Source organism: Mus musculus, chromosome 4, assembly GCF_000001635.26.
Source record: "Mus musculus strain C57BL/6J chromosome 4, GRCm38.p6 C57BL/6J".
NCBI lineage: Eukaryota > Metazoa > Chordata > Mammalia > Rodentia > Muridae > Mus > Mus musculus.
In genome coordinates, this window is record NC_000070.6 from 96,159,550 (window position 1) to 96,303,728 (window position 144,179).

At 38.6% G+C, this 144,179-nt stretch overlaps 1 protein-coding gene and 2 pseudogenes across 2 annotated transcripts in view; all 3 read right to left on the reverse strand.

Moving 5' to 3' along the window:
• Nucleotides 35,474-77,121, reverse strand: Cyp2j7 (cytochrome P450, family 2, subfamily j, polypeptide 7; annotated as a pseudogene).
• Cyp2j15-ps (cytochrome P450, family 2, subfamily j, member 15, pseudogene) lies at nucleotides 86,011-114,722 on the reverse strand (annotated as a pseudogene).
• Nucleotides 134,959-144,179, reverse strand: part of Cyp2j11 (cytochrome P450, family 2, subfamily j, polypeptide 11) — a 54,186-nt gene continuing 44,965 nt past the window's right edge. Inside the window, exons 8-9 of one of the 2 annotated variants that reach the window (NM_001004141.2) lie at nucleotides 138,062-138,200; nucleotides 134,959-135,444 (exon numbers count right to left, since the gene is read on the reverse strand). In NM_001004141.2, the coding sequence (NP_001004141.2) occupies nucleotides 135,266-135,444; nucleotides 138,062-138,200 (318 nt within the window). In that variant the 3' untranslated portion in view covers nucleotides 134,959-135,265. The remainder of the gene's footprint in view (nucleotides 135,445-138,061; nucleotides 138,201-144,179) is intronic. The other variant, XM_006502615.1, reaches the window with a different exon arrangement.

Consider the following 144,179-nt stretch of genomic DNA (forward strand, 5'->3'; position numbering starts at 1 on the left):
AATGAGACTACGCCTGGGCAAACACAGAAGTGGATGCTCACAGTCAGCTATTGGATGGATCACAGGGCCCCCAATAGAGGAGCTAGAGAAAATACCCAAGGAGCTAAAGAGATCTGCAACCCTATAGGTGGAACAACGTTATGAACTAACCAGTACCCTGGAGCTCTTGACTCTGCTGCATATGTATCAAAAGATGGCTTAGTAGGCCATCACTGGAAAGAGAGGCCCATTGGACTTGCAAACTTTATATGCTCCAGTACAGGGGAATGCCAGGGCCAAAAAGTGGGAGTGGGTGAGTAGGGGGGTGGGGGGAGGGTATGGGGGACTTTTGGGATAGCATTGGAAATGTAAATGAGGAAAATACCCCCCCCCCAAAAAGACTGAGAAAACATTGTGGAAGACTAGGTAGAATGAAAGACATGATTAATGAGGAGAAGAAGTAACTTCTCAATATTTGCCTGCTGAAGTGATCAACTTATAGCACCTGTAGTTACTATGTAAGACCTAGTGAGGATCAAGCCATGAATTCTAGCATGGGGTTGGAGAAACAGCCCAGCCATTAAAGGCCTTTGTTTATATTGCTAAACTTCAGAAATTAGTTTCCCAGAATTATAGTATTCTTAGGTTTGGTGGTTCTTTTACTAGGAGTCCTTATAAAATTGAAAGAGGGACAACCAATCTCCTTGGGGAATATGGAGGTCAATAGGTGGCCAGTACCCTATATCTTCACACTCCTGAATATATGCACAGCATTAATTGAACTCTGCGTGTTATTAACAGGAACAATAAAAAAAAAAAAAAACAAAAAAAAAACCAAAAACCAGACACGAAACTGGGAAGGTGACAGTGTAGGGGGCACTAGACAGAGTTGGAAGAATGTAATGGATGAATATGACAGAAATACATTGCATAAATGTATAAAGCTTTTAAAGAGCAAATAAAAATACAACTAATAGAAGTCTGAGCTCTTCCCCAAACACTTTACATATCCATTCCTTGGTGAAGCTATGAAGGCAACTTCTATTCTAACCTGAGGGATGGAGCTGAAGAAGTACTATCTGGTGTTTTACTGAGAAAATATTTCTTTCCCCAACTTTTCTAGCTATGGCCAGTTGGAGGAGTATGGTGGGTATATGTGTGCCTTCTTCTCCACAGGTCATAAGAACTTTTGCTTGATAATTCCCCTCCTCCCCTACCAGGACATAGATAAATCTAACTACAAGAGGACCAGAGCAACAATAGAAAGCACGTAGACTTCTTAAGTGAGTTATGGTACAAAGTAGTCTTTGCATCTTCTCCATTCAACCTCTAAATCATTACCCCAATTATGAGAGGGGAAACATGTTGTTTACATCATTGTATTTGATGGGCCATGTAACAACTAACAAGTAATGCATGAAAATACGTAATTTACATACCACTTTAGTCTCATCAGTTTTGTTCATATTTAAAGCATGTTCCAGAGTTTAAGAGTTGGAACAGTGGTTAAAAAGCTTCCTGCTCTTGCAGAGGACCACAGTTTTTTCCTAGCACCCATATTGGTTGGCTCAAAAATGCTTGTATCTTCATTTCCAGGGATCCAACTCTGCCCATCTGGCATCTATAAGATATGTGTTCTCTCTGTCCCTATCTCTGTCTCTCATAAACATAACACATATATAGACAGATATAGTACATATTTAAAGAAATAATGTAGTAGACTGCTTTAGAGAAACATGAGAAACTGAGGTGGAGGGGAGTTTCCACCTGGTGAACCAGAGGCCAGCTTCTTTATTGTCATAGTGTTTTCTTTTATTCTATCTCCTCCATTTAAAATGCCTTAAATGTTTATTCCACTATATAGTTGTCAAACATTCCTTTTAAGGGCAGCCCTACTTAGGCCATCATTTTCCCAGATGCCACCTCCAGAGCTTTCCACCCATTGTGATCTGATCTAATGGCACAATTAATTGGTGACCAGATTCTCCATATGGTCATCTTGCATTGTGCTAGTCTTGTAAAGTACTTAATGAATGCTTATTCATTAAATAAGTGCATGAGTAAAGAGTCTCTCTTTGCCATGAAATTGTAGGCAGGAAGGGCAGAGAATAAATGTTGCATCAAATCACATTGGGTTCAAGCCCTGGTTTGCCATTTCCTTAGTGAACAACATGGGGAAGCCAGATCTCTATTTTCCTCAGATAGTTTACTCAATGTTATGTGGAAATGCTAGTAGATGGCAGCTCACATGTGTGCCTGTTTCGGAGTCTGATGCAAGAGGAGTATGCAAGCCAGAGGGAAGGCTACCAGTTGTGAGGATTGTTTACCAATGGCAAGAAGCCAAACAATTATAAAAGAACTGTACCATTTTACTTCACTTGTTTATATCTGGAAACCACAAAATGTAAACTTATATAAATTTTAAAATAAATGGGTGAAGTATAACTCAACTGGGAAGAAGTGACCAGTGTCAGTTTCATCATGAACCATGGTTGCGACATTAGGCATTTCACTTAAGTCCTGTAGTCACATCTAATTAGGAGCAAAAGAAAGATATAGATCAAGATTTATAAGTAAGTCATAGTCAAGTAAAAAAAAATCTTAATCATGCTTATTATACCAGCAGTTGACAGAGGTCTGATGTGCCTTTATTTTCATTAAATTCTAAAAAGTTTTTAATTTATTTCATTCTTTCTTCCTTGACTAGGTTATCATTGAGTAGAGCATTGTTCAGCCTCCGTGTTTATGTGGGCTTTCTGTTGTTTTTATTGTTATTGAGTACCAGCCTTAATCCATGGTGATCTGATAGGTTGCATAGGATTATTTCAATCTTCTTGTATCTGTTGAGGCCTGTTTTGTGACTGATTATAAGGTCAATTTCAACTTGAGCATTTCTAATTGACCCTATACCATGAAAACAGTTGTTCTTCACAATGCTCTTTGAATGGGAGACTTCATTCCACAATCTGATTTTGACTCCGTTTTTAGAATTGCATATCTGGGTAGACACCTGAATAAAGGAACCACAGACTGATCAGTGACATGGCTGGTTGTCAAAAGAGTGCCAGGCTATAAATTTATGAGGGTTAATTGGGACTTTAAGGACATATGATCCTGAACTTACTGGACACATCAGATAAAAAAATGAAGTAACTGCACCACCTAGACAACATAATTGCTGACCCATTAATTTGGGGGCTAGCTTTAGGAATTTAATTTAACAGTTTAGCACAGCTGAGGAAATTCAAGAAGGACAAGGACTACCAGACCCATGTTTACCATGCTCAGGCCTATGTTGTCCATTCAATTACCATTTGCCTTTCAAACCTACTTCCAAGTTTTGCTTATCTGTGACTAAATAATTCTTAGCTCTAGTTTCCAGGTCAAACTACAAAATGTAAAAGGAAAATGATTTTTACCACTTATGACAGGTGGAGAACTGGCCCTGAGGGCATGGGAGTGGGAGAATTGGCCCTGCCCGTCATCTGTTGCAACACTTAGGAGAGCAGCCTGGAAACTTCCCTGGCAATCACAGTAGAGCTGGCTGTGATGGTGTGGGCACAGATGAACCAACCCCAAGTGCATGAGACAGGAAAGCTGGCTCTACCCCTTTGATAGCTGTGAAATTGGATGGGCCAACTGGGGTAGGTCAGGAGAGCTTTCCCTAATGATATGATTTCTGGAGAGAGGGTGGGCTGACTAGCTCAGATACTTATCAGGTCCTGATCCAATGCTTTGAATTTGCCCATGTCAATATCTGTCCCATTAGTGAACTGTTGGAGTGCACAAAGCTGCCAGTTCTAGAGATGTAAAACTACAGAATCTCCATGAGATAGGATAGCAACAGAATATCCAGGAGGAATCCCAATGGAGTTTCTGTATTGATAATACAGCAGCTTTAGACCAATGACTCATCACAAAGATTATTTGAAAGCAAAGGAGTATATACAAAAGTGTATACCGTAGATAAAGTGTGAAAAACACCTTCCACAATGATATTTGTTATTCTCTGCTTGGGAGAAGGTTGCAAGAATGGAAGTATGAGGTGGGGGGAAGATATGTGGGGTTGGGATGCATAATATGAAATCCACAAAAGAAACAAAAGACAATAACAATTAAAATAAAAATAAAAAAGGAAAGTGATTTTATGCGACTTGCTCTCCCTGCCTGTGAGTAGAAAAACATCCCTGTTCTCCTGGTCTCCAAGAATACTTGGAAGTAGAATATAAATTAGGGTCAGGTATGTCATATTAGAGACTATTTCTGACCTTGTTCTGTGGATACAAGCAGAAACTGAGTTTTTATTCTTTTTCTCTCTTTGCATCACTTAAGGCTAACTATTCTATGGGCCAGAAATAAATACAAGTGTATAAAAGGAAGAAGGAGATAAACTGACTGCATGCCCCTGGAGTTGTGATTCATGATGCACTTAGCAAATTTCATTTGTAATTAAAATTTATAATTTTAATTCATTTTTAATTCAATTTAATGCATTTTCTTTTTTTCCCATTTTTAATTAGGTATTTAGCTCATTTACATTTCCAATGCTATACCAAAAGTCCCCCATACCCACCCACCCCCACTCCCCTACCCACCCACTCCCCCTTTTTGGCCCTGGCGTTCCCCTGTACTGGGGCATATGAAGTTTGCATGTCCAATGGGCCTCTCTTTCCAGTGATGGCCGACTAGGCCATCTTTTGATACATATGCAGCTAGAGTCAAGAGCTCCGGGGTACTGGTTAGTTCATAATGTTGATCCACCTATAGGGGTGCAGATCCCTTTAGCTCCTTGGGTACTTTCTCTAGCTCCTCCATTGGGAGCCCTGTGATCCATCCATTAGCTGACTGTGAGCATCCACTTCTGTGTTTGCTAGGCCACGGCATAATCTCACAAGAGACAGCTACATCTGGGTCCTTTCGGTAAAATCTTGCTAGTATATGCAGTGGTGTCAGCGTTTGGATGCTGATTATGGGGTGGATCCCTGGATATGGCAGTCTCTACATGGTCCATCCTTTCATCTCAGCTCCAAACTTTGTCTTTGTAACTCTTTCCATGGGTGTTTTGTTCCCAATTCTAAGGAGAGGCATAGTGTCCACACTTCAGTCTTAATTCTTCTTGAGTTTCATGTGTTTAGCAAATTGTATCTTATCTTATATCTTGGGTATCCTAGGTTTGGGGGTAATATCCACTTATCAGTGAGTACATATTGTGTGAGTTCCTTTGTGAATGTGTTACCTCACTCAGGATGATGCCCTCCAGGTCCATCCATTTGCCTAGGAATTTCATAAATTCATTCTTTTTAATAGCTGAGTAGTACTCCATTGTGTAGATGTACCACATTTTCTGTATCCATTCCTCTGTTGAGAGGCATCTGGGTTCTTTCCAGCTTCTGGCTATTATAAATAAGGCTGCTATGAACATAGTGGAGCATGTGTTCTTCTTACCAGTTGGGGCATCTTCTGGATATATGCCCAGGAGAGGTATTGCTGGATCCTCTGGTAGTACTATGTCCAATTTTCTGAGGAACCGCCAGACTGATTTCCAGAGTGGTTGTAGAAACCTGCAATCCCACCAACAATGGAGGATTGTTCCTCTTTCTCCACATCCTCGCCAGCATCTGCTGTCACCTGAATTTTTGATCTTAGCCATTCTGACTGGTGTGAGGTGGAATCTCAGGGTTGTTTTGATTTGCATTTCCCTGATGATTAAGGATGTTGAACATTTTTTCAGGTGCTTCTCTGCCATTCGGTATTCCTCAGGTGAGAATTCTTTGTTCAGTTCTGAGCCCCATTTTTTAATGGGGTTATTTGATTTTCTGAAGTCCACCTTCTTGAGTTCTTTATATATGTTGGATATTAGTCCCCTATCTTACTTAGGATAGGTAAAGATCCTTTCCCAATCTGTTGGTGGTCTTTTTGTCTTATTGACTGTGTCTTTTGCCTTGCAGAAACTTTGGAGTTTCATTAGGTCCCATTTGTCAATTCTCGATCTTACAGCACAAGCCATTGCTGTTCTGTTCAGGAATTTTTCCCCTGTGCCCATATCTTCAAGGCTTTTCCCCACTTTCTCCTCTATAAGTGTCAGTGTCTCTGGTTTTATGTGAAGTTCCTTGATCCACTTAGATTTGACCTTAGTACAAGGAGATAAGTATGGATCGATTCCCATTCTTCTACACGATAACAACCAGTTGTGCCAGCACCAATTGTTGAAAATGCTGTCTTTCTTCCACTGGATGGTTTTAGCTCCCTTGTCGAAGATCAAGTGACCATAGGTGTGTGGGTTCATTTCTGGGTCTTCAATTCTATTCCATTGGTCTACTTGTCTGTCTCTATACCAGTACCATGCAGTTTTTATCACAATTGCTCTGTAGTAAAGCTTTAGGTCAGGCATGGTGATTCCACCAGAAGTTCTTTTATCCTTGAGAAGAGTTTTTGCTATCCTAGGTTTTTTGTTATTCCAGATGAATTTGCAAATTGCTCCTTCTAATTCGTTGAAGAATTGAGTTGGAATTTTGATGGGGATTGCATTGAATCTGTAGGTTGCTTTTGGCAAGATAGCCATTTTTACAATGTTGATCCTGCCAATCCATGAGCATGGGAGATCTTTCCATCTTCTGAGATCTTCTTTAATTTCTTTCTTCAGAGATTTGAAGTTTTTATCATACAGATCTTTCACTTCCTTAGTTAGAGTCACGCCAAGATATTTTATATTATTTGTGACTATTGAGAAGGGTGTTGTTTCCCTAATTTCTTTCTCAGCCTGTTTATTCCTTGTATAGAGAAAGGCCATTGACTTGTTTGAGTTTATTTTATATCCAGCTACTTCACCGAAGCTGTTTATCAGGTTTAGGAGTTCTCTGGTAGAATTTTTAGGGTCACTTATATATACTATCATATCATCTGCAAAAAGTGATATTTTGACTTCCTCTTTTCCAATTTGTATCCCCTTGATCTCCTTTTGTTGTTGAATTGCTCTGGCTAATACTTCAAGTACTATGTTGAAAAGGTAGGGAGAAAATGGGCAGCCTTGTCTAGTCCCTGATTTTAGTGGGATTGCTTCCAGCTTCTCTCCATTTACTTTGATGTTGGCTACTGGTTTGCTGTAGATTGCTTTTATCATGTTCAGGTATGGACCTCGAATTCCTGATCTTTCCAAGATTTTTATCATGAATGGGTGTTGGATCTTGTCAAATGCTTTTTCTGCATCTAACGAGATGATCATGTGGTTTTTGTCTTTGAGTTTGTTTATATAATGGATTACATTGATGGATTTTCGTATATTAAACCATCCCTGCATCTCTGGAATAAAACCTACTTGGACAGGATGGATGATTGCTTTAATGTGTTTTTGGATTCGGTTAGCGAGAATTTTATTGAGGATTTTTGCATCGATATTCATAAGAGAAATTGGTCTGAAGTTCTCTATCTTTGTTGGGTCTTTCTGTGGTTTAGGTATCAGAGTAATAGTGGCTTCATAAAATGAGTTGGGTAGAGTTCCCTCTACTTCTATTTTGTGAAATAGTTTGTGCAGAACTGGAATTAGATCTTCTTTGAAGGTCTGATAGAACTCTGCACTAAACCCGTCTGGTCCTGAGCTATTTTTTGGCTGGGAGACTATTAATAACTGCTTCTATTTCTTTAGGTGATATGGGACTGTTTAGATGGTCAACTTGATCCTGATTCAACTTTGGTACCTGGTATCTGTCCAGAAATTTGTCCATTTCGTCCAGGTTTTCCAGTTTTGTTGAGTATAGCCTTTTGTAGAAGGATTTGATGGTGTTTTGGATTTCTTCAGGATCTGTTGTTATGTCTCCCTTTTCATTTCTGATTTTGTTAATTAGGATTTTGTCCCTGTGCCCTTTAGTGAGTCTAGCTAAGCGTTTATCTATCTTGTTGATTTTCTCAAAGAACCAACTCCTCGTTTGGTTAATTCTTTGAATAGTTCTTCTTGTTTCCACTTGGTTGATTTCACCCCTGAGTTTGATTATTTCCTGCCATCTACTCCTCTTGGGTGAATTTGCTTCCTTTTTTCTAGAGCTTTTAGATGTGTTGTCAAGCTGCTAGTATGTGCTCTCTCCCGTTTCTTCTTGGAGGCACTCAGAGCTATGAGTTTCCCTCTTAGAAACACTTTCATTGTGTCCCATAGGTTTGGGTACGTTGTGGCTTCATTTTCATTAAACTCTAAAAAGTCTTTAATTTCTTTCTTTATTCCTTCCTTGACCAAGGTATCATTGAGAAGAGTGTTATTCAGTTTCCACGTGAACGTTGGTTTTCCATTATTTATGTTGTTATTAAAGATCAGTCTTAGGCCATGGTGGTCTGATAGGATACATGGGACAATTTCAATATTTTTGTATCTGTTGAGGCCTGTTTTGTGACCAATTATATGGTCAATTTTGGAGAAGGTCCCGTGAGGTGCTGAGAAGAAGGTATATCCTTTTGTTTTAGGATAAAATGTTCTGTAGATATCTGTCAGGTCCATTTGTTTCATCACTTCTGTTAGTTTTACTGTGTCCCTGTTTAGTTTCTGTTTCCATGATCTGTGCATTGATGAAAGTGGTGTGTTGAAGTCTCCCACTATTATTGTGTGAGGTGCAATGTGTGCTTTGAGCTTTACTAAAGTGTCTTTAATGAATGTGGCTGCCCTTGCATTTGGAGCGTAGATATTCAGAATTGAGAGTTCCTCTTGGAGGATTTTACCTTTGATGAGTATGAAGTGTCCCTCCTTGTCTTTTTTGATAACTTTGGGTTGGAAGTCGATTTTATCCGATATTAGAATGGCTACTCCAGCTTGTTTCTTCAGTCCATTTGCTTGGAAAATTGTTTTCCAGCCTTTCACTCTGAGGTAGTGTCTGTCTTTTTCCCTGCGATGGGTTTCCTGTAAGCAGCAGAATGTTGGGTCCTGTTTGTGTAGCCAGTCTGTTAGTCTATGTCTTTTTATTGGGGAATTGAGTCCATTGATATTAAGAGATAATAAGGAAAAGTAATTGTTGCTTCCTTTTATTTTTGTTGTTAGAGTTGGCATTCTGTTCTTGTGGCTGTCTTCTTTTTGGTTTGTTGAGGGATTACTTTCTTGCTTGTTCTAGGGCGTGATTTCTGTTCGTGTATTGCTTCTTTTCTGTTATTATCCTTTGAAGGGCTGGATTCGTTTAAAGATATTGTGTGAATTTGGTTTTGTCGTGGAATACTTAGGTTTCTCCATCTATGGTAATTGAGAGTTTGGCCGGGTATAGTAGCCTGGGCTGGCATTTGTGTTCTCTTAGTGTCTGTATAACATCTGTCCAGGCTCTTCTGGCTTTCATAGTCTCTGGTGAAAAGTCTGGTGTAATTCTGATAGGCCTTCCTTTATATGTTACTTGACCTTTCTCCCTTACTGCTTTTAATATTCTATCTTTATTTAGTGCATTTGTTGTTCTGATTATTATGTGTCGGGAGGAATTTCTTTTCTGGTCCAGTCTATTTGGAGTTCTGTAGGCTTCTTGTATGATCATGGGCATCTCTTTATGTTTGGGAAGTTTTCTTCTATTATTTTGTTGAAGATATTAGCTGGCTCTTTAAGTTGAAAATCTTCATTCTCATCAATTCCTATTATCCGTAGGTTTATCGTATAATCCGTGTCCTGGATTACCTGGATGTTTTGAGTTAGGATCCTTTTGCATTTTGTATTTTCTTTGAGTGTTGTGTCGATGTTCTCTATGGAATCTTCTGCACCTGAGATTCTCTCTTCCATTTCTTGTATTTTGTTGCTGATGCTCGCATCTATGGTTCCAGATCTCTTTCCTAGGGTTTCTATCTCCAGCGTTGCCTCGCTTTGGGTTTTCTTTATTGTGTCTACTTCCCTTTTTAATTCTAGTATGGTTTTGTTCATTTCCATTACCTGTTTGGATGTGTTTTCCTGTTTTTCTTTAATGACTTCTACCTGTTTGGCTGTGTTTTCCTGCTTTTCTTTAAGGGTCTGTAACTCTTTAGCAGTGCTCTCCTGTAATTCTTTAAGTGACTTATGAAAGTCCTTCTTGATGTCCTCTATCATCATCATGAGAAATGTTTTTAAATCTGTGTCTAGATTTTCGGTTGTGTTGGGGTGCCAAGACTAGGTGGGGTGGGAGTGCTGCGTTCTGATGATGGTGAGTGGTCTTGATTTCTGTTAGTAGGATTCTTACGTTTGCCTTTCGCCATCTGGTAATCTCTGAAGCTAGATGTTTTAGTTGTCACTGTTAAGAGCTTGTTCTTCAGGTGACTCTGTTAGCCTCTATAAGCAGACCAGTGGTCTTAGGATCCCGTGGGGAGTCCTGTGTGGGCCCTTGCAGGTGTTGGGCGAGACTCCGCTGGCAAGGTAGCCAGGGGCTCGAGTGGAGTGGAAGGGGCTTGTGCCCCAGGTCAGGCCCGGGTAGCCTGCTTCCCTATGTACTGCAGTCTCAGGTTCTGGGCGATTATGCATTTTCTTTATATGAGGAATTACAATTCTCTTTGAGCTCATAAATTATTTTGTTCCACCCCCCATCAAATTGAGGGGCCAGTAATACAGAAATTTTATTTAACTTTCTTAGCTCAATTTCTTCAATATTTCTTGAATCACCCTCATTCTGTGCCATCTTTCTTCTCTCATGTGAACAAGGCCCAGAAGCTTCAAGGCATATACCATATCTTCCTGTTCTCCTTTCTCTTTCCTTCTTCATCATCTCTGTCTAGGAACAGCACAGATGTGGTGGCTGACTGGGGAAAGAGGGAGGTCCAACCTGATCTTCAGGCCTAGCTTCTCATTGACTGTAGACTTGAAGGTACATTTTTGCATAAGAGCAGTGAAGAAAATGAACAGCTCAATCATGGCCAGTTGTTCTCCAGGGCAAGCTCTATTTCCTGCAGGACAAAACAGATTGAGTCACTTTCTCAACTGACTTTCATGCATTAAATGGCCTGGTGTCCCTACCTTCCTACCTTAAATCCTGATCTGATCCTGGTCTTTGTGTTCAACTGATTATGTCTAATATCCTCCTGATTTGGCCATTAGAGCCTGATTCAAATTGGTATTTCTTGACCTCTGGAATAATAATATGTCTCAGATTTAAGTTTTTACTTTCTCTGCCCAGGAAGTTATTTTTTCTAAGGTGTCTTGGTTTTTTAAAATTGAATAATAATAATGTTATGTAGAAGGTAAAACTGGGTAGTAGGCATTTTTACAACTCTAGGAGCTGTTGATCTATGTCATTTTATAACATGCACATAACATGCACAAATATGAACCATTCTCTTTATCTATGTATGTATTTATTTTGACATGTATACTGTGAAAAGCAGAGTAGCTACCACCCTCAGGTAGTATTTATTTAAGTTTGTGTCTAAACTCAAGGGTTTGTGTCCATATCTATTATGGTGCTGATCTACTTCCAGTCTCCAAATTGAATATGAGTTTGGATGGGTGATCTCTTGTGATCAGGGACAACCCTAGCACTCCATTATTCTCTTCCTCAGTGAACATCCTCACCATACATTCCAAGAGTATTGCAGCATTCCTCACATCTCTAACTCATCTTGAAGTCCCTGTTGGTGTGGATTTCATTGTGCACCTGTGAGCTCACTGGGTGTATGATTGTATTTTAATGCATGTGTAGAAGTAAGAGGTCAGCTGTGGGAGTTGATCCACAAATATGAACCATTCTCTTTATCTATGTATGTATTTATTTTGACATGTATACTGTGAAAAGCAGAGTAGCTACCACCATCAGGTAGTCATGTTCTTGAACTATACACTTCTAACAAATGATGTGTCACATCAGGCACATGTCATATGGCCACAGACTAATATCTCTTAGACCACAAGCCAAGAAAACCTCATCCTTTAGTGACTTGCTATTAGCTGCTCTCTCTCTCTCTCTCTCTCTCTGGTGTGGAATCTAGAGTTTTTCATATTCTAGAAAGTATACCTTCATTGTGTTACCCTGGGGACAGCAGTTACTCAATTTGGAAACTTCAATGGTCTCAAAATACCTAGGTCATGTAATTGGATTGGATATAGTTTAGTTTTTGTTTGCTCATTTATCATATTTGCTTGAACTGCAGACTTATTTGCCAATAGATACATCAATAAGAAATGATAGAAAATTAAATACATTTGTGTAAGATAGATCATCTGAGTCATGCACCTGAAGGGAATTTTGAAATTTAGTTTCTTCCTTTTCTTGTTTCCTGGCAACCATGAGGTAGTCATATTCTTCAACCATACACTTCTAGCAAATGATGTCTCACATCAGGCATGGGTCACATCACCACAGATTAAGACCTCTGAAACCATGAGCCAAACAAATGTTGACAAACACAGCCTGGGTTAAAGCTACTTTTAACCTTTCCATTTCACAAAACAAGACAACAATAACAGCAATATGAACAACAACAACAACATTTACAGCAACCAAAAATGAGCTGTTCAGTGAAATAGGATTGTCCTCGGTTCTGGTCATTGTCTCCATGTACCCTGCTCTTGTGGTCTAATGACACCATTTATCAATAGAGAATCTGTGTCACTTTTGTATGATGAAACCATTAAGTTTGTTGACTCATTCGGAGGAAGGCATAAATGAGAGCACTTTCATGCAAATATAGTTTTTATCTTCAGTGATGAGGCACAGAAAATATTTTTGATTCTAGATAATTTTCCTAAGAAGAGAATCTTCAAACTATATGCTATTTTCCCAAGGTAGCTTCCTTTACAACTTCTAGAAATAGCAAGAACAGGCAGTAGTATGGTAAAATAACAGTAGCAGCAGCAGCAGCAGCAGCAGCAGCAGCAACAACAACAACAACAACAAAATCCCCAAAAACTTTAAGTATGGTTAAAAAATTCTCTTTGCTTTGTTAACCGAGCAAGTTTTTCAGGTTTGTCCATCATACTCAGTTTAACTGGTGTTCATTGCGCATTCCTACGCAAATGCATTTTGCTTTTCTCCATCAGAAATTGAGATAATGACAGGGGCAATTGTCCTCTATCCTTGCTTCCACATTTGTGCATCGTGACTTCTATGCTATTCCAAACAAAGGTTGAAATAATTTTCCTCAAGTTGAATTGTCTTTGTAACTTGTCTCCATAACACAGAGTACGTTTTAAAATGGCGCTTTACCAATCCTATGTGCCTCTGACCTCCCTCTAATGATATGACCACCACCATGTGAATGGAAGACTGGTTTACTAGAGCATGAGAGTTACTATGAGAACTCGCCCATTCCACTGAGATCATCATAGACAAGCAGTCAGCAAGAAGCCTAAGCAAGAAAAGTCAAGCCATGGAACTCCCAAGAAACCTGTGAGCAATAATAGATTCTTAATAAGTTGTATATTTTAAGACACTTGTTATTTATTAAGTTTTAGCTGATACATAGGAAAAGATTTCAGTGAATGTTAAACTAGAAGCATCCATAGCTATGATAGCTACTTTCAATTTGCTTGTAATTCATGTGCATGAGCATATACATGAGCAACAATGGGTCTGGAGAAACATCTTCCTATGGAGCCATAGATGTGGCTTTGCACACATTCCTGCTCACATTACCCATCTGAGGAAATATCATACAAAGCATTTATTTAGAATGTCAGATTGTACAAACTTCTAGACTTTTTTATTTCATAGATTTGATTCATAAACTTAAAGAGACCTAGGGTAGAACCAAACAGGACTCACAAAAGAGTGAATGAAATGATTCCTAATTATATTCTGCTATATTTATAGATCAGTGCTTTATCCAGTTGTCATTAGAGAGGCTTCCTCTAGCAACATATGTTAGTGGGAACAAAGACACAAGTCCAAACATTATGGAGAAACTGAGAGTCTAAGTTAGATGACTCCCTTGGATCCCTCCCTTCACAAATCCCAGAATCTCATGGAAGAGGAGGAGGAAAGAATGTAGAGGATACAGAAAGGATGTACAGAGGGGATGTACAGAGGGGATGGAGAATACCAGGGGAACATGGCCTACTAAGTCGGACTCACATGAGCTCACAGAGACTGAAATGGCAAGCACAAGGGCTACATGGGGTTTGCACCAGGTTCTCTGCATACATGTTATGCTTGTTAGAGTCATGTTTTTGTAGGGCTCTTAACAATGGGCTGGGGAATTACCTTGATTCTTTTGCCAGATTTTGGGACTCCTTTTCTTCTGTTGTATTGTCTTATCATATATATCCTGTCTGTCTGTCTTCACTTGGAAGCCTACATTTTGAAGAGGAAATGGATAGGGAATGTATGGAACTAGGACAAGTAAAGTGAGGGGGAAATGTGGTCAACATGTATTGTATGAGAAAAAAATATCCTTTAATAAAAAGAAAAATAAGATAAAAGAATTGTTATAATAAATGAAACATGTATCTAAGATTTTGAATGTAGTTCAAAATTTTCTTAAAAAAAATAAACAGGAAGACTGGATAGAGTACCAGCATCATATCAGGTTTCCTATTAAAGGGAATTGTGAACAGTGAACAAAGGGACAGACAAGCCCAAGTGAAAAGACAAGGAGATCAGAACTAGGCTAACCATATACACCCAGGTCAGCCCAGCACTGAGAAAAACTGGCTTTGGGTCCAGATTGGCAAGAGGGCAACTTCAGGTTTCTCCCTTCCAGAAACCCAGCCAGTAACATGAGAAGTGGCACTGCCCCAGACAATCAAGCAAACTTTTTGACCTAGTCAAGCTTTCCACTGTTGCTTCTGTGTAGCATTCAGTCACCTTCTGGAGGCAACGTTAGGGATCACAACCTTCAGTTATGAGAACATATGCTGGACATTGACTTACAGTTTCAGCACATTTGGCTAGGTCTGTGACCTCATCTCTGTGTCCTGACTAATACTAACTTGAAACGCTGCAGTGGGTCACATGCTCCAAGGAACAGTTCTTCGTCATTTTCAATTTAACTACTCTAATGCTCACCTGTGTATATCTGACATGTAATATATGCACAGTACATATTTTTAGAACTAAGGAACTGCAAAAATTATTTTAAAATATATGTGCAAAGCATATAAATGCAAATACCTGTAATACACTAGAGCATTTTGTTACTGCTTGAACAAATGTATGACTACAAGAATTTGTTCATGACTGGCTATCTAGAAAACATGAGAGAGTGTCACCATTATATCTCATTCTCTCTTCCACTTGGCTAGTCCTTCTCTCACCTTGGCCACTGAATCTTTAACAACCCCAGAATGGTCTATATAAAAGGAAGACACCTCAGTTAAGGCAGCATATAACCCTCCTTGCTGGAGGAAAAATTAAGCCTAATCCCCTCCTATTCTGTAGTAGTACTTCTTCTTTTTTATTTTTATTTTTTTCTTTTTTGGAGACAGGGTTTCTCTGTGTAGCTCTGGCTGTCCTGGAACTCACTCTGTAGACCAGACTGGCCTTGAACTCAGAAATCTGCCTGCCTCTGCCTCCCAAGTGCTGGGATTAAAGGCGTGTGCCACCACTGCCTGGCTGTAGTACTATGTCTCATAATGAATTCAATGATTCTTGAAGGTGATTGATGGAAGTTTCAATTTTCTCTATATCTAAATCAATGGCTGCCCTCAGACTGTCACAATTTTTCCCTTGTAAGACCAAAGTGGAGGTCTCAGTGACTGCCCTGTCCACTCACAATCTCAACAGAAAGGAGACAGTAAGAGCTGTAACAGGTTTGGTGGACAGGCTTATAGGATGGAGGAAGGAAACAGAATCTAAAGGTGCCACCAGGCTGTCATGATAAAGATCAGTGATCTTGAACTTAAGCAGATTGTCCGTCGTCTGTCCCATACAGCAGGGGACCCCCAGAGAGCGGGGTGTCTGCCGGTTTCATATGGGAAGCATGCACCCAGGCTGCAATACCATCCATCTTGAGTACTGTGGGAGTGGTTAACATCACCAGGAAGGGTTTCTTCCACTGGGGTTACAGCAACTGTGCCCAATGCCTCCTTATATAGACCCAGTCACCAGTCTGGAAGCAGTGAGGGGTCCCTGGCATACCAGGAATATTTAAGGCAAACAGTTTGGGCCAAATCTAATGTTGTCTTGACTTAAGAGGCTCCTATCAGTGATTTGGGATACCTCCAGTGGACACCAAGAGAGGTAGGGTACCAAACAGGATCTCAAAAGGGGTCAGGCTAAAATGGTAGGGCATGTTCCAGGCTCAGAACAGGGCCAGGGAAAGGAGCATGGCCCAGTCACTGATAGTGTCCAAGTACAATTTAATTAAGGTCTCTTTTAGGATTATGTTCATTCTCTCTACCTGCCCTGATCTCTGGGGACAGTACAGATAATGGATCTTCCAATTAGTCCCCAATGTCTCTGCCAATTCCTGACTTATCTTACAGACAAAAACAGGACCCTTGTCCAATTCAATTACTTTAGGCATGCCGAACCTCAGGAAAATTTCCTCTGATATCCTCTTGGCTAATATAGTAGCTGTTTCCTGCTTGGTGGAGAAATCCTTAACCTATTCAGAGAAAGTATCCACAAACACTAGAAGGCATTTGTAACCATATTTTCCTGGATTAACTTCAGTAAAATTGACCTCCCAAAATACTCCAGGCTGTTCTTCCCTAGTTTTGCCCTGTTTGCTCTTGGCTGCATAAACATTTACTTGCTGACATATCTTACACTGCTCTACTGTTTCTCTGGCTAAAAACCTAAGGTACATTACATATACCTTAAATCCCTTGACTGCTTGGATGAGCTTCTTATCCACTAAATGAGTCCATCTGTGCATTTGGTCATGTAAGTTTTCTACTTTTTTTTTTCTGGGAAGTATAATATTTTCCTTTGTGTGTACACCACTGTCCTTCCTTCTCTAGGTAGTAGTTGTAGGGTGGCTAGCAATCATCTTCTTCAGTATATTCTAAGTGAAGCCATCCCTTAGTCCAGTCCCATTTCTCCACGGACATCTCTTGCAAGCCCATAACTGGGATAGGCTCCTGCATAGCCACTTCTCAAGCCACTTGATCTGCCTGGTTATTGCCCCAGGCCACTAAGTCTCTTCTCTTCTGATGCCCTGGGAATGAATAATACTCACAGTTGCCAGCTTCATCAGTGTATCCAAGAAATCCAAGATTTCCTGCTTATTTTTTTTATTTATTTTCTCTCTAATGTGAGCAGGCCTCTCTCTTGGTATATAGCCCCATGTGGCCTGCTAACCATGTAGATGTTATTTTTCTTGCCAGCCCCAAGTTCCAAGCCCTTGGTGAGGACAATTATCTTCACTTTCTGTGCCAACATGCTGGGGTGGGTATAGGTTCAGCCCAGATGACATTTGTACTGTCCACTATGGCAACACCCACTCATCTATGATCTTCATGGAGAAAACTGATTCCATCTGTAAACCAGGTATCCTTGGCTCCTTGCAGGGGTCAGTAGGAGAGGTCTTTCCTCTACCCATGGGCTCTTCTTTTGGTCCAGTTAGTTGTTGCCCATCAGGCAGGAAGTGTATCTGGGCCCCCATCTTGGTGAGTAAGTCTTGCCCCAACAGAGGGTAGGGACAGACTGGGATCACCATAAATGAATGGGATACCAGGCCGATCCCTAGGTCTTTTGTTCTTTGGGTAGTCCATGAACATATTTTGGTGCCAGTGGCTCCTTGGACCCAAGATTTTTATTTTGGAAATGGGGCCATCAGCTTGGAGGAGGACCAAGAGTTGATCCTTAGTTCACCAAGAACTAAGTGGGTTTCTCCTCCACACTCAGAGTTACCCTGGGTTTAGGGAAGGGTTCCAAACCCTGTCTCCCCTAATCACTGTCTTTATCCAGGGCTAACACTTTCACCATTTTGGGGTACTTTTCCCAAGGCCTGGGATTTCCCACCCTCAGCTTTCATTTGTTAGGGAACTCTTGGGCCCAGTGGCCCCTCTCATTGAAATTTGTGCACTGGTCCTTTTCAAGGGGTTTTCTGTCTCTCTTTGGTTCAAGTCTCTCTTCTCTACTTTCCCAAGATTCTCTGTAAATTCCTTTCCTGTTGACTTTCTTTGTTTTCATCTCCCTTTCCCTTTCCTCCTTTATCTTTCTCTGATCCTTCTCCTCCTCTGTCTCCCTGTTATGGTAGAACTTTCTCAGTAACCTACACTAAATCCCTCAATGACTTATCTGTAGCCCCTCTAGCCTCTGAAGCTTTTTCCTGATATCTCTACTAGCCTGGTCTATAAAAGCCATAGTCACAGTAGTTTTGTGCTCCTCACTGCTGGTATCATAGGGAAATTGGGGAAATCCTACGTCAGAAGGATTGTGTGTGACTTGTCTGGTCCCTGCTTAACTTCACATACCTTGGTCAAATTGATGGGTTGTCATACAGCCCTCTTGAGACCTGCCAGTAGAGACTGTTGGTAGACATTCAGGTGCCCCTTACCTTCGGCCATATTAAAGTCTCAGTCAAGTCTAGTCAGGGGAAACACACTGTCATGATAGCTGGTCAATTGATGGTGCTGCTGTGTCTTTGTGTGTCCTTAAAGAGGAAACAAAGAAATCTCATAAAGAATTACAGGAAAACACAACCAAGCAGGTGAAGGAATTGAACAAAACTATCCAAGATCTAAAAATCGAGGTAGAAACAATAAAGAAAACCCAAAGGGAGACAACTCTAGAGATAGAAATCCTAGATATGAGTATCACCAACAGAATACAATAGGTGGAAGAGAGAATCTCAGGTGCAGAAGATTCCATAGAAAACATGGACACAACAATCTAAGAAAATGCAAAATGCAAAAAGTTCCTAACTCATAATGGCCACGAAATCCAGGACACAATGAGAAGACCATCCTAAGGATAATAGGGATAGATGAGAATGAAGATTTTCAAAATAAAGGGCCAGTAAATATCTTCAACAAAATTATAGAAGAAAACTTCACTAACCTAAATAAAGGGATGCCCATGAACATACAAGAAGCCTATAGAACTCCAAATAGTTTGGGCCAGAAAAGAAATTCCTCCAGTCACATAATAATCAAAACACCACATGCACTAAACACAAAAAGAATATTAAAAGCAGGAAGGGAAAAAGGTCAAGTAACACAGAAAGGCAGACCTATCAAAATTACCCCAGAATTCTCACCAGACATTATGAAAGCCAGAAGACCCTGGGAAGACATCATACTGACCATAATAAAACACAAATGCCAGCTCACACTACTATACCTAGCAAAACTCTCAATTAGCATAGATGGAGAAAACAAAATATCCCATGACAAAAACAAATTTATACAATATCTTTCCACAAACTCAGTCTTACAAAGGATAATAAAAGGAAAACTCCAAGAGAAGGAGAGAAACTATTCCTTAGAAAAAGCGAGAAAGTAATCCTTCAACAAACCTAAAAGAAAGAATGCGAATCGATCCATACTTATCTCCTTGTACTAAGGTCAAATCTAAGTGGATCAAGGAACTTCACATAAAACCAGAGACACTGAAACTTATGGAGGAGAAAGTGGGGAAAAGCCTTGAAGATATGGGCACAGGGGAAAAATTCCTGAACAGAACAGCAATGGCTTGTGCTGTAAGATCGAGAATCGACAAATGGGACCTAATGAAACTCCAAAGTTTCTGCAAGGCAAAAGACACCGTCAATAAGACAAAAAGACCACCAACAGATTGGGAAAGGATCTTTACCTATCCTAAATCAGATAGGGGACTAATATCCAACATATATAAAGAACTCAAGAAGGTGGACTTCAGAAAATCAAATAACCCCATTAAAAAATGGGGCTCAGAACTGAACAAAGAATTCTCACCTGAGGAATACCGAATGGCAGAGAAGCACTTGAAAAAATGTTCAACATCCTTAATCATCAGGGAAATGCAAATCAAAACAACCCTGAGATTCCACCTCACACCAGTCAGAATGGCTAAGATCAAAAATTCAGGTGACAGCAGATGCTGGCGAGGATGTGGAGAAAGAGGAACACTCCTCCATTGTTGGTGGGAGTGCAGGCTTGTACAACCACTCTGGAAATCAGTCTGGCGGTTCCTCAGAAAACTGGACATAGTACTACCGGAGGATCCAGCAATACCTCTCCTGGGCATATATCCAGAAGATGCCCCAACTGGTAAGAAGGACACATGCTCCACTATGTTCATAGCAGCCTTATTTATAATAGCCAGAAGCTGGAAAGAACCTAGATGCCCCTCAACAGAGGAATGGATACAGAAAATGTGGTACATCTACACAATGGAGTACTACTCAGCTATTAAAAAGAATGAATTTATGAAATTCCTAGCCAAATGGATGGACCTGGAGGGCATCATCCTGAGTGAGGTAACACATTCACAAAGAAACTCACACAATATGTATTCACTGATAAGTGGATATTAGCCCCAAACCTAGGATACCCAAGATATAAGATATAATTTGCTAAACACATGAAACTCAAGGAGAATGAAGACTGAAGTGTGGACACTATGCCCCTCCTTAGATTTGGGAACAAAACACCCATGGAAGGAGTTACAGAGACGGAGTTTGGAGCTGAGATGAAAGGATGGACCATGTAGAGACTGCCATAGCCAGGGATCCACCCCATAATCAGCATCCAAACGCTGACACCATTGCATACACTAGCAAGATTTTATTGAAAGGACGCAGATGTAGCTGTCTCTTGTGAGACTATGCCGGGGCCCAGCAAACACAGAAGTGGATGCTCACAGTCAGCTAATGGATGGATCATAGGGCTCCCAATGGAGGAGCTAGAGAAAGTAGCCAAGGAGCTAAAGGGATCTGCAACCCTATAGGTGGAACAACATTATGAGCTAACCAGTACCCCGGAGCTCTTGACTCTAGCTGCATATATATCAAAAGATGGCCTAGTCGGCCATCACTGGAAAGAGAGGCCCATTGGACTTGCAAACTTTATATGCCCCAGTACAGGGGAATTCCAGGGCCAAAAAGGGGGAGTGGGTGGGCAGGGGAGTGGGGGTGGGTGGATATGGGGGACTTTTGGTATAGCATTGGAAATGTAAATGAGTTAAATACCTAATAAAAAATGGAAAAAAAAAAAAACAAACCTAAAAGAAGATAGCCACAAGAACAGAATACCAACTCTAATAACAAAAATAACAGGAAGCAACAATTACTTTTACTTAATATCTCTTAATGTCAATGGACTTAATTTCCCAATAAAAAGACATAGATTAACAGACTAGCTACACAAAGAGGACCCAACATTTTGCTACATACAGGAAACCCATCTCAGGGAAAAAGACAGATACTACTTCAGAGTAAGAGAGGCTGGAAAACAATTTTCCAAGCAAACAGTCCCAAGAAACAAGCTGGAATAGCCATTCTAATAATGAATAAAATTGACTTTCCACACAAAGTTATCAAAAAATACAAGGAGGGGCACTTCATTCTCAAAAGGTAAAATCTACCAAGATGAACTCTCAATTCTGAGCATCTATACTCCAAATGCAAAGGCATTCACATTCATTAAAGAAACTTTAGTGAAGCTCAAAGAACACATTGCACCTTACACAACAATAGTGGGAGACTTCAACATTCCACTCTGATCAATGGGCAGATCCTGGAAACAGAAACTAAACAGGGACAGAGTGAAACTAACAGAAGTTGTGAATCAAATGAATTTAACAGATATCTATAGAACATTTTATCCTAAAACAAAAGGATATACCTTTTTCTCAGCACCTCATAGTACGTTCTCCAAAATGGACCATATAATTGTTCACAAAACAGGCCTCAACAGATAAAAAACATTGAAATTATCACATGCCTCCTATCAGATCACCACGGACTAAGGCTGGTCTTCAATAACAACATAAATAATAGAAATCACACATACACGTGGAAACAGAACAACACTCTACTCAATGATAACTTGGTCAAGGAAGAAAGAAAGAAAGAAAGAAAGAAAGAAAGAAAGAAAGAAAGAAAGAAAGAAATCAAAGACTTTTTAGAGTTTACTGAAAATGAAGCCACAACATACCCAAACTTAAGGGACACAAAGCAGTTCTATGAGGAAAACTCATAGCTCTGAGTACCTCCAAAAAAAAAAAACTGGAGAGAGCATACATGAGCAGCTTGACAGCTCACCTAAAAGCAAATTCACCCAAGAGGAGTAGACAGCAGGGAATAATCAAACTCAGGGCTGAAATCAACCAAGTAGAAACAAAAAGAAATACACAAAGTATCAACCAAACCAGGAGCTGGTTCTGAGAAAATCAACAAGATAGATAAACCCTTAGCCAGACTAACCAGAGGGCGCAGGGACAGTATACTGATTAACAAAACCAGAAATGAAAAGGGATACATAACAATAGAATCTGAGGAAATTCAAAACATCATCAAATCCTACTAAAATAGCTTATACTCAACAGAACTGGAAAATCTGTATGAAATGGACAATTTTCTAGACAGATACCAGGTACCAAAGTTAAATCAGTATTAGATTAATGATCTAAACAGTGCCATATTCCCTAAAAACACAGAAGCAGTCAATAGTCTCCAGACCAAAAAAAGCCCAGGACCAGATGGGTTTAGTGCAGAGTTCTATCAGACCTTCAAAGAAGACTTAATTCCAATTCTCCTCAAACAATTCCACAAAATAGAAACAGAAGGTACTCTACCCAGTTCATTGTACGAAGCCACAATTACTCTGGTACCTAAACCACACAAAGACCCAACAAAGAAAGAGAACTTCAAACCAATTTCCATTATGAATATCGATGCAAAAATACACAATAAAATTCTCACTAACCAAATACAGGAACACCTCAAAATGATCATCCATCGTGATCACGTAGTTTTCATCCCAAGGATGTAGGGATGGGTCAATATATGGAAATCAGTCAACGTTATCCACTATATATAAAAACTCAAAGACAAAAAACCACTTGAACATCTCGTTAGATTCTGAGAAAGCATTTAACAAAATCCAACACCCCTTCATCATAAAAGTCTTGGAAAGATCAGGAATTCAAGGCCCATATCTAAATATAATAAAAGCAATATACAGCAAACCCGTAGCCAAAATCAAATTAAATGGAGAGAAACTTGAAGCACTCCCACTAAAATCAGGGACTAGACAAGGCTGCCCACTTACTCCCTACCTATTCAATATAGTACTTGAAGTCCCAGCCAGAGCAATTAGACAACAAAAGGAAGTCAGGGGGATAAAAATTGGAAGAAAGAAGTAACAATATTGCTATTTGCAGATGGTATGATTATACTTATGTATACTTACATAAATGACCCTAAAAATTCACCAGAGAACTCCTAAACCTGATAAACAACTTCAGTGCAGTATCTGAATATAAAATTAACTCAAACAAATCAGTGGCCTTTCTCTATACAAAGGATAAAAAGGCTGAGAAAGAAATTAGGGAAACAGCACCCTTCAAAATAGTCATGAATAATATAAAATAGCTTGGTGTGACTCTATCTAAGGAAGTGAAAGATCTGTATGACAAGAACTTTAAGTCTCTGAAGAAAGAAATCAAAAAAGTTCTCAGAAGATCTCTGAAGCTCATGCATTGGCAGGATTAATATAGTAAAAATGGCTATCTTACCAAAAGCTATCTACAGATTCAATGCAATACCCATCAAAATTCCAACTCAATTCTTCTCTGAGTTAGAAAGGGCTATTTGCAAATTCATCTGGAATTACAAACAAACAAACAAACAAACAAACAAAAAGCAAAAAACAAAAAAACCCTGTAGGATACTAAAAACTATTCTCAACAATAAAAGAACCTCTGGTGGAATCACCATCCCCAACCTCAAGCTGTACTACAGAGCAATTGTGATAAAAACTGGTACTGGTAGAGCAACAGACAGGTAGGTCAATGGAATAGAATTGATGACAGAAATGAACCCACATTTCTATCATCAGTTCATCTTTGACAAAGAATTTAAAACCATCCAGTGGAAAAAAGACAGCATTTTCAACAAATGGTGCTGGCTCAAATGATGGCTATCATGTAGAAGAATGCCAATTGGTCCATTTTATCTCCTTGTACAAAGCTCAATTTTAAGTGACTCAAGGATCTCCACAGAAAACCAGAGGCACTGAAACTTATAGAGGAGAAAGTTGGGAAGATCCTTGAATATATGGGCACAGGGGAAAATTTCCTGAATTGAACAGCAATGGCCTGTGCTCTAAGATCAAGAATCAATAAATTGGACCTCATAAAATTGCCAATCTTCTGAAAGGCAAAGGACACTGTCAATAAGAAAAAGGCCACCAACAATATAATATCCAATATATTGGATATTAGTCCCTGATCAGATTTAGGAATATATATATATATATATATATATATATATATATATATATTGGATTTCAGAAAACCAAATGACCCTATTAAAAATGGGGTACAGAGGTAAACAATGAATTCTTAACTGAGGAATACCAAATGGTTGAGAAGAACCTGAAAAAATATTCAACATCCTTAATCATCAGGAAAATGCAAATCAAAACAACCCTGAGATTCCACCTCATACCAGTCAGAATGGCTAAGATCAAAATTTCAGGTGACAACAGATGCTGCCGAGCATGTAGAGAAAGAGGGTCATCTCTCCATTGTTGGTGGGATTGCAAGCTGGTACAACCACTCTGGAAATCAGTCTGATAGTTCCTCAGAAAATTGGACATAGTACTACCGGAAGATCCAGCAATACCTCTCCTGGGCATATACCCAGAAGACATTCCAACTTGGTAGCACCATCTAGAGACTGCCCCACCTGGGGATCCATCCCATAAACAACTACCAAGCCCAGACACTATTGCATATACCAACAAGATTTTGCTGACAGGACCCTGATATAGCTGTCTCATGTGAGGGCATGCCAGTGACTGGCAAATACAGAAGTGGATGCTCACAGTCATATATTGGATGGACACAGGGTCCCCAATGAAGGAGCTAGTGAGAATACCAAAGAGCTGAAGGTGTCTGCAGCCCTATAGGAAGAACAACAATATTAACTAGCCAGTACCCCCAGAGCTAGTGTCTCAAGCTGCATATGTAGAAGAGAAAGGCCTAGTCAGCGATCAATGGGAAGAGAGGTGGTTGGTTTTGTGAAGATTCTATGCCCCAGTATAGGGAAATTCCAGTTCAGGAAGTGGGAGTGTGTGGGTTGGGGAGATGGGGGAGTGGACAGGGAATAGGGGATTTTTGGAGAGGAAACTAGGAAAGGGGATAGCATTTGAAATGTAAATGAAGAAAACATCTAATAAAAAATTCTTCTTTGGTATACAAAAGTGTAGCCTCCCTCAGCCCTGAAGTAGGCTGATCCAGACTTTGACCTTGCTGCCATTGAGAAGGAAATTACCTAAAATGGAGCCTTCCGACCTAGATGGCTCTTTTGTTCTGCCACCTGCCACTGCTCTCTTCAAGACACTGCTACCTGCTGAGAAGCCCCTGATACATTCTGAAGGAACATCCTATTCTGCACATCACCTACAGGCTGGCTCTAGACACCAAGAATGGACTGGTGGGGGATGGGCCTTTCCCCCTTTTATAAGCACACTCTCTTAGTAAATGGAGGGCCTTGAGCAGAATCTTGTCTTGGCTCCATTAACCTCTAGCTGTCTTAAGTCTCTTTCAGCCCCAGTCTGCCTCCCTGGTGTACCCGGTCCTTGTAAGCCACAGGCTGGCATACAACAGATTGGCGCCTGGGCCAGGGACCATGGGAACGGTGGGAAAACACTAAGGAAAGGAAAGGATCAGATCGTATTGGGCACGGTGAGCAACAGGTATTTATGCTAGCTCTGGCTTTAAACTTCATTTTTTAAAAAAGTGTTGCTGGAGGTGCAGAAGGATACAGGCTAAGTTTGGAACAGTGCTAACTCGGTGCTTTTTCCACTTAGGATTTGACAGTGAAATATGTGTGGGACTAGAAACTATGAATCAGGCGGTTGTCCGCAGCTTTTAAAAGCTGTTTCAGGAGAGGGGAATAGGGTTTAAAATGATGAAACAGGCGGTTGTCCTCAGTCAAGAACTGCATCAGGCTAGAGGAATAGGGCTTAAAATGATGGAGTAAAATATATAGAGGAAAATGGATTTTGAAACTCCCAGAGGCAGAGAGAATCCAGGGGAGGCGTTGCTTTATTCTCTCTGGCTCTACAGCAGATGTTCTCTGCCCTCTTTGTGTTGTCTAATGTCTGGTGCACCAGTACGTTTACGTGTTAATTCATGTGTGTTTTGTTTCGTTGTCTGAATGACTGAATATTCTGTGTTTCACGTTTGAAAATAAAGATGGCTAAAATTTTACCTGCTGGTTTAGCAAGAGAGTAGCCACAGGCTTTATCAGGCACATCAGGAGGGCCCCTGCTGGAAAAACTGTGTTTTGAGAAAAGGAGTCTTCAGTCTCTTGGTTTTGAGGCAAAAAAGCTGATAGATGGTTTTTTGACTGGAGGGTTCTCTGCAATTGTGATTAATGTGTTTAGCAATTGACAAAGTGCTTTTTATTTTATAATTATAGCTAGAAAAATTAAAATTCTCTGATTGGTCTAAGTGTAGCCGCTTCATTTGGCTTTTTACTGGTCTTAGAGGTGTAATACGCTCTACGTGTCTTCATTGTAGAGTATTAGTTATTGTGTATGATCAAAAAGGTGCAATACTGGTTACTAGAAAGTTAGTTTTAAATTGGCAACTCAGGAGTCTTTCAAACACGTGGTATAAAGCAGGCCAAAAAACTAGGGTTCTAAGGATACTTCTAGTTGAGATAATATTTAATGTGATTCTTATCCTAGAAAGTAAATTTAAAGATAAGATTTAAAGCAATGTCTCTTTAATGAAGCATTAAAGCTTGCACTGTCATGCATTCACAGGTTAAATTGGCAGCCACATCTCACAATGTGGTAGTGAAGTTTTAATGTTGATTCTAAGGTGATAAATTGTTTTGAAACTGGGTTTTGCTTTCCCAAAGTTGTAGTTATGGTCTAAAATATTGTAAAAGAAACTTAGTAATTCTAAAATCTGTCCTCATGGCAAGAGGAACTAAGCTCAGAGCAGCTTCTGAGCTGTTTGTGTGACTTTCTTTTGTCTTGCAAATGGTGCCTAGGGAAGCTCTGGAAACTTGCCTCCAGGGTAAATTTCTTTTAGCTGAAAGAACACATTGCAGATCTACCAGATGTTGTTCTAATAAAGTTTAAATTCTAAGTTTATAAAAAGGGTCAATCAGGTTGTAGAATTCATCAGGACATTGCGATTTGACTTGCCTACTTCATGTAAAGTTATTATAGATTTAAGAGTTTGTTTTTTCCTTTACATTCTGATAATTGCAAAGAGTTTTGCTTCTAGTGAACTGGTAATCACTGGAAAATATTGCTGTAGGTATGGCTAACACAGCTTTACATTATATAAGAAAAATTTTTATCATTTCTGCTTCTATACAAGAAGCTAAGAGTTTGAATCTTTCAGTGTATATTGTTTCCTAAGTGAAAAGTATTTTATTAGCTAATGTCCCTCAAGGGCAAGGCTGAGGTGGCGTTCACCTCAAAGCATAGTTTCAGCATCCTATTAAGCTGCTGTGGTGCTAGCAAAGAGTTATAAGATAAATTCATATAGTTTGGGATAACTATGACAAAAACCGTGTCTTAAGAACCTGACAAGTGTCTGTTCCTTGTTCTAAACAGCAATTAAATTGGTTATTACAGAATATTAATAATTGATATATTGCATGCCATCATTTAAAATAAAATTGACAATGAATATCCCAAAGATAAGTAAAAAATTGTTTTTATGCATGCTTTTGTTTCTTCTATAAATTCATGCATGCATGCATCCCAGTTACTGTGTTTAAAAACAGCCCTTCTATGGGAAAAAAGTACATGTGAATTGATTCACATGCTTATTCTTTTGAGCTTCCCCCTGCTTCAGTACAGATAACTAAGTTGTGTGCTGTGGATGATGTTTTAAAATGCTGAACAATCAAACCTTAATTTGTATATTAATAGTCAATATTATATCTCAGAGCTCACAATTGCTTAAGATTGTTCGTCCCTCAGATGCTATTAATTCTCAAATTTGCAATTGCTTATGAATATACAACTCATAAGAAAAATGCTGTCTTTTAAGAAGGCTGTTTTTGGACATTTAATAAATTGTTCTAGATTGCCTGGACATCTTAATGCAATGCCATGCTGAATTTATATCTCAGGCAGTCTATAGGTCCTACATATAAGATAGATTGGATATATAATCTCATTCTTTATATATTCAAAACAGTTATGGTTTAAGATAATATTTTAGTATTCTTGGAAATTGTGCATGTCAAATTCTTTGCTATTAGTGTCCTCAGTTACTACTTGCTTCCACATAATAGTGTTAATTCTTGAGGACTTATACTTAATTAATTGCTGCAAATGAATGCTCTTATTTCTGATAAATAAATAAATAAATTATGCACATGTGACTATTAATAACTTTTCAAGCTTTCTAGTTACAACCACTATTCAAGAGAAACAATTATAAGTGCTATTAGTCACTGCCAATGTTACATTAAAACTGACTATAACAGTCAAGTATTTGAGATGTTTTGTCAACAAATTATTAATTCTCAAGGACAAGGTATTGTGGAACTTTAAAACTAACTTCTTAAAAGACAAAGAAGAGGGAAGTTATATCCCCGTGCATATTATTTAGTGCATTCCCATTCACATTATTTAAATCAGACTTTTATTTTAGAATTTTGAAATTTGGATGTCAAAGAACTTAATAAATGCTTTATAATATCTTAAAAGGATCTACTTATTAGCATATGGCTTGATCCTGAACAGCTACCTTATTAGGAAAGGGAAAAGCATAGGTTCTCTCCACAGAATGCTGCAGAAGCAGAATGGCTAATTCGTGCCACAAGCTGGCAGGTGAGTTGGCTCAGTGCCCTGACTGTAGTGACTAGGAAGCTAAATTGGGTACATGTTTTTGACCCATCCTTGCTTGCCATTTTTCCAGTTTGGACAAGCAAAGCTGCCTTGCTTCAAGCTTTTTAACCTTATGGCAAAAAGAACACCATAGACCGTGGTATCTGACTTAGAAAGATTAGTCATAAGAAAGAATTATAATGATTCTTCTTTTTCCTTCAATGTGACCAGTTATTCTAACTCAATCTTGAACTGGTCTAGTAATAAGTCCAATATTAGAGATTCCTATTGAATATAGCTAAAAATCTTAATTACCTAGCAAAGTTAATTCGGAGCAGAGCCTTCACTTCCAGAGAATCTCTGGCCTTTTTGCTAATTCTAAAAGCCAGCTCCCCCACACCTGGAGGCCAGAGCCTGAACTTGATTGTTGCTAATTTGCAACTGAATAAAGTACCTGGGCTTCCACAAAGAAGCTTTTATACTGTTGCTTTTTACTGTCCCACCTTTGTTTCTCAAGCAGGCTAGCAATGCCTTTCAGCCTGACTACAGCAGATGTAAAACCTCGCCTCCAACAGGCAGGTGGCAGTTATTAATTTTCATCAAGAAGAATTCTAAGTACATATTGTGGCTTTGGTCTGATTTGGGAATAAGGTGTGCTATGAGGGCCAGTTAGTCAATGCTGGGCAACCAGATCCGGAATCATACCAATCTAAGATAGGGGTACATGCCAAAAGGCTGTGGCTGTTGATAATATACCACAGAGCCATGTTTGTGTGAAATATCACACAAACTAGCTGCATGTAGCATCCTATGATGGAATTGGATGGTTTGAGAAGATCTGAGATCCTAAGGCAGGCACGGCCACCAGCCACCATAATTCCCAGGCAGGACTATGGAGCATAAATAAATTTTATGCCTCGGTCCAGCTATATTTATTATATAATCAGGGAGGAATTGTAGCCTCCCTCAGCCCTGAAGTAGGTTGATCCAGACTTTGACCTTGCTGCCACTGTGAAGGAAATTACCTAAGGTGGAGCCTTCCGACCTAGATGGCTCTTTTGTTCTGCCACCTGCCACTGCTCTCTCCAAGACACTGCTACCTGCTGAGAAGCCCCTGATACATTCTGAAGGAACATCCTATTCTGCATGTCATCCCCTACAGGCTGACTCCAGACACCAAGAATGGACTGGTGGGGGAATGGGCCTTCCCGCCTTTTATAAGCATACTCTCTTAGTAAAAGGAAGGCCTTGAGAAGAATCATGTCTTGGCTCCATTAACCTCTCGCCATCTAAGTCTCTTTCAGTCCCAGCCTGCCTTCCTGGTATACCTGGTCGTTGTAAGCCGTAGGCTGGCATATAACACAAAAGAAAGTGAGATGTGATTCATGATGCACTTAGCACATTTAATTTTTAATTAATAATAACATTCTTGATTTTTGATATTTAACTCATTTTAAATTTAATTTAATGCGTTTTCTTTAAAGGAAGAATGGCCATTCTCCTTGAAGCTTTCATAGATTAAAAAGGTATGCCATTGAGCTTATAGATGATTTACCCAATGAAGAATTAAGGGGCCAGAAATCCAGAAATTTGATTCAATTTCTTAGCCCAATTTGTTCAATACTTCTCGAATCACATCCATTCTATAACATCTTTTTCTCTCCAGTGAGGAAGGTCCAGAAGCTTGAGTGTGTACACTATATTCTCTGGTTCTCTTTTTTCTTCTCCAACATAACTGTCTAGGGACAGCATAGATATGATGACTTACTGGGGAAAGGGCTCATTGTGAACTTCAAGCTCAGGTTCTCATTTATTGGGGGCTTGAAGGTAGATTTTTGCATAAGAGAAGTGAAGAAAATGAACAGCTGAGACATGGCCAGTTGTTTTCCAAGGCAAGCTCCCTTTCCTGCAGGACCAAACCAGAAAACTACAGAATCTCCAAGATATAGCATAACAACAGAATATGCACAATCTTGTAGTAATGCTATATAGATAAAAGATAAATAGGTTATTTCTTATTTCTTAATGATGATCCTGTAAGAGCTCCTAAAAATTGTATTAGTAATTATTTACCTCTTCTATAATAAGAATACTATTAAATTTTCTTTGATAATCAAAACTTCAATGAGAACTACATTGAGTGCTATTAGAGTACTATATTGAATAGATAGGGAGCAAGTGGGCAGCTTTGTCTAGTCCCTGATTTCAGTGAGACTGCTTCAAGTTTCTCTCCTTGTAGTTTGATGTTGGCTACTGGTTTGCTGTATATTGCTTTTACTGTGTTTAGGTATGGGCCTTGAATTCCTGATCTTTCCAAGACTTTTATGATGAAGAGGTGTTGGATTTTGTTAAATGCTTTCTCAGAATCAAAGAGATGATCATGTGTTTTCTTGTCTTTGAGTTTGTTTATATAGTAGATAACGTTGATAGATTTTCATATATTAAACCATTCCTGCATCCCTGGGATGAAGCCCACTTGATCATGATGGATGATAATTTTGACGTGTTCTTCAATACAATTTGCAAGAATTTTATTGAGCATTTTTGCATCAATATTCATAATGGAAATTGGTCTGAAGTTTTCTTTCTTTGTTGGGTCTTTTTATGGTTTAGGTATGAGAGTAATTATGGCTTCACAGAACGAATTGAGTAGAGTACCTTCTGTTCCTATTTGTGGGATAGTTTGAGAGTATTGGTACTAGGTCTTCTTTGAAGGTCTGATAGAACTTTGCACTAAACCCATCTGGTCCTGGGCATTTTCTGGCTGGGAGACTATTAATGACTGCTTCTATATTTTCAGGGGTTATGGGACTGTTTATATTGTTTTTCTGATCCTGATTTAACTTTGGTACCTGGTATCTGTCTAGATAATTGTTCATTTCATTCAGATTTTCCAGTTTTGTTGAGTATAGGCTTTCTTAGTAGAATGCAGTAACTTTTTGGATTTCCTTGGTTTCTATTGTTATGTCTTCTGTTTCATTTCTGATTTTGTCAATTTGGATACTATCCCTGTGCCCTCTGGTTAGTCTGGCTAAGGTTTATCTATCTTGTTGATTTTCTCAAAGGAGCAGCTCCTGGTTTGGTTGATTCTTTGTGTATTTCTTTTTGTTTCTACTGGGTTGATTTTTAGCCCTGAGTTTTATTATTTCCTGCTGACTACTCCTCTTGGGTGTATTTGCTTCATTTGTTCGAGAGCTTTCAGGTGTGCTGTCAAGCTGCTCATGTATGCTCTCTCTAGTTTCTTTTTTGGAGGTACTCAGAGATATGAGTTTTCCTCTTAGAACTGCTTTAATTGTGTCCCATAAGTTTGGGTATTTTATGGCTTCATTTTTAGTAAGCTCTACAAAGTCTTTGATTTCTTTCTTTATTTCTTCCTTGACCAAGTTATCACTAAGTAGAGTATTCTTCAGCTTCCATGTGTTTATGGGCTTTCTATTGTTTATGTTGTTACTGAAGACCAGCCTTAGTCCATGGTGATCTGATAGGATGCATCAGATTATTTCAGTCTTCAATCAGTTGAGGCCTATTCTGTGATCGATTATATGGTCAATTTTCGAGAAGGTACCATGAGGTGCTGAGAAGCTATATTCTTTTTTTTTATGATAAAATGTTCTATAGATACTATTAAGTCCATTTGGTTCATAACATTTTTTTAGTTTCACTGTTTCTCTCTTTAGTTTCTGTTTCCATGATCTGTCCATTTATAATATTGGGGTGTTGAAGTCTCCCACAATTATTGTGTGAGGTACAATGTGTGCTTTGAGCTTTAGTAAAGTTTCCTTTATGAATGTGAGTGCCCTTGCATTAGGAACAGAGATGTTCAGAATTGAGAGTTCATCTTTGTCGATTTTTCCTTTGATGAGTATGATGTGCCCTTCCTTATTTTTTTTTTTTTTTGATAAATTTACTTTGAATGATGACTTTATTCAATATTAGAATGGATACTCCAGCCTATTTCTTGGGACCATTTGCTTGGAGAATTGTTTTCCAGCGTTTTATTCTGAGATAGTGTCTGTCTTTGTCCCTAAGGTGGGTTTCCTGTATGAAGCAAAATGTTGGGTCCTGTTTACATTGGGTCCAGTCTATCAGTCTATGTCTTTTTATTGGGAAATTTATTCCATTGATATTAAGAGATATTAAAGTAAAAAGATTGTTGCTTCCTGTTATTTTTTGTTTTTAGAGGTGGAATTATGGACTATCTTCTTTTTGGTTTGTTAAAATAAGATTATTTTCTTGCCTTTTCTATGGTGTAGTTTCCCTCCTAGTGTTGATGTTTTCCATTTATTATGCTTTGAAGTGCTGGATTTGTGGAAAGATATTGTGTAAATTTGTTTTTGTCATGGAATATCTTGTTTTCTCCATCTATGGTATTTGAGAGTTTTGTTGAGTATTGCATTTGTGTTCTCTTAGGGTCTCTATGAGGTCTCCCAAGAATTTCCTCTGTTTTATATTCTTTGGTAAGAAGTCTGGTGTAATACTGATAGGTCTTGATATGTTACTCGACATTTTTCCCTTATTGCTTTTAATATTCTTTCTTTGTTTTGTGCATTTGGTGTTTTGATTTTTATGTGATGGGAGGAATTTCTTTTGTATTTGGAACTTTGTAGGCTTCTTTTATGTTTGTGGGCATCTCTTTATGTCAGGGTAGTTTTCTTCTATAACACTGTTGAAGATATTTACTGACCCTTTAACTTGGGAATTTCCATTCTCTTCTATACCTATTATCCTTAGATTTGGCCTCTGGATAAAAAGGAGACAGATGTAGCCCATAGTCAAATGGCAGTTTATTAGGAGAAAGACCTGCACATTTTTCATCTAACCTCGTATGAATGTGTGTTTATTGTTACTAGTTATGCTAATTAGGGTAGTCAAAAGGGGGATTTTGATAGCTGGACTTCAATACTTGGATATTTAGACTGCTGCTCAGCCTCAGGGTAAGGAAGTATCCAATAAGGGAATAGACATTTGTTGTTAGCTTTAAGAGTGTATTTTTACACTTTAGCAAAGCAGAGAGAATTGGGGAGGAACAAAGCCTGACAGAGCCAAGATTTCCATGCTCAGGTGTATGAGGGCCACTCAATTACAATTTGTCTTCCAATTTTTCTTCCAGGTTTTGCTTATCTGTGACAAAATATGACATAGTTCTAGGTTCTTGGTTCTAGGTTCAAGGTCACACTACAACATGCAAAAGAAAAAAGATTTTGATACCTATGGCAAGAGGTAGAGTTGACCCTAGGGTCTTGAGAGTGTGAGAGATGATACTGTCCCTAATTTGGTGCAACATTTGAGAGAGCTGGCACTGTATGGGAGTTGGAGGTGATTGGGCCTTGAGGGGCTGAGCTCTGGAGAGCCATTCCTGCCTATTTTCTGCTTTGTGATGGAGAGAATGAGGGAGAGATGCTCTCATCTGCTCCTTTGTCCCTTGAAACCTATGGCAGTCAGAACTGGCAGGGGTGTCAGAAGAGTAGAATAGTCTCTGTTCCTCACCAGATGCAACACTCAGGAGAGCAGGCCTGCACCTATCCTTGGCAACAGGATAGGCCTGGCTCTGGACTTGGTCATTACTGGTGAGAAAATCCAGAGGAAATGAGAGAAGAAGTGCCAGCTTAGCATCTCTCCAGGTGCAGTACTTGGGGAAGAGGCCCTGTATCTTCCTTGGGAAGCACAGTAGAGAAGTTCCTGAAGGTGTGTGCAAGGACAAGTGAGTTTAGAGGCTATGAGAGTAGGAGGTCTGGCTATGCAAAATATGGCATAGTCAGGGCAGAACAGGAGATCACATTCTATGGGTTTGGATATGGGAAAGTTATTGGGCTGACCAACTCAGATACCTCTCAGTCTCATATCCAGGTGTTTGAATTGGCCCACTCCAATACCTCTATACTATCCATGAAATTCTGTAGTGGATGAAGGGGCATCCCAAACAAGAATATTTCCATGACATAGGGCAACATCAGGATATCCTAGAAGACTCTCAATGAGGTTCCTGTATTGATAGTGCAACAAAAGCCAGAGGCCTTCTACTAGAGAAATGACTCATTGCAGTGAGCATTTGTAAGCAAATATATATGGACAAAAGTATATGTTTTTGAAAATACTGTGACACACTACTGCTTCACAAGCTGTTTTATTCTCTGGGAGAAGTTTCAAGGATGAAGAGTGGGCACAATATGAAAGGGAAGTGAAAGGGAATGGGGTACATGATGTGAAATTTATAAAGAACAGAGAAAAATTAAAATAAAAAAGCAACTGATTTTATGCCCCTTGCTTTCACTGCCTCTGAGTAGGAAAGCATCCCTGTTCTGCTGTTCTCAAGAAACACTTGGAAGTAGAACTCTATAAGTTAGGGTCAATTTGATCATATGAGAGAGATTTCATGGCTATTTCTTTAGATGCAAAGAGAAGCTCATTTTCGATTCTTATTCTCTCTTTGCATTATTTTAGGCTAACATTTCAATGGGCCAGACATAAATACCAATGTATGAAAGGAGGCCACTGACACCATACCACTAGAGATGTAATTTCTGATGCACTCAGTGTGTTCAATTTTTAATTAATTAAAATTTTTGATTTTTAATTAATTTTAAATTAAATGCAATGCATTTTCTTTATAGGAGGAACCACAGTTCTCCTTGAAATTTTAGATGAAAAGGTATGTCATGAAGCTTATAAGTATTTTGTCAAACACCAAATTAAGAAAGGGCTAGCATTCCAAAAATTAGGCTCATTTTTCTTAGCCAAATTTCTTTAATAGTTCCTGAATTACTTTCATTTTGTGACATCTTTTTCCTTTCTTGTGAGGAAGGCCCAGAAGATTCAGAGCATATCTTCCTGTTCTCTTTTCTCTTTCTTTCTCCAGCATCATTGTCTAGGGACAGCACAGATGCAGTAGCTGACTGGGGAAATGGGGACACTCATTCTGAACTTCAGGCTCAGCTTTTCATTAACTGGGGCCTTAAAGGTAAATTTTTGCATAAGAGCAGTGAAGAAAATGAACAGCTCAGTTCTGGCCAGTTGTTCTCCAGGGCAAGCTCTCTTTCCTGAAGGACAAAAGCAAAAGATAAGTTACTTTCTCAGCTCCGATTGGCACATCTTGGGACTGGGTTCCCCACCTTCCTACTGCAAATTCTGAAGTAACCCTTGACTTTGTGCCCAGTTGTTTATGTCTAATATCTTTTTGACTGAGCAATTACAACCTGATTCAAATTGCCATTTCTTGACCTTTGGTATAATAATACATCGCAGACTTCTTTTTTTATTATTATTATTTTGCCAGCCATGAAAATTGTCATTTTTCACAGATATCCTTGTCCTTTGCATTGAATAATGATAGGTAGGTGGTAAGATCTGGGGACAAAGTATTCTCATAGGTATGGGAGCCATTGCTCTGGGTCACTCACACAACACACGTCCACACTGAGTATTCATTGAAGTGTCTTTATAAACATATGTGTTTGTATCTGTACCTATTTTTATACATGCTTTCTCATCAGACCCTCTCTCAAATATCTAGTTTCATATGAGAAGTCTATGATGATGGACAACTCTAGCACTCCACTGTTCTCTTCCTCTGTGAACATCCTCATCAAGTTTGCCACACTCCATCTACAGTATTGCCCCACTCCATCTACACCCTAACCCATATTTAAGCTCCTGTTCTTATGGATGTGTTCCTGCATATGTGTTCTCATTGGGTGCAAATATGGATATAGATTCTAGAAGACAAAGTTGTTGATCCTCATTGCTGTACCTCCCACATTTTACATATGATCCTGACTCTTTAGAACTTGCCAATTTAGCCTGGCTGCTGAATCTCAAGAAAACCTCCTTTTACGTGCTAGGATTATAAACACATGCCAACTTGCTCCAATTTTTTTATGTGTGTTCTGGAGATTATATTATATTCTGTACTTCCAAGGCAAGTCCTTTAACAACTGAGGTATCTACTTTGTCATCAAGTCCTTTCTTTCTTCCATAATAGTACATTTTATCTGAAAAAGTAAAAACTTCAAAAAAAAAAGGAAATTTATAAGATACTTAGACCAACACTAAGATAAAACTATTAGGAATATTTGAACATCTTTTCCACTGTCCTCAGAGGGTTCCCAACAACGATATCATAGAAGGAACGATAGCATGTGTCCTTCTCTGTGGGGTTGATGTTTAAGAAGATTCATTGGTTTTCAAGGACATTAAATGTTTTAGAATCGTTTGATAGATGCATGTTGCATTACGTATATGTTTAATACAAGTTTTTGAGAAAATAACATGAAAGCAGACCTGAGGAGATATATTTTACATGTATTATTATGATGCTAATATCTTACATTACATCTGTGGTTTTTTTTGTTTTGTTTTTTTTTTACTATCATATTTCATTTCTCTGTTCTCATGCTGGTCCTGTTACCTGCCATGAATATGACTAGCAACTTAGAAAATTCCAAAGATTCTCCTGTAAGAGTCCACACAGCATGATAAACAAAGTTAGGATCCAGAGTTAAGGACATGTTCTTTCAAATACCCTCTCTGTGGCTCTGCCTGAACCTGTCCTTGCCATGAAGCTAATCCTTCTTCACTTGGCAACAATGAGAATTATTCTCTTTGTTCCTGACCATGGCTGGACAGGTGGAAACTTGTGTTTCAGTATGGAGCAAGTGACTGAAATTTCAGCCTGTTAATGGGAAATTTTGATTTTCCTACCGTGGTTTGAGAAAGAATGACATTAATAGGCTCATATATATGAATGAGTAGTATCCAGGAAGGGAAAGTATTTTAAGAATTAGAAGGTATAGCCTTGTTGGAGGAGGTGTGTTACTGGAAGTAGGCTTTAAGCTTTCAAAAGCCACACAGAGCCCCCTTCTGTGTGTGTCTCTCTGTGTCTCTGTCTCTGATTGTCTGTCTCTGTCTCTCTGTGTGTGTCTGTCTCTGACTGTTTCTTTCTCTTTCTGTCTCTCTCCCTCACTCTCTCTGTGGATCAGGATGTAAAGCTTTCAGTGCAATGACTGTCTACTTCTTTCCATAATGATCATGGACTAATCTGGAACCAATTAAATGCTTTCTTTTATAAGAATTTCCTTGGTCATAGCATCCCCTCACATCAATAGAACAGTAACCAATTCAGTTACTATCTTGACTATGGCACTGTTGGGTATATGCTTAATTGTAGGTCATTTCAGTCATGTTCTGAATGGGACAACAGAACACAAGTAACATCCTTTCTTTTCTTTTAGGCAACAATGTGGTAACTTTAGTTTTCAGCCAAAAACTTCTGATGTTCTGTGTCACTCTAGCCACAGACCTATTGGCCAATTCAGCACAGGCTGAAATCTCTGAAATCATGAACCAAATGAAACTTTCTCCTAAGAAGTTGTTCATCCCAGACATGGTTTCAGTGAGGGAATTTCAAGTAACAAAGCCCGGGCTAAAGGCTACTCGATCATTTTCCCTTTCACAGAATCCCAGGAAACACCTGTGAGTCTCTGTGTGCTGCTATTTTGATTTTATACCTGTTACAGCTAGAAGGACAACTAAAGTGACAATCTATGAATCCTCTATGAGAAAATATTTTTCAATATGAAGATATTGGGTGTATGCAGACTTCACTTGGCCTAGAGGACCAACTTCCTGTGAAAGCCATGGGGATATTCTAAATTACCTTTCACTGCATTCCTAGGAAAAAAACACATAGATCATGTAGGTGGAATGCAAAAATAATCATATTCTAGACTTTCAGGATCTGATTCAATAACTGAGCATAATTAAAATAAATGAATAAAATAAATTGCTGAGATTTTGAGCTGTTATTCAAATCTTTTTATGTTCTTTATGAATAGGAACAGAGGAGAGATGTCCTGTATTCTGCCATCTTTCCAATGAAAGTGAATGGTCAACAAAGGTACCTCAGAAGCACAGGGAAAAACAAAGAGAAGAGAAATAGTTTCATCTAGGCACTCATGGGGATGCCCAGAATTCCCCAGTGTGTCTTCTGTGCAGCATTTAGTCACATTCTGGAGGCTGTGTAAGGGACCAAAAGGTTTAGTGTGAGAAAATTAGTTAGACACTAAGCTCCAGCTGCAGCATATTTGGCCAACACTTTGTACTTCTCTGTCACTGTATACTGATTCCAGCTGGAAAGGCTGCTGTGGGTCACAGGTTCCAAGTGGATGTCAGGAAAATTTTTTATCCCAGTACTCTCATGTGTTTGTTTGACATGTAATATATGTTCAGTGCATATTTATGAGACTAAGGACCTGAAAGATTATTCATAAATATATATATATATATATACAATGCATAAAAGCAAATAGTTATAATACACTAGTATATCTTGTTACTGGTTCAACAATAGAAGAATACAAGTATATTTTTCACAGCTGGGTGGCTATAAATATAAGATGGTGGGCCATCACTCTATCTTTTTACTTGACTATGAAATTATAGAACACAAGTTTACTAATTAGATTTTAAAAGCATTCTTATAATCATAAAAGACAAATGATTTACTTGTTCAAGAGTTTTTGTATAAAACAGAACACAATTCAGTTATTCAAATGACAGTTACAATATTGTCTGATATTCCCATTATAGTGTGTAGGTAGCCACCCTCCCCTTTCTCCTCATCATGTCATTACAAATATGAGAAATGTACCTTTGAGAGATAAGCACTTAAAATAAATTGAACATTTAAAAACTTTGAAAACATGGCATATATTTAGATATCTTTTAGATAAGGGGCAAAGATTTTGGGTTTCTATTTATAGTGTTGTGTAAAAGAAATCATGGTGAGCTGAAAATTCCAAAAGAACCAAGGAGGGCTTGAGAGATATGAGCCATATGAAGCAGTGCTAGATCCAGAGAGCACTGGTCATGAAACAGCACTATGGACATGCACAGGGTGGAACTATATGTAGATGGCCAAATTAGAGTAAAGGTCTCTAGGCAGAAGAGAAGGGAAGGGATGAGATGGGATTCTGACTAGTTTCTTTTTCACTACTACTCACCCATTGAGAAAGGCAGAAAGGATTCTCTCTTCTTAAACTGTCCATTCTCCAAAAAGTGCTCTGGATTGAATATATCTGGAGTGGCCCATTCTTTGGGGTCCCTGTGCAGAGCAGTCAAATTGGTGAGGATCATTTTGCCCTAAAGGAGAAAGCCAAGATCTAAGAGATATAAACACAATGGATGAGGCTTGCCAATATCCCATTCCTGTTCACACCCTAAGCTCCCACAAAAACCTGTCCTTGTTCAGATCATTGATGGACAGTGTTTGCTTAGCGCATTTCAGGGACATTAGGCTTTGTTTTATTACAAAATGCTGGTCTGTGGGAATAGGTCAGGATATGGTAGGGAGAAGACATGTGACCATCAATGGGAATATAATTTGACTGGAGGTGATAACCTTCAAAATAGCTACTTCCTATAGTGAGGACTATGGAAGGTCTGCAAAAGAAGATCGTGTGTCTACCATCTCTTTCTCTCTCTCATCATAGCCTTCAGTATGTAGCTGTACTCAATCTCTCAGCAGGGGTAGGAACACATCAAACATGTAGAGTAAGCAAGCTCAGTCCACCAGCCTCCCTGGCATGATGCCTGGATTCCCTAGAGTGTGCCTTTACCTCATACTGTCTCATTCACTCCATCCAAGTCCCAAACCATTCTTTCAATCTCTCTTGATTGAGTCATGTCAGTACTAATATCCCCCTGCCTCCTTGATAACTTAGACCCTCATCTAGCTCACACCTGACAATGCTTATGCCATAAATACACATTAATAACTATAAATGCACATCTTCCATTATTTTAATGAACCATTCTGTAGTATAATTACATCAGTACTAATATAAAGAGGTATTCTTTGATTCCCCAAAGCCAGTTTTCCCTACTGCTTAAGACATCATATGCTGGCATTTATTTTCTTAGATTGGTAATCATACCAATCCCCTTTAAAGATTTTCTCTCTGATATAAAACTAATCCTCTTGCATGTTGTCAGAACCTGTATCGTTTTCTTTAGAACCTTTCTTGTTCTCTCCCAGGCTCTGGGCTTCATCCCAGAGCACCTAGTTCTAGATAGTGCCAGAGTGCTTTCCTCTGGCCATTCTCATGATTTATAATCTTCCACTTACATGGTCACCTTTTTAGGATGTTTTACAGACAGAAAATCTTAGATGTGTAAAAAATAAAAATTATAACTCTTATATGGCGTGGGAAGCTTTGCATGAATGACCTCTTCTTGTGAGGACTGTACATTATTCTATGTCATGATAGTGATACAGGGATCAATGCTATGAGAAATTAACAGTTTTCTTACAGCCATATACTAGGCAGAGATGCAGCCATTTCTGAAACTAGGTCCATGTAAAATCAAAGCCATGGCTCTTTGACTCACTTGCATAGTATCTAGTTAGACGGTCAATGTCTAGAGCTGATAGTATATTTAAGGCTTTCTATTTCTAAGTGTTATAGTGGTTGTATCTGTGTTTCCAGAATGGACTCTTCTGCTCTGAACTCTGAAAACTTTCCTAAGAACAACACATTCTGAGTAATTTAGAATTGTCCAGGAAATTATAATAGAACACCAGTAAGAGTAGCAGTGAGACCATCTGCAAAGCTCATTATACAATGACAGTAGACTTTCCTGATATGTGGCACCTTCTCCAATGCTGAAGAACTGGGTAGAATAAATGGAGTGAGATGGAAACTTCCTGAAGATTTTCTTTCTGCTTCCTGGCAGAATGAGAATGATCAGCTGTGCTCCCCCTTTTCTACCATGCTGAACTAAAACCCCAGACATTTTATTTTGCTACTGCAGAGAACTGTCTGATTTTGTTTGGCACACAGTATAGAGAAAGAATGGAAAGGATAATAATTGTGCCTTAAGCAGAATGAGTATAATGTACTCCGGAAAGCTCTCTGCAGAAATCCTGAGTAGATTATAAGCTAGGGTCTGGGAACAGTGGGATTGCAAGAAAGACCCATGCATAAAAGTATAAGGGAGCTCTTTTAATGATGAATATAATAAATCCTGGGCAGGACAAATAATCTGAACAAGTTTCTTCCCAAATCCCAAGGTTAGGACATTGTATAATGTAGCAGAGAGACATTATGCAAACTTATTTCACCTAATCACAATTTTTACTGAATAAAGAGGTGATCAATACTCATGAAAAGGGGATTATGAAATTTTGATATAAAGAGAATTCTCAATATATGTTTTCTAGGCAACTATCTGTGTTTTTCTGTCCCTTTCTTAGAATTACTGATTCACTTTGGACTAGATTTCTTTATGTGATAGAATGTTCTCAACTGTGGAATGTTAAGAAAACTCTGGAAAACCACCTGTGACTTCAGATATGGCAAAAATATTGACTCTTATGAGTGAACATTAGCACAGGAGTACAAGAGGATGTTCTTTAGCAAACAAAGCTGTCTTTTACTAAGCAAATTCCAAAAAGAAATTGCCTTTTCTGTATTCCCCATGATACACATAAACATCACTGACACACATAGGAGGAATGCTCATGTTCTGCTATGAATAAAATCTCTCTTCAGTTTTAAATGATTTCTTGGGGCAGAAGTAAATTTTACTTTTGTGACTAGGTTACTCAAATAATGACAATAGACTGAAGATGGGAAGCTGCAAGTGTAATGTCACCTTAGGCAGGTGGAATCCAGCCAACGTGCTATCTGCTGTTACCTCCCTGGGAACATTCAAGGGGACGATGTTGCCCATCCTCAGCACCTCATGGATGACAGCATTGGTGTAGGGCATGGAGTCTCGGTCACCAGTGCTTGGCTGCCTCCATTGTCCAATCACTCCATCAATCTCAGAGTGTACTCTTTCTGCAAGAAAACAGGGGACCCAGCTTCAAATTATAGTGCTTTCTTGTGAAAACAGGGAAGTTGTGTCCAAGATGTTGTCTTTTTACATTTCGCCCAGTATTCTTTTGACAAAGAAACACCATGTTCCTCATCATCTTAATAAGCTGCTTTGAAAAACTGTCAGCTCTGTGATTTTCCTTGTGCTTACAACATAACCACAGATATCAACCTATTCAGGATTAGCATGATCAAGCTCATAACAGTACCCTTTCAGACTTCTGCAACTAAGTTCCCTTAACCAAAGTGTTTAGAAAAATTAGGATTCAGTTTGAGAGTTTGTGATATCTACAATCAAGGTACTAGGAGATTTCTTACCTGATAAGGATAAATGTTCTGTCTCTAGATGGCAAAGTTTTTTTTTTTTTTTTTTTTTTTTTTTTTGCATTCTAGTATCCAAAGGAGGAGGGGGATTCTTTGGTTTGTGGTTTAAAAAATAAATATTTAAAATAAATTCTATTTTTCATTTGTGTGCACTTGCACATTTTCCAAAATGAGAAAGTGATGTTCATAGGACAACTTGTTGGAGTCAGTTCTCCTCCTGTACTATCTGGTTTGTAGGGGGTTGAACTCAGGAGTTCAGGATTGCAGCCCTCTTACAAACTGAACCATCTTACTAACCTGTATGACATCTCTTTCAAAGTCACTAATGCAGTTCACAAAGCTAACTATCCTGCTGGTAACAACTTAAGGATATGAGTTCATAGTGAGGAAACAAAGTTCAAACCCCCTGAGCATCTGTAGACTGTGATTACTTAAGGAGATGTATCAGACTAAAAGTTATATTGCAAACTTTTACCAGGTTTTCTTTCTTTTTTTTTTTTTTTTGCCTCTGAAGCTACTTACATTATCTTAAGCTCAGGTTACTCATCTGAGTCCTAAGGATAGAAAGGACTTATTCTAAGAATTATCTAATAATACACTGTCTGATATAAGCATAACAATAACCGAAATTGCTAAGTGTCCTCTCTATATTTACCCTATTTTGAATCAGTGGGGATTATACTGTTGTCCAGCTAAAAATTACTCTCCTAGATTTCTTTTGGAGTCAACATCAGTATTTCAATATGTTCTTCCAAGTAAAATGCAAATAGACATGGTGTTTTATTCTGTGAAAAGATATGAAAAGATAATTCCCTCTTTCCTTCTTTTGTTCCTTTCCTGTAGAAAAAAAGAAGTCCTCATGGAAGCTACCATAAAGATTGTTGAACCTTACTGCCTTTCAACTTAGTAAAAGTTTAAAGGAATTTGAAATAACATGCTGGTTACAACATCTTATTTAGATTTTTTCCTTCTGTGATAACAATGGATGAATCTCAGTGCACTATAGTCTATAAATATAAATACAAATATAACTGGGGATATGCATATAACAAAAATTGTCATGATAACCACTCATTGATCTTAGAGTAGGGTCTTTGTAGCCAATATGCCCAAACTTGTAATACTCTTGTCTTAGAGTCTCAAGAATTATGATCAGTTCTGTGTTCAACCAACTGGAGAGCATCCTAGCTATGATTAACTGCACAAATCAATAATTATTATGCAAATTCATCTTATTATGGATGTAATTGCCAAGAAATTGCATTAAAGCTGAAGCCTAATACCTATGAAATACATTTAAGTTCTCTTCTACATTCAATTATTTATGTCTAGGGAGTTTAATATTTTAGATAACAAATTCAGTGCAAGAGGTCAGTTTGTGTAAGTTTGCAATTGGTTACTTAAATTCGCATCTTGTCCTGAAAGCTCATCTACGTTAGAGTGCTTATCAAAACTTCTTTTCCTAGTGATTGAACTGCTTTTCTAACTCATGTATGTCATGCTTTATGTATTTACCATCAGCCAAAACTCTGCTATGTCTTCTCTCTTGACTACTGTGCATATTCCAAAATGAACATGGGTACACAAATGTCATGTAAATTTACTGCTGTTCTGGAGCCTCTGATAGAGAAGCCAAATGTAATCTTCAGTAGCTTTCAATCTTTTTGAAACATACATATTCAGGCAAACATGTTTTTAAATCATAATTGAAGATTCATATTGTAGAAATTTGAATAAAAATGTTTCCCAAAGACTCGAGTATTTAAACTGTTAATTGATGTTCATGCACTGTTTGTGGTGATTATAGAAACTTTAGGTAGTATAGCCTTGCTGAAAGAAGTGTGTCACTGTGGTTAGATATTAATGTTAATAGTCTTGCCCCATTTCCAGTTTGCTCTCTGTTTCCTCTGTGTAGTTGAGATATTATTTATTAGTTTCTTGCTCTGGATACCTGCTGACATGCCAGCCGCACATTTATAGTCCATTTGTGGAACCATAAACCAAGTCTTTTGCTTCTGGAAAATAAAATATTCTGCAAATGTCATCCAAACTGACAAATGTCATTACAACATGGCAGTTCACTCCCACTTCGCCCAGTCCAGGGCACCCCAACACACCCGAAAACCTAGACCTAGATTTAAAAGCATATCTCATGATGATGGTAGAGGACAACAAGAAGGACTTTAATAAATCACTTAAAGAAATACAGGAGAACACTGCTAAAGAGTTACAAGTCCTTAAAGAAAAACAGGAAAACACAATCAAACAGGTAGAAGCCCTTACAGAAAAAGAGGAAAAAACATACAAACAGGTGATGGAAATGAACAAAACCATACTAGACCTAAAAAGGGAAGTAGACACAATAAAGAAAACTCAAAGTGAGGCAACACTGGAGATAGAAACCCTAGGAGAGAAATCTGGAACCATAGATTTGAGCATCAGCAACAGAATACAAGAGATGGAAGAGAGAATCTCAGGTGCAGAAGATTCCATAGAGAACATTGGCACAACAATCAAAGAAAATGGAAAATGCAAAAAGATCCTAACTCAAAATATCCAGGAAATCCAGGACACAATGAGAAGACCAAACCTATGGATAATAGGAGTGGATGAGAATGAAGATTTTCAACTCAAAGGACCAGCAAACATCTTCAACAAAATTATTGAAGAAAACTTCCCAAAGCTAAAGAAAGAGATGCCTATGAACATACAAGAAGCCTACAGAACTCCAAATAGACTGGACCAGAAAAGAAATTCCTCCCGACACATAATAATCAGAACAACAAATGCACTAAATAAAGATAGAATACTAAAAGCAGTAAGGGAAAAAGGTCAAGTAACATATAAAGGCAAGCCTATCAGAATTACACCAGATTTTTCACCAGAGACTATGAAAGCCAGAAGAGCCTGGACAGATGTTATACAGACACTAAGAGAACACAAATTCCAGCCCAGGCTACTATACCCAGCCAAACTCTCAATTACCATAGATGGAGAAACCAAAGTATTCCACGACAAAACCAAATTCACACATTATCTCTCCACGAATCCAGCCCTTCAAAGGATAATAACAGGAAAAAACCAATACAAGAACGGGAACAACGCCCTAGAAAAAACAAGAAGGTAATTCCTCAACAAACCTAAAAGAAGATAGCCACAAGAACAGAATGCCAACTTTAATAACAAAAATAACAGGAAGCAACAATTACTTTTCCTTAATATCTCTTAACATCAATGGTCTCAACTCCCCAATAAAAAGACATAGACTAACAAACTGGCTACACAAACAAGACCAACATTTTGCTGCTTACAGGAGACACATCTCAGAGAAAAAGATAGACACTACCTCAGAATAAAAGGCTGGAAAACAATTTTCCAAGCAAATTGTATGAAGAAACAAGCTAGAGTAGCCATCCTAATATCTGATAAGATTGACTTCCAACCCAAAGTCATCAAAAAAGACAAGGAGGGGCACTTTATTCTCATCAAAGGTAAAATCCTCCAAGAGGAACTCTCAATTCTGAATATCTATGCTCCAAATACAAGGGCAGCCACATTCATTAAAGAAACTTTAGTAAAGCTCAAAGCACACATTGCACCTCACACAATAATAGTGGGAGACTTCAACACACCACTTTCACCAATGGACAGATCATGGAAACAGAAACTGAACAAGGACACACTGAAACTAACAGAAGTGATGAAACAAATGGATCTGACAGATATCTACAGAACATTTTATCCTAAAACAAAAGGATATACCTTCTTCTCAGAACCTCATGGTACCTTCTCCAAAATTGACCACATAATAGGTCAAAAAACAGGCCTCAACAGATACAAAAATATTGAAATTGTCCCATGTATCCTATCAGATCACCATGCACTAAGGCTGATCTTCAATAACAACAAGAACAAAAAAAAAAAAAAAAACAAAAAAAAAACAGAAAGCCAACACTCACGTGGAAACTGAACAACACTCTTCTCAATGATACCTTGGTCAAGGAAGGAATAAAGAAAGAAATTAAAGACTTTTTAGAGTTTAATGAAAATGAAGCCACAACGTACCCAAACCTTTGGGACACAATGAGAGCATTTCTAAGAGGGAAACTCATACCTCTGAGTGCCTCCAAGAAGAAACGGGAGAGAGCACATACTAGCAGCTTGACAACACATCTAAAAGCTGTAGAAAAAAAGGAAGCAAATTCACCCAAGAGGAGTAGACGGCAGGAAATAATCAAACTCAGGGGTGAAATCAACCAAGTGGAAACAAGAAGAATTATTCAAAGAATTAACCAAACGAGGAGTTGGTTCTTTGAGAAAATCAACAAGATAGATAAACCCTTAGCTAGACTCACTAGAGGGCACAGAGACAAAATCCTAATTAACAAAATCAGAAATGAAAAGGGAGACATAACAACAGATCCTGAAGAAATCCAAAACACCATCAGATCCTTCTACAAAAGGCTATACTCAACAAAATTGGAAAACCTGTACGAAATGGACAAATTTCTGGACAGATACCAGGTACCAAAGTTGAATCAGGATCAAGTTGACCATCTAAACAGTCCCATATCCCCTAAAGAAATAGAAGCAGTTATTAATAGTCTCCCAGCCAAAAAAAGCCCAGGACCAGATGGGTTTAGTGCAGAGTTCTATCAGACCTTCAAAGAAGATCTAATTCCATTTCTGCACAAACTATTTCACAAAATAGAAGTAGAAGGTATTCTACCCAACTCATTTTATGAAGCCACAATTACTCTGATACCTAAACCACAGAAAGACCCAACAAAGATAGAGAACTTCAGACCAATTTCTCTTATGAATATCGATGCAAAAATCCTCAATAAAATTCTCGCTAACCGAATCCAAGAACACATTAGAGCAATCATCAATCCTGACCAAGTAGGTTTTATTCCAGGGATGCAGGGGTGGTTTAATATACGAAAATCCATCAATGTAATCCATTATATAAACAAACTCAAAGACAAAAACCACATGATTATCTCGTTAGATGCAGAAAAAGCATTTGACAAGATCCAACACCCATTCATGATAAAAGTCTTGGAAAGATCAGGAATTCAAGGCCCATACCTAAACATGATAAAAGCAATCTACAGCAAACCAGTAACCAACATCAAAGTAAATGGAGAGAAGCTGGAAGCAATCCCACTAAAATCAGGGACTAGACAAGGCTGCCCACTTTCTCCCTACCTTTTCAACATAGTACTTGAAGTATTAGCCAGAGCAATTCGACAACAAAAGGAGATCAAGGGGATACAAATTGGAAAAGAGGAAGTCAAAATATCACTTTTTGCAGATGATATGATAGTATATATAAGTGACCCTAAAAATTCCACCAGAGAACTCCTAAACCTGATAAACAGCTTCGGTGAAGTAGCTGGATATTTAATTAACTCAAACAAATCAATGGCCTTTCTCTACACAAAGAATAAACAGGCTGAGAAAGAAATTAGGGAAACAACACCCTTCTCAATAGTCACAAATAATATAAAATATCTCGGTGTGACTCTAACTAAGGAAGTGAAAGATCTTTATGATTAAAACTTCAAGTCTCTGAAGAAAGAAATTAAAGAAGATCTCAGAAGATGGAAAGATCTCCCATGCTCATGGATTGGCAGGATCAACATTGTAAAAATGGCTATCTTGCCAAAAGCAATCTACAGATTCAATGCAATCCCCATCAAAATTCCAACTCAATTCTTCAACGAATTAGAAGGAGCAATTTGCAAATTCATCTGGAATAACAAAAAACCTAGGAGAGCAAAAACTCTTCTCAAGGATAAAAGAACCTCTGGTGGAATCACCATGCCTGACCTAAAGCTTTACTACAGAGCAATTGTGATAAAAACTGCATGGTACTGGTATAGAGACAGACAAGTAGACCAATGGAATAGAATTGAAGACCCAGAAATGAACCCACACACCTATGGTCACTTGATCTTCGATAAGGGAGCTAAAACCATCCAGTGGAAGAAAGGCAGCATTTTCAACAATTGGTGCTGGCACAACTGGTTGTTATCATGTAGAAGAATGCGCATCGATCCATACTTATCTCCTTGTACTAAGGTCAAATCTAAGTGGATCAAGGAACTTCACATAAAACCAGAGACACTGAAACTTATAGAGGAGAAAGTGGGGAAAAGCCTTGAAGATATGGGTACAGGGGAAAAATTCCTGAACAGAACAGCAATGGCTTGCTCTGTAAGATCGAGAATTGACAAATGGGACCTAATGAAACTCCAAAGTTTCTGCAAGGCAAAAGACACCGTCAATAAGACAAAAAGACCACCAACAGATTGGGAAAGGATCTTTACCTATCCTAAATCAGATAGGGGACTAATATCCAACATATATAAAGAACTCAAGAAGGTGGACTTCAGAAAATCAAATAACCCCATTAAAAAATGGGGCTCAGAACTGAACAAAGAATTCTCACCTGAGGAATACCGAATGGCAGAGAAGCACCTGAAAAAATGCTCAACATCCTTAATCATCAGGGAAATGCAAATCAAAACAACCCTGAGATTCCACCTCACACCAGTCAGAATGGCTAAGATCAAAAATTCAGGTGACAGCAGATGCTGGCGTGGATGTGGAGAAAGAGGAACACTCCTCCATTGTTGGTGGGATTGCAGGCTTGTACAACCACTATGGAAATCAGTCTGGAGGTTCCTCAGAAAACTGGATATAGTACTACCGGAGGATCCAGCAATACCTCTCCTGGGCATATATCCAGAAGATGCCCCAACTGGTAAGAAGGACACATGCTCCACTATGTTCATAGCAGCCTTATTTATAATAGCCAGAAGCTGGAAGGAACCCAGATGCCCCTCAACAGAGGAATGGATACAGAAAATGTGGTACATCTACACAATGGAGTACTACTCAGCTATTAAAAAGAATGAATTTATGAAATTCCTAGCCAAATGGATGGACCTGGAGGGCATCATCCTGAGTGAGGTAACACATTCACAAAGGAACTCACACAATATGTACTCACTGATAAGTGGATATTAGCCCAAAACCTAAGATACCCAAGATATAAGATACAATTTCCTAAACACATGAAACTCAAGAAAAATGAAGACTGAAGTGTGAACACTATGCCCCTCCTTAGAAGTGGGAACAAAACACCCTTGGAAGGAGTTACAGAGACAAAGTTTGGAGCTGAGATAAAAGGATGGACCATGTAGACACTAGCATATCCGGGGATCCATCCCATAATCAGCTTCCAAATGCTGACACCATTGCATACACTAGCAAGATTATGCTGAAAGGACCCTGATATAGCTGTCTCTTGTCAGAGTATGCCTGGGCCTAGCAAACATAGAAGTGGATGCTCACAGTCGGCTATTGGATGGATCACATGGCCCCCAATGAAGGAGCTAGAGAAAGTACCAAAGAAGCTAAAGGGATCTGCAACCCTATAGGTGGAACAACATTATGAACTAACCAGTACCCCGGAGCTCTTGACTCTAGCTGCATATGCATCAAAAGATGGCCTAGTCGGCCATCACTGGAAAGAGAGGCCCATTGGACACGCAAACTTTATATGCCCCAGTACAGGGGAACGCCAGGGCCATAAAAGGGGAGTGGGTGGGTAGGGGAGAGGGGGTGGGTGGCTATGGGGGACTTTTGGTATAGCATTGCAAATGTAAATGAGCGAAATACCTAATAAAAAATGGAAAAAAAAATTCTCGCTAACCGAATCCAAGAACACATTAGAGCAATCATCAATCCTGACCAAGTAGGTTTTATTCCAGGGATGCAGGGGTGGTTTAATATACGAAAATCCATCAATGTAATCCATTATATAAACAAACTCAAAGACAAAAACCACATGATTATCTCGTTAGATGCAGAAAAAGCATTTGACAAGATCCAACACCCATTCATGATAAAAGTCTTGGAAAGATCAGGAATTCAAGGCCCATACCTAAACATGATAAAAGCAATCTACAGCAAACCAGTAACCAACATCAAAGTAAATGGAGAGAAGCTGGAAGCAATCCCACTAAAATCAGGGACTAGACAAGGCTGCCCACTTTCTCCCTACCTTTTCAACATAGTACTTGAAGTATTAGCCAGAGCAATTCGACAACAAAAGGAGATCAAGGGGATACAAATTGGAAAAGAGGAAGTCAAAATATCACTTTTTGCAGATGATATGATAGTATATATAAGTGACCCTAAAAATTCCACCAGAGAACTCCTAAACCTGATAAACAGCTTCGGTGAAGTAGCTGGATATTTAATTAACTCAAACAAATCAATGGCCTTTCTCTACACAAAGAATAAACAGGCTGAGAAAGAAATTAGGGAAACAACACCCTTCTCAATAGTCACAAATAATATAAAATATCTCGGTGTGACTCTAACTAAGGAAGTGAAAGATCTTTATGATTAAAACTTCAAGTCTCTGAAGAAAGAAATTAAAGAAGATCTCAGAAGATGGAAAGATCTCCCATGCTCATGGATTGGCAGGATCAACATTGTAAAAATGGCTATCTTGCCAAAAGCAATCTACAGATTCAATGCAATCCCCATCAAAATTCCAACTCAATTCTTCAACGAATTAGAAGGAGCAATTTGCAAATTCATCTGGAATAACAAAAAACCTAGGAGAGCAAAAACTCTTCTCAAGGATAAAAGAACCTCTGGTGGAATCACCATGCCTGACCTAAAGCTTTACTACAGAGCAATTGTGATAAAAACTGCATGGTACTGGTATAGAGACAGACAAGTAGACCAATGGAATAGAATTGAAGACCCAGAAATGAACCCACACACCTATGGTCACTTGATCTTCGACAAGGGAGCTAAAACCATCCAGTGGAAGAAAGGCAGCATTTTCAACAATTGGTGCTGGCACAACTGGTTGTTATCATGTAGAAGAATGCGAATCGATCCATACTTATCTCTTTGTACTAAGGTCAAATCTAAATGGATCAAGGAACTTCACATAAAACCAGAGACACTGAAACTTATAGAGGAGAAAGTGGGTAAAAGCCATGAAGATATGGGCACAGGGGAAAAATTCCTGAACAGAACAGCAATGGCTTGTGCTGTAAGATCGAGAATTGACAAATGGGACCTAATGAAACTCCAAAGTTTCTGCAAGGCAAAAGACACCGTCAATAAGACAAAAAGACCACCAACAGATTGGGAAAGGATCTTTACCTATCCTAAATCAGATAGGGGACTAATATCCAACATATATAAAGAACTCAAGAAGCTGGACTTCAGAAAATCAAATAACCCCATTAAAAAATGGGGCTCAGAACTGAACAAAGAATTCTCACCTGAGGAATACTGAATGGCAGAGAAGCACCTGAAAAAATGTTCAACATCCTTAATCATCAGGGAAATGCAAATCAAAACAACCCTGAGATTCCACCTCACACCAGTCAGAATGGCTAAGATCAGAAATGCAGGTGACAGCAGATGCTGGCGTGGATGTGGAGAAAGAGGAACACTCCTCCATTGTTGGTGGGATTGCAGGCTTGTACAACCACTCTGGAAATCAGTCTGGAGGTTCCTCAGAAAATTGGACATAGTAGTACCGGAGTATCCAGCAATACCTCTCCTGGGCATATATCCAGAAGATGCCCCAACTGGTAAGAAGGACACATGCTCCACTATGTTCATAGCAGCCTTATTTATAATAGCCAGAAGCTGGAAAGAACCCAGATGCCCCTCAACAGAGGAATGGATACAGAAAATGTGGTACATCTACACAATGGAGTACTACTCAGCTATTAAAAAGAATGAATTTATGAAATTCCTAGGCAAATGGATGGACCTGGAGGGCATCATCCTGAGTGAGGTAACACATTCACAAAGGAACTCACACAATATGTACTCACTGATAAGTGGATATTAGCCCAAAACCTAGGATACCCAAGATATAAGATACAATTTCCTAAACACATGAAACTCAAGAAAAATGAAGACTGAAGTTTGGACACTATGCCCCTCTTTAGAAGTGGGAACAAAACACCCTTGGAAGGAGTTACAGAGACAAAGTTTGGAGCTGAGATGAAAGGATGGACCATGTAGCGACTGCCATATCCAGGGTTCCACCCCATAATCAGCATCCAAACGCTGACACCATTGCATATACTAGCAAGATTTTATCGAAAGGACCCAGATGTAGCTGTCTCTTGTGAGAGTATGCTGGGGCCTAGCAAACACAGAAGTGGATGCTCACAGTCAGCTAATGGATGGATCACAGGGCTCCCAATGGAGGAGCTAGAGAAAGTACCCAAGGAGCTAAAGGGATCTGCAACCCTATAGGTGGAACAACATTATGAACTAACCAGTACCCCGGAGCTCTTGACTCTAGCTGCATATGTAACAAAAGATGGCCTAGTCGGCCATCACTGGAAAGAGAGGCCCATTGGACACGTAAACTTTGTATGCCCCAGTACAGGGGAACGCCAGGGTCAAAAATGGGGAGTGGGTGGGTAGGGGAGTGGGGGTGGGTGGGTATGGGGGACTTTTGGTATAGCACCTGAAATGTAAATGAGCTAAATACCTAATAAAAAATGGAAAAAAAAAAACAACATGGCAGTTGAACTTCTCAGTGTCATCATCATGTTTTGGAGATGCAAGATTGACAGGCTTGGTGATTCCACCTTTAGAGTTTGAGATAGCCTCTGAGCAAAGATAACATCTAACAGGAGAGTCACCATTAGAAGTCTATGAAAGGCCATTGCAAGAATATTTATAATTAAATCCAGGATTTACTTACAAAATATTGGAGATCCCACACCCAGGAAATGCCTCAAAAATCGCTGTACACAGGGATTATAAGTAGCTAGACCTAGAGAGTGTTGATGATTCCAGCAGGAAGTCAAAATGGATGGGGCCATCTAAGTCCCATGGAACTAGTTTCAAACTTCATCCATGGAGTTACAAGATTGGTATTGAAACTCTGAAATTCATTTTTGCTTTGTATTGTATTTTCTCACTGTATCTGTATTCTTCCATTTTGGGATTAGCATGTAATATTTTCTCATGGTGTATACTGTATGTATATAAATCTGTATTTTGTTTTATAGTGGGGTACATTTAAAAGATTGCCTACAGTGTCTGAAAAGAATTCGGACTTTTGAACAGTATAGAAATTGTTAAAAACTATGGGGACTTTTAAAATTAGGTAAAATGCATTTGCATCATAAAATACTATGAACCTATACAGACCAAAGGCCCAAATGAAGTGTATTAGATGAGAAATGTAAAATAAAGGCTTTCCTATTGAAATAGTTTAAGGAGGTGATAGTATTTGGGAATCCATGGGACCTTTGGAAGCACAGACTTGTTTGAGGAAAAATATCAATGCAGACGTTTTGATGGTTTCTATCTTTGAACTACATCTACTTTTTTCTGAACTTTGTGTTTTCCAGTTGAGATGCGATGTGTCAGTTTTCTGCCTTTGCTCTCCTGTGCTTTACTTTCTGCATAGATTCAATCAGTGAAAATAAAGTCTCATATTTATGAATTAGTTTTGGTTATAGTATTATAATCATAGAAACAGAAGTGTAGGTAACAAACATATGGAGAGTGACAGATATATAGATATGACATGCATTTTGATCAATAAATAAAAGATTAAGTATGAAATAAAGCTCAGTAAATAAAGAGAGAACTATGCAAACATGAGAATATGAGTGTGATACTTAGTATTCATGTAAAAATCCAGGTATGTTGGCATATATTTCTATTCACAGTGTTCTGGGGAGGCAGAGATGAAAAGATTCCTTTACCTCACTTGCATGACAGCCTTGTATACTTGGTGAGTTCCAGGCCAGTGAAAGTCCCTGTGTTACAAAGTGAATGAAGCTCAAGAAATGACCATTTGATCTTTACTAATGGGAGAGATTATGATCGCTACTCTTATTTTCATCCTATGACAAAATAGTTGACTTGAGTGTGCTACAGTGACTTATACTTCACATATAACCTTTTTCCACAATGTTAAGAAATGTTCTATAACATTAAAAATATTCCTATCTGTCATCTTCTATAGTCAAAGAAATAATATAATGGGATGGGCCACTATTTCTGAAGTCATGAAAGTCCCTGTGGCTACATAATCCATCTGCACAGCCCTATAATGGCTACATCTCTTGATGGAGAGAATGACACTAATTTGCTCAGCATTAAATTCTTGACAGAATTTAAAACATATTTGGGAGTAGTAACTGAGAAGATTCTTTTTAAACCTCAAGAAATTGAAAAAGCACCTTTTTGGTAGGTAGAAAGCCCAAACCCTACTTAGAAGTAAGATTAAGGGCAATGCTAATGGAGAAAATGTAATGCAGGGAGGCACCATGCAAAATATGTGTAGCTGAGTCTGGAGAGACAGAGGTAACATAAATTTGATGCCAGGTAACAAACAAAGCCATCTTGATTATATCCAGGCCAAAATAGGATGACAGTTTTGAAAAGGAAAAATGGGCTGAGTGGATTTTTATGAGACACTCGCATTCATTGATAGAACCTACCACATAGACTGCTGACTTCTCTATTTAGCTCTAGAATTCAAACTTTTTCAAAGATAAAGTCTGTGCCCTAGTCTCATCACAATCCTAACAGGATGTATGAAGGCCCTGACCTTTCTCCACAATGCCGCATCTCAAAGCAGTTCTATGTTCTGGCCCAATCTAAGTAACGACTTTCAGAAGTACCATTCTCCCTTTTCCAGGTGTATTCAGCACATGCTTACCTTGCACTTCCGGGTTGAGTGTCATATAGAGCAGTGCCCAGCGCAGTGCTGTGGATGATGTCTCAGTTCCAGCAATGAAGAGATCTAGACAGCTGCAGATGAGGTTTTCTTCATTGAAACTTGTAGTAGTTTTGTCTGGGTACTAGAAAGGCATTATGTACTTTTAAAAATTTAATTTGTTAATTATTTTCTTAATTAAATAATTTATTTATTTTTCTATTTGTTCATGTTCTCCAGTTAATTTTATATTTCTATCAATTAATTAATTAATTAATTTTTTCCATTTTCATCCTAATCACTACACCCCCCTTCCCAGTCATCCCTTCACATTTGTTCACTTAGCCCCCTTTTCATCCCCTCACCTTCTCCTCTGACCGGGAGGACATCTTCCCTAAGTATCCTCCTACTCTGGAGCATCAGGTCTCTATGGAGTTAGCTGCACCCTCCCTGACTTAGGGTAGACAAGGCATCCCAGTCAGGGAATAGATTCTACAGACAGGCAGCAGCTTTAGTGATAGTCCATATTCCAGTTGTTGAAGGACACACATAATGGCTGAGCTGCACAACTGCTACATATGTGTTGGGGCTCTCAGTCTAGCCAGTGTACAGTTTTTACATTGTAGCTCAGTCTCTGAGAGCTCCCAAAGGTCCAGTGTAATTAACTTTTAATGACTGCTTTTAGTCCCTAATGGATTAAAGAATTGTTCTGATAGTTTACTTGGTCTTGATTTGGGAGTGGTATCTGTCTAGAAAAATCACTTCATTTAGATTTTCCAATTTGTAGAGTGGATGCTTTTGAAGTGAGACATATATATTTTTTTTAATTTTCCTCAATTTCTGTTGTTATGTTTTCCTTTTCTGATTTTGTTTATTTGGATACTGTCTCTCTGCCTTTTCAGTTAGTTTGGCTAAGGGTTTGTCTACCTTGCTGATTTTCTCCATCTACCAGCTTCTGTTTTTTTTTCTGATTCTTTATTGTTCTTTTTGTTTCTAATTGACTCAGTTCAGCCTTGAGTTTGACTATTTCCTGCTATCTACTCCTCTGTCACCAGGAGATACTCAAAGTTGTAAAAGCACTGGGTTCTTCCTTGTTTCCTGGAACAAGATGGTGTTCAGACTCCACTACATCCCTTGATTTTTGACACCATAAGCTGAGATGATCTGCCAATCCTTCTGTGTGAGAACCAGTCAAACCTACCCCTGAAGTTGTGAACCAAAATCTTAAGCCCCTCAAGTTGTTTTTGCTGAGTAGTGTCACAGTGATGCACAGGTAACACATATATGCACTTGACTGCTTTCTAGCATTTATGTGATTGGAGAGTGATGATCGTGGGATAGAGGAAGGCAGAGGCACCACCCAAACTTTGGAATGAATCTCCAGTATCCAATCAAACTCAATGTTGACTGATATGAAGTGCATAACTAGTCTTAGATTAACTAATCTAGCTAGAGTTCTGAAGATTAATTGCTATTTTTATTTTGTGTATAATTTCTTCATATAAGGGAAAAGGGCAAGGAGGGGCAAAGGGATTCATTATCTGGCATTTTAGGAACCCAAAGTGTAGCAAACCATTACCTTTTAATGATATTTCTGACATACTGCTTAATTAACTTCTAAAATACTAGTTCTAATTGATATTTTCATAGTGTGTTAACCAGTAATCTACAAGACTCACACATCTTTATGTTATAAACTTTGCATGTTGCTGATAACCTAAAATTGACCTTGCAAGTGTGATTCACTTGAGAGAAGAAAGATTAGCTTGGGTTATCCTAATTAGTAGAGTACTTGAATAAAAGAATCATGGAAAAGTGATGTAAAGATGGAAGCAAATAAAGAGAGACAAAAGATGCTACATACTTGCTACTGAAGATAAAGAAAGAAGATATACCAAAGTATGTTAGTGCCCTTTGAGAGCTTGTAGCATCTTTGTGATGGAGTTTCCATAATCCTCAGAAGAAGCTTGCATAGCCAACAGACACAGGGATTTATCTAGTAGTGAATCAGTACAGTGTTATACCCTTAAATACATGACAGCATGATGTAAGGTCCACTGAAAACTTGTAACTAACCCACCATATTTGTTCTAAGAACACCCAGGCAGAATCTTCTTCACCTTTGTCATTTCTGTAAGGAAAGCATCAATGAAGTCTCTCGGTTCATCAGGGTTCCAATCTTTCCGGTGACTCTCCATCATATGGTAAACAATCATTTTCAGTCTTTCCCAATTTCTGAAAACTGTTTGATGTGGTCCAGGAAGATATTTCATTATGGAAGGAAGGGCATTGTAGAGCTCATAAAGAAAATAAGAAAATATTGGAGATACCATGGAATAACTTTTCCATATTTTAAAATAATCTTGTTCTTCCCTCTGTTTCCTTTGTGGTAACATTCATACCATCTTGGTTTCAGGTTATCATGTGCTTCAGCTCTGCTGTGCAAAATATGTAAATATGTAAACATGTTTAATGAGCACAGATCCTTGCTTCCTTGTGTATTCTAACATCTCTCCCATCTGAATTTTGGCATGCAATTAAATGTTTTTTTATTTCTACCATTAATGCCTTTTCTAATAATTTGGCAAATAGTTTCCGTAAAGAACATTTACCAATGTGATCACCTGGATTCACTTCTTGTCTTACAATCACCAAAAGCCATCTACTATACTCAATATCAAAAAGTGCTTTGAATATATAATCCCTACAGAGATGGAACCCTCCAAATATTCCATGTTCCTCTACACTGTCCAGTGATCATGGCTCATGAATCACATTGAGGGCATTTCTATTTCAGGTCATTGAAGTTGTCACTGCATTGGGAATAGACAGTATCTCTGAAATTAGCATGGGCCCTGACATTTAAATCATGAAAGTGATGCTCAAAAGTCAAGTGCTTGGAACTTTGCTACTTGGTTATTGTCAAGAAGATAGGCATCTTTTCCATTCTATTTTGGGACGATCAGAATTTATTTCCCCTCAGGAAAATTACCACTAATATATGTTGTGCAGGTAGGTGCACATGGTGATATTTCCAATATAATTTAATATCTGTATGGTAAGATAGTAATCTTTACATAAATAAAATAGATGGTGAATACAGTTTCAATAATACTATGTAGTATAAAGATAGTATGGTACAGCGTAAAATCAATACTTCAACGAATCAGATGTATGCTGTTTATTTTATGAACTTCTGGTTTGACAGCAGAACAATATTAACATTTTAATGTAATTAATATTATAGTACGTAAATATTATTTTTAATATTATTAACAGCATTAAAGTATGCTGACATTTAATATTATCAATTATTAATAACATTACATATATCAATGTTTAATAACTTAATATTAAGTAATAATGATATGAGACTCCTTACTAGTGGAGTCTCACTGTCTTTGCCTACTGAGTGTTATTAAAGACAGAAAGCATTCCACAGAGTTTTGGTGGACTATGGTCTATTTTGCTTGCATAGTCTTATATATTTCTAGTTATTCTTTGATTTTCTTCCAAACCTCAGGGTTTTTTGCTGCACATATCTTTCATACTACTGGCCTTATAAAATATGCTATTGATTTTCTTATTGAGTTTTCTGACTTTTTACCTGTAAAAACCAAGTGATTGTACCAGGTTTCAGATGTCATGTTGTATACTTTGAAATTTAGAGGGTCACTGAAATAATTCATGAACATGGACTTTTGAAGTGTCTATCAAATTGTCTAATATAGTTGCTTATGCCAAGAATGTTTGTTATCAGTCTGACAAAACAACACCAAATTTATATGACAAAATGAAAGCAGTTCTAATAGGGAAGTTCATAGGATTACATGCCTCCATGAAGAAATTATAAAATTCTCGCACTAATAGGTTTAAACTATGTCTGAAAGGTCTAGAAAAAAAGAAGCAAGTACAATAAAGAAGAGTAAAAGGCAGGAAATAATCAAAATAAGGGCTGAAATCAATCAATTAGACACACAAAAAAGAATGGAAATAATCAACAAAACCAAAAGCTGGTTCTTTAAGAAATCAAGATAGGCAAACCTGTTGTGGAAAATATAAAAGAAGTGATCCTGCCAACTCTCCTCGGTGTCAGACCATGCTCCCATGCTCCTCCCACCTCCAACTCTCTGGAGCTAACCCCTACAGCATCTGGCCATGAGCCACTAGTTCCCTCTATCTCTCTATCCCTTTATCCCAGTATTTTGAACCTTGTGAAATCATAGCTACTTGTGGCTGGAAAATGTCGCACGTGTACATGTCCGCAGCCATGGTACTTCTCCCTCCTATTCTGCCATGCTCCCTCCCTCTGCGACTCTTAGCTCTGACTCCCTTTTTACTGTCCAATCACAGGCCTCCCACTGCCCTAATGTGATTGGACAGGGAAAATCCTGCAACATAAACCCTTAGCCAAACTTTCAAAACGACTGAGAGAGTGTATCCAAATACATGAAACTAGAAATGAGGAGGGAGACATAATAGCAGATAGTGAGGAATTCAAAGAATCATTGAGTGTTACTTCAAGGCATGTACTCCAAAAAATTGGAAAATTTTAAGACAATGCATAATTTTCTTGACAGGTATCACCTAGAAAAGTTAAATGAAGATCAGATTAACTACCTGAATAGTCTTATAACCCCTAAAGAAACAGAAGTAGTCATAAAATTCTAATAACAACAGCCCAAGGCATAATAATTTTAGTGCAGAATAATACCAGACTTTCTAAGAAGAGTTAATAACAATACTCCTCAAACTATTTCACAAAATGGAAACAGAATGAACCCTGCCAAACTCATTCTCTGAAGCCAGAATCACCTTGATACTTAAACCACACAAAGACTAAAGAAAAGAGAATTTCAGACCACTTTCTCTTATGAACATGGATGCAAAATACTCAACAAAATACTTACAAACTGAATGCAGGAACACATCAAAAACATCACCCATCATAAAGAAGTAGGGATACAGGGACAGTTAAATATACAAAAATTCCACCAGCTCAATCCATCATAGAAATAAACTAATTGAAAAAAAATCTCATGATCATTTCATTATATGCTGAAAAAGCCTTTGGCAAAAATCCATCCTGACTACAAGCTGTACTACAGAGCAATAGGGATCACAACTTCATGGCATTAAGGTTCAGAAATAGCCATGTTGACAACATGGAATCATATTGAAGTCTCAGAAATAAACCCACACACCTATGGAAACTTAATGTTTGTTAAATGAGCCAAAGTCATCTAACAGAAGAAATAAAGCATCTCCAAAAATTTGTGCTGATCCAACTGGATGTCTACATGTAGCAGAATGCAAAGAGATCCACATTCATTACCCTGCCCAAAACTAAACTCCAAGTGGATCAAGGACCTGGACATAAAATCAGATACATTTACTCTCATAGAAGAGAAAATGGGAAATAATCTTGAAAGTATTAGTACAGAAGACAATTTCCTGAACAAAAACCCAAAGGCTCAGTCTCTCAGAGCAGCAAATGATAAATGGGACCTCATAAAACTGCAAACTTCTGTAAATGCCAGCCTATAGATTGGGAAAGGATCTTCACCAACCCTACATTTGACAGAGGACTAATATTTAATATTTGTAAAGATCTTAAGAAGGTAGATACCAACAACTCAAGTAAACCAATTAAAAATGGAGAACAGAGCTAAACATAGAATTCTCAACAGATGAATCTCAAAAGGCTGAGAAGCATGTACAGAAACGTTAAAAGTCCCTAGTCATCAGTGAAATGTAAATCAAAACAACTCTGAGATTCCATGTTACATTGATCAGAATGGCTGAGACAAAAATGTCAAGTGATACAACATTCTTGCAAGGATGTGGAGCAAGGTCAATGTTTCACTACTACTGGTAGGATTGCAAACTTGTACAAACAGTCTGGAAAACAATCTGATGGTTTTTTCAAGAAATTGGAAGTAGCTTTATCTGAAGATCCAGCTATAACATTCCTGGACATATAACCAAGACATGCTCTACCATACCATAGGACACATGCTCCACTATGTTCATAACAGTTATATTCATAATAGCCAGAGATCGAAAACAATTTAGAGGTTCCTCAACTGAATAATGGATAAAGAATATATGGTAAATCTCTACAATTGAACATTATTCAGCAATTAAAAACAATGCCATCATGAATTTTGCAGGCAAATGGTTGGATCTTGGGAATGTCATCCTGAGTGAAATAACCCAGTCACAATAGGACATGCATGGTATGTACTTATTGAAAGGTTGATATTATCCATAAAGTACAGGATATCCATAATATATTTCCTAGACCCAAAGAAACTAAACAAGAAGGAAGGCCCAATCAAGGATGCTTGAATCTCTCTTAAAGGGGAGAATAAAATAGTCATATGAGTCAGATGAAGGTAGGGAACTCTGTGGTAGAGGGGATTGGGAGGGGAATATATGGGTTCAGGATCAGGTGTGGGGAGGGAGAGACAGGAAAGATGGGAAGATGTCCATGAGAATTAATGGCAATCTGCAACTGATAGGAGCGGTGAGGTAGGTGGCATCTCCAGGATGAGACAGAGACCGGAGATAAGGGAGGCACACAAGCATCTTAAAAAGAAAAAAAAGCATTCTATGTAACTATTGTGTACTCAATGTAAGGTAAAATTCAACCATCTAAAAGTGATACCACCATATACTCCAGAAGAGTTGTCCAAATGAACATAAACTGTAACACAGATACACAGGAAATATGAAAATACAAACTGGGAGAATGTCAACATATTTTATTAATTCCTAAACAAATGAAGCCAAACATACTAAAAACAAGTTAAGGGTTACACAAGAAGTTCAAGTGTTTTCTAATAGAAATAATTATTGGACTGAAAGTGCATTCAAATAGGCAAATGGATTAAATACAAGACCTGGACAGGAAAGCCATTAAGGTAAAGGGAAAAAGCAGCAACATCAAATAGAAAATCAGTAACATGGTTGAAAAGGTCAGTAACATGGAAGACATATGTAGCAAAGAAACTGAGGTTTGGAAGAAAACAAACAAACAAACTAACTAACACAAATGAAATGTTAAGATACATATAGCTTGACAAGTATAATAAAAGCACACAAAGGAAAACATCACAAGTAGATCAAACAGTAACTTATATGGAAGAGAAGACACTGTTGAGGAAACTTTGTATTCAACTGTCAAAAATAGAAAATAATGAGCATAACCACAATGTCTAAGAGTTCTAAGATATACTCTAGAAACTAATTCTATATATATAGAATGTTATAGCTAGAATAATTATTATTTAACATTAATGTTAAGGAACCAAGGAGATAACTCAGCAGTTAAGAGAATTGTCTTCTGTTTCAAAGGAACTGGGTTTGATCCCCAGCACCAATATTGTGACTCACAACCACCAGTAACTTCAGGGCCCCTCTTTGGACTCCTGACATCGAAGGTACAAACATACATATAGACATACCTCTCATACTCATAAAATACAATGAATAATTCTTAACTTATTAACTGATGGAAAAATAAGAATATTTCAAGAAAATCAGAAATTAAGTCAATTCAGCTCCACTGAGCCAGCAATGAAGACGTGTTTAAAACAACATTATACTCAGAAGAGGAACAAAAGCAATATCAGTCACAAGAACACAGGAAAGACTGAATTTCATAACAAATCGCTGAACTAATGAGAGATATGAAGGAACCCACTGTGATTAACACACTTAACAAGCAAACCTTTACGAGCAATAAAGAATTTATCAAAGAATAAACCATAACTCAACCAACCAGAAAAACAACTCTAAAAATTATGGCAGTCAGTGGAAACTGTTAAACAATAATTTAAATGTCAATAACTCAAGCACACCAAACCAAAATATAGATGGGATGAAGCAACCTAGGATAACATTATATTGTGTCAAAGAAAGACATGTTACTGACAAGAATTTCCACAGACTCAGAGATATGAGAGAGAAAATACACAATCCACAAAGAAAAAAATAATTAAAAACACATATTTCTGGTATCAAAGAAAGTAACTATTAAATCTAAACTATTTGTAAGTGACTTTTAAAAAGTCCTTGAAAAATTAATAGCATTCAATAAATAACATTGATTTTTTAACACCCTAAACCTAGGATACCTCAGATACCTAACCTCAGAGAAAGTAACCTCACATTCAATAAATCAGGATAACTGTAACTAAATATGATTCAAATCAAACTCACAGCTACCAGTTTCACAGAATGAATAATAATGAAGACAAAATTCATGAGAAGTCCTGAAGTAGTAAATAATAGTCATTTCAGTTAGCTGCTCTCTTCTCTTGATATCTCTTCCACAGGAAAAAATCAAAAGAAAAAAAAAAGAGTGATATTATATTGTGTGTCTATGGTCTTATTATCTTCTGCTCCTCTGTCCTCTAGATGGCATGACTTACAACAGAAACACAGAGATAGTACCTTCTCTAAAACAGAATGCATTCTATATCACAAATAGGTCTCAGCTGATACAAAATAATCAAAGTTAATTATGAACTGAACAAGGGCCATAGCAATAGACGTGTCACAGAGACCTCAATCCTATACAATGCACTACAGTCTACTAAGGAATTCTGAGAATTAGAGAAACAATTTTCTCTAGGAAAGAGCTTACCAATTGGTTATATAACACCAAATGATCATCTTTTAAACATACATGAAAGCAATATTATACAGACTGAGCAGTTGTACTATGTATTTAGAAACATTTATGTTTGTACATAAACACATGAAAAAATAATTAATAAGTAATTGGCACTGTGAATTTGAAAGAGAGCTAGGTGGTTATCTGATATAATTATTTGTAAACTTGAAAACATCATGACTTTTATAAATCACATATAAAAATATAAATGATTGGATGTGTTTTCTTGAACATTGGCAGAAGAATATGTATGGATTTTTAACACCCTAAACCTAGGACACTTCAAATACCTAACCTCAGAGAAAGTAACATCACATTTAGAAACTACATAGCATACCATACAAAGAGGAATCTTAAGATAAGTTAGTGAGCTAGAAAATACTCCCAGAATGTTTCTCTGAGTGAGAAACAGAGAGGCATTGAAGGAGCCTGTCAAAAGCTGAATATGTAAAATCTTGCTAGCAAGATTTTGCTGAAAGGACCGTGATATAGCTGTCTCTTGTGAGACTATGCCGGGGCCTAGCAAACACATAAGTGGATGCTCACAGTCAGCTATTGGATGGATCACAGGGCCCCCAATGGAGGAGCTAGAGAAAGTATCCAAGGAGCTAAAGAGATCTGCAACCCTGTAGGTGGAACAACAATATGAACTAACCAGTACCCTGGAGCTCTTGACTCTAACTGCATATGTATCAAAAGATGGCCTAGCTGGCCATCACTGGAAAGAGAGGCCCATTGGACTTGCAAACTTTATATGCCCCAGTGCAGGGGAACGCCAGGGCCAAAAAGTGGGAGTGGGTGGGTAGGGGAGTGTGTGTGTGGGGGTATGGGGTACTTTTGGGATAGCATTGGAAATGTAAATGAGGAAAATACCTAATTAAAAAAAAGGAAAAAAAAGCTGAATATGACATCACAGGTTATACCAATTTATTTACAGAACTGTTGTATTGTGTTGGCCACTGGGAGTGTTTGCTATTAGCATTGAGACCCATGTTGTCAGTGGTAGGCAATTTACAGAGTCAGCACTACTGACACAAAAAAACCTAACTATTTGGGACTGGCAAAATAGTCAAGTGAGAAACTGTGAACTCTTTTAACTCTTAAGTGTACATACATACAGACAGATATACATCTGGTAAATGGGTCAGAGCCCCAATAGCCACACTTCATTTCTTATTTCTGACAATTCATACCTTCTTAGACAAAATTTCCTTTTTAAAATTACCTTGTACATAAAATGCTATGCAAAAGTGGAGCTACAGATGAATGCCAAATGTAAGTTCCATGCAGCCTTTCATTCTTTAAGCTCATTATAAGTTCAAATCAACAGTTTCAGGTCATCTTGCTTTATCATAGAACAGACCTGTGGCCTCATCTTTGGACCTGACTTAGAATGAATGTTTTTCCTTGATCACAAATGAATCTCAAGTCTATTTTGTCTTAGTGTAATTTATAAAATCTCATTGTATTGCTTATTATGCATCCTTTATTTCCTATTCTATAAGGAGGGGTAATATTCTTGATTTTAAAATTATTAGATCTTTCTGATAAAATGACTAAACCCATCTCCTTAAACTTTCTTAGTAAAATTATTTGAATCAAATTAGGAATTCTATAAAGTCATTAACTCATCTAAACAGCATTAATTCATAAAATTTTGTCTTCACGATGACTTGCCAGAAATTTGTCCAATAGGATGGGTTGATGCCCCAGAATCATTAGATTATTTTCTTAGCAATGAATGCATACAAGTAGCTAGAATCTATCCTGGCATGAAGTCTCTGAGGCTATGCCTTTCCACATTTCACCCATCACAGCCAAGAAAAATGGTGGGCCACCTTCTCTAAGTTCACTTGCTTGCTTTAAACTTTCATAGATGGCTTCTGTCAGGAGCCAATTCTAGTCAAGAATAATATTATTAATTTTTTTTAACTTTTTATTTATTCTTTGTGAAGTTTCCATCATGTATCTCAATCCCACTCATCTCCCATCCTTTGTATTCATTGTCTGCACTTACAAAAGAAAATAAAGTGAGATAGATTAAAAAAAATATCTTGTCATGGTAGTTCTAGTGTGTCACAGTATGTCCCTTTGTCCAGAGTTCTTTATTGAAATGTTCAAAGGAATGAGACTTCGGTAGGATTTGAAGCTTCAGGATTCAGCTGCTATCTATATTAAAGCCTCAAGGGTATCTATGGAGAAAATGCCCCATTGGATCTGCAGAACTGACCCCTGTATGTGCTTCTGCAGAACATGAAAAAAGAAAAAGAAAAAGAAAAGGGGAAATATCATCCTGAGTGAGGTAACCCAGACTCAGAAAGACAAACATGAAATGTTCTCACTTGCCAGGCAGTGGTGGAACACGCCTTTAATTCCAGCACTCGGGAGGCTGATTTCTGAGTTTGAAGCTAGCCTGGTCTACAGAGTGAGTTCCAGCACAGCCAGGGCTGTACAGAGAAACCCTGTCTCGAAAAACAAAAAACAAAACAAAACAAAACAAAAACCCACAAAACCCCAAAAAACAATACAAAAAGAACAAAACAAAAATAAATATGTGTGTGTTAAAAAAAAAAGAAATGTTCTCACTTGTAAGTAGATATTAACCATAAAATATAGGATAGCCATGTGTAACCACAGACCTAAAGAAACTAAGTAACTGGTATTGCACAAGGGAGATCTACACAATGGGAGAAAGCCAATAATAATATACTGCTGTGTTTGCAGACAAGAAATTAGCATAACTGTCCTCTGAGAAACTTTATCTAGAAGCTGATGAGAACAAATGTAGTGACCCACAGCCACATATTAAGCAGAACTCATGGAGTTTTGTGAAAGAGTGGAGTCCGGGATTGAGAGAACAGGACAGGTCAATGACATCACAAGAAGACCCACAGAGTCAACTCACTTGGGCGTATTTGGGCTCACATAGACTGAAACATCAACCAAAGAATATTCAGGGTTGGACCTAGACCCCCTATATATTTGTAGTATATATGCAGCATGGCCTTTTTGTGAATAACCTAATAATTGGAATATGGGCTATCTCTGACTATGTTGCCTTCTTTTGATTTGCCTTCCCTTGACTGAACTTCTTTGCTGGGTCTCAATAGGAGATAACATGCTTAGTTCTAGTACAGCTTGATATGCTAGCAAGGGTTGGTCTACATAGGGGACTTCCTCTTCTCGTTAGAGAAGTGCAGAATGTTATGGGAGGATTGTCTTGTGAAGGTGGAACTGGGAAGAGAGAGGGGGCTGCAGTGTGGATGTAAAATAAATAAATAAATTTAATAAATAAATAAATGAAAAATAGAAGGCAATATGCCCACCTATATCTATACATCATTATAAATGCTGAAATAGTTCATATAAATGCTAGAAATGTTTCCTATAGGCTAAAGTCATATATTATAAACAGGTGTATCAAATTACACTTTTAAGATATAATAATTACTTCAAAAAGTCCCCCGAACAAAAAAAGATAGACCTATCTGATTTGATTTCATCTCAATGTAATATTCTTTCAAGAAATATGCAAAGGCAGGCAACTTACCACTAACATCATTGATGTCTCAGCAGATAGGGTTTCATTTGTTATCTTCAGTAGCTCCTGAAACTTGTTGTCACCATACTCAAAACGCTCCCCAAAATTGATGGAGCAAATGATATTGGAAACTGCACTGTTGATCCTGAAGTGAGGGTCAAAAGGCTGTCCTGGAGGTGGAGAGAGCAGAATATTGATTTCTCTCTCTCTCTCTCTCTCTCTCTCTCTCTCTCTCTCTCTCTCTCTCTCTCTCTCCTTCCTTCCTTCCTTCCTTCCTTCCTTCCTTCCTCCCTTCTTTCCTTCCTTCCTTCCCTCCTTTTTTCCTCTTTCTTTCTCTCTCTCTCTTTCTTTCTCTCTCTCTCTCTCTCTTTCTTTCTTTCTTTCTTTCTCTCTTTCTTTCTCTCTCTCTTTTATTCATCCTTCCTTCCTTCTTTCCTTCCTTCCTCCCTCCTTTCTTCCTTTTCTTTCTTTCTTCCTCTTTCTCTTCCTTTCTTTCTTTCTTTCTTTCTTTCTTTCTTTCTTTCTTTCTTTCTTTCTTTCTTTCCTCCTTCCTGCCTGCCTGCCTTTCTTTCTTTCTTTCTTTCTTTCTTTCTTTCTTTCTTTCTTTCTTTCTTTCTTTCTTTCTTTCTTTCTTTCCTTCCTTCCTTCCTTCCTTCCTTCCTTCCTTCCTTCCTTTCTTTTCTTCCTTCTTTCTTTCTTTCTTTTGATTTTATGAAGTTTTTACTCTTTGTGTCATAAAATATGCACAGTAGAGTGTAATGTAGATATCTCTGGCCACAGCCCCCTACTTGGAATCTGACATGATTAGGGGACATTTGCAATATGTAGGAAGTTATATAGATAATCAGGGTTTAAGTTCAGCAATTTGTTTAATGGCCCATTTGTGTGCTTAGCTACGGTGCACCTGGGGGAAGATCATGGCTATGTGTTTGTTCACTATTCCATCCTCAGTGCCCAACACCTTGAAGGTCAAGGACAACATTTATACAATAATTAGATGCTCAATGAATGAAATAGCCATAACCTGCAACATCACCCTGTGAAATGTCCACCTTTCTCCTCTTCCATGGCTTTCACAAGATGGTAAGCCTCCTCCTGTATGCGCTGTTCTAAGCTCTTCTTCCCTAATCCAAAACTCTTGAGTATCATCAGTGCGAACCTTCTTTGCTCCTTCCATTTCTGACCACTAGAAAAGATAATTCCTGGGGAAAAAGAGAGACAGCACCATGATATTTTGAATACTGCTTAATAATACCTAAGGATCTGTATTAGACACATGTACAGATGAAATGAAGAGCAAATATGGAAATTCACATCTATCTAAAGAGAATCCCGATACAAGTGGTTAATATGTTCTGGTGACATTAGTAAGTACTTCTCATTTACTATATAATTTTGTGCTGATAGGAATTCTATAGGTTTATAACCAACTAAGAAAATGCCCATTACTTTTGGTAAAACACTGAGGCATTATAATAATTTGTACAGTAAACTTAGAAAGAGAGCAAGTTCATAGGTATCCAGGTGTTTAAATTAAAGTGTTCCTGGTTGTAAAGCCCACTTTGATTAATAGCCATTTATGGCTGTTTGTGACAATAAGTACCAGGAATGCACTCTTGAAAAAGACAAGGCATACCTCTATGGAGCAGCAAGAAATGCAGTAGAGGAGAGGATCTATAAAATGCAGACTTTAAAAAAAATAACAGAATGTCTCATGAGGTTAAGGAGGATGATAATCCCCTATTTTTCTCTCTTTTTCACACACACACACACACACACACACACACACACACACACACACACGTAACAGTATAGGAACCTACTGGTATGATCAACACTGATTATATCTCAGGGCACACAGAATGCCATGCTCATGACCATTTCTTTCCTTTCAGAAGAATGTTCAACTATTTAAATATAGATCCTGGTTTCCACCTCATGTTTTCTTTCACTCCCTTTGTAATTTATTTGTTGAAATACTCCTTTTTGGTATTGATCCTTCAGTAATAGACTTTCTTCCCGCTACTTCTGCAGATGTTTCCCATAATTTCATTGTTTTATTTTTCTCTATCAAATCATGAAATGTGGGAGTTCTCTAAGACTAAGCCCAAAACGTCTCTTCTATACTATATTTTGTTTCAGGACATCTAATGAATGCTTAAAATTTAAATAACCTCTTCTGATAGTAACCACAGTTATTATCAGAATGTTGTAAAATTACAGACATAGAGGTATTTTTAACATATTAAAATCATACGTTATATTGTACCAGAAACATAATATTATCTATACCTTTTCCTCTTTTGAAAATTTCATAAATGTGCAATGCATCTTGATCCTATCCTTTTCCCACTCTCTCCCTCCAGCTTTCCATGGTTCCTTCCCACATGAGTCCCATCTTCCACCCAAATTCATGTCTTATTTTTAATAACCCACTTATTTCAAGGTTGCTCCCAATTAAACTTACCATTATCTTTAAACACATGTTTCCTGCTAGGTATAATGGGGCGTTTCAAAAGGTTTTGTTCCATGTCAGTGAAAGCTTCTTTGATTAAGGGCAGTCCAGTTATGACCACTGAAGAGATGTTACCAAAATCAATGCTAATTAGGTTTCCATATTTCTTCACAAACTGAAAAATATTTCAATAGTCACAGTTGAGTGTGGTCATGTCATGGTATCAAGGGGAGGCAGACATGTGTGTTCAGTGGGATTTGTGGTTAGGGGTCTGTATGTTAATGTGAATAGAGCAATGCCTCTTGGTCCATGGATATATTTCTAAAATTGATTTTGCCTCCTCATGATTTAATTCAATATTAAAAAATAGAATATACTCTATAGAAAATGTCAATGATATAGGTGAGTATGACTTGAGTAGTATTCTATCTTGCCCTCCTAAAAGGAGGAACAAATATGTTAAGTGGCAAGAAATTGTTCAGGTTTCTACTTGAAACATTCTGAAGTCTAGCAAAGGCAGTCACATGTGATCTGTCAATGGCTGAGAAATGTCTGTACATGTTTTGTACACCTGTTTATATAAAGTATAATGCTGACTATTCAGCAATTGCCACCCATGAGATGTACATATGTAAATAATGAGACTAACACTAAGGGGATTATGCAAACGTTTGTGAGGAAACTGTACATTTTTGTAAAGGAGTATTCCAGTTATTTCTGCCTCACTTCCACACAATCAAATTTCTAATCAGTTTTTAATTTGAAATTTCTTCTTAAACATTTATTCATTCATTCACAATGATGAATTGACTGAGAATCAATGTTTCCCTAGACTAAATCATGAGGGCATAAATGTTTTGAAGAAAGCAAGTTCTCTAAACTGGTGTCTAGTGAAAGCAGAGAAATAGGGTAGACAGTCCTCGGAGAGTTTAAACTGTCTCTGTACAAGTCTGATGTAGCAAGTATGGAAAGCTTTAGTAAAATATACCATATCAGCATAGGAAAGGGAATATTCTCTGTTTTACCAGTAACTCAGTGGTTCTCAACCTTATTAATAAAGTGTATTTTGATGCACTTCATCATATTGTGGGGACCCTCAAAATCAAAATTATTTTGTAGTTACATTATTGCTATAACTTTGCTACTGCTTTAAATTCTATTTTAAATATCTGGTATGAAAGATATTTGATATGTGACACAAAAGAGGTCATGACCCACAGGTTGAGAACCACTATGTTAGTAGATATGAAAATAAGGTGTGCAGGATGGGAATGGAGTCATCTATGGAGATCTGGAATGATGTAAGTGCATAGGCTCTAATGTTCAATAACTGGGGCCACTTGGGGTACTTACTATCTTTCAAGTCTCAGGCCTCAAGTTATGAAAGTGTTAAAAAAATCACTTTGCACAGGATCCTGTAGGGAAGAATTAGAGCAGTATAGGTGAAGCACTTTGTTTGGTCCCAGCTAACCACTGTGTCTCTGAAAAATGAATGAGCTGTGTTTCAAAGGCTCCGTGATGCAAAAAATGGTGACTCGGGACAAAATCCTACAGAACCAGCAAGAGAGCCACACTTCCTGAGTGGATGCTCAATATGCTTTGCAATTCACTTTCTTCTTCATAATCATTCTACTGTAGTTACAATAAATCTCATCATATTAGAAGGCATAGAAGTTGTAGGTGAAGTAATTTAAGCAACCCCAGCTTTTTCTTGTAGGGGAGAAGTTTCCAGGCATTATGTTAGATTTTTCAGACAAACACATGAATGTTAGTAGTCCCTAGGACCTTGGAGTTTAGTGAAAGATAGTGTGTGAGGAACAGTCATGATGATGAGGAAGTATTTGAGAGAGAATTAGATTGTTTGTAAAATTTACAACGTACAAAACATGGATTGGTTTGCATGAATTTTTTGAGCCATACCAAAGTTTTTTCTCCCTGTGTATTAAAGAGTCAGAACAATTCAGACACTACATTTACCTTTTGTCTACCTGCAACAGTGGTGTCTTGTTTAACTGTAACAGTGGTATCAAACAGAAGAGTTCAATTCCTTCAGGTGTCTTTGGGTTTCTTTGCCATGGACATCTTCACACATTGATACTCTAACACTGGGAGACTTGAACTCATGTGACCAGTGTCAAAACATATATAATGATGTTGTATCATCTTAGAATCTTGCACTCACATTAAAGACAGAGCATAGACTCTGTCTTCCTTTTGTTCTTTACCTATAGCCCTTAGTTACTTCAGCTAGTATGCACTGTCTTAGTCATAATGGCATAGACAATAAGTACTGTGAGACACTGTGAGATGGAGGTGAGGTACAGTTACCACACACTGAACAAGATGCCAACTTCTTCACTGTCACTGTGTTTTAATTATTCCCAGCTCCTTCATGTAGGATGACTTATACTTTTACTCCACTAGATAGTTGTTAAACATTCCTTTTAAGGGCAGGCCAATTTAGGCCATAATTGTCCCAGAGACTATCTTTAGAGTCTCCCACACAGTGAGATCTGATCTGATGGCACACTTATTGAACACATTCTCCATATTGTCATCTTACATTGTGCCAGTCTTGGTAGGTACTTAATAAATATTTATTCATTAAATAAGTACATAGGTAAACATCCTCTAATTATGCTATGAAGTTGTAAGAAAGAAGGGCGGGGATTAAGTGCTGAATCATATTACACTGGGTTCAGGACCTTTTTTTCTTTTTGCCAGTACCCTGATAAACAATATTGGAAAGACAGGTCTCTATTTTCTTCAGTAAGTTTGCTCAGTGTTAAGTAGAAATGTTAGTAGACAGAAGCCCACAAGTGTGCCTGTCATGAATCCTGAAGGAAAAAGAGCATGCAAACAAGAGTAAAGGCCACCAGAGGTGGGAATTGTTTACTAGTGGCAAGAACCTAGACGATCATAAGAGAACTGTACCATTTATCTTTATTTGCTTATATGCATGGATCACAAAATGTGGACTTATGTAAAGTACAAAATAAAAGGATGAAAAATAACTGAACTGGGAAGAAGTTCCCAGTCTCGGTTTTGTCATGAACCATGATTGTGACATTAGGCATTTCACCTAAGTCCTGTGATCTCATCTAACTTAGCACAAAAATAGATATAGGTCAATATTTTAATAAAACTAATATTGAAGTAAAATAACTTCTTAATCATGCTAGTAACAGCCCCAGAGGACAGTGGGTAAACATCAATCAGTTTGCAGACCTTGGGCAAAAGCCATGAATCAGGCAGATAAGCAAGACATTTGTGCCTCCTTGCCTGTCCTATATGTCTTTGGGTGAGCATCATAAAACAATGTGGACTTCTCTAAATGTTTAATGCATTGCAGTAGTGGGGTTCATAGGTGGAGCCTTATCACTCACTCTGTTTTGATATCACATCAGGGCTGAGTATCTGAGTACAACCATTAGCTCCACAGCTACATTGTGACAATGAGAGACTGCAAAGAAGCCTAGAGTGGGACTCTGATCTTTCCCCCTCTACTGTATCAAAGGTGCCTCTTCCTCATAGTAAAGATGAATGAAGACAGCTCTGATTTTTATGTTCCTATAGTGAAGTATGACCCCTATTCTGATGGAGCCCTGTTGTTTGCAGCTATCTTCAATCTCACCACACTTTGCTGAATTTACATAGGAGTGGCACCACACACTGTGAACACCAAGATTCACACATTTGCACTTTTATATCTAAAATTATTTTTGAATATCAACTAAAAAACTATTTAGATCTCTAATAGGCTACTTTTGGAAGTAAAATTACTCATTTCTAAACAGGAACATGTTCAGCCTATCAAGATGATGCACAATGGGAATAAATAATGGATTAACATGTAGAAATGATCATTTAAAATCATTACACAATCATTCTCTGTCTAGGTAAACATAGCAGCAAATTACTATAGATAAAAAACAACTTTACATTACAAAGAAAGATGATCTTTGCACCAAAACCATCTAATAACTACCTATTGATCTCAAACAAGTACACAGCACACACACTCTCTCTGTCTCTGTCTCTGTCTCTCAGTCTCTGTCTCTCTATCTCTGTCTCACACACACACACACATACACATACATACACACACACATGCGCGCGCGCACACACACACACACACACATACACACACAGAAGAAATGAGTGTGGGGGGTTACCTGGGGACAAACAGGGAAATTCCTAGTGGAGTTGCAGACTTCAGTGTACTTTTCCCTGTAGTTGATAAAGTCAGTATTTGCACATTAAGCAAGGACATATATTAAACATGTATCAATAACATAAGAATGATATTATAGAAAATTCTGATCAAGTGAACAGCTTGTGTATGTGCTTCATACTCTAGTGTTTGATAGACTAAGGAAATGAGCAATGAGCACATGCTTGCACATTAAAGCAACAATGCTTATTTATCAAGATGACCTATCAACTCCTCCATCAACCTTGACAGATTTAAAGCAATTGAAATCATGCATAGTGTGTTGTCAGAACATGATGGAATAACAAGAGAAATGTTTCATTCAAGGATAATAAAGTCAAATTCTTTTATCAAGTCATGTCTCTTAAATGAAGGCTCCGTTGATCTTTGACAAGGGAGCTAAAACCATCCAGTGGAAGAAAGACAGCATTTTCAACAAATGGTGCTGGCACAACTGGTGGTTATAATGTAGAAGAATGGGAATCGATCCATTCCTATCTCCTTGTACTAAGGTCAAATCTAAGTGGATCAAGGAACTCCACATAAAACCAGAGACACTGAAACTTATAGAGGAGAAAGTGGGGAAAAGCCTCAAATATAAGGGCACAGGGGAAAAATTCCTGAATAGAACAGCAATGGCTTGTGCTGTAAGATCAAGAATTGACAAATGGGACCTCATGAAACTGCAAAGCTTCTGCAAGGCAAAAGACACCATCAATAAGACAAAAAGGCCACCAACAGATTGGGAAAGGTTCTTTACCTATCCTAAATCAGATAGGGGACTAATATCCAATCTATATAAAGAACTCAAGAAGGTGGACTCCAGAAAATCAAATAACCCCATTAAAAACAGGGGCTCAGAGCTAAACAAAGAATTCTCACCTGAGGAATACCGAATGGCTGAGAAGCACCTGAAAAAATGTTCAGCATCCTTAATCATCAGAGAAAGGCAAATCAAAACAATCCTGAGATTCCATCTCACACCAGTCAGAATGGCTAAGATCAAAAATTCAGGTGACTGCAGATGCTGGAGAGGATGTGGAGAAAGAGGAATTCTCCTCCATTGTTGGTGGGATTGCAAGCTTGTACAACCACTCTGGAAATCAGTCTCGTGGTTCCTCAGAAAATTGGGCATAGTACTACCAGAGGATCCTGCAATACATCTTCTGGGCATATATCCTGATGTTCCAACTGGTAAGAGGGACACATGCTCCACTATGTTCATAGCAGCTTTATTTATAATAGCCAGAAGCTGGAAAGAACCCAGATGCCCCTCAACAGAGGAATGGATAAAAAAAAATGTGGTACATTTACACAATGGAGTACTACTCAGCTATTAAAAGGAATGAATTTATGAAATTCCTAGCCAAATGGAATCTGGAGGGCATCATCCTGAGTGAGGTAACACAATCACAAAAGAACTCAAATGATATGTACTCACTGATAAGTGGATATTAGCCCAGAAACTTAGTATACCCGAGATATAAGATACATTTTGCAAAACACATGAAACTGAAGAAGAACGAAGACCAAAGTGTGGACACTTTGCCCCTTCTTAGAATTGGGAACAATCACCCATGTAAGGAGTTACAGAGACAACGTTTGGAGCTGAGACAAAAGGATGGAGAATCTAGAGACTGCCATATCCAGGGATCCACCCAATAATCAGCCTCCAAACGATGACACCAATGCATACACTAGCAAGAGTTTGCTGAAAGCACCCTGATATAGCTGTCTCTTGTGAGACTATGCCAGAGCCTAGCAAACACATAAGTGGATGCTCAAAGTCAGCTATTGGATGGATCACAGGGCCCCCAATGGAGGAGCTAGGGAAAGTATCCAAGGAGCTAAATAGATCTGCAACCCTGTAGGTGCAACAACATTATGAATTAACCAGTATCCCGGAGCTCTTGACTCTAGCTGCATATGTATCAAAAGATGGCCTAGTTGGCCATCACTGGAAAGAGAGACCCATTGGACATGCAAACTTTATATGCCCCAGTACAGGGGAACGCCAGGCCCCAAAAGTGGGAATGGGTGGGTAGGAGAGTGGGGGGGGGAGTGTATGGGGGACTTTTGGGATAGCATTGGAAATGTAAGTGAGGAAAATACGTAATGAAAAATGAAAAAAGAAAGAAAGAAAGAAAGAAAGAAACTGGCTAAATTGGCAGGCAGGAAGCATCAACCTGCAGTCATATCCTACTTCAGATGTTGCTCCAGGTCTAGAATGGGTCATGGCACAACTAGACACCCTCTCCCTTTCTTACCAGCTGGATCCTCAAGTGCAGCTGTGACACATCTAAATCAAACTGGAACAAGTTGCCCACAAATGGCAGGCGCCAGGGCCCTGGAGGATAGTTCTTGGGGCGCCTGTTTTTGAGGTAGTCAGCAAGGAGCCGGAAGACGAGAAGAGTGAGCAGCAGAGTCCAGAGATGGATTGCTGACCATATTCTAGCCACTAGGGAGCCCACAGTCGAAAGCATGGTGAGAGTCTGAATTGGGCCAGTCCCTTGACAGTACTGACAGCCCTCTGCTAAATTCCACCCTGTTCCTTGCTTACTAAGCCTGTCCTTCTGTGTCTTTTCAGAGCATCTCTATTCTGCTATATTGACTTTATCCTTATTGGCCCCACCCCCTCTCTGTGCCCTGCCCCTATCCTCAGCAATGAATAATACAGGAGGCATAAGCAGTGTCCTCTGCTCCTCTTCACCTTTAGCCAAACTACTCTGTGCTCTCCCTTCCTAAGTCTTGTCATGGCATTCTCTGTTTTGCCCCTTACTCCAAATTCTGCCAATGTTTAGTTACCATATTCCCTACCACTAGGTCCTGGACAGTTTGTTCCCAGCAACTCACATCTAACATAGTTTAAAAGGGCTGCGTGAATGTTCAGAATTATGGTCCTGCTGCAGCCACGGATCAAGTTGATTTCTGTGGGCAGTGCTGTAGCTGGGGCCACACAGATGTGACTGCCCTGTGCTGTTACCTGAGATCATCTTATTATTTGTGGGTTGTTCTGCTGCCAAGGGCCATGTTGGGGTCAGTATGCTGCAGTCCATGGCCATGTTGATGTCTATACCCCGAGTTACCACTGAATGCCACATGCATGTCCCTGTCCTATGCTGCCTGCTGACTTCATGTTGATATTCAGGGGCTGGGATGCCACCAGAGATCATATTAGTATCCATGTCCCCTGTTGCTTGAATACCATAGTTATGTGCATACCCTGTGCTGCTGGGAGGAGTTATCATTGTGTCCGTGACTCTTGCTATGGTACAGAGCTGTGTTAGTGTCCATTGTCTGTACTGTCACAAGAGACTAGGCTTAGATCATTGGCACATGCTGACCCCAGAGTCCATGAGGACACCTGTGGTCCATGTTGTCACCTGAAACCATGTGGAAGTCTATGATCCATGTTCCAACTGACTGCAAAGGGCACAGAAGTTGATTTTCCAGAGAAATAGGTGATTATGTGCTCACAGTTAAGAGTGAGAGACAGAGAAGGCTGCTGTGACAATCCCTGTACCACCTACTCTCAAGAAAAGAAAGAATATTCTAGATTGGAATCCATAAAGAGATATCTTCAAAAATTTGGTAGCTCTCCACAATTGTATTCTTGTGTGTCCATGTATGCTGGTGGGTACTTTTGTTTACAGGGCCCCTTGGAGTTATACCATCCTCCAGTGATTGTACAGGCAAGAAAAATTGGATTGTTTTTTCTTTTTTAGGGTCAGAGTAGGTCAATAGTTTGGAGGGCAAACGTGGCAGGGCTGAACAGTGAGTGTAATCTGAGTGCATTATGTGAATTTCCCAAATATTCAATATGAATATTATGTTGGGAGGGGGTGTTGAAAAGACCTACTAAAAGTAGTTGCTTTTTTTGAGAAATTAATTTCTCCTAAACATTTTTGAGGCTCTGGGATTTGTGATGTACTTCCCAGAAGGATTCTGGTTTGTAAACAATCTTTCTCCAGTGGTGACAACCTTCCAGAGAAGTAATACTACCATGTTCAGAGCGAAACCTTGCAGTTTTGGGTTCTCACACTGTTGCTGAGCACTCTATCATCAAGCTCCATTCTTCTCTCCTTTATTCCTATTTTCCCTTTTATAAATCATGTCTGTTTAGAATTGCAGACAATATATGTTGATCAATGCTTTCTCCCAACTGAACACCTCCCGATCCGACCCACCTCTTTACCTACATAATTTCATGTGTTTTCTCTTTTAAACCAAACAAATTCTTAAAAATTGTTTGTGTGTGTGTGTGTGTGTGTGTGTGTGTGTGTGTGTGCCCTGAATTTTCTAAGACAAATGGAAGCTCAGGTAAAACAAAGCCATCTCAACAGAGCATTCCTGATGGATTAATATGGCCTGAAAGGGAGAACTTTAGATACCCAGGAGGAGAAAAAGGACTGATAGCAAAATAAGAGTATTACTTGGATCAAAAGCAATGCTGGTGAGTCAGTTGATGGTGAAGGCTTCATGGGGCAGATGTTATGAAGGAGAGATGTGAGGGTATGAATGTCTTGCAGAATCCACTTGACAGAACAGCCACTATGAAAACTGGGCTGAGCAGGAGGAAATACTTTAAGGAGTCATATAATTGTATACCTATTAAATTGCAAGGTACCATGATCAGTTGAGTGCTAAGAAGAAATGTCAATAACATTTGTGTCAAATGATTAAAAGTCTGGTCAGTTCTTTTGAGAATCACAAAGAAGGACTGACTCCAGATATTTGAACTCAGTAATAATTCTTCATAATACTTCTTTTAGGATGACAAGACTATTACTGTGATGAAATAGCAAAACTACAATCACTTGCTTGATGTCTTTGAGGTATGGAACCTTTTGACATTGACTAACAGAGAGATAGGAAAGGTTCAACAGGTTGGGTAAGTCTCCTCATTGAGGTTACCTAGTTGGTAAACAATGCTAGGTAGTGCAATAAGGAAGAGAGTGTTGATTTGTTCATCTGCCTGAGAATCAAGAAGAAAGTTTTTTGTTTGTCAAGGACTAGCCTCAGCTTGGAGAGGGGTTATGAGAGAATGGTTGTCTGGGAATGGCAAAAAGAACTACTAGAAGTCAAACCTGGATCTAAGCTGATGGACTGTGTTCTGCTTGATACAGGTTTTCCAGTCCGCTTCTCTCTGTGTTTTGCATTATCTTGAGGTTTCTATATCTATATTTTGTTTGCTTGCTGTTCTAAGAAATTTCTCTGTCCATGTCCTGCTTTGGCATGCACAGACAGGTATGTATGTGTGTGTTTGTCTCTGCGTGTGTCTGTGTGTGTGCATGTGTGTATACTCACTTGTCTGTCCATGTGTGTCTGTTTTCAAGAGTTCTTTCTTGTATCCTAAAAATTCTCTGAATATCTCATCTTCACATGAACATGGGTCCAGCTTTTATTTTATGTATTCATCTACTCATTTATTTCAGCTTTTCTTTATATTATCTTATGAATCAGCATCCCATGAACCCAGCCCTTTGATTATTTTTTAATTAATTAATTAATTTTTTATTATATATTTTCTTTTTTAATATTTTTCATTAGGTATTTTCCTCATTTACATTTCCAATGCTATCCCAAAAGTCTCCCATACCCTCCTCCCCACTCCCCTACCCACCAACTCCCACTTTTTGACCCTGGCATTCTCCTGTACTGGGGCATATAAAGTTTGCAAGTCCAATGGGCCTCTCTTTACAGTGATGGCCGACTAGGCCATCTTTTGATACATATGCAGCTAGAGTCAAGAACTCAGGGGTACTGATTAGTTCATAATGTTGTTCCACCTATAGGGTAGATATTTTCTTTATATACATTTCAAATGCTATACGGGAAGTTCCCTATACCCTCCCTCCACCCTCTTCCCCTACTTACCCATTCCTGCTTCTTGGCCCTGACATTCCCCTGCACTGGGGCATATAAAGTTAGCAATACCAAGGGGCCTCTCTTCCCAGTGATGGCCGGCTAGGCCATCTTCTGCTACATATGCAGCTAGAGATACTAGCTCTGGGGGGTACTGGTTAGTTCATATTGTTGTTCCACCTATAGGGTTGCAGACCCCTTTAGCTCCTTGGGTTCTTTCTCTAGCTTCTCCATTAGGGGCCCTGTGTTCCATCTTATAGATGACCATGAGCATCCACTTCTGTATTTGCCAGGCACTGGCATAGCCTCATACAAGACAGCTATAACAGGGTCCCTTCAGCAAAATCTTTCTGGCATATGAAATAGTGTCCGGGTTTCGTGGCTGATTATTGGATGGAACCCTGGGTGGGGTAGTCTCTGGATAGTCCATCCTTTCATCTTAGCTCCAAACTTTGTCTCTGTAACTACTTTCAAGGATATTTTGCTCTCTATTCTATGGAGGAATGAAGTATCCACTCATTGGTCTTCCCTCTTCTTGATTTTCTTGTACTTTGCAAATTGTATCTTGGGTGTTCTATGTTTCTGGGCTAATATCCACTTATCAGTGAGTGCATATCTAATGACTTCTTTTGTGATTGGGTTACCTCACTAAGGATGATATCCTCCAGATACATCCATTTGTCTAAGAATTTCATAAATCCATTGTTTTTAATTGCTGAGCATTACTCCATTGTGTAAATGTACTACATTTTCTGTATCCATTCTTTTGTTGAAGGACATCTGGGTTCTTTCCAGATTCTGGCTATTATAAATAAGGCTGCTATGAACATAGTAGAGCAGGTGTTCTTATTACCAGTTGGAACTTCTTCTGGATATATGCCCAGGAGAGGTATTGCTGGATCTTCCGGTAGTTTAATGTCCAATTTCTTAAGAGACTGCTAGCATAAATTTTTAACATTGCAAAAGAATTCAGAAATCTATCTGCCTTTGTTAGGTACAGACAATAAACTAGTTGGCTGGGACTTGGTCCTGAAATTACCATTTCTACCACACCTGGGCATAACCTTGTTGTGAGCCTGGCTGACCTTGAACTCTAGCATCTTCCTGCCTTTGTCTCTTTTTGACAAGCTGGTTTATTAGTGCAGTTGTCTTTGTTTCTTTAAATTCATGAAGCTCCTCATAATTCATATTACATCCTTACATTTTGCATAGTTGAGAAATAATATGTTTTTGACCTCATGTATCTAGAGCTCTTTTCCACAGTCTTAAGGGCTGTACTGCAGGTCCCAGGATTTGCCATTCTACTGAGACATTAGTCACATCTTCCCTTTCAGGACTCATGCTGTCTCATATTATCATGGGGTTATTAAATTTAACTGAGAGGAAATTCCTCAGAGTAATGTGAAAATATGTACATTATAACACAAACAAGCCTTAGGCTCATAGCAGTCATTGACACTCATGGAGGCTCACACTGGGGCTTTGTCCCAGGGGTGGGGGTCATGTCACTATATCACTTTGTTCCCACCAGGGCCACTTGGTGAAAGTCTGCCCTTCAATTATACATGTCCTTGTAAGTGACTACAAGAAATTTATTGGTTCATCAACCTAAATATATTTTCTGTGGCCTATTGGTAACTTCTGAATATAAGCTTAACTCACACAAATGTTTCCTATGCCTCTCTATTGCCTTCATGTGACAGGCACAGTGAGAATAAGTTAATCTTTTTTTTTCCTTAGTGAGTTCTATTCATCAGATATATTATAGGGTCAGCATTTAATATTTCTTAATTTCAATTTTTATATCAGATTTTGAGAAAGAAAACAGAAGCTTACAGGTAGATTTAACTGTCTTGAGGAGGAAATCACATGACCCATGTGGAAGTCCCTGGGTGCTTCATGCAAAATCTCTCAACTCTTCCCTTTGGTTCTCAGCACAAAAGTTGGATCATCAGGCTTAAATTAACATAAGAAGAATGCTGGACTATAGTGGTAGAGCTCTGTAGTTTCCTGTTATCAGTGAGTATAAATATCTGAAAAATCACTGAAGGAAGACCCCAACTCAGATAGTATGCAAAAACAAAGAGCTTTTATTCAGCAGAAACAAACAGCATGAGAGTGTCAACCATTCCTTGAAATGGCTACCCCAACTAAAAGGTGTTATGGGACTGTTTAGAGAGTTTACCTGATCTTGATTTAACTTTGGTAAGTGATATCTGTCTAGAAAATTATTCCTTTCCTTTAGATTTTCTAATTTTCTGGAGTATGGGCTTTTGACTAAGACCTAATAGATTTTAAAAATTTCCTCCATTTCTGTTGTATGTCTCCCTTCTCATTTCTGATTTTATTCATTTGGACACTGTCTCCCTGTCTTTTAGTTAATTTGGCTAAAAGTTTGTGTATCATTTTTATCTTCTCATAGAACCAGCTCCTGGTTTTGTTGATTCTTTGTATTGTTCTCTTTGTTTCTGATTATTTTCAACCATGTGTTCCACTATTTTCTACTGTCTACTCTTGGGTGTGTTTGCTTCTTTTTGTTGTAGAGCTTTCAGATGTGTTCATAATTTGCTAATATGAGATCTCCCCAATTGATTTATGAAGGCACTTAATGCTATGAATTTTCCTCTTAGCAGTTCTTTCATTGTGTCCCATTTTTTTGTGTATGCTTTGCATTGATTTTCATTGAATTTTAAAAGTCTTTAATTTTGTTATTTCTTCTCTCAGCCATTGATCATTAAAAAGAGATTCGTTTACTTTCTTTGACTATACCAACTTTTTCTTGTGTCTGAGTTTTTGACATCCAGCCTTATTCTGTGGTTGTATGATAGAATGAATTATGTTATTTCAATCTTATATTTGTTGAGGTTAAGTTTGTGACTGATTATCTGGTCAATTTTGGAAGGTATATCTAACATATGTTAGTTTCATTATTTCTGTCTAGCTTCTGTTTAGATGACCATTGATGAGAGTAGGGTGATAAGTCCCCCAGTATTATTGCTGTGGGTACTGTGTGTGGTTTGATCTTTAGTAAAGTTTCTTTTACAAATACGGGTCTCTTGGATTGGGGCACTGATACTCAGACATGAGCTTTAATCTTAGTGAATTTCTCTTTTAGTCAGTATTAAGTGTCCTTCCCAATCTCTTTGATAAATTGAGGCTGAAAATCTATTTTATCAGAGATTAGAATGGTTCTCCAATTTTTTCTTTGGACTGTGTTTTTGGAAAATCTTTTTACAGCCCTTTACTCTGAAGTAGTGTCTATCTTTTTTTGTTGAGTTATGTTTCCTGTTTGCAGTAGAATGATGGATCCTGTTTCTATGTCCAGTTTGTCAACCTGTTTCTTTTTATTGCTGAATTGAGTCCATTTACTTTGAGACATATTAATGACCAATGATTGTTATTTTTTGTTGTTTTATGTTTGGAGGGGTTAGTGTATGTTTTTTCTTCTTTTCTTTTGGTTTTGCTGTGTGACATTAATCCTTTTGGTTTTGTTAAGTGTAGCTACCCTCCTTTTGTTAAGTGTTTCCCTTCTATTATCCTCAATAGGGCTGAATTAGTGGAAAGATACTGTCTCAATTTGATTTTGTCATGTAATACATTGTGTCTTCTGTGTAAGAGTATTGACAGTTTTGGTGAGCATAGTTTTCTGGGCAGTCATCTGTGGTCTGTTAGGGTCTGTAATACATCAGTCCAACATCTTCTGCTTTTAAGTGTCTCTCTTTAAAAGTTTGGTATAATTCTGATAGGTCTGCCTTTATATGTTACTTGGCCATTTTTTCATTAAGCATTTAATAGTCATTCTTTGCTTTCTACATTTAGTGTTTTGATTGTTATATGGCAGGAGTATTTTCTTTTCTGGTCCTATCATTTTGTGTTCTGTAAGCTTCTTATATGTTTATAGCCATCTCTTTCTTTAGGTTAAGAAAGTTTTCTTCTATGATTTTATTGAAAATGTTTTCTGGCCCTTTGAATTGAGACCTCTTTACTCTTTTCTACTCTTATTACTATTAGGCTCGGCCTTTTTTATAATTTTTCAAATTTCCTGGATGTTTTGCGTTATCAAAGTTTTATGTTTGGCATTTTCTTTTCCTGTTGTTTCAATTTCATGTATGTTATCTTCTACATCTGAGATATTTTTCTTTCCATCTTTTATATTTCATTGGTGATGCTGTGCCTGTGGTTTCTGCTCACTTTCCTAGGTTTTCTTTCTTCAGGGTTTCCTCCATTTATGTTTTCTTTATTGCTTCTATTTGCATTTTTAGGTCTTGGAAAGTTTTATCTAACTCCTTAGCCTGATTGATTGTATTTTCCTGTATTTCTTTAAGGAATTATTTATTTCCTCTTTAAAGGCCTCTACTATTTTTATGAGATGGAGTTTAAGGTTACCATCTTGCTCTTGATGTTTACTAGGATAACCATGGCTTGCTGTAGTAGGAGTTCAGGGTTCCATTAGCTACACACCATTGGTGATTATGTTCTTTTGCTTGCCTTTGGCTATCTGATTATCTCTAATTTTGGCCCGTCTGGGAGTTCTGGTTGGTTCAGATCTCCTGGGAGATAGGCAGAGCTGTGTATCTCAGGTTTGATCTGACCTTTTGGGAGGCAGGCAAAGCTAGATCCGTGACTACTTGAGTAGATTCTAACCAGAATGAGGATGGAGCCATGTCAAGGTGGAGCAAATTCCACAACTACTGGGCTTGCCAGGGTCCTAGCAGATGGGGGTAATTGAGAAGTAGGCTTTGTAGAGGAAATGGGTCTCACTTGTATGTTTCAGATTAGAGCAGACCTTTTGGGAGGTAGATTGACTTGTAGGGTGGGAAATGTCATGCTGATTTGGGACTGTGTGTCTCCAGTTAATGCAGATCTGCTGGAAGACAGACTTGCTTCTGGGGAAGGACATGGTATGCTTTCCAGGACTGCTTACTGAATTTTCTTCCTCCCTCCCTCCCTCCCTCCCTCCCTCCCTCCCTCCCTCCCTCCCTCCCTCCTTTCTTTCTTTCTTTCTTTCTTTCTTTCTTTCTTTCCAGTTTATTTATTTAGTTATATATATTCCATATTTTATTCCCTCTTGCCCCTGTCCACCCTTAAACTGTTCCACATCCCATACCTTGACTCCCTGCCTCCATGTGGATCTCCCCACTTGAGCACTACCTGACCTCTAAACTCCCTGGGGCCTCCAGTCCCTTGAGGGTTAAATGCATCACTAGGCCCCTCTCTCCCTCCCCACTGTGATTTCTTTCATCTCACTCCCAAGTGGGACTGATGCATTTTCTTTATAGGAAGAGTAACCATTTTCCTTGAAACTTTTAGATAAAAATGTGTGCCATTGGGCTCATCCATGTACACCACAAAACTAAGTGGCCAGCATTCTAGAAGTTGATGCAATTTTCTTAGCCAAATTTCTTCAATATTTACTAAATCACTTTCATTCTGTGACCCCTTTCTCCTCACAAAGAGTTAGAAGCTTCAGGGCATACACCATATCTTCCTGTTCTCTTTTCACTTTGCTTCTCCAGAATCAGTCTCTAGGGACAGCATAGATGTGGTGGTTGACTGGGGGAAGGGGGAAGCCCAATCTGAACTTCAGACTCAGCTTCTCATTGACTGGGACCTTGAAGACAAATTTTTGTATAAGAGCAGTTTAGAAAATGAACAGTTCGGACCTGGCCAATTGTTCTCCATGGCAAGCTCTCTTGCCTGTGGGGGAAAACATGACTTACTTTCTCATCTAACTTTGTTGCATCAAGGGCCTGGAACATCTACCTTCCAACCTAGAGCAGGAGATGATGCTTATCTTTGTGTCCAACTGATTATATGTAACATCTTCCTAATTTGGCCATTAGAGCTTCAAACTGGCATTTTCTGACTTTATACATAGCAATACATCTCAGGCACATGGTTTCTTTTTGGAAGCACAGAAAATTGTCATTTCACAGATGTCCTGGATTCTTCCACTGCATAATGTTGTGTAGAAGGCAAGACCACAGCAATAGGCATTCTTACAACACTGGGAGACCATTGATATAGATCACCAAACAACATACATATACACATACACAAACAATGTATTTATTCAAGTGTATATATAGACCAATCATTTCTGTCCAGATAATTTTCTGTACCTATCTATTTTCCAGGCCCCATATTGAATATCTGGGCTTGGAGGGGGTGTTCTCCAGTGGTCAGAGACAACCCTAGCACTCCACTATTCTCTTTCTTACTGAACATATTCTCTAATCCCAGCAGTGCTGTAGCTTTCCTCACATCCCTATCTCATTGTTAAGTTCCTGTTTGTGTGGATTTTTTTGTTCACATGTGAGCTCATTGTGTGTACACATATAAGCACATGTGTGCAGAAGTCAAAGGCCAACTACGGGTATTGATCCCTGACTACTATCTACTTTATTTATGTATGTATGCATTTAACATTGAGATGGGGTCTCTGCACAGCAGGTTAGGCTGGCTGGCCAGTGAGCTTCAGGGTCCTCCTGTTTCTGGCTGTCTAACAGGACGACTACCATCATATACTAACATGTTCGGATTTTTGTGGGAATTCTGGGGTTCAAATCAAGACATTATGCTCATAAGACCAGTAATTTACCAGTGGCACTAACATATCAGCTATCTTAAATAACATGTTATTATCTTCCATTCTTCCAACATAACACATTTTATGTGAAAAAAAAGGGGCAATAATATAAAATCCAAAGCAAAGCTTAAGGATAGAGATTAGCTGTTCTAACTGAATAGAAGTTTACTGAGATGAGTAGAATGGTTCAGTGGTAGAGCTTTTATGAGAGACCATTTATTTCAAGTTATTTCATCTCTGGAGTGACTGTGTAAATGATACTACTAATAGTTAAACATACACTGTACCATGTCTGTCCTTTGACAATATGTTGGTATCAGAGTTTATATTAGGAAAACACAATTTCTTTTTCTTTATTTCCATTTTTCCTTTCCTATCATTTTCACTTTTTTTAGATCTTAAGCATCACTTACTTATTCTCATTCTCTCTCTCTCTCTCTCTCTCTCTCTCTCTCTCTCTCTCTCTCTCTATCTCTCTTTCTGTCTTCATAGTAAGCACTGAATCTAGGGATTTACATGTTCTAGAAATTATATAGGCACTGATCTATTCCTGTCTTCCTTTTATTCATTTTTGAGACAGTAACTCTATAAGTTTATTGGGATGAATTTAACCACTACAGTTTTCAAGGTTAATAAAGGTGGGAATGGCTTACTTGATAGGACATATGACTTGTGCCTCAGATGTGGTTTCTTTGAATAAGCTTGAGAGACATGGCATCCCTTGATTTACTATGAATTGAGGGTTTCAAAGACAGAGGAAGATTGGAAAAGTGGAATGATTGACAGGGCAAAATCTACTTCCCTATGATCTTGGCTTTAGTCAGTCTTCATGAACCCAACTCTTATGCTCTCTGACACCATTTGTCAATAGAGAACCTATCATGTTTTCCTATGCTGAAACTGTTAAGTTTGTTGACTCACTCAGAGGAAGGCTTAAATGCAAACACTTTCATGTAAATATAGCTTTCTATCTTCAGTGATGAGGTACAGAAACTTTTTTTGCACCTAGTTAACTTTTCCTAGAGAAGATGTTTGTCACTTAGATCTTATATTACCAAAGAGGTTTTCTTTAAATCTAGAAATAGCAAGAACAGAAAGCAGGATCAAAAAATCAAGGAGTGATTTAAAAATTCACTCTTTGTTAACCAAGCAGGTTTCTCAATTTTGTTCATCATGCTCAGTTTAACTGGTTTTCATTGTGTATCTGTAGGCAAATGCATTTTAATTTTCTCCATCAGAAATTGAGATGATGACAATAAAACATGGACAATTGTCCTTTATCCTAGATTTCACACTGTGTGCACTGTGACTACTATGCTATTCCAAACAAATCCTGAAGTAATTTCTTTCCCCTGTAATTATGGCTGGCCTTTTGACTTGTCTCCAGAATACATAGGAAGTTTTAAAACTAGGCTTCATCAGACTTGTGTACTTCTTTCCTTTTTCTCAGGGTGTGACCACTACCACAGGAATGGGCAGCTGGCTTACTAGAGGGTGAGAGGTGATATGAGAACTCTTCCCTTCCACTGAGATCATTATAGGCCAGTAGTCAGAAGTAAGACTAACCCAGAAGAGCCAAGCCACTGCAACTTTCTGGAAAGCTGTCAGAAAAACCACAGATTCTTGTTATTTGATGACATGACTGATATTCATCAATATTCTAGAAGATACATAAGATATGAACTAAGTAAATATTAAACTATGAGACCACTTACAGTTTGCTTTTAGTCCAGAGAGCGCTGAACTAAAGTAAAAACATGGACTGTGTTCCATCCCTTTTGTGGGCATATCATCTAAAATAAGAACCCCTTTCTTATTTGTGGTTTACGTATTGAATATAAATAGATGTTTCATTCATTTTCTCAATAATTACTAATAATTACAATGCTGTGATGGTTTTCTAACATACTTTGCCTGCTAATGGAGTCTGTAATTAAGAGAGAATATTTAATTCTCAGTGAATCTCTCTACATTGCTCCTTTTATTTTACAGATGACACAAAGATGAAAGAACAGTTTAAAGGAATGAGACATGAAATCCCTATGGGAAGAGGATTTTGTACTATGAAGAGAAGGCAGGTACACAGGCATCAAAGAACCTAGAGGAACATCATCCTATGGAATCCATGGACAGTGATTTGCTTGTGTTCCTCTAACAAGTCTGAGGAAATATTACACAAAGCATTTATTTAGAATGTAAAAGTGGACATAATTCTAGACTACACACATTTTATGGATCTCACTTATAAACTAAAAGAGCCTAAGAGACTAAGTGTAGAACCAAACAGGACCAATAATGATATTCTGCTGTATTCATCCATCAGTGCCTTGTCCTCTTGATATCAGGAGGTTTCTCTGGCAGCATATAGGAGTGGATACACACATACACACATACACACACACACACACACACACACACACACACACACAGAGAGAGAGAGAGAGAGAGAGAGAGAGAGAGAGAGAGAGAGAGAGAGAGAGAGAGAGAGAGAGGGAGAGAGAGAGAGAGAGAGAGAGAGAGCTTTGAAATTCTCTGCAAACATGTTAGGGTTGTTACCTTATTGTTTTTGTGGGGCGCCTACCAGTGGGAATAGGTATAACTCTGATTCTTTTGTCTGATCTTGGGACTCTTTTTCTGTCTTGGGTTGCCTTGTTGTATTCTGTCTTGTATTGTCCTGTTTTGCTGCCTTCATTTGGAGGCCTATTCTTTTATGAAGAGGAAAAGGATTTGGAGTATTTGTGGTGAGAAGTGAGTTTGAGAGGAACTGGGAGGAGGAAGGGGAGGGGGAACTTAGCTCAGTGTGTATTATATGAGAGAAGAATCTATTTTCAATAAAAAGTCAAAATATAATAAAATAAAACAATAGTTAAAATAAGTGAACTATGTAGCTAAAATTTTGTACTAAAATTATAAACATTCACTTTTTCATAAATCGAAAGATTGGATCAAAATCTCCGTGTTCTATTAGCTTTCTTATTAAAGGGAGTGTGAACAGTGAACAAAGGGAGAAACAAGACCAGGTGAAAAGACAGAGAGATTAGAACCAGTCTGACCAGATACACCCAGGGTAACCCAGCACTGAGAAACATTAGCTCTGAATCCAGATTGGTAAGAGTACAACTTCAGGCTCTTCCTGAGCCTCAGTGTCATGAGACGTGATACTGCCACAGATAATCAAGCAAACTTGTTGACCTTGTGAAGCATTGCAGTATGGCTTTTGTGCAGCATTTAGTCACATTCTGGAGGCAGTGTTAGGAAATACAACCTTCAGTGTGAGAACATATGCTGGACACTGAGCATCAACTGTGAAGCATTATTTTAGGTTTGTTCGTATCTCTATAGTACTCACTGATTCCAGCTTGAAAGGCTGTAATGGGTCACTTAGTCCAAAGGACAGATCTTCCTGTATCTGTATTTGCAATCAGAACCCTGTATTTCTAATGACACACTGATAATATCACTACTAGTTTTCACTTATTTGGGGTATGTGAAGAATGATATACAAAGATATATATCTCTTCATTTTTGTAACTTTTATATGTTACTTTATGAGCTAAACTACTTTGTAGATTTGATTAATTTGTCAGCAAATTATTATTCTGCATTATCTATATAAGAAAGGGCATGAGAATCAAAACCAAATGGAGCAAAAAACAATAGAGAGATGCTACAGTGTAGAAATCTAAGATAGAGCAAGGAATGACAGCATAAGATCTGTGCTCTCTAGTTGTGTGGAGAGACAAGGTAATAGAGTTCCCATTTTTTAAAGAATATTTTGTGACTAACAGAAATTAATGATCATCAAAACTGCGAGAGAATAAATCTGTGCCATGTTAAAGTGTAGAGCAGGATAAATTCAAACTATTAAACAAATACACAGTCTCTAAGAAAAGATACAGGAGTCTTTCTAACCTTCATCATTTCCTTGAAGAAAACATCAATGAAGTCTCTTGGCTAATCAGGGTTCCAGTCTCTCACATGTTTATCAATCATACAAGAGGCAAGCAATTTCAGTTTTCCTCGTTTCTGAAAACTGTTTGAAGTGATACAAGAATATATTTCATTAAGTGTGGAAAAACATTATAGAGCTGATTAGAAAAAATAAGGCAGTCATGTAGATGTTATTGTACCATTTTACAATGTCTCAATATATACTCTCATTACTTTTGTTCTTACTGTGAAACTGTCTTTTGTTTGCCTCTCATCTTCCTCAATAGCATTTCTCCTGTGCCATTCAAAATATATTGAGCTTCAGACCACTTCTTAATAACTAAACAGTCTGTTCCCTGATATACAATACCACCTCTCTACCTGGACATTGGGACAACATTCAACACTTATATTGACTCTACAATCAATGCCATTATAACTTATTTTACATATAGTCTCTATAAAGAATATCAATGTAAACACATGCTTGACTCTGACTTTCAATATTGAAGGAATGTCCCTTATAGACATAGTGTTGGACATAGTTGTATTTTCTTTTTATTAGTAAGCCCTACAGAGATGGATGCCTCCAAATATTTATCACTGCCCACATTTTTTCTAGGTACACCAATCACAGAAACCTTGTGATCACAATGAAAGCATTTCTGTGTTAAGTGCCAGCAGGTACTATTTATTGTGCCTCAAAAGTGCCCCTGAAATTTTTAATAGCACTGCCCCTAATTTTATGAAATCATGGTTCAAGTCTCCTTAGATATTGTTTAACTGATTATCTTTAAAGTGACAGACATCTCACTCCTCTATTTCTCTATCATAACTTACTTCTCATCCAGAAAATTACCAGTAATATGTATTGTGCAGGGAACTGTACATTCTAGTGCCTCTACACTGACTTAATTCCCATACCATTAGACTGTAATCTGTACTCAAGTAAGATGAATGGTGAATGAGATTTAAATAAAATATGTACTAGAGGTAGCATAACACAATCTAAATCAGCAAGATTTAAAATGAGACAGATTTGGGTATAATTTCTACCTCTTCTGATTTCTAGTAAAAATAAGTAGTAATGGTTATAATAACTATATTAATAATGGTAATATTGTTAAATGTAGTAGTGATAATATGCACTGTGTTAATGGCATCTCTCTGTATCGGAACATTTAATGACATGAGATGCACAAAGCATTAAATAGTGGTCTGGTGGACTGCAATCTGTATTTGTTTGTACAACTCTGCACCAGCTTGCAGACACCATATTGTCTCATTGTCTATGTTGAGGGCCATTGTGAAAGTGGAGTTTGCAGTTGTTTATCAAATACCTGATATAATTTGGGTTTCCTAGGGTATTTATTTGTCTAAAGAAGCAAATCCATCATAGGTTTACAGTCTGTATCTGAATCCTCTGAGGAAGATCACCTACTAGGTTTTAGCTTCTCCTAGATGGCTCCTGGAACATAATGCTACGTAAAAATTGCAAAAGTATTCTAGTAAGAGTGACTTGGAGTGGAAAAGGAAGAAGAAAAGAAAGGGAAAAGTCAACAAAATCATTGAGAAAATCATCACTGTGAATGAGAAGGTCAGCAGCATAGAAGATACATGCAGCAAGGGAAGTGGGGTTTTGAAAAAATAAAATAGAAATCCTGAAAATTAATAATTCAGTGAGTAAAAAACACACAGAGTAAAATATCATAACAGACTAAACTATGCTGAAGAATATCATGAAGAGAACACAATATTGAGGACACACTCCATTAGGTAAAATAATGAGCATGACCACAGTGTCTAAGGGACACAAACTAAATGACTAAAATCTGAGGTCAACATTTGTATTGTCTTCTAGAAGCACGTGTTATTGTTATAGATACCCACAAGTTAAGTTTAAAGAAAAGCAAACAAATCTACAAAGCAAACCGAAAAAGAGCAAGCTTTCATAGTTATTCTGATGATGAGGTAACAGATTTCAAATTCAAATTAGTCAAAAAAGATAAATAATAACATTACATTTTGGGAACAGTAATTACTAAATTATAACAATTGTAAAAAAAAAATACCCCCCCACACCCCACACAGTTTTTCTTTCTTGGTACATCTGTGATGTGATAGAAGGAGAAAAGTAACTTCTTACAGTTGTCTGATTTGTGTCCACTCATACATATAACAAATATATTACACATGTGTGCATGCTCACTAAATAAAAGGTAATGAAAATATTTTAAATACATAAAAACATACACATGCACATGCTCAAATGGGTATATACCAAGCAAGATACAGGACTAGCAGAAGGAAAACCAGGCTAATAAAACCAAGCATTTGTGATTAGTGTCTCACTAGAACTATCCAACTGTTTTCTATATTCGTGGGAGTGACTGGCAGACCAGTAGCTGTGGTGAATATTTGAGAATCTTTAAGGATTTGAGATAGAAGATGGCGCACACTTGTAGGTGACATTTGAACCCCAAAGATTTCTATTTCCTATTATTAGAAGACTGTTAGCATCAAGTGTCAGTGTGTTTGGAAACAATATATCATCCTGAATCTTTAGTTATTTTTTATGTCCAGATGCAAATATAAGGCAAAAGAGTCTGTCACATAAACAATGACATGGAACTCTTATTCATAACATCATAAACCTTGGAAAAACTTATTTACCTAATCATAGACAAAATAACAACACATTTAGTGTACTGCTAGTCTACAGATAACAAAGACCAGTGCACAAATAGAATCGCAAAACAAGGTTATATATTAGAAAGTATACAATGGTGTCAGTGTTTGGAGGCTGATTATGGGATGGATCCCATCCCAGGCTGACTGGGATGGCAGTCACTAGATGGTCCATCCTTTTGTCTCAGCTCCAAATTTTGTCTCTGTAACTCCTTCCATGGGTGTTTTGTTCCCAATTCTAAGAAGGGGCAAAGTGTCCATACTTTGGTCTTCGTTCTTCTTGAGTTTCATGTGTTTTACAAGTTGTACCTTATATCTTGGGTATTCTTTTTTTTTTTTTTTTGGATTCTCTCTCTCTCTCTCTTTTATTATGTATTTTCCTCAATTACATTTCCAATGCTATCCCAAAAGTCCTCCCCCCCCAATCCCCTATCCACCTATTCCCACTTTTTGGCCCTCAAGTTCCCCTGTACTGGGGCATATAAAGTTTGCTTGTCCAATGGGCCTCTCATTACAGTGATGACCGACTAGGCCATCTTTTGATACATATGCAGCTAGAGTCAAGAGCTCCTGGGTATTGGTTAGTTCATAATGTTGTTGCACCTACAGGGTTGCAGATCTCTTAGGCTCCTTCGATACTTTCTCTAGCTCCGCCATTGGGGCCCCTGTGATCCATCCAATAGCTGACTGTGAGCATCCACTTATGTGTTTGCTAGGCCCTGGCATAGTCTCACAAGAGACAGCTATATCAGGGTCCTTTCAGCAAACGCTTGCTAGTGTATGCAATGGTGTCATCGTTAGGAGGCTAATTATGGGATAGATCCCTGGATATGGCAGTCTCTAGATGGTCCATCCTTTTGTCTCAGCTCCAAACATTGTCTTTGTAACTCCTTCCATGGGTGATTGTTTCCAATTCTAAGAAGGGGCAAATTGTCCACACTTTGGTCTGCGTTCTTCTCCAATTTCATGTGTTTTGCATATTGTATCTTATATCTCGGGTATACTAAGTTTCTGTTCTAATATCCACTTATTAGTGAGTACATATAATTTGAGTTATTTTGTGATTGTGTTACCTCACTCAGAATGATGCCCTCCAGGTCCATCCATTTGCCTAGGAATTTCATAAATTCATTCCATTTAATAGCTGAGTAGTACTCCATTGCGCAAATGTACCACATTTTTTGTATCCATTCCTCTGTTGAGGGGCATCTGGGTTCTTTCCAGCTTCTGGTTATTATAAATAAGGCTGCTATGAACATAGTGGAGCATGTGTCCTTCTTAACGGTTGGGACATCTTCTGGATATATGCCCAGGAGAGGTATTGTGGGATCCTCCGGTAGTACTATGTCCAATTTTCTGAGGAACCACCAGACTGATTTCCAGAGTGGTTGTACAAGCTTGCAATCCCACCAACAATGGAGGAGTGTTCCTCTTTCTCCACATCCTTGCCAGCATCTGCTGTCACCTGAATTTTTGATCTTAGCCATTCTGACTGCTATGAGATGGGATCTCAGGGTTGTTTTGATTTGTATTTTTCTGATGATTAAGGATGCTGAACATTTTTTTTCAGGTGTTTCTCAGCCTTTCGGTATTCCTCAGGTGAGAATTCTTTGTTTAGCTCTGAGCCCCATTTTTAATGGGGTTATTTGATTTTCTGGAGTCTACCTTCTTGAGTTCTTTATATATATATATATATATATTGGATATTAGCCCCCTATCTGATTTAGGATAGGTAAAGATCCTTTCCCAATCTGTTGGTGGCCTTTTTGTCTTATTGACAGTGTCTTTTGCCTTGCAGAACCTTTGTAATTTTATGAGGTCCCATTTGTCGATTTTCAATCTTACAGCACAAGCCATTGCTGTTCTATTCAGGAATTTTCCCCCTGTGCCCATATCTTCAAGCCTTTCCCCCACTTTCTCCTCAATAAGTTTCACTATCTCTGGTTTTATGTGGAGTTCCTTGATTCACTTTAATTTGACCTTAGTACAAGGAGATATGAATCGATCAATTCACATTCTTCTACATGATAACCGCTAGTTGTGCCAGCATCATTTTTTGAAAATTCTGTCTTTTTTCCACTGGATGGTTTTAGCTCCCTTGTCGAAGATCAAGTGACCATAGGTGTGTGGGTTCATTTCTGGGTCTTCAATTCTATTCCTATGGTCTACTTGTCTATCACTGTACCAGTACCATCCTTTTTTTCTTATCACAATTGCTCTGTAGTACAGATTTAGGTCAGGCATGGTGATTCCACCAGAGGTTCTTTTATCATTGAAAAGAGTTTTTGCTATCTTAGGTTTTTTGTTATTCCAGATGAATTTGCAAATTGCCCTTTCTAATTCATTGAAATATTGAGCTGGAATTTTGATGGGGATTGCTTTGAATCTTTAGATTGCTTTTGCCAAGATTGCCATTTTTACTATATCGATCCTGCCAGTCCATGAGCATTGGAGACCTGTCCATCTTCTGAGATCTTCTTTGATTTCTTTCTTTTATTTTTATTTTTTATTATTGGGTATTCATTTCATTTACATTTCCAATGCTATCCCAATTGTCCCCCACACCCTCCCACACCCACTCCCCGACCCACCCACTCCCATCTCTTGGCCCTGGTGGTCCCCTGTACTGAGGCATATAAAGTCTGCATGACCAATGGGCCTCTTTTTCCACTGATGGCCAACTAGAACATCTTCTAATACATATGCAGCTAGAGACCCGAGCTCTGGGTGTGAGGGTGTGTGGAGAGAGTACTGGTTAGTTCATATTGCTGTTCCACGTATAGGGTTGCAGATCCCTCCCAGCTCCCTGGGTACTTCCTCCAACTCCTCCATTGGGGGCCCTGTGATCCATCCAGTAGCTGACTGTGAGCATCTACTTCTTTGTTCTCTAGACCCTTGCATAGTCTCATAATAGGCAGCCATATCAGGGTCCTTCCAGCAAAATTTTGCTAGTGTATGCAGTGGTGTCGGCATTTGGAGGCTGATTATGGGATAGATCCCTGGGATGATTATGGGCAGCCTCTAAATGGCCCATCCTTTCATCTCAGCTGGAAACTCTGTTTCTGTAGCTCCTTCCATGATTGCTTTGCTCCCAATTCCAAGAAAGGGCAAAGTATCCGCATCTTGGTCTTCGTTCTCCATGAGCTTCATGTGTTTCACAAATTGTATCTTATATCTTGGGCATTCTAAGTTTCTGGGCTAATATACACTTATCAGTGAGTACTATATTAATCCTACCAATCTATGAGCATGGAAGGCCTTTCCATCTTCTGAGATCTTCTTTGATTTCTTTCTTCAGAGACTTGAAGTGCTTATCATACAGATCTTTCACTTCCTTAGTTAGAGTCACTCCAAGGTATTTTATATTTTTTGTGACTATTGTGAAGGGTGTTGTTTCCCTAATTTCTTTCTCGGCCTGTTTATCCTTTGTGTAGAGAAAGGCCATTGACTTGTTGAGTTAATTTTATATCCAGCTACTTCACCAAAGCTGTTTATCAGCTTTAGGAGTTCTCTGGTGGAATTTTTAGGGTCACTTATGTATACTATCATATCATATGCAAAAAGTGATATTTTTACTTCATCTTTTCCAATTTGTATCCCCTTGATCTCCTTTTGTTGTTGAATTGCTCTGGCTAGGACTTCAAGTACTATGTTGAAGAGGTAGGGAGAAAGTGGGCAGCCTTGTCTTGTCCCTGATTATAGTGGGATTCCTTACAACTTCTCACCATTTGCTTTGATGTTGGCTACTGGTTTGGTGTAGATTGCTTTTATCATGTTTAGGTATGGGCCTTAAATTTGTGATCTTTTCAAGACTTTTATCATGAATGGTTGTTGGATTTTGACAAATTCTTTCTCAGCATCTAACCAGATGATCATGGAATTTTTGTCTTTGAATTTGTTTATATAGTGGATTATGTCGATGGATTTCCTTATATTAAACCATCACTGTATCCCTGGAATGAAACCTACTTGGTCAGGATGCATGATTGATTTGATGTGTTGTTGGATTTGGTTAGCAAGAATTTTATTGAGTATTTTTGCATTGATATTCATAAGGGAAATTGGTCTGAAGTTCTCTATCTTTGGGTCGTTCTGTGGTTTAGGTATCAGAGTAATTGTGGCTTCATAGAATGAATTGGGAAGAGTACCTTCTGTTTCTATTTTGTGGAATAGTTTGAGAAGAACTGGAATTAGATCTTCTTTGAAGGTCTGATAGATCTCTGCACTAAACCCATCTGGTCTTAGGCATTTTTTTTTTTTTTTTTGGTTGGGAGACTATTAATGACTGCTTCTATTTCTTAAGGGGATATAGGCCTGTTTCGGTCATTAACCTGATCCTGATTTGACTTTGGTACCTGGTATCTGTATAGAAATTTGTCCATTTAATCCAGGTTTTCCAGTTTTGTTGAATATAGCCTTTTGTAGAAGGATCTGATGGTGTTTTGGATTTCTTCAGGATCTGTTGTTATGTCTCCCTTTTCATTTCTGATTTTGTTAATTAGGATGCTGTTCCTGTGCCCTCCAGTGTGTCTAGCTATGGGTTTATCTATTTTGTTGATTTTCTCGAAGAACCAGCTCTTCATTTGGTTGATTCTTTGAATAGTTCTTCTTGTTTCCACTTGGTTGATTTCTCCCCTGAGTTTGATAATTTCCTGCCATCTTCTCCGCTTGGGTGAATTCACTTCCTTTTGTTCTAGAGCTTTTATATGTGTTGTCAAGGTGCTAATGTGTGCTTTCTCTAGTTTCTTTTTGGAGGCACCCGGAGCTATGAGTTTTCCTCTTAGAAATGCTTTTATTGTGTCCCATAAGTTTTGGTATGTTGTGGCTTCACTTTCATTAAACTCTAAAAAGTGTTTAACTTCTCTCTTTATTCCTTCCTTTTCCAAGGTATCATTGAGGAGAGTTGTTGTTCAGTTTCCCCTTGAATATTGACTTTCTATTATTTATGTTGTTATTGAAGATCAGCCTTAGTCCATGGTGATCTGACAGGATGAATGGGATAATTTCAATATTTTTGTATCTTTTGAGGTCTGTTTTTTGACCAATTATATGGTCAGTTTTAGAGATGGTACCATGAGGTGCTGAGAAGAAGGTATATCCTTTTTTTTTTTTTTTTTTTTTTTTAGGACAAAATGTTCTGTAGATATCTGTTAAATCCATTTGTTTCATAACTTCTGTTAGTTTCACTGTGTCCCTGTTTAGTTTCTGTTTCCACAATATGTCCGTTGATGAAAGTGGGGTGTTGAAGTCTCCCACTATTATTGTGTGAGATTCAATTTGTGCTTTGTGCTTTACTAAAGTTTCTTTAATGAATGTGGCTGCCCTTGAATTTGGAGGATATTCAGTATTGAGTTTTTCTCTTGGAAGATTTTACCTTTCATGAGTATGAAGTGCCCCTCATCGTCTTTTTTGATAACTTTGGGTTGGAAGTTGATTTTATTCGATATTAGAATGGCTACTCCATCTTGTTTCTTCAGACCGCTTGCTTGGAAATTTGTTTTTCAGCCTTTCACTCTGAGGTAGTGTCTGTCTTTTTCCCTGAGATGGCTTTCCTGTAAGCAGCAAAATGTTGGGTCCTGTTTGTGTAGCCAGTCTGTTAGTCTATGTCATTTTATTGGGGAATGGAGTCCATTGATATTAAGAGATATTAAGGAAATGTAATTGGTGCTTCCTATTATTTTTGTTGTTAGAGTTGGCATTCTGTTCTTGTGGCTGTGTTCTTTTAGGTTTGTTGAAGGATTACTTACTTGCTTTTTCTAGGGTGTAGTTTCTGTCCTTGTATTGTTTTTTTCTTTTATTATCCTTTGAAGGAGTGGAGTCGTGGAAATATTTTGTGAATTTGGTTTTGACATGGAATACTTTGGTTTCTCCATCTATGGTAATTGTAAGTTTGGCTGGGTATAGTAGCCTGGGCTGACATTTGTGTTCTCTTAATGTCTGTATAACTTCTGTCCAGGATCTTCTGGCTTTCATAGTCTCTGGTGAAAAGTCTGGTGTAATTCTAATAGGCCTGCCTTTATATATTACTCGACCCTTTTCCCGTACTGCTTTTTTAGTGCATTTGTAGTTCTGATTATTATATGTTGGGAGGAATTTCTTTTCTGGTTCAGTGTATTTGGAGTTTTGTAGGCTTCTTGTATATTAATGGGCATGTCTTTCTTTAGGTTTGGGAAGTTTTCTTCTATAGTTTTGTTGAAGATATTTGCTGGCCCTTTAAATTGAAAAACTTCATTCTCATCTACTCCTATTATCCGTAGGTTTGGTCTTCTCATTGTGTCCTGGATTTCCTGGATGTTTTGAGTTAGGATCTTTTTGCATTTTGCATTTTCTTTGATTGTTGTGCCCATGTTTTCTATGGAATCTTCTGCACCTGAGATACTCTCTTCCGTCTCTTGTATTCTGTTGCTGATGCTCGCATCTATGGTTCCAGATTTCTTTCCTAGGGTTTCTATCTTCAGTGTCATCTCACTTTGGGTTTTCTTTATTGTGTCTACTTCCCTTTTTCGGTCTTGTATGGTTTTGTTCAATTCCATCACCTGTTTGATTGTGTTTTCCTGTTTTTCTTTAAGGACTTCTACCTGTTTGGTTGTGTTTTCCTGTTTTTCTTTAAGGACTTCTACCTGTTTGGTTGTGTTTTCCTGTTTTTCTTTAAGTGAGTTATTAAATTCCTTCTTGATGCCCTCTACCATCATCATGAGGTATGTTTTTAAATCTGGGTCTAGGTTTTCAGGTGTGTTGGGGTATTCAGGACTGGCTGAGGTGTGAGTGCTGGGTTCTGATGATGGTGAGTGGTCTTGGTTTCTGTAAGTAAGATTCTTATGTTTGCCTTTAGCCATCTGGTAATCACTGGAGTTAGTTGTTATGGTTGTCTCTGGTTGGAGCTTGTTCCTTCTGTGATTCTGTTAGCCTCTATCAGCAGAACTGAGAGACTAGATATCTCTTGAGTTTCAGTGGTCAGAGAACCCTCTGCAGGCAAGCTCTCATCTTGCAGGTAAGGTGCATGGTTATCTGGCGTTCTGACCTTCCTCCTGGCAGAAGATGAAGTCCCAAAACAGGGCCTGTCCCAAAAGCTGTGTCAATTCCACCTGTCCCAGAAGTTGTGTAGCTTCTGTAATCTGCATTCTCACCTGCGCAGACTGAGAGATCCAGGACCAGAGATGGCTCCCCCAGCTGCTCAGGCAATGCCCTCCCGGGGGCGGGGGGGCAGACACCTCGCCTCTAGCAGTGAAGGTGCCCAGATGTCTGGAGCTCGAAATGGGGTCTGCCCCAGAAGCTGTGTCACTTCTGCTTGTCTCAGAAGCTGTGTATCTTCTGTAGTTCACACTCTCACCTGTGCAGACTAGTCTCTGTGGGATCTGGGAACCATGATGGCTTCCCCAGGTGCTCCAGCAAAGCCCTCCAGGGTGGGTGAGGTCTTCTTCAATTTCTTTCTTCAAGTATCTGAAGTTCTTGTTATATAGATCTTTCACTTGCTTGATTAATCACACGAAGATTTTTATATTATTTGTGGCTATTGTAAGGATGTTGTTTCCATCTTCTGAATATTATATATAAGGCTGCTATGAACATAGTGGAGCATGTGTCCTCTTTTCGTGTTGGAGCATATTCTGGCTATATGCCCAGGAGTGGTATTGCTGGTTCTCAGATAGTACTATGTCCAATTCTCTGGCGTTAAAGAGACAAAGTATGTAGAAGAGGCTCAAAGAATGACCATCCATAGTCTGCCCCACCTGGGGATTCATCCCATATACAATCACCAAACCTTGACACTATTGTGGATGCCAGTAAGTGTTTACTGACAGGAACCTGATATAGCTGTCTCCTGAGAGGCTCTGTGAGTGCCTGACAAATACAGAAATGGATGCTCACAGCCATCCATTGGACTGAGTACAGGGACCCCCATGGAGGAGCAAAATGACCCAAGGAGCTGAAGGGGTTTGCAGCCCCATAGGAGGACCAATATGAACCAACCAGTACTCCCAGAGCTCCCAGGGACTAAACCACCAACAAAAGAGTATACATGGTGGGACTCACGGCTCCAGCTGCATATGTAGCAGAAGATGGCGTAGTTAATCAACAATGGGAGGAGATGCCCTTGGTCCTGTGAAGGTTCTATGCCCCAGTGTAGGGGAATGACAGGGTAAGAAAGCTGGAGTGGGTGAGTTGGTAAGCAGTGGAAAGCAGGAGGGGATAGGGGTTTTTCAGAGGGGAAACCAGGAAAGGGGATAACATTTAAAATGTAAATAAAGAAAATATATAATGAAATAAAAAGGGAAATCCCTCAATTTTATCTAGATTTTCTAGTTTTGTTGAATAAAGAATTTCATAGTAGGGCCTGAAAATTTTTTGAATTTCTTCAGTTTCTGTTGTTATGTCTCCCTTCTCATTCCTGATTTTGCTAATTTGAATACTGTCTCTGTGCCCTCTAGTTAGCATAGCTAATTATTTATCTATCTTGATGACTTTCTCAAAAGACCCAGCTCCTAGCTTTGTTGATTCTTTGTATAGTTTTCTCTGTTTCTACTTGGTAGATTTCAGCCTTGAGTTTGATTATTTCCTGCTATTTACTCCTTTGTGTGTATTTGCTTCTTTTTGTTCTAGAGTTTTCAGATGTGTTGTTAAACTGGTAGTGTATTGTACTGGCTAGTTTTGTGTCAACTTGACACAGCTGGAGTTATCCCAGAGAAAGGAGCTTCAGTTGAGGAAATGCCTCCATGAGATGCAATTGTAAGGCATTTTCTCAATTAATGATCAAGGGGGAAAGGCCCCTTGTGGGTGGGACCATCTCAGGGCTGGTAGTCTTGGTTCTATAAGAGAGCAGGCTGAGCAAGCCAGGTGAGGCAAGCCAGTAAAGAACATCCCTCCATGGCCTCTGCATCAGCTCCTGCTCCCTGACCTGCTTGAGTTCCAGTCCTGACTTCCTTTGGTGATGAACAGCAGCATGGAAGTGTAAGCCGAATAAACCCTTTCCTCCCCAACTTGCTTCTTGGTCATGATGTTTGTGCAGGAATAGAAACCCTGACTAAGATATGTATCTTTCTCCAATTTCTTTATGGAGGCACCCACAGCTATGATTTTTCCTCTTAGCATTACTTTGTCTATGTCCCATAAGTTTGAATATGTTGTGTCTTCATTTTTATTAAATTCTAAGAATTCTTTAATTTCTTTCTTTCTTTTCTTACGAAGTTATCACTGAGTAGAGAATTGTCTGGCTTCCATGTGTATGTAGGCTTTCAAGTTGTTTTTGCTGTTATGAAGAAAAGCCTTAGTCCATCATGGTCCAATAGAATACATGGGATTAATTCAATGTTCTTGTATCTGTTGAGTTTTGTTTTGTATCTGACAATATGGTTGATATTTAAGAAGGTACCATAAAGTGCCGAGAAGAAAGTATATATTTTTTTTTGTTTTAGGGTGAAATGTTCTGTAGATACCTGTTAAATCTATTTGGTTCATAAGTTCTACTAGTTTCATTTTATCTCTGTTTAGTTTCTATTTCCATGATCTGTCTACTGTTGAGAGCAGGCTGTTCAAATTGCCTACTATTATTGTGTGAAGTTCAATGTGTGCTTTGAGCTTCAGTAATATTTCTTTTAAAAATGTGGGTATCTTTGCATGTGGAGTATAGATGTTTAGAATTGAGAGCTCATTTTGGTAGATTTTTTTTCCTTTGATGAGTCTGTAGTGTCCTTCCCATCTTTTTTTTAACTTTTGATTGAAAATCTATTTATTGAAAATTAGAGTGGCTAATCCAGATTGTTTCTTGAGACTATTTGCTTGGAATTTTTTTTTCCAGCATTTTACTCTAGTATAGTGCCTGTCTTTGTTACTGATGCGTGTTTCCTGTATGCAGCAAAATTCTGGGTCCTGTTTATATATCCAGTATGTTAGCTTATGTCTTCTACTGGGGAATTGAGTCCATTGATGTTGGGAGATATTAAGAACCAATAATTTTTGCTTCCTGTTATTTTTGTTGGTTAAGGTGGAATTATGTGACTGCCCGGGCCTGACCCGGGACAAAAGCCCCTTCCGCTCCACTCGAGCCCAGGGCTTCCTGGCCAGCGGAGTTGCCTGACACCCTCAAGGGCCCACACATGATTCCCCACGGGATCCTAAGACCTCTGGTGAGTGGAACACAGCGCCGGCCCCAATCCAATCGCGCGGAACCTGAGACTGCGGTACATAGGGAAGCAGACTGCCCAGGCCTGACCCGGGACAAAAGCCCCTTCCGCTCCACTCGAGCCCAGGGCTTCCTGGCCAGCAGAGTCGCCTGACACCCGCAAGGGCCCACACAGGATTCCCCACGGGATCCTAAGACCTCTAGTGAGTGGAACACAACTTCTGCCAGGAGTCCGGTTCGAACACCAGATATCTGGGTACCTTCCCTGCAAGAAGAGAGCTTTCCTGCAGAGAATACTCTACCCACTGAAACCAAGGAGAGTGCTACCCTCCCAGGTCTGCTTATAGAGGCTAACAGAGTCACCTGAAGTACAAGCTCTTAACAGAGACAACTATAACAGCTAGCTTCAGAGATTACCAGATGGCGAAAGGCAAACGTAAGAATCCTACTAACAGAAATCAAGACCACTCACCATCATCAGAACGCAGCACTCGCACCCCACCTAGTCCTGGGCACCCCAACACAACTGAAAATCTAGACCCAGACTTAAAAACATTTTTCATGATGATGATAGAGGACATCAAGAAGGACTTTCATAAGTCACTTAAAGAATTACAGGAGAGCACTGCTAAAGAGTTACAGGCCCTTAAAGAAAAGCAGGAAAACACAGCCAAACAGGTAGAAGTCCTTAAAGAAAAACAGGAAAACACATCCAAACAAGTAATGGAAATGAACAAAACCATACTAGAACTAAAAAGGGAAGTAGACACAGTAAAGAAAACCCAAAGCGAGGCAACGCTGGAGATAGAAACCCTAGGAAACAGATCTGGAACCATAGATGCGAGCATCAGCAACAGAATACAAGAAATGGAAGAGAGAATCTCAGGTGCAGAAGATTCCATAGAGAACATCAACACAACAGTCAAAGAAAATACAAAATGCAAAAGGATCCTAACTCAAAACATCCAGGAAATCCAGGACACAATGAGAAGACCAAACCTACGGATAATAGGAATTGATGAGAATGAAGATTTTCAACTTAAAGGGCCAGCTAATATCTTCAACAAAATAATTGAAGAAAACTTCCCAAACATAAAGAAAGAGATGCCCATGATCATACAAGAAGCCTACAGAACTACAAATAGACTGGACCAGAAAAGAAATTCCTCCCGACACATAATAATCAGAACAACAAATGCACTAAATAAAGATAGAATATTAAAAGCAGTAAGGGAGAAAGGTCAAGTAACATATAAAGGAAGGCCTATCAGAATTACACCAGACTTTTCACCAGAGACTATGAAACCCAGAAGAGCCTGGACAGATGCTATACAGACACTAAGAGAACACAAATGCCAGCCCAGGCTACTATACCCAGCCAAACTCTCAATTACCATACATGGAGAAACCAAAGTATTCCACGACAAAACCAAATTCACACAATATCTTTCCACGAATCCAGCCCTTCAAAGGATAATAACAGAAAAGAAGCAATACAAGGACAGAAATCACACCCTAGAACAAACAAGAAAGTAATCCCTCAACAAACCAAAAAGAAGACAGCCACAAGAAAAGAATGCCAACTCTAACAACAAAAATAAAAGGAAGCAACAATTACTTTTCCTTAATATCTCTTAATATTAATGGACTCAATTCCCCAATAAAAAGACATAGACTAACAGACTGGCCACACAAAAAGGACCCAACAGTTTGCTGCTTACAGGAAACCCATCTCAGGGAAAAAGACAGACACTACCTCAGAGTGAAAGGCTGGAAAACAATTTTCCAAGCAAATGGTCTGAAGAAACAAGCTGGAGTAGCCATTCTAATATCGGATAAAATCGACTTCCAACCCAAAGTTATCAAAAAGGACAAGGAGGGACACTTCATACTCATCAAAGGTAAAATCCTCCAAGAGGAACTCTCAATTCTGAATATCTACGCTCCAAATGCAAGGGCAGCCACATTCATTAAAGCCATTTTAGTAAAGCTCAAAGCACACATTGCACCTCACACAATAATAGTGGGAGACTTCAACACACCACATTCACCAATGGACAGATCGTGGAAACAGAAACTAAACAGGGACACAGTGAAACTAACAGAAGTTATGAAACAAATGGACCTAACAGATATCTACAGAACATTTTATCCTAAAACAAAAGGATATACCTTCTTCTCAGCACCTCACGGGACCTTCTCCAAAATTGACCATATAATTGGTCACAAAACAAGCCTCAACAGATACAAAAATATTGAAATTGTCCCATGTATCCTATCAGACCACCATGGCCTAAGACTGATCTTCAATAACAACATAAATAATGGAAAACCAACATTCACGTGGAAACTGAACAACACTCTTCTCAATGATACCTTGGTCAAGGAAGGAATAAAGAAAGAAATTAAAGACTTTTTAGAGTTTAATGAACATGAAGCCACAACGTACCCAAACCTTTGGGACACAATGAAAGCATTTCTAAGAGGGAAACTCATAGCTCTGAGTGCCTCCAAGAAGAAACGGGAGAGAGCACATACTAGCAGCTTGACAACACATCTAAAAGCTCTAGAAAAAAAGGAAGCAAATTCACCCAAGAGGAGTAGACGGCAGGAAATAATCAAACTCAGGGGTGAAATCAACCAAGTGGAAACAAGAAGAACTATTCAAAGAATTAACCAAACGAGGAGTTGGTTCTTTGAGAAAATCAACAAGATAGATAAACCCTTAGCTAGACTTACTAAAGGGCACAGGGACAAAATCCTAATTAACAAAATCAGAAATGAAAAGGGAGACATAACAACAGATCCTGAAGAAATCAAAAACACCATCAGATCCTTCTACAAAAGGTTATACTCAACAAAACTGGAAAACTTGGACGAAATGGAAATATTTCTGGACAGATACCAGGTACCAAAGTTGAGTCAGGATCAAGTTGACCATCTAAACAGCCCCATATCACCTAAAGAAATAGAAGCAGTTATTAATAGTCTCCCAGTCAAAAAAAGCCCAGGACCAGACAGGTTTAGTGCAGAGTTCTATCAGACCTTCAAAGAAGATCTAATTCCAATTCTGCACAAACTATTTCACAAAATAGAAGTAGAAGGTCCTCTACCCAACTCATTTTATGAAGCCACTATTACTCTGATACCTAAACCACAGAAAGATTCAACAAAGATAGAGAACTTCAGACCAATTTCCCTTATGAATATCGATGCAAAAATCCTCAATAAAATTCTTGCTAACCGAATCCAAGAACATATTAAAGCAATCATCCATCCTGACCAAGTAGGTTTTATTCCAGGAATGCAGGGATGGTTTAATATACAAAAATCCATCAATGTAATCCATTATATAAACTAACTCAAAGACAAAAACCACATGATCATCTCGTTAGATGCAGAAAAAGCATTTGACAAGATTCAACACCCATTCATGATAAAAGTTTTGGAAAGATCAGGAATTCAAGGCCCATACCTAAACATGATAAAAGCAATCTACAGCAAACCAGTAGCCAACATCAAAGTAAATGGAGAGAAGCTGGAAGCAATCCCACTAAAATCAGGGACTAGACAAGGCTGCCCACTTTCTCCCTACCTTTTCAACATAGTACTTGAAGTATTAGCCAGAGCAATTCGACAACAAAAGGAGATCAAGGGAATACAAATTGGAAAATAGGAACTCAAAATATCACTTTTTGCAGATGATATGATAGTATATATAAGTGACCCTAAAAATTCTACCAGAGAACTCCTAAACCTGATAAGCAGCTTCGGTGAAGTAGCTGGATATAAAATAAACTCAAACAAGTCAATGGCCTTTCTCTATACAAAGAATAAACAGGCTGAGAAAGAAATTAGGGAAACAACACCCTTCTCAATAGTCACAAATAGTATAAAATATCTTGCCGTAACGCTATCTAAGGAGGTGAAAGATCTGTATGATAAAAACTTCAAATCTCTGAAAAAAGAAATTCAAGAAGATCTCAGAAGATGGAAAGATCTCCCATGCTCATGGATTGGCAGGATCAACATTGTAAAAATGGCTATCTTGCCAAAAGCAATCTACAGATTCAATGCAATCCCCATCAAAATTCCAACTCAATTCTTCAATGAATTAGAAGGAGCAATTTGCAAATTCATCTGGAATAACAAAAAACCTAGGATAGCAAAAAGTCTTCTCAAGGATAAAAGAACCTCTGGTGGAATCACCATGCCTGACCTAAAGCTTTACTACAGAGCAATTGTGATAAAAACTGCATGGTACTGGTATAGAAACAGACAAGAAGACCAATGGAATAGAATTGAAGACCCATAAATGAACCCACACACCTATGGTCACTTGATCTTCGACAAGGGAGCTAAAACCATCCAGTGGAAGAAAGACAGCATTTTCAACAATTGGTGCTGGCACAACTGGTTGTTATCATGTAGAAAAATGCGAATCGATCCATACTTATCTCCTTGTACTAAGGTCAAATCTAAGTGGATCAAAGAACTTCACATAAAACCAGAGACACTGAAACTTATAGAGGAGAAAGTGGGGAAAAGCCTTGAAGATATGGGCACAGGGGAAAAATTCCTGAACAGAACAGCAATGGCTTGTACTGTAAGATCGAGAATTGACAAATGGGACCTAATGAAACTCCAAAGTTTCTGCAAGGCAAAAGACACCGTCAATAAGACAAAAAGACCACCAACAGATTGGGAAAGGATCTTTACCTATCCTAAATCAGATAGGGGGCTAATATCCAACATATATAAAGAACTCAAGAAGGTGGACTTCAGAAAATCGAACAACTCCATTGAAAAATGGGGCTCAGAACTGAACAAAGAATTCTCACCTGAGGAATACCGAATGGCAGAGAAGCACCTGAAAAAATGTTCAACATCCTTAATCATCAGGGAAATGCAAATCAAAACCACCCTGAGATTCCACCTCACACCAGTCAGAATGGCTAAGATCAAAAATTCAGGTGACAGCAGATGCTGGCGTGGATGTGGAGAAAGAGGAACACTCCTCCATTGTTGGTGGGATTGCAGGCTTGTACAACCACTCTGGAAATCAGTCTGGCGGTTCCTCAGAAAATTGGACATAGTACTACCGGAGGATCCAGCAATACCTCTCCTCGGCATTTATCCAGAAGATGCCCCAACTGGTAAGAAGGACACATGCTCCACTATGTTCATAGCAGCCTTATTTATAATAGCCAGAAGCTGGAAAGAACCCAGATGCCCCTCAACAGAGGAATGGATACAGAAAATGTGGTACATCTACACAATGGAGTACTACTCAGCTATTAAAAAGAATGAATTTATGAAATTCCTAGGCAAATGGATGGACCTGGAGGGCATCATCCTGAGTGAGGTAACACATTCACAAAGGAACTCACACAATATGTACTCACTGATAAGTGGATATTAGCCCCAAACCTAGGATTCCCAAGATATAAGGTACAATTTGCTAAACACATGAAACTCAAGAAGAATGAAGACTGAAGTGTGGACACTATGCCCCTCCTTAGAATTGGGAACAAAACACCCATGGAAGGAGTTACAGAGACAAAGTTTGGAGCTGAGATGAAAGGATGGACCATGTAGAGACTGCCATATCCAGGGATCCACCCCATAATCAGCATCCAAACGCTGAAACCATTGTATACCCTAGCAAGATTTTATTGAAAGGACCCAGATGTAGCTGTCTCTTGTGAGACTATGCCGGGGCCTAGCAAACACAGAAGTGGATGCTCACAGTCAGCTAATGGATGGATCACAGGGCTCCCAATGGAGGAGCTAGAGAAAGAACCCAAGGAGCTAAAGGGATCTACAACCCTATAGGTGGAACAACATTATGAACTAACCAGTACCCCGGAGCTCTTGACTCTAACTGCATATGTATCAAAAGATGGCCTAATCGGCCATCACTGGAAAGAGAGGCCCATTGGACACGTAAACTTTGTATGCCCCAGTACAGGGGAACGCCAGGGCCAAAAAGGGGGAGTGGGTGTGTAGGGGAGTGGGGGTGGGTGGGTATGGGGGACTTTTGGTATAGCATTGGAAATGTAAATGAGCTAAATACCTAATAAAAAATGGAAAAAAAAGGTGGAATTATGTTGTGTGCCTTTATATGTTACTTGATTTTTTTTCCTTATAGCTTTTAATATTCTTTCCTTGTTCTGTTCATTTGGTGTTTTGAATATTATGTGATTGCAGGAATTTCTTTTCTGGTCCCATCTGTTTGGTGTTCTGTAGGCTTCTTTTATGTTTATGGGCATCTCTTTCTTTAGGTTAGGGAAATTTTCTTTTATAATTTTGTTGAAGATGTTTGCTGGCCCTTTGAGTTGTGAATATTCACTATTTTCTACACATATTATTCTTACATTTGGTCTTTTCATTGTGTCCTGTTTTGCTTTAAAACATTTTTGCCTTTTGTGTTTTCTTTGTTGTATCAATTTCTTATACAGTATCTTATACACCTGAGATTTGCTTGCATCTGTGACTCCTGCTCTCTTTTCTAGATTTTCCATATCTAGGGCTGTTTTCATTTGTGTTTTCTTTAATGTTTCTATTTCCTATTTTATATCCTGAATGGTTTTGTTCAATTCCTTCACCTCTTTGATTGTGTTTTCCTGTATTTTTAAAAGGGATTTATGTGTTTCCTCTTTAAGGGCTTTGACTTGTTTACCTGTGTTCTCCTGTATTTCTTTAAGAGAATTATTTATTTACTTCTTAAAGTCCCCTATCATCACCCTGAGATGAGAATTTAGATCTGAATCTTGATTTGCAGGTCTATTGGGATATCCAGGCCTTCTGTGGTGGGAGAAGTGTGTTCTGCTCTTGCTAAGTAGTATTGGTTTCTGTTGTTTATATTCTTGAGCATAACATCTTGTTATCTCTGTTTTTATCTGACTTTGCAGTCTCTGACTGGAGCCTATACCTCCTGTGAGCTTGTGCTCCTATGATCCTGTGCTCCTTTGATGATCATGTGATCTGGGATGTGTCAGAACTGCTGGCAATCAACCTGCATCTTGGTGTGGGTTGAGTTGGTAGGGATCCAGAGCAGAGTCTCTGCTCCAGGCCCAGGTGCAAACTGGAATGAGCATGGGTCTCTGGTTTAGTGGGGTACCTGCATCCCTGTGTTTCCATGGTCCTGAATATACCAGACATTGGGGCAGGGATTGGGGTCTCACCTGTGATCCTGGATGTGTTAGAACACCTTGGGGATGGGTGAGTTTAAGTTGCAACTCAGTGTGTGCTGAGTGGGTGGGATCCAGAGCAGATGTTCTGCTGTGGGAACAGGTGCAATCTGGAAGTAGTGAGGTTCTCTGGCTGGGCAGGGTACCTGCTGCCACATTTTCTATGTAGAGGGGCATTGTGAAAATAAACGGATTTTCCAGCTGTCTATGAAATTGGGGGACTTAACTCGGCTTTCCAGGAATATTTATCATTACACTCTGCCACCTCTTTTTTCCCCTTTAAGGTTTTTTTCCCCCGATAAACACTTAGAAGTTGGCTGGGCACTCACTGATCTCCACTGATGTTCTAGGCTCTGCTTACTGGGAAGAAAGCCATAAGTTGTTGTAGTTGGAACTACCATGAGTATTAGATAAAACAAGGAGCATGAAATAGTGTAGGCAATAAGTGAAACTAAGAGGTCATTCTTTATGTTCCTTTTCATGCCTATGATTCATGTTAACCAGTTTCTTAGTTTTCAGTGAAGGCATCCTTGAACTTGAGAAAAAAGTGATGATAGGGATAGCACAAGTTAGAAAAAAATCCACCTTTTGGTGAATCAAAGAGAATTTGATGCATATAAACAGAAGATCTTAAATAGAAAATGAACTTTTAAAGGACCAGTACTGGTGGTTCAAATTCATTCTTTCTGGAACTATGTATGCCCATAGTATGGTCAAGCTAAAACATTATGTAACTGTTACTTCCATACACTCCAGAATAGATGTCCAAGAAAGCATAAACTGTAATACCAAAACACAAGGCATGTCAAATTCCAGGATAGGAGAAGTGAACTGAAAAATTATTAAATTATGAATTTATGAACTCCATGACACTGAAACAAGTACATGCATAATTGCACTTGGTTTCTAGTAAAATTTACAAGTGACTCAGAGGAGATAAACAAGCACTTGAATTCAATAAGGGACATTGCGGTTGCCTAATATTGGTTATATTATGTTAATTGGTTTCTCCCAAATTGTTTATACAAGAGTCCCCATGTCCACAAGTAACACACTGGGGGTTCCTGCAGCCAGTTGATTGGTAAATAAAGTTGTTGGAAGCCAATGTCTGGGTAGAACAGACAGAGGTGAGACTTTTACCATTCTTGGGCTAGGGTCAGGAAGAGGAAGAGAGATCCACTATGCTAGGAGAAGGTGGAGCAGAGGAAATGCTACACCTGATAAGGTGCTAGTCAGTGAGCTTCACCATGTAGTAGCCTGAGCAACCCTAAGAGGACTGCTTGGTTGGGTCCCGGTGAGCAAAGATGGAATATACATGTTAGTAAGGAATCACTTGGGAATATCAGAGGGAGGAGGATAGGAAACGTGGAGGTTAGGAAATAGTGCAGCCATTGAGCTCTTTTAGGCATATCAAATATAAAGACTGTGTGTTTGTGTGTGTGCATGTTTCATTCTGGGGCAGGAAGCAAGTAACATGTGCTGCCACTGGAATCTGTATGATTATTTAACTGGGAACAACAACAGGACCCAGAGTGGGAAATCAACAATAGAATGGGAAAAATTAGCGAAATGAATGAGAAAATCAGCAATGTGCTTGAAAAGGTTGTCAGTGTAGACACATGTAGCAAGAAAAGCTAGGTTTTGATAAAAAATGTAAATGCTGAAAATTAATAATTCAAGGAGTCAAAACCACAAAGAGCAATATATTACTAACAGACTAAACTATGCAGAAAAATATCAGAAATGATGTGGAGGACACACTCCATTCAAATATCCATTAAGGAAAATAATGAGCCTGACTGCAGTTCCTGAGAGACACAGACTATCTGACTAAATTGAAGACAGAGATCAATGTTTGTGTTGACTCTATGAAACATATATTATTGGTAAAGATACCAAGAAATAATTATATAAAATGGAAACCAGTCTGTAACACAATTCAGCCATGAAATAGAGCTCAATTCCATTCTATGATGGAATACAGCAAGGTGTCATAGCTATTCTGATATCTATTGAATATATATCTCAAACTAGTCAAAATAGATAAAGAATAGCATTACGTAAAGGGAACAACAAATAACAGTTGTAAATAAAAATGATCATATTACAATCACATACAAACACATACATATTTTATTCCTGGAACATATATGATGCAAGGATAGAACCTATTTTTTAAAGTTGTCGTCTGAATTTTGTGCACACATACACATAACAATGAATACATCTGTGTACATGTACATAAAAGGTCATAAATGTGTTTAAATGTATACATAAACATTGTCAAATGTGTACATACCAAGGTAGTTAGGGGACCAGCAGAAGGAAACCCAGGCTGATAAAATCAAGCACATTTGGTTAATTTCACTCCATGGCTGTCTTCCATATTCACAGGCATGGATGACACACTAGTAAGCTATGGAGAGTCTTTGAGAGGCTATAACAATTAGAGGTAGAAAATGAGGTATATTTGGAGATGACTTTTGAATCTTGAAAGTTCTATATTTTCTAGTATTAGAAGACTGATAGCATCATCTCTTACTGGATATGGGAACAGTTCATACTTTTGAATATTTAGTCACCTTATATGTCCAGATGCAAATATAAGTCAAATGAGTATGTCATATGTACACTGACATGAAACCTTTATTCATAACATCATAAACCTAGGAACAACTCATTTTCTCAACAACAGAGAAAACAACAACATACTCAGACTACACTGTTAGTCTCTTGACAACAAAGATCAGTGCACAAAGAAGACTCTGAAATCAAGTTGATGAGGTACAAAGCAGATTCAGATGATTAATCTGAGGCAGGAAGAGAGGCAAGGGCAAAGAGTTCAATTAAAATTTGCTATTTTCTGAGAGACTAGCTTTTTACATATATATTAAAATTGTTCAAATATGTAAGACATATTATGTTTGGATTCTAATATTAACAAAAAACATCAGTGCCAAGAGGGGGATTTAAAATATATTTAAAACATCATATATTGACTTTAAAAGCCCTTCTTTTCAAAGATATGAAGGAAATGAGCTTTACTGATGCAGCATTGTTGTTTCCAAACATATGAACTCATCCATTAATTTCAACATCTCCTGAAACCTGCAGTCATGGGTCTCAAGGAAACAATCAAAGGTGACAGAGAAAATGATATTGCAAACTGCATTGTTGATAATGAAGTGAAGGTCGGAATGTTGTCCTGGGTGTGGGGATACAGGGTCTGTCAAAGTTATTAATTGTTTCTCTTTCCTATAATAAACTAACTTCATATGACAGAGAAATACACATTGCAGAGCACCATGCAAGAGGCTCTGGATAGACTATACTAAATGGAGTCTGATATGCACCAAGTATTCTGATAATGCCTGGGAAGTCAGACTTATTACCAGTCCTTAGATGCAACACTAGGTTTATTGGCACATTTGTGTGCTTAGCTGCAGAACTCCTGGGCAAAGGTCATGGCTATATGTTCACTGTTCAATCCTCAGGGGCCAGGCACAGTGAAGGGCCCAGGGTGAGCAATTACACACTTAGTAAGAATCTATTAAATGACTGAAAAGGACCCAGCCACCAGCACCCACTAGATGGCAGCAGGACTCTCCTTGCATGAGATGTACTAAGATCTTTCCCAAGCCAAAATGTTTCAGTGTCATCAGAATAAACCTTTAGTCCTTCCATATCTGGCTACTGGATCAGATAAATCCTAGAAAGGAGAGATTCATTACTATTATATTATAATTTTGGTCTAAAAGTACATCATGAACTATATGATGAACACATGTACAGTGGAAAGTAGATGGGCCAAATGGTGTTCATATCTGTCTAGATAGAACACTCTAAAGCAAGAATTACAACAGCTAATATTTCCTGTATCCCTTACAAATTATATGATCTATTCCTCTTAGAAACTCTGCATTCATAATACCAGCCAGCAACAGGTTCATTTTAATTGCTGCAAAGAAAATGAGGAATACATGTGAATTACACATTTCTACAGGAGACTAGCTCCAGAGTCTTAGATCTCTTTTGAACATAGCCAAGGCTAAAGAGCATCTGTAGGGACAAGACCTGGTCTTATGAAAGATTAGGGTTTATTTTTTAAAATAATAATGTTTACCTATTTTGACTTTAGTTACTCCAGGGCTTGAACCTGCAGGCCTCTTGATCTGTTAACTTTTTTTCTTTAACTATGTGTGTATGGGGGTGTGGGTTAAGAAAAGAGGTTCTTTTTTCTTTTCTCCCTAAGGCTGAGAGTGAATTTAACCCCTTGTCAGCTAGGGAAAGTTGCTGGCAGGAAGATTTAAAAATGGAGACACTTTAAAAAAGGATTATCTTTATTTCTAAAGGAAAGTAAAATCTGACTTACATGATCTCCTAATTGCTACATTGCTCTCTTAATTTCTTAGTTACTCTACTCTGGTGTCCTTCTTTTTCCTCCTAATCTTGCTCTTTCCCTCTCCTAATCTTGCTATCTTCTGATATAATGTAAACATTTCTACTTTTTCATATATTTTCTAGAAGAATAGATCATATGGATTTCCAAGCATCTTTTTTTTAAAACAAAAGTTCACTACATGTTCAAACATCTATTCAAATAATAAATTAAAGGGTAGGTTTAGAAAAGAGATTTTACCTATCTTACGTTAGTACTAGCTATCTAACTAGATATATATTTTCTTCTACTAGTTCCACGGGTTTATTGAAAGTTAAGAAGCATAATTTTTCCTGAATAAATTAGCATTGAAGTTTTGCATGTGTGAACAAGTAAATATTTTATATCCTGTCCTTGTACCAACAGTAAATCATTAGTTCCCTTTGGTGACCTTTGTTTAATTGTTTTACAGCTTCTCGGAATGTGTTCTAAGTTGTAAATGCCTACTTTTATCTTAGAAGCAATTAGCTCATGACACGCGAATACTGGTAGAGTTCTAATTGTAGTTTTCATACCAGAGAGTACTTTAATAATAGTTCTATTATAAAGGGCCTAATAAACAGTAGCATAATTTTAGAAATTATAGGATCATCATTAAAAATGAAGAAATCATCTATTTGTCTAAATAGCATCACTATCAGATAGTACATCTTTCTTGATATGCAGATATCAGCCCAAAAAGGGGGAACTAACACCTAGTAATATATACATAATTAAATAGTAACAGGAAATGTGTATCAATAGCAGGAAACTTTCCTAAAGTGTTGTCCCTTTGTTCTCGACTGGAAAGGGCTCATTCATTGTGATTTACAGTCCATGATGAAACCATCTCAGGGAGATCATCTACTAGCTTTTATCCTGTCTTTGATGGCTCCTGGCACGTTTCAAGAGAGCTTAGCTGTTTGCAAACCAGGTGTTCTAGTTCATATCTCCCAGTTCTAACTTAGACATAAAAGTCTGCTGAGTTCTGTTAAACTGAATATCAGGAATGAACTAAAGGATAAGATGAGACACATGAATAAAAGTGATAAGAAAGATGTTATAAGAGGGTTACTGGTAAATACACGCTTAAAATGATGAAAAATACACTTCAATAGGTCAGATGCATATGTACTCTACCCAGAAAGAAGAGGAGAAAAGCATTCTGTGCTTAGTGTCCATCAGCTATAAGACTATTTGTTAACTTTCAGAGAAATCCTCAACTTTTTAAACAAGAGCTTTGGTTTCTCTCACCTCCATATGCCAAGCAGGGGCCCTTTCAATATGGAGAAGTCCTCCTCCAGCAACTCAGAGACCACCTTCCTAGAACCCTTTCTCTGTGGCATCTGGGTTCCTGTCCTTCAAATTTTTCTTCCTAACTCTTTGCTGCAAATTTCTCACAACTTTTGGTAACTTGTTTTTTTGTTATCAACTCTTGAAATATTGGAGTTTTTCAAGCCTTGCCTACTTCTCTTCTTGCAGCAGATTCTATTTTAGGAACTCTGACCACTGCTGTCATTTAAATATTGTCTACTGACAGTCACATATGGTATACTCCAGAACCCTGCATGGTACTACTATACTTTGCCAGTTATGGGCATTTGGACTCAGCACATCTTTAACAGAAATTAGTTCTTTTTTTTTTTCCTCCCTGAAACTCCTAACACAATCTAGAACTAGTGACTTTATATGGCCTAGCATTGTTCCCTTTTGCATCACCCATCTGCAGAAGACAGTTTTCTGTCAGTTCCCCTGAGACCAGCAATCTCCTGCTGCCACAGACTATCCCTTTTTGGGTCTCCTATCTGCTTGGAATGGGTCTCTGGTTGCAAGTAGGCAAGGAGTCGGCGAATGACAAACAGAAGTGACACAGGAGATTGTGTAGAATCTGAATGTAATTTGTCAAATTCAGCATCAAACTTTTTATACAGAAGAAAATAGGGAAGTTGGGTGACACACCTGCAAGGTACAAAGAGGTTACTGGATTCTTACACAAAACAGAGAAATGCAAACAGGGAAAAACTGACAGGAACCAACTGGGATAAAATTCAATGTTAACAACTGGGATCAAAAACAGCTCCACATGAGGTCCACTTTTAATCTTAGAAGCCAGGGTCAAGGGCTTCGTGCCCTTGCCATAGTTCCTAGTTTAGTCTATTGTATAATCCACCTCCCCCCCTAGGCCATTGTAAATACTTGTGTATGGGTGTAACTCAGCTATCTATAGTTCTAAGTATCTACTCTGGTTCCTTCTTAGATCACAAACTTCCTTCTTCCTAGATAATGGTAAATTCCTCTGTAGGGCAGTGACTTAGCTATCCATGCCCAAGGTCAGATCAAGGACTGCCTAGAATCTAACTTAGCTATATGTCAAAAAATCAATCCTTAGGAGCACTTGTAATAAAGCAATATCAAGGGAAAGCACACAGATCTGTTTACCAACTAAATCAAGGTCACTGAAGCATTCTTTATACAGGATGCCATGATTCCAGGAGACTAAGTTTCCATGAACTTTTCGCCTCAGGACAGCACCCAGGTTTTTGGGGCCTGTAGCGATTGTCACTACTGGAGTGGATGTAGCATCCTGCCATTTATCTACATAATCAGGGCATATCATTTCTCTCCTGAATGATTCTGCTTCATGTATCTGCAATGCTGTCATCCTGATCAAATCAAGTGTCATTTCTTGACTGAATTTTCAAAATCCCAACTTTTGCATCCTTCAGTGATAATATGCTATCTTCCATTTCCTAAATGAGAGCACCAAAAATCCTCAGAGTGTGCAGTGTGTGATCTTCTGTCCTCAACTCCACTCTTGCTGTTCACATGAAAACCAATATTCAGGCTATTCCTAGACAAATTCATGAAAGTTTGTTCACTTAGTTATGTCCTGTAGAAACAATGCTTGCCACATTGGACATTTTCCTTTTTCTTAACATCCCAGTCCTTCTTGTTATTTCAGGGATATTTTGCCCCTTTTGACTATTTTTCCATGTTACTAAATAAGTGCCCTCACTTGTAGAAGTTTCCACTGTATCCCAGGAGAACCTGGAAAATATTGATAAATGACTTAGTCCATACCATTTTATGGGTATATGTCATATAATGATGAATATTTTTATCCTTTATTTTCATTGCTCATCACTTATGCCAAGTACTGTTCGTCTCATATCAGATAATATAATTAATGATATACATTAATGATTGATTTTCTCAAGGAGTGACTAGTAAATGTTTAAAATTGTTACTTTGGTCTTGGGGCCTCCCTTGACCTGGATCCCACTTTTTGCCTGTTGCTGAACCTTCTTTTCCTTAGGCTCCTCTCCATCCCTGCAGTTCTTTCAGACAGAAAGAATTATGGCTCAGTTTTGACTGTGGGGTGACAACCCCATCTCTCACTTGATTCCCTGTCTTTCTGCTGGAGGTCCATAACCCCAATGTAGGGCATTTTATCTAAGGTGCCACTTTTTGAGTCTTGAGAGTCTCTCACTTCCCTGGTCTCTAGTACATTCTGGAGGGTTCCCCAATCTCCTACTTTCCAAGATTGCATATTTCCATTCTTTCTACTGGCCCTCAGGGATTTCAGTCCTTCTCCCCCACCCAATAATAGATCATATTCCTCTCTCAGCACCCCCACCACGATCTACTTTCCCTCCAAGGTCCCTCCTTCCCCAACTGTGGTTGCTTTATTCTCCCTCCCATGTGGGGCAGAGGCATCCCCACTTGGGCTCTTTAGCATGTTGACCTTTTTGAGTTCTGTGGACTGTATCTTGGGTATTCTGCACTGTGTGTGTGTGTGTGTGTGTGTGTGTGTGTGTGTGTGTGTGTGTGTGTGTGTATGTGTCTAATATCTACTTATTAGTAAGTCCATACCATGCATGTCCTTTTAGGTCTGAGTTACCTTTCTCAGGATGATGTTTTATAGTTCCATCTATTTGCTTGCAAAGCTCAGGATGTTCTCATTATTTTTTTCCTCTTTCTTTTTCCCCCCTATTTTTATTAGATATTTTCTTTATTTACATTTCAAGTGTTATCCCCTTTCCTAGTTTCCCCTCCAAAAGTCACTATAATCTCCTCCTCCCCCTAATCCCCAACCCACCCACTCCTGCTTCCTGGCCTTGGCATTCCAGTATAAAGGGGCATAGAACCTTCACAGGACCAAGGGCCTCTCCTCCCATTGATGACCAACTACGGCATCCTCTGCCACATATGCAGCTAGAGCCATAAGTTCCACCATGTGTTTTCTTTGATTGGTAGTTTTGTCCCAGGGAACTCTGGGGGTACTGGATAGTTCATATTGTTGTTCCTCCTATGAGGCTGCAAACACCTTCAACTCCTTGGGTACTTTATGTAGCTTCTTCATTGGGGACCCTGTGCTCCATTCAATGGATGGCTGTGAGGATTCACTTTTATATTTGTCAGGCACTGGCAAAGCCTCTCAGGAGACCTATATCAGGTTCCTGTCAGCAAATTATTTCTGGCATCTGCAATAGTGTCTGGGTTTAGTGGTTGTTGATGGGATGGATCCCCAGGTGGGGCAGTCTCTGGATGATAATTCCTTCAGTTTCTGCTCTGAAGTTTGTCTCTGTAACTCCCTTGATGGGTATTTTGTTCTCCCTTCTAAGGATTGAAGTATCCACCGTTTGGTCTTCCTTATTCTTGAGTTTCATGTGTTTTGCAAATTGGGTCTTGGGTATGCTGAGCTTCTAGGCTAATATCCACTTATCACTGAGTGCATATCTAGTGACTTTTTTGTGATTGGTTTACCTCACTTAGGATGATACTCTCCAGGTCCATCCATTTGTCTAAGAATCCCATGAATTAATTGTTTTTAATAGCTGAGTAGTATTCCATTGTGTAAATGTACCACATTTTCTGTCTCCAGTTCTTTGTTGAGGGACATCTGGGTTCTTTCTATCTTCTGGCTCTTATAAATAAGGCTGCTATGAACATAGTGCAGCATGTGTTCTTATTACAAGTTGGAGCATCTTCCGGGTATATGCCTAGGAGTGGTATTGCTAGATCTTCCTGAAATACTATGTCCAATTTTCTGAGCAACCACCAAACTGATTTCCAGAGTGGTTGTACCAGCTTGCAATCCCACCAGCAATATAGAAGTATTTTTCTTTCTCCACATCCTTGCTAACTGTTGGAGACAATACTGTAAGAAAGTAAGCCTTTCACAGTTTCCCACCCTAATAAGCCAAATGGCTTGTGCTAAGGAGCCGGTCATCACTTCCTCCTCCCTATTCCCTTCCAGGCACCAGAGACCCTAAAAGCTGAATTATAGTCCCCTCTTCCTTATCTCTTCATGACTCCCAAGACTTCTAAGGACATGAATTATGTGCTGAGCCCAGCCTGACACTCAGGACTGTTAAGGAGGGACCTACATTTCTACATAGGACTCAGAGTGCCTCCTGCCTGCAGTCTGAATTTGGCCTTCATGTCCCCAGATGCCCACTTCTTCGTTCTTTGTTAAATTCCCCCCTCAACCCCTCCCTATTTCCCTTCACTGTGTGCTTAAAACCTGGTGTTTCAGCCTAGTAAACTGAGACCTTGAAAGGAATCCTCCTTGGTCTCCACTCTTCTTTCTCGCTCATTTCTCTTCAGGTTTGTGGTCCCCCTCGCACCCACAAATAACTGGGTCCTGCTGGAAGGAATAAGTGGCGCCTCAACGTGGAGCAGAGGTTCAGATTGTTTGTTTACCTTAGGTGGAGATTACAGAGTTTGACTCCCCCAGAGAAGTTTGTTGCGACCCCAAGAAAAAATAAATAGTGGAGGACCGCTCCCACAGCTCATGGGAGAGAGTAGCCCTCAGTAAGTGATTCATTTCAACTGAGAAATGGAAACTAAGCTTAAGAGGCAGCCTTCATTAAAGGCTTAAAGATGTCTCTTAGGGAAAGAGGAGTTAGAGTTAAAAAGAAAGATTAAGAAAGATTTGATAAACTTTCTTTATTTTCATAGACCAGACATGTCCATGGTTTATTATAGACGGAGCAGAAATATGCAGTTAAAAATGGTGAAAGGTAGGCAGATAAACTAGCTAATGATAAACTAGCTAATGAGGGTCCCGATTCGGTCCCTTCAACCATCTTTTCTTGTTGGGGAGTAACTATCAGAAGCTACCACTGTGCCTCCTATCCCTTCTCTGGCAGAATTCCCAGAAGAAGGAGATAAAGAATTAGAATTTGAACATGAGAGAGATAGAATAAGTTTCAGAAAATCAGTTATCCCCTGTTTGGGATCTTTTAGCAAAAAAGAAAGAAAATGAAAATAAGCTATTTCAGAGCTCTCCTGGGGGCAGAAGGAAATCGGGAGACATCCTGCTTCCTCTCTGGATCCTATGGAGATATCCTTAGTTCTGGTTAGGATATCTGGGTCCCTTTGAGACATTAAGTTCTATTTCCTCTCTGTCTATTGTCTGTCCTTGGTGCACCATTTGTCCATATGTCTGTCTATTTATGTTTGTTTTGTTGTTTGAATGATTGTTGTTCTGTGTTTCATGTTGAAAAAAATGGTTAAAACTTTATCTGCTGGCTGTCCATCCTTTGATTTAGTTTAACTTGTTTAAAAGGCAGTCTCAATTTGCACAGCAGAAACTGATAAGTGACACTGCACTGTGGCTGGGAGTCAAGTAGAGCTGGAAAAGCCTTGCTGGGAGCTAATTGCAAACAGAGCTCTTAAAGGGGCAGGCAGCCTTTTGCTCGTAACAGAAAGTTAGCTTAAAATTGGGAACTCAGGGTTGGAGTCATGAACCCAAGAATACAGGTCTTTAAAGATACTTCAAAATAGGAATAATCCTTGGGCTAGGGCTCTGGCAGAGTGCTCAGATTGAGAAATGTTTGCATTTCGGTTGATGCTGAGCTTGGAGGGGAGGCTTGTGTGGCACTTCCTTTGTTTCACAAACCATGAGTAGGGAAATTCCTGGGACCTCACCTCTCCCTCCCTTCCTTTTAGCTAAAAGAGCCTTGTTGCAGACCTAGCCAGATGTTGTTCTAAATAAAGTTTAAATTCAAATTTTATAAAAGGTCAACCAGGATGTGGAATTTACCAGGACATTGCGATTTGACTTGCCTACTTTATATAAAGTTATACTGTACAGAGTTTGCATATATATATATATATATATATATATATATTTTTTTTTTTTTTTCCTAAGTGAAAAGTACTATAGTTACTAATACTTTTTATCTCTCACACAATGAGCTTTTAAGTTCTGGGGAGTAGCTGTAACTCCAGATAAGATTCAGAGGCAATATCTTTTAATGCTTAGGGTCTTTTTAGCTATATTAGAAAATCGTGGTACAGAAAAGCAAAGAAGGAAAAATTGATTTGCCTCAAAATTTTATTTTCAAAAGCTTCCAGGAGATGTTAATTAGCTAAGACCTCACCTTGAGGCCTTAAAGCGACTCAAACCTTTGTTAGGTACTATCTAGTGAGATTCAAAATTACTGGTGAGAAATAAAAAGGTTTCACAAAAAGCAGAGGAAACTTCTGTGATCAATTGTTATCAATTACAATCAATGGTAAACAAATATTACCTGCTCATTTTATTTATGTGTCCACAGCAGATCTTTGGCAAGAGAAAACATTGCTGTGAAGTCATCCTTTTTCACCTCAAAGTAAAGTTTTAACACCCTATAAAGCCACTGTGGTACTAATAAAGAATTGTAAGATAAATTCATATATTTTAGAAAAACTATAACAAAAATTGCGTCTTAAGAACGTAAGTGTCTGTTCCTTGTTCCAAACAGCCATTAATTTGGTTATTACAAAATATTGATGTTTGATCTATTGCATGCCATCATATTAAATAAAATTGATAATCATTATCCCAAAGATAAGTTAAAAATATTTTTATTCATGCTTCTATATCTTCTATAAATTCATGCATGCATGCATCCCATTTACTGTGTTTAAAAACAGTCTTTCTAATGGAGAAAAGTATATGTGAATTGGATCACACACTTACTCTTTTGAGTTTTCTCCTGTTTCAGCACAGATATTCAAATTTTTGCTGTAGATGGTGTTTTAAAATGTTGAACAATCAAACTTTAAGTTGTATATTAATAGTCAATATTATATTTCAGAGATTACAATGCTTAAAATTGTTCATCCCTCAGATGCTATTAATTCTCAAGCTTGTAATTCCTTATTCAACTTATAAGAAAAAAATCCTGTTCCTTTAAGAAGACTGTTTTTAGTCAGTTAAGAAATTGTCCTGGGTTGCCTGGAAAAGACCCCCAGGATTTGCTTTTCTGTTATAGAGGTTTATTTACATAAAGCTTTAACTGATAAGGATTACAGATAGCTCCTGAAAGGATACAAACTCGGGATCCTTACAATTATTTGGGTTTTAGACTTACTAATCAAGCTGTTTTTTCCCTAGAAGATAGTTATTTGCAGAGACGACTTAAGGACTTTAAATGATTTTCAAAAATTGTTAGGCGATATTACTTGTCTTCACCCCTATTTAAGTTGTACTACAAGGGAGTTGAAACCTTTGTTTGATATTCTTATAGGGAGTTCTGATCCCACCTCTTCTAGATCTTTAACCTCAGAAGGATTGCTGGCCTTACAACAAGTGGAAAAAGCTATTGAAGAGCAATTTGTCACTTATATAGATTATTCTTTGCCTTTACACCTGATAATTTTTAATAAGATTCATATGCCTACAGGATTGTTATGGCAAAAGTCTCCTCTAATGTAGATACTTTCGAGGATTTCTCCTAAATGTAATATCTTGGCATATTATGAAGCAGTAGCTCAGATGGCTATCCTTGGAAAGAAGCAGCCACTACCTTATTTTGGCAAAAAGCCAGATATTGTAAAACAATGCCCTTAATGAATTACATTATGTCCAGTGCCACATTTAGCAGTTAATCCACGAGGTCTTATGTCTAATCATATTTGGCAAATGGATGTAACCCATTATGCGGAATCTAGTAGATTAAAATATACACGTTTGTATTGACACTTGTTCAAGATTTCCTTTTGATTCTCTGCATACAGGAGAGGCCTCTAAAAATGCAATTGATCATTGCCTACAAGCCTTTAATGCCATGGGATTGCTTAAACTTATTAAGACAGATTATGTGGCATCCTATTCTAGCAAGAATTTTACTTCATTTTGTAAAGAATTTGGCATCAACATAAAACTGGAATTCCTTATACCCCCATGGGACAAGGAATAGTTGAACGTGCTCATCGTACATTTAAAAAATTGGCTATATAATCTCGTTCTTTATATATTCAAAATAGTTATGGTTTAAGATAATATTTTGGTATTTTTAGAGAATGTGCATGTCAAATTGTAAAAAATTTGCTCTGGTGTCCTTAGTTCCTACCTGTTTCCACATAATGGTATCAATTCTTGAGGATCTATACTTAATCAATTGCTGCAAATGAATGCTCTTATTTCTGATTAATAAATAAATAAATTATACAGATGTGACTATAATAACTTTTCAAGCATTCTAGTTATAACTGCTCTTCAAGAGAAAGAATTGAAAGTGTAATTAGTCACTGCCCATGTTATATTAAAACTGACTATAACAGTCAAGTATTTAAAATGTTTTGTCAACAATTTAATAACTCTCAAAGACAAGGTATTGTGAAACTTTAAAACTCCATCTTAAAAACAAGGAAGGGGAGAAATTATACCCCCAAGCACACTATTTAAATCATACTTTTATTTTTTAAGAATTTTGAAATTTTGATGTCAAAGAACTTAATACATGCTTTATAGCATCTTAAAACTAGACAGAATTATGTCTATGTGAGATGATAAGGATCCACTTATTGGCACATGGCATGATCCTGTACAGAAAGTTAATATGGGGGAGAGAGGAGGTGTCTCTGTTTTTTTCCAAAGAATACTACAGAAGCATGCTAGCTTCCAGAATGATTCATGTGACAGGCTGACCTGTGATTTCCTGAGTGCCCTGGCAGTGATGACAAGAAAGCTGTGTTGAGCACAGAGAGAAAGAGGAATCAGGGAGAGCAGCCACTTGCAAACAAGATGAAGAAACTTCCTATCTCTGCTATGGGCAAGGAGAGCCGACCTGGTGTCAATTTGAGGACAACTATAAATAATGCCCCATGAGGCAGAGGGACTGCTACAGTGTATTTAACACGATTTCTTCAGAGACACTGTTTTTGGCCATTCAGGCCAACTCTCCTATAACTGTGAAAGCTCGTGTACCTTACCTATATGTTATATTGTTAGATAATTTTATGAGTAAAGATCACCAAAAAGACCAATTCCCCCACAGGCTGTTACCCTGGGTCCATTTGGGACTACTATATTCCAGCCTACTTTACCTGCTGGATCTCCCTCCTCCTCAGAATTGATTTTATACTTGGTAAATGCATCAATTGTTACTATGCATGCAGCTAATGCTACTCAATATGAAGAATGTTGGGTGTGCTTTTCTTCTCAACCTTCCTTTAATGAAGGAGTGGCAATATTTAGATCAATTATTGCAATCAATGATCCCAGCAGACATGGATGGCACCCTGAGAACTATGATGGGCTCACTCTGAGTCAGGTGTCCTGCCTAGGCTTATGCCTTTTGGGGCCTTCCATGCTTCCACCTCAGGCCTTATTAGAGGTTTGCAAACAGACTATTATTGTAAATGCCACCTCTCAATATCTTGGTGCACCTAATGGTACTTATTTAGCATGTTCTACTGGACTTACTACCTATGTGGTTTTCAGACCTTTTTAGATGACAGAGGTTATTGTATTGTGGTTCAGCTTCTCCCAAAACTGACAGTCCACCATGCAGAGGACCTCCTCCAATTCTGGGAGAGAGGCACAGACCTACACCAGTGACAAGAGAGAGCCTATTTCTGCAGTGACCTTAGCAGTAATCCTGAGCTTAGGAGCCACAGGTGCAGGAACTGGAATTGCTGCTTCAGTCACCTCCCAACAGCAATACACTCAGCTTAGCCTTGCTGTGGACAGAGATATACAAGAGCTACAAAGGGGCTTGAAAAATTTAAGACTCCCTGGTCTCTCTGTCTGAGGTAGGCCTTGATTTAGTGTTCCTAAAAGAGGGAGGACTATGTGCAGCCCTCAAAGAAGAATGATGTTTTTATTCTGATAATACTGGCTTATTTCAAGATAGCATAGACAAAGTTAGAATTAGTTTAGAAGAAAGCAAATGCAACAGAGAGAAACAAGAATATTGGTATCAAAATTGGTTCTCTACTTCTCCTTGGCTCACTACCCTACTTCACAGCCTTTTGGGACCTTTCGTGGGTATTTTGCTGCTTTTGTCTTTTGACCCTTGGGCCTTTAATAGATTAACCAGTTTTGTTAAGTCACAGATTGAAGCTGCTTTGAGCAAGCCGGTTGCAGTTCACTACCAGTGGATATCTGAGACTCCGATGAAGATCTCCCTTCCACCGATGCAGAAAGAGCAGCTGTTGGCCTCCAGTTTTCTGCCCTTGCTGCAAATGCAGAATCCCCTTGCTTCCTCAAGCCGTGGAGACAATAGAGATGAGGAAGGTGACCTCCAGCTCCCAATATAGCCTGAGAGCCACAAATTGTGGTGTTATGATTGGCATAACTCTTGTGGGTACAGCCCACAGAGGCCTTGTTGAATCTGAGGTTGACGGTTCTCCTTTAGGAGCTGCACAGACCTCAGAACTGTGCATATTGGTTCATGATAAAATGAATTCAGTATGAACACCAGCGTGGGTACAAGGCTAAGCACTACAGGGAAAGATCCAACTTGACCGTTTCTGAGTTCCCTGAGAGACACACCCAGTTTGCACGGAGATTGGTATCTAGTTCCAGTTACAACCAAAGAATCTTTCTAAGGCTCTGCTTCCCCTCCCCAAAAGATACCAAGAGCCATAAGTGTGGGTCGTGACAGCACCCACGGGAGGAATCGGGTCAGTGTTCCCCCAGCCATGGTTAATGCCACTCATCCAAGGATGAAAAGATCATTTGACCACCTCAGTTAAGTGTGGCCTTATTAAATGTAATTCAAAGGGGGGAGATGTTGGAGACCATACTGTAAGAAAGTAAGCCTTTCACAGTTTCCCACCCTAATAAGCCAAATGGCTTGTGCTAAGGAGCCGGTCATCACCTCCTCCCTATTCTCTTCCAGGCACCAGAGGCCCTAAAAGCTGAATTATAGTACCCTCTTCCTTATCTCTTCCTGACTCCAAAGACTTCGAAGGACATGAGTAATGTGCTGAGCCCAGCCTGACACCCGGGACTGTTAAGGAGGGATCTACATTCCGGAGATAGGACTCAGAGTACCTCCCGCCTGCAGTCTGAATTTGGCCTTCATGTCCCCAGATGCCCACTTTTTTGTTCTTTTTTAAATTCCCCCTCAACCCCTCCCTATTTCCTTTCACTGTGTGCTTAAAACCTGGTGTTTCAGCCTAATAAACTGAGACCTTGACAGGAATCCTCCTTGGTCTCCACTCTTCTTTCTTGCTCATTTCTCTTCAGGTTTGCGGTCCCCCTCGCACCCATGAATAACTGGGTCCTGCTGGACTGGACAGCTAACATCTGATGTCACTTGTGTTTTTGATCTTAGCCATTCTGACTTGTGTGATGTAGAATCTCAGGGTTGTTTTGATTTGCATTTCCCTGATGATTAAGTATGTTGAACATTTTTTTTAGGTGATATTCATCCATTTGGTATTCCTCAATTGAGAATTGTTTGTTTAGCTCTGTACCCCATTTTTAAGAGGGTTATTTGTTTTTCTGGAGTCCAAAGTTTTGATTTCTTTATATATATTGGATATTAGCCCCTTATCAGACTTAGAATTGATAAATATCTTTTCCCAATCGGTTTGTTGCTGTTTTGTCTTATTGACAGTGTTCTATTCTTAATAGCTGTGTAGTATTACACTGTGGAAACGAACCATATTTTCTGTATCCATTCTTCTGTCATGGGAAATCTGGGTTGTTTCCAGCTTCTGGCTATCATAAATAAGGCCGCTATGAAGATAGTGGAATGCTTACCCCTGTGTAATGGTGGGGTATCTTTGGTGTATACTCTCAAGAGGGATATTGTTGTTTTCAGAATGTTTTATTTCTGATTTTCTGAAGAAAGAATTGATTTCCAGAGTGTTTGGAATATTTTGCAATCCCACCAGCAATAGAGGAGTGTTTCTTTTTCTGCACAACCTGGCCAACATGTGCTGTCACTGAGGTTTTGTTATTAACCATTCTGATTGATGTAAGGTGGAATCTCAGGGTCATTTTGATTTGCATTTCTTTGATCACCAAGGACTTTGAACATTTTTTAAAGCTGTTCCTTAGCCATTCAAGATTCCTGGTTGTGAATTCTTGCATTAGTTCTATACCCCATTTTTTGAGTGGGTTGTTTAGTTTTTTTGCTGGTTAGATTCTTGAGTTATATATATATATATATATATATAATAGCCCTCTATCAGATGTGGGGTTAATAAAGATTTTTTTCCCAATCTGTAGTTTTCTAATTTGTCTTATTGGCTATGTCATTTGCCTTAAAGAAGGTTTCCAGTTTCATGAGGTCCCATTTATCAATTCTTTATCTTAGAACACAAGTCTTTGAGTTCTGTTTAGGAAATTTCCCACTGTGCCTGTGAGTTCCAGGCTCTTGTCCTCTTTCTCTTCTATTAGATTGAGTGTATCTGGTTTTATTTTGAGGTCCTTGATCCACTTGAACTTGAGGTTTGTGCAAGGTGACAAATATGGGTCTATGTTCATTTTTGTACATACAAACAGCCAGTTAGACCAGTGCCATTATTAAAGATGTTCTCTTTTTTCCATTGTATATTTTTGGCTTCTTTTTCAAAGATCAAGTGTCCATAAGTGTGTGGTTTTATTTCTGGGTCTTCAATTCTATTCCATTGAAAAACATGTCTGTCTCTGTACTAATACCATGCAGTTTTTTGTTTTTTGTTTTTTTTTTTTATCACTATTGCTCTATATCAAAGCTTGAGGTCAGGGATTGTGATTCCTCCAGGCATTGATTCTTTTATTGTTAAGAACTCTTTTCCTTACTCTGGATTTTTGCCTTTCCGGATGAATTTTATAATCACTGTTTCCATGTCTTTGAAGAATTGTGTTGGGATTTTGATGGGGACAGCATTGAATCTGTAGATTGCCTTTGGTAGGATGGCCATTTTTACTATGTTAATTCTGTTAATCCTTGAGCGTAGGAGATCTCTCCATTTTCTGAGATCTTCTATTTCTTTCCTGAAAGACTTGAAGTTGTTGTGGTACAGATCTTTCACTTGTTTGGTTAGAGTTACCTCAAGGTATTTTATATTATTTGTGAAGGAAGTTGTTTCCCAATTTTTTTTCTCAGCCTGTTTATATTTGTATAAAGGAAGGCTACCTAGATAATTTTATATCTGCTCACTTTGCTGAAGTTGTTAATCAGTTGGAGAAGTTCTCTGGTAGAGTTTTGTGGTCGCTTATATATACTATCATATTATCTGGGCTATGGAGTACTCACAAAATGGACCTATGTGACTGCCCTACGAAAGACCCAACAAACAGCTGAAAGAGTCAGATTCAGATATTTGCACACAACCAATGGACAGAAACATCTAACCTTTGTGGTTGAATTAAGGGAAAGCTGGAAGAAGCTGAGGAGGAGGGTGGCTTTGTAGGAGGATGAGCAGTCTTAATTAACCTGGATCCCTGAAATCTCTCAGATATTGGAACACCAACCAGACAGCATATATGAGCTGATATGATGCCATCAACACATATACAGCAGAGGACTTCCTGCTCTGGGATTTATTAGAGAAGGTGCATCTAACACTCCTCAGCCACATGGAGTCTAGAGGTCTGGTGGGGTGACAGTGGAGAATGGCAACATCCACTTGGAGATGGAGGGTCGGTTGGGGAAGGAGGAGGTATAGGATGTGAAACAGTCTGAGGGTGGGTCAGGAGGGGAATAAAATCTGAAGTTTAAAGTAAATGAATGAATGAATGAATCAATCAATCAATCAATAAATATAACCTTTTGTTTTTGTAGGTTAGTACACTTAATGTTCTTTCAATTTTAGAACATTTAAATTGATTTAATGATAATACTGAGTATTCATACTATTTTTTGTTTGCTTGTTTGTTGGTTGGTATTTTTATTAGATATTTTCTTTATTTACATTTCCAATGTTATCCTCTTTCCTTGTTTCCCCTCTGAAACCCCCTATACCATACCATCCCCCCCTCACTGCTCACCAACCCACCCATTCCTGCTTCCCTGTCCTGACATTCCCCTACACTGGGGTATTAAGCCTTCTTAGGACCAAGGGTCTCTCCTCCCATTGATCCCCAATAAGGCCATCTTCTGCTACATATGCTGCTAGAGTCATGGGTCCCTCCATATGTACTCTTTGGTTGGTGGTTTAGTCTCTGGGACCTCTGGGGTTACTGGTTGGTTCATATTGTTGTTCATCCTATGGGGCTTCAAGATTCCTCAGCTCCTTCAGTCCTTTCTCTTGCTTCTCCATTGGGGATCTTGTGCTCAGTCCAATGGATGGCTGAGAGCATTTACCTTTGTAGTTGTCAGGCACTGGCAGAGCATCTCAGGAGATAGTTATATAAGGTTCCTTTCAGCAAGAACTTGTTGGCATCCACAATAGTGTTTGGGTTTGGTGATTGTATATGGGGTGGGTAGTTTCTGGATGGTCTTTCTTTCAGTCTCTGTTCCAAACTTTGTATCTGTATCTCCTCCCATTGGTATTTTGTTCCCTTTCTAAGAAGGATCCATACTTTGGTCTTCCTTCTTATTGAACTTCATTTAGTATGTGAATTGTATTTTGAGTATTCTGAACTTCTGGTTTAATATCCTCTTATTAGTGAGTGCATACCATGTGTGTTCTTTTGTGATTGGGCTACATGACTCAGGATCGGGGGAGACCAATCAATGGCCCTTGGTCTCGCAAAGATCATATGCCCCAGTACAGGGGAATGCCAGGGCCAGGAAGCAGGAGTGAGTAGGTTGGGCAGCAGGCCGAGGGGAGGGTATAGGGACTTTCAGGATAGCATTTGAAATGTAAATGAAGAAAATATCTGTGATGGTTTGTATATCATTTGACCAGGGAGTGGCACCATCTGGAGGCGTGGCCTTGTTGGAATAGGTGTGACCTGGTTGGAATGGGTATGTCACTGTGGGTGTGGGCATAAGATCCTCACCCTAGTTTCCTGGAAGTCAGTCTTCCACTAGCAGTCTTTGGTTGAAGACATAGAACTCTCAGCTCCTCCTGTGCCATGCCTGCCTGGATACTGCCATGCTCCCACCTTGGTGATAATGGACTGAACCTCTGAACCTGTAAGCTATCCCCAATTAAATGTTGTTTTTATAAGACTTGCCTTGGTCATGGTGTCTGTTCACAGCAGTAAAATCCTAACTAAGACAGAAGTTGGTACTGGGAATAGGGTATTGCTGTGATAGGCCTGACCATGCTTTTATTTGAAAGAATGTGGATTTTGGGACTTTGGATTTAGAAAGCAGTGGAATGCTTTAAATGGGGCTTAATGGGTCATCCTAGTAGGAATATGGAAGACTTTGTTGCTGGGAGTGATTTAAATTGTGTTGACCTGGCCCAACATATTTCAGAGGAGAAGAATTTCAGAATGTGGCATAAAGACTGGTTTTGTGGTATTTTGGTGAAGAATGTGGCTACTTTTTGCCCTCATCTGAAAAGTTTGCCTGAGGCTAAGGTGAAGAGACTCGGATTAATTGCATTGACAAAAGAAGTTTCAAAAAAGCCCACTAGAGACTTTGTTCTCTGGTTAAGTCTTATGAAGAGAAGTTTGAACAAGCATAGCAAACTTAGAAAGGAAAAATATAAAATATATGGTTCAAGTATTAAAGGAGTGCCAGAAAGTGAAATGGAGCAAAATCTTGTGTTCTAAGGGATAAAAGATTAAGGAAATGGGACCTTGGGACAAGATCCTACCCAGCTAAATTTAGATCTAGGCATGGTGATACACACCTTTAATCCCAGGAGACAGGCATGCTGATCTCTGTGTTCAAGGTCAATCTACAGAGAAAGACACAGAAGAGCCAAGCTTAGGGGGTGAAGGAGTTGGAAAACAGAAAACCATTGACAATGTAATAGTACAAGGGGGTCATGTTATAGTTCCTGCAAGCAGCAGAACTCAGCAGCTTCAGCCCTGTGGCTCTGGCTATAGAGTTAAGAATGGAAGGAAGTACTGGGAAAATTGATGCTGGTTAGCTGGAGCTAAGGAGCTAAGGAAGATGCCAGAGCCATGGGATACATGCTGAGGAAAGCTGCTAACAGGGAGTGGAACGAGCCCAGGGGAAATCAGTTTGTTGCAGTCAACAAAGATGAAAAAGGATTGGAGATCTGAAGACTGCTTTGACATCAGCCATGGAGAGGCAGAGTTTGGAGTTTGCCCAGCTGGTTTCCTGCCTTGCTTTGGGGATTACAGTTAATTAAGTTGGATGAATCTCAGAAGAGATCTTGAACTTTGGACTTTTAGCATTGTTATGACTGCTATAGACTATGAGGATTTTGAAAGTTGGACTAAATGCATTTGGCATTATGCTATGTTTAAGTGTGGCCCCCATAGACTCATATTTTTGAACAAGTCTATGGGGACCAGGGAGTGGAATGTGATGGTTTGTATATCCTTGGACCAGGGAGTGGCACCATCTGGAGGTGTGGCCTTGTTGGAATAGGTGTGACCTGGTTAGAATGGGTGTGTCACTGTGGGTCTGGGCATAAGATCCTCACCCTAGTTGCCTGGAAGTCAGTCTTCCACTAGCAGTCTTTGGATGAAGACATAGAACACTCAGCTCTTCCTGCACCATGGCTGCCTGGATACTGCCATGCTCCCACCTTGGTGATAATAGACTGAACCTCTGAACCTGTAAGCCAGCCCCAATTAAATATTGTTTTTTATAAGACTTGCCTTGATCATGACATCTGTTCACAGCAGTAAAACCCTAACTAAGACAATATCTAATAGCAAAATGAAATGAAAAAAAAAAAAGAAGAAAAGAAAGTATAGAACTACATAAGTTAATGGAAGATCTTTCATATGGGAAAGGTTTCTTGGCCTGCTTTTGTGGGTGCACTCAGAAACTCAGTTGCGATTCTTTTTTTTTAATATTTTTTATTATTACGTATTTTCCTCAATTACATTTAGAATGCTATCCCAAAAGTCCCCCATATCCTCCCCCCCACTTCCTTACCCACCCATTCCCATTTTTTGGCCCTGGCATTCCCCTGTATTGGGGCATCTTTCCAATGATGGCCAATTAGGTCATCTATTGAAACATATGTAGCTAGAGTCAAGAGCTCCCGGGTACTGGTTAGTTCATAATGTTGTTGCACCTACAGGGTTGCAGATCTCTTTAGCTCCTTGGATACTTTCTCTAGCTCCTCCATTGGGGGCCCTGTGCTCCATCCAATAGCTGACTGTAAGCATCCACTTATGTGTTTGCTAGGCCCGGCCTAGTCTCACAAGAGACAGCTATATCAGGGTCCTTTCAGCCAACGCTTGCTAGTGTATGCAATGGTGTCATCGTTTGGAGGCTAATTATGGGATGGATCCCTGGATATGGCAGTCTCTAGATGGTCCATCCTTTTGTCTCAGCTCCAAACTTAGTCTCTGTAACTCCTTCCATGGGTGATTGTTTCCAATTCTAAGAAGGGGCAAAGTGTCCACAATTTGGTCAGAGAACTCCTAAACCTAATAAACAGCTTCGGTGAAGTAGCTGGATATAAAATTAACTCAAACAAGTCAATGGCCTTTCTCTACACAAAGAATAAACAGGCTGAGAAAGAAATTAGGGAAACAACACCCTTCTCAATAGTCACAAATAATATAAAATATCTTGGCGTGATTGTAACTGAGGAAGTGAAAGATCTATATGATAAGAACTTCAAGTCTCTGAAGAAAGAAATTAAAGAAGATCTCAGAAGATGGAAAGATCTCGCATGCTCATGGATTGGCAGGATCAACATTGTAAAAATGGCTATCTTGCCAAAAGCAATCTACAGATTCAATGCAATCCCCATCAAAATTCCAACTCAATATTTCAAAGAATTAGAAAGAGCAATCTGCAAATTCATCTGGAATAACAAAAACCTAGGATAGCAAAAGCTCTTCTCAAGGATAAAAGAACCTCTGGTGGAATCACCATGCCTGACCTAAAGCTTTACTACAGAGCAATTGTGATAAAAACTGCATGGTACTGGTATAGTGACAGACAAGTAGACCAATGGAATAGAATTGAAGACCCAGAAATGAACCCACACACCTATGGTCACTTGATCTTTGACAAGGTAGCTAAAACCATCAAGTGGAAGAAAGACAGCATTTTCAACAAATGGTGCTGGCACAACTGGTTGTTAACAGTTATGATTCTTATATCCTCTCTTTGCAGCACTTTAGGCTGAAATTAAAATGGGTCAGAAACAAATACAACTTAATCAGAGGATGGCAGTGATGACAGTGATGGCCCATTACTTGAGGTGTGACTCATGATGTGCTTGGTGCATTTAAAGTTCATTAATAATTAAAATTTAGTTTTGAATTTTAATTTATTTTTAATTTAATGTAACGAATTACTTTATAGGGAAAAAGTACCATTCTCCTTGAAACTTTTAAATGGAAAGTTATGCCATTGAGATCATAACTGATTTTTCTCACTGCCAAATTTAGGCACCAGGAATCCAGATATTTGATTCAATTTCTTAGCCTAATTTCTTCAGTATTTCTTGAATCTCCTTCATTCTGTTATGCCTTTCTCCTTTTATGTGAGCAAGGCCAAGAATCTTCAGGGCATACTCCAATTCTTCTTGTTCTTTTTCTTCCTTTTTGCTCCAGCATCACAATCTAGGGACCGCACAGATCCGGTAGCTGACTGGGGCAAGTGTTAGGCCCATTCTGAACTTCAGGCTCGGCTTCTCATTGATTGGGGACTTGAATGTAAATTTTTGCATAAGAGCAGTGAAGAAAATGAACAGTTCACAACTGGCCAATTGTTCCCCAGGGCAAGCTCTCTTTCCTGAAGTACAAAAATAGAAGATGAGTCACTTTCTCAGCTGATTTTGCTGCGTCTTGGGACTGGTTTCCCCACCTTCCTACTACAAATCCTGACCTGCATTCTTTGCTTTATGTCTGGTTGATTATTTCTGAACATCTTGGATTTAGCCATTAGGATATGAGACACATTGATATTTCTGACCGTTGGAATTGCTATATGTTTCAAACTTATTTTTTCATTTGCCAGCAGAGAAAATTGACATTTTCCCATGTATTCTGGTGCTTTGCATTGAATAATGATCTGTAGAAGGTTAAACCTGATTATGAAGCCTTCTCATAATTCTGGGAACCATTGTTCTCAGTCACCTCAAACCATACACACATGCCCTCTGTATATTTATTAAAATGTTTGTGTAAACATTTGTATTTGTGTTTATATACATTTCTGTACCTGTCTTCTCAACGGTTTCTCTATTCAATATCTGGGTGCATATGGCCAATCACTCATGATCTTGTATTCCACTGTTCTCCTCATCAGTGAACATCCTCATCTCATATCCCAACAACACTTCAGCATACTATCCACTCTCTAGTTCACAGTTAAGTCCCTGTTTGTATGGGTGTGACTGTGCATATGTGTGTTCATCATGCATGCACATGTGTGCGTATGAATATGGCTTAAAGAAGATAGACAAAGGTGATGATCCTCAAATGCCATACCTTCCACCTTTCTAAGATATGGTCCTAACTTTTTGGGACTTTCCAAGTTAGCCAGGCTACTGATACCCAAGAGATATTCCCTTTAAATGCTAGGATTATAACCACAAGATAGTATGCTCCACTTTTTCGTGTAAGTTATGGAGATCATATTATATTCTTTTTTTCCCAGGCAAGCCCTTCCACACTTGAGAAGTCTACTCTGCCATCAAGTTCTTTCTTTCTTCAAAACTAATATATATGTTGACTGAAAAACAGTGGGATATTTTTAAATGAAATTTATAAAGACTATAACAAACATATTTAGACCAGTATTAATATAAATGTTATTAATATTAGAACGTCTTTCCACTGGTCTTTCTACTGTCCATATTGGGTTTCCAACAAGGACATAGTAGTAGAAAAGATAGCATTTGTCCTTTTCAGGTTAATGTATAAGAAGCTGCTTTGGTTTTCGATGACATTAAACATTGTAGCATTTTCTGATAGATGCATGTTTTTGCTTTTTTATCTGCCTAATATATTTTGTTGAGGGAATAACATGAACACAGACCTGAAGAGGTGAGTTATAAATGTATGTCTATGATTCCAGTATCTTCTGTTATACCTTTTGTTGTTATTGTTGTTACTGAGTTTCATTTATCTGTGTTCTGTTCATGTTTCTCCTGGAACCTGTCATAAATAATATGTCTATCAACCTAGTAAATTCCAAAGATTCTCCTGAAAGGATACTAATACTCTGATATGCAAAATTAGGATCCAGGGTTAGCAATATGACCCATGGGCTACTCTCTCTTGACTAAACTACTTCCTGTCATGAAGCTAAGTGATCCTTGTTTGTAAATGATGTGAAATAGTCTCTTTGTTCCTGAATATAGCTGGGCACATGGGAACTTCTGTTTCAGTATGGAACATGTGATTAAAAACTTGGCCTGTGGAACGGGTAATCTTGAATATACCATGGAAGTTTGAGTAATAACCCTAATAGGCTCATATGTTTGAAGGGCTAGAAAACAGGGAATGAAATTGCCCTGAGAAGAATTAGGAGGTATGGCCATGTTGGAAGAGGTATGTCACTGAAATTGGGCTTTGAGGTATTAAAAACCACACTAGAACCCCTCTCTCCCTCCATTCTTTTTCCCCTCCTCTCTCTCTCCCTTTCCCTCTTTCCCTTACCTCTGCCTCTACCTCTCTCCCTTTCCCTATCCCTTTTCCCTCTCCCTCTACAAGCCCCCCACTGCCTTCCTGTGTAGCCAGATGTAAAACTCTCAGCTATTAATCCATTGCCATGTTTTCTGTTTCTTGCCATAATGGTCATGGGCTAATAACTATGGATCTGGAAACAAGCCTCTAATTAAATGCTTTCTTTTGTAAGAATTGCTTTGGTCAGGGCATCTTCTCACATGAGTAAAATAGTAACCAATTCAAGGACCATCTTGATGGTGACAATATTTGTAAGTGATAGAAAATTTAGTGGCTATGTACCTATCCACTCATATTTATGTCTCTGTTTGTATGGATGTGTCTGTGCATATGTTTTTCCATCAGGAATGCGCATGTGTGCATATGAATATGGATTAAAGATAGAGAAAGGTGTTGATCCTCTGAGTAGGCAATTTGAGTCATGTCCCTAGTGGAATAACTGCAAACTAGTAGCATCATTTTCTTGGTTTCTGGGGACCATGAGGTGATCAGGTTTTTCAGCTAAAAAGTTCTAAAAAAATGTTCATTGTCACTTCAAATATAGGCTTAGTGGATACCTGACCACAGACTGAGGGCTCTGAAACCATGAAGCAAACAAGACCTTGGACTCCAGATGGAGCTATATGGAGATGGTCAAATTAGAGTGGAGGTCTCTAGGTAGAAGATAAGGGAAGGGATGTGATAGAATGCTGACCTGTTTCTTTCTCATTACCACTCACCCATTGAGAAAGGCAGAAAGGATTCTTTCTTCTTAAACTGCCCATTCTCTAAAAAGTGCTCTGGATTGAAGACATTTGGAGTGTCCCACTCTTTGGGGTCCCTATGCAGATCAGTCAAATTGATCAGAACCATGGTGCCCTAAAGGAGAAATAAAAGAGTCAAGGCTTGAAATGTGGAACAAACCTAGACAAGGAATTCAGATTCCCAATATCTCATTCTTGTTCACACCCTAAGCTCTGCACAAAATCCCATACCTATTTTAGATCAATGATGGAATATGTGTCCTTAGAATATTTCAGTATCTTTAGTCTTCTTTTCAGTACAAAATGATGGTTTGTGGGAATAGGTCACCATGTGGTATGAAAAAGACTCTTGGGCATGCATAGGAAGATAATTGGATAAGCGGTGAAAAAACTATCAACCCAGCTATTTCCTACAGTAAGTACTATAGAGGGCTTGCAAAAGAAAATGGTTTGTATTTCATCTCTGAAATAATCTTCAGTATGGAGGCTCTGAAGTCAGTCCCTCAGCTGTGTTAAGAATACATCAAGCAGGTACAGTAAGCAAGCCCAGTCTACCAGTCTCCCTGACATAACTCCTGGACTTCCCAGAGTTCACCTTGACTTCACAGTGACTCATTTACACAACTCCATACCTGAAAAATTCTTTCAATCTCTCTTAAGGTTGTCATATCAATTACTATTTCTCACTGCCACCTTAGTACAGGCAGTTCCGGTGCTCTCTTACGTATATCTGCACCACCACTGACAAGGAATATGCTGTGAACACAACTTAATCACTGAATACTCCCAACTCCCATTATTTTCAGTACACACACTGTAAATGTTTCCATCATTCTTAGTATGAAGAAGCAATATTTCATATTCAAGGGCCTGGGATACCATAGGCTGTTTTTTGAAGAAAATCTTTTTCTTAAATACCAGTTTTGCATTCATTCCAATCTACTTTATACATAGTTTCCTTTGTTATGGACACTTTTCATCCCCCATGTTGTTTGATGAAAGTCTAATGCTCCTTTCATTCTTAGAACTAGCATCTCTTTCTTTAGAACATTTCCTACTGCATCCCGGGCTCTGTTTTTCACTCCTGCCTCTAGACAGAGCCAGGACACTTTATGCAGGGCATTGTCATGATTTGTAATCTGGCATTTATGTGCTTATCGTGTTCAGGATGTCTTTTTTTTCTTTTCTTTTTTAAAATTACTATATATTTTTATCAGATATTTTCTTTATTTACATTTCAAATGTTATCATGAAAGTTCCCTATACTCCCGTCCTGCCCTGCTCCCCTACCCACCCACTCCCACTTCTTATCCCTGGTGTTCCCCTGTACTGGGGCATATAAAGTTTGTAAGACCTAGGAGCCTCTCTTCCCAATGATGGCCAACTAGCCATCTTCTGTTACATATGCAGCTAGAGACATGAGCTCTGGGGGTACTGGTTAGTTCATATTGTTGTTCCACCTATAGGGTTGCTGACCCCTTCAGCTCCTTGAGTACTTTCTCTAGCTCCTCCATTGGGGGCCCTGTGTTCCATCCTATAGATGACTGTGAGCATCCACTTCTGTATTTGCCAGGCACTGGCATAGCCTCACACGAGACTGCTATATCAGGGTCCTTTCAGCAAAATCTTACTGGCATATGCAATAGTGTCTGGGTTTGGTGGCTGATCCAGAAGATGTTCCAAGTGGTAATAAGGACACATGCACCACTATGATCATAGCAGCCTTATTTATAAATAGCCAGAAGCTGGAAAGAACCCAGATGTCCCTCAACAGAGGAATGGATACAGAAAATGTGGTACATTTACACAATGGAGTATTACTCAGCTATTAAAAATAATGAATTTATGAAATTCTTGGGCAAATGGATGTATCTGGAGGATATCATCCTTAGTGAGGTAACCCAACCACAAAAGGAGTCACTTGATATGAACTCACTGATAAGTGGATATTAGCCCAGAAATTAGAATACCCAAGAAACGATTTGCAAAACACAAGAAAATCAAGAAGGAAGACCAACGTGTGAATACTTTATTCCTCCTTAAAATAGGGAACAAAATACCCATGGAAGGAATTACAGAGACAAAGTTTGTTCAGCATGTCTTACAGAGAGAAAATCTTCATTTGTCTAAGGAATAAAAATTTTACAACTGCTATAAAGAGTAGGAAACTCTGCAGGTAGGACCCCTCTTCCTATGATTACTACATGTTATTCTGTATCATGGCTTTCATTGCATTGTAGAGATGTAGGAATCCATGCTACATGAGATTAACAATTTTCTTAGAATCCCACAGTGGGTAGCAATGCAGCTACTTCTGGAACTAGGTCCATGTAAGATCAACATCATCACTCACTGCTTCACTTGAATATTATCGTGTTAGATGGTTAGTGTTTAGAGCTGATGTTATTGTTGAAATTGAAGATCCAAGGTAAAAAGACACAAGCTGGGGTTGTCTGTTTCTCTGGGTTTAAAGGCATTGGTTGTATCTTTGTTTTCATGGTAGACTTTTCTGATCCCTTTTAAGGATCCCTTTCAAACTTTGAAGACTTTCCTCAGAACAACTCATTCTGTGGATCTAAGACAAAGCATTCCAGATCTGCAAAGGCTCTCTAGTAGTAAATCTTCATTCTGAACTTTGGTAATGGATAATTTGTTTAGGAAATTACAAGAGAACACCGGTGAGAGTAACTGTGAGGCCATTTACAGAGCTCATTATCTAATGGCAATAGAATTTCCCTCATATTTAGCACCATCCCCTGTGCAGAAGAACTGGGTGGAATAAGTGGGGTTGGGAAGTCCTGCAGGCTTTTTCCCTGCTTCCTGGCCACCACCATGAAGACTGCTCCTTTGTTCATCCTCTTGCTCTCATGCTAGCCTAAAACTTTAGGCATTTAGCAGATCATCTTCACTGCAAAAACTATTATCACATGTGGGGATCAACAGTGTGGTAATGCTCTAGGGGCAGGAACTGTGTCACATTGCCCCTTGAGATGTCACTCTGTACCTGGCAACTATCTCTTAGACACATTGGAGGAACACTTACATTTTGTTATAGATAATATAACTCTTCCATTTTAAATTATTTATTAGGGCAGAAATAAATGTTACCTTTTTTTTTTTTACTTTCTTTTTTTCCATTTTTTATTAGGTATTTAGCTCATTTACATTTCCAATGCTATACCAAAAGTCCCCCATAGCCACCCACCCCCACTCCCCTACCCACCCACTCCCCTTTTTTCGCCCTGGCGTTCCCCTGTACTAGGGCATATAAAGTTTGCGTGTCCAATGGGCCTCTCTTTCCAGTGATGGCCGACTAGGCCATCTTTTGATACATATGCAGGTAGAGTCAAGAGCTCCGGGGTACTGGTTAGTTCATAATGTTGTTCCACCTATAGGGGTGCAGATCCCTTTAGCTTCTTGGGTACTTTCTCTAGCTCCTTCATTGGGGGCCATGTGATCCATCCAATAGCCGACTGTGAACATCCACTTCTATGTTTGCTAGGCCCAGGCATACTCTGACAAGAGACAGCTATATCAGGGTCCTTTCAGCATAATCTTGCTAGTGTATGCAATGGTGTCAGCATTTGGAAGCTGATTATGGGATGGATCCCCGGATATGGCAGTCTCTACATGGTCCATCTTTTTATCTCAGCTCCAAATTTTGTCTCTGTACCTCCTTCCAAGGGTGTTTTGTTCCCACTTCTAAGGAGGGGCATAGTGTCCACACTTCAGTCTTCATTTTTCTTGAGTTTCATGTGTTTAGGAAATTGTATCTTATATCTTGGATATCCTAGGTTTTGAGCTAATATCCACTTATCAGTGAGTACATATTGTGTGAGTTCCTTTGTGAATGTGTTACCTCACTCAGGATAATGCCCTCCAGGTCCATCTATTTGGCTAGGAATTTCATAAATTCATTCTTTTTAATAGCTGAGTAGTACTCCATTGTGTAGATGTACCACATTTTCTGTATCCATTCCTCTGTTGAGGGGCATCTGGGTTCCTTCCAGCTTCTGGCTATTATAAATAAGGCTGCTATGAACATAGCGGAGCATGTGTCCTTCTTACCAGTTGGGGCATCTTCTGGATATATGCCCAGGAGAGGTATTGCTGGATCCTCCGGTAGTACTATATCCAGTTTTCTGAGGAACCGCCAGACTGATTTCCAGAGTGGTTGTACAAGCCTGCAATCCCACCAACAATGGAGGAGTGTTCCTCTTTCTCCACATCCACGCCAGCATCTGCTGTCACCTGAAGTTTTGATATTAGCCATGCTGACTGGTGTGAGGTGGAATCTCAGGGTTGTTTTGATTTGCATTTCCCTGATGATTAAGGATGTTGAACATTTTTTCAGGTGCTTCTCTGCCATTCGGTATTCCTCAGGTGAGAATTCTTTGTTCAGTTCTGAGCCCCATTTTTTAATGGGGTTATTTGATTTTCTGAAGTCCACCTTTTTGAGTTCTTTATATATGTTGGATATTAGTCCCCTATCTGATTTAGGATAGGTAAAGATCCTTTCCCAATCTGTTGGTGGTCTTTTTGTCTTATTGACGGTATCTTTTGCCTTGCAGAAACTTTGGAGTTTCATTAGGTCCCATTTGTCAATTCTTGATCTTACAGCACAAGCCATTGTTGTTCTGTTCAGGAATTTTTCCCCTGTGCCCATATCTTCAAGGCTTTTCCCCACTTTCTCCTCTATAAGTTTCAGTGTCTCTGGTTTTATGTGAAGTTCCTTGATACACTTAGATTTGACCTTAGTACAAGGAGATAAGTATGGATCAATTCGCATTCTTCTACACGATAACAACCAGTTGTGCCAGCACCAATTGTTGAAAATGCTGTCTTTCTTCCACTGGATGGTTTTAGCTCCCTTGTCGAAGATCAAGTGACCATAGGTGTGTGGGTTCATTTCTGGGTCTTCAATTCTATTCCATTGGTCTACTTGTCTGTCTCTATACCAGTACCATGCAGTTTTTATCACAATTGCTTTGTAGTAAAGCTTTAGGTCAGGCATGGTGATTCCACCAGAGGTTCTTTTATCCTTGAGAAGAGTTTTTGCTATCCTAGGATTTTTGTTATTCCAGATGAATTTGCAAATTGCTCCTTCTAATTCGTTGAAGAATTGTGTTGGAATTTTGATGGGGATTGCATTGAATCTGTAGATTGCTTTTGGCAAGATAGACATTTTTACAATGTAGATCCTGCCAATCCATGAGCATGGGAGATCTTTCCATCTTCTGAGATCTTCTTTAATTTCTTTCTTCAGAGACTTGAAGTTTTTATCATACAGATCTTTCACTTCCTTAGTTAGAGTCATGCCGAGATATTTTATATTATTTGTGACTATTGAAAAGGGTGTTGTTTGACTAATTTCTTTATCAGCCTGTTTATTCTTTTTGTAGAGAAAGGCCATTGACTTGTTTGAGTTTATTTTATATCCAGCTACTTCACCGAAGCTGTTTATCAGGTTTAGGAGTTCTCTGGTGGAATTTTTAGGGTCACTTATATATACTATCATATCATCTGCAAAAAGTGATATTTTGAGTTCCTCTTTTCCAATTTGTATCCCCTTGATCTCCTTTTGTTGTCGAATTGCTCTGGCTAATACTTCAAGTACAATGTTGAAAAGGTAGGGAGAAAGTGGGCAGCCTTGTCTAGTCCCTGATTTTAGTGGGATTGCTGCCAGCTTCTCTCCATTTACTTTGATGTTGGCTACTGGTTTGCTGTAGATTGCTTTTATTATGTTTAGGTATGGGCCTTGAATTCCTGATCTTTCCAAAACTTTTATCATGAATGGGTTTTGGATCTTGTCAAATGCTTTTTCTGCATCTAACGAGATGATCATGTGGTTTTTGTTTTTGAGTTTGTTTATATAATGGATTACATTGATGGATTTTCGTATATTAAACCATCCCTGCATCCCTGGAATAAAACCTACTTGGTCAGGATGGATGATTGCTTTAATGTGTTCTTGGATTCGGTTAGCGAGAATTTTATTAAGGATTTTTGCATCGATATTCATAAGAGAAATTGGTCTGAAGTTCTCTATCTTTTTTGGATCTTTCTGTGGTTTAGGTATCAGAGTAATAGTGGC